This window comes from Streptopelia decaocto (genome assembly GCF_964273445.1).
Source record: "Streptopelia decaocto genome assembly, chromosome: 1".
Classification (NCBI taxonomy): Eukaryota; Metazoa; Chordata; class Aves; order Columbiformes; family Columbidae; genus Streptopelia; species Streptopelia decaocto.
In genome coordinates, this window is record NC_138663.1 from 42,978,317 (window position 1) to 43,081,971 (window position 103,655).

The window sequence follows — 103,655 nt, forward strand, 5'->3', positions numbered from 1 at the left end:
ATACACTACCTGCTGCACTTAATCAGGTAATTGTTCCCAACTCCCAGCCATTTTCATACAAGCAGTTTCAAAGATCAGCTACCTCAGGAAGAACAAGCTGTCATTTCCCAGAGTTGCTTAAATGATCAGAAAGATTTTACACCACTTCCTCTCTTAACTATCAGCAGATTTTATCTTTCTTTTCCAGTCACAGAGTGCCTACTTAGTCTTCAGTCACATAAATCTTTCACACAGACAATTCTCAGTGCAGAATTTAAGAACAAATTAGATCATTGGTTTGTAACCAACAAATCTGGATCTGCAATGACTGATAGACTGCTCTTAATGGATTTGCAGAAGCAAAAGAAGCAAACCAAATCTGTTGTCGATGGGCTTAAATTCACTGCCCTGGATCCACATGTCCATTAGAAAACATTTAGCGTACACAAATTTTTAAAGGTCGCAAACTACTGGGTAAGAGGGGTCTCCTTCAGGGATGGAAACATCTCAAAAGAGAGGGACTTATTTTCCCAGCTTACCATTGCTTTAATTTAGGCTATGGGTAGCACTTTGATTCTGACCTCATGCATTTCAAGGGACAAAGAGAGAATATGTCTGCCTGGCAATGGATTTCCATTTAGCAGGGGTTGTAGCTTCAGAAACATTTTAAGCCTCCATGAATTAGCTTCACCACTAAGATAAATTGTTTTATTCTCTGCTGCTCTTTTTCACTCCTACGCTAACCCTCCCCGTGGGGCTGCACAAGAGAACTGAGCTGAATACAGCACTGAGTTCAGCTTAAAACATACCTGGCAAAAATATGGAAGCAAATGCGTAAGTATATACTGGTGAGTTCTAAAGCCAGATATGTTTCCCAGCCCTTGTTCACAATGGCCAAATGTAGCTAAACTCTTGTGACAGCACAAGGGAAGGGGCTGTGTAGGTATGGGGATGAGGAAAGGACAGAGCAAATTCTTTCAATGACAGTGCCAAGTTATGGTGGCTCAAATGGCTCAGGTGAACAGATCTGGCCTGGAAAAGGTGTGAAGAGCTGGCTGTGATAGATACAGGGAGCTCTGAGTAAATTATCTTGCTATACAGCCCCTAAGTCAGGTATATCATCATCTTGTCTTAGTTCCTGTGATGCCTGGACTAATTCTCTAATTTCAGCAAACTTCCTAATTTGTACTGGGAGACCAGAACACCCTTTTGGCTGGAAGGGTGTGTGGGTTGAGTCTACCATTTGTTCATGGCTTGGCTTGGCTTTTCCTTGGGTTGAGTGGCTGTGTACAAAGAGACCAGTGCAATCATAATTCTAGCATTATTATTATAATTTTTGCTGGGGGATGATTTGGTTTAGATTTGTCTCATTTCTTTTTATAGTTGGAGATAAATACCAGATTGCCTGTGTCTAGCTATTTGCACACTGTTTCTAAATGTGTGTGAGCATACATCAACACCAGTATATCCACAAATGTACATAGAGACATAGAGATGTATAGCTATGTGCCACCATAGGTATGTACACCCAGCTTATATTGACATAGCTGCCTAATATGCAGGACAAACAGATTTTACTCCTAGATCAGAAGTTACCCAGTATGTAATTATGAGCAAATCGTGTCATTCCTCTGTGTTTCATCTTCCTGTTTTAAAAGGGATGAGAAGGAGCTGCAGACATTCGATATGCACCATGAAAAGCAGATGGGAGCTCAGAAGCCAGGCATCATCCTTTGGGTCAACCCTTCCTGCTGGGGAATCACGTCACTGATCTGCTGGAAGAACAGCAGGTTTCAAAATGGTTCAGAGCAGAACATCACTGAAAGCAAACCCCTACCACCAAGTATTTTATCTCTAACAAACTGATGCCATGCAATGAAGATCATCTCTTGGCAGACATTCTCCAACCCCAGCCAATTCTTATGTCTGTGACAGAAGGAGACAAGGACAAGAGCCAGAGTGTACCTGACTTATTGCAAAGGAAACAGTAATATTTCAAATGTGTTCTTAGTTGAAAAATAATATTTTCTACTTAAAATATTATAATTATTAGGGCTTATTTACTTTGGCCCCACTGGCCACAGTTGATTGTACAATTAGTTGACCACATTAATATGTGCAATCAACCACTAGTGTGTAAACTTATTTCAAGTAAATAGCCAAAAGCTAATGCAAAAATGTAAATGCATATCTTTCAGCTACACAGTCTTTACTCTCAACAGTCATGTATGTTCTGTAGTACCTTACTGAACTCAACAAATCTTGAGATTTCTTAAAAATTGTAAGATTAAAAAAATTAAACAGGGGTTTTTTTTCTCATTTGAGTTTGGATTGCTACTGTAAATTGTCCAGCATTTCTGGATTTTATTTTTTTTAGATTGGTGGTACACTGCTGCTGTGTGCTGCTACTTGTCATCTCCATCTTCTGCAGAAGAGGTGTCTGCGTTTGAGGAAAGGAGCTATTTTATGGCCTTTAGAAGTTACTAACTTAGGAAACCCCCACTTGTTAGAATCCTTTACTTTCACCTCCTCTTAATTTCCAGAACTGTCTAATTTGGAGCTGAAATTACCCAGGCTGGAAGCACTAGGGGGAAAAATCAAAAGAAATTTTAGTCCAGGCAGAGAATCCATTTTTGTAATTGTAAGAGGCCCAACAGTGCAATATTTTTTTCTACTGCTCTTGTAAAGTGGTTTGTTTTGGAGCTACTCAATTGCTTTTACACTGAGCTCAGTACATAGTGCTACTAATTCACATTACTCTCTGATGAACAAGGTTGCCAAGTAGAGTCACTGTCATGAGCTTTGCCTCCCGCTCAAGCTTTTTACAGTCTCTGGGAAGACTGTGGGTGATACACTGGGAAGACACACTCGTGGTGCAGCAAATTCATCTCAAAAGCTGCTGCAAGGTAAGCATCAGTTTCGGCCATGGGTGTCCCCCAGGTGGATGTCCCCAGGTGATGTCCCTCACTACGTGCAGGGATCCTTTCTCCTCCGGAGATGAGAGGAGATAATCTGGCACTGGAGCAGTCACGAGGTGATGAGCATGGGGGAAGGTGAAAGGTCAAGGAGCTCAGACACGAGGCCTTTCCCTGCCACAGCAGGGGACGTTCACTGCATCACGAGGTGCCACCCAACTCCTTGGTAAACCCAGCACTGCCGCCTCCGCCTCACAGTTAAGCGGGATAAACAGGAGGATGCAGCCTGTGAAGCATGAATTGATTGCGCCTGAATAAATGCAGGTATGAGGTGTTCCAGCATTTGCTTTAAAAGGCAGTGTCCTAAGGTTGGTCCTGCGGTGCCTAGCACACATGGTGCCCATTTTCTTCCTGCGCAGTGCCACTCACTCCTCCTGAAGTGCTGCCAGAGAATGTGCAGCTCATGGGGTGGGAAGGTAGGAAAGGGATGGCGTCTGGACACGGTGCCAGGCAAGGGAGCCAGTATTCAACATGGAGAGCAAGGAGGAAGAAGGCACCTGGAGGTGCAGCCACAGAGCCCCCAGTGAGGGTTTATTGGGGTTTCCCATCCATTGCAATCCCTTCAAAACACCAGGCCACAGGACTTGAGGGCTCTCAGATGAGGTGAGGAGCTGGCACCAGAAAACGTGACTGAGTGCTCCATCTCTCCAGCTCTTCCAGATGAGATTTCCTTTAAAGATGTAGAGAAGATTGGAGATCTAATGCTTGCCTAAGCAGCTTTTGTGCTAGTTAACATGCTAATCCCATAACCCCCATCTCCAACCTGAAGGTGCACAAGCACCACATGACACTTCTGGATGACTTGACTCCTCTGGAGGGGAACAGCAAGACAGAGAAAGAAAAAGGATTTTGTTTGGGATGAAAGAGTACGGGCAAAATGAAACCACCTTCCTCCAGAGGCTCGCCTGAGAAAGGCTGGGGAGGGACAGAGCAGCCCATTAGAGGTGAGGAATCACAAAGCAGGTGGAATGGCGAGAGTGAAATAACAGGGCTTGGAGGGGGAAGAAGGTCCCTGTCACCATGGAGCAGGGGGTCTCTTCGCTGTACCTTCTGCACTCCAGAGCCCAGCATGGAAGGAAGCAGCTCTTGCCCTCCATCCCTCACAGTGGATGTCATGGCATCTTGCAGGGGGCGGTGTCCTAGAGAAGTGGAGCTGGATTTGAAAGAGGGCTGGATTATTTTAGGACCTCTCAGAAAACAGGTGGTTATATAAGGTCAAATCTCAGCAAGTGTAATCAAATCTCAGCCCTAAGCTGATCACCAGTCAGGGTGTTAGGAGGTATTTATCGAAGCACTCCGTCTTGTATTGTGACTTTCCTCCAAAACAGCCAGAGCTGAAGCTGGGACTAAATTCAGAGAAGACCTGTGCCATCCTCTCCTCCTCTGCTGGACTTAGAAAATCTCCTTTGCCAGCTGCATCCTGCCTTGCCTGTGCTAAACACTCCTCTTGGCAGAGATCTTGACTTTATACTGCAATTCATGGCTCGGTGTCAGCTCCCTCTAGCTCTTAGGTGCCTCATGCGCCTTGGTGCTTTAGACTCAGCAGTGCTCAGGGCATGCTGTGTGCAGCTGCATAACCTCTTACTGAAGCCATGAGGCAGTAATTATCAGCGTCTCTGTGGCAACATTCTTCCTTTATTGCACTTGTGCTGCTCCAGTATTATTGCTCTCATGGCCCTGCCTCTGCAGACTCCCATAGCAGTGGATTCTTGTGGAAAGCACCAGTATGAGAGTTGCCCCTCCTCCCTCTCCTTCTTTATCTCTTGTTTTGTAGACTTTAGCATATAAAAGAGAAAAACTAATGTGGTGCTCAACAATGCAGGTAACAGCTATTTAAATTCTCAGTAAATATTATCCAATAATATATATATGCAAAAGCTTAACAAGTAATGAATGTGCAACATTTGCACGTGACAAGCATTCTCCTCACAGACCTAATAGAATCACAACCAGGAATAACCAATAAGGAGTTTAAGTGAGTCCTGATGAAAAGTACATGATGCTAATGGAGAAAAGAGCAAGAAATCATCATCCTCGTCATTTTTGTTGTCATAACTGGCTTCACTGGAAAGAGCCTTCAGAGGAGGATGCTCCTATGAGACACCATCATTGCCCTTCCCAGCTGGGCACTGGGGAGAGTTTCCAGTTTTTTTCTCTCTCTCTCCACTTCTTTTATTTTCATTTTTCTCTAGAAACAACTTTCACCATTACAGTCGAAGTATACCATCAGTTATGGACCCAACAAATAAATTGTTGTGTATATGAAACCGTTGGAATATCCTTTGTGCAACAGGCATTTGCCTAGTGTGCAATGATGGTTCCTAAAGAGTTCACTTAGTCTATGATGTGTTTATGATGTTTGGACCCCAGAAATGGTCTGCATTTCCAGGTTCTTGGCACAGAAATATCCTTAGGGGCCTCCTAGATAAGAGGCTCTAATTCACTTTATAGAGGTGTGTACCTCTACTGGAAAGCAAGAGTGTGGAGGCTCTAAATTAAAAGTTGGACTCTGTCAGTGAAAGGCCATTAAATAAATAAAACAAACAAACAACAATAAACCCTACACATTTGCTAGACCCTGAGGGCAGAATAGGAGGCCCAGTGCTTGACAATACACCTGAGCAAGAAAAGGAGAAAATTTTTTAAAAAGTGATTCACATTTTCATCCCCCAGCTTTTCCCCTTCCACAATTATTTCCACCAGGGATCTGCTATCACTTGGCAGCCTGAGCATTTAGCATCCCTGTGTTGGGAGGTGAGCAGCCACCCAAGAGACAGGATAATGGAGGAGGAAGACCTGCCTCCTCTCCCCATTAGTTGAATGTTCCCAAGGAGAGTGCGAAATGCTCCCCAGAAGCAATCATTCCTGTTTGAAAGCCTCAGCTGTTACATGGAAATGTCATAATAATGGTGGCAAGGAGCTGAACTGAGTGAGATTGCTCAGCGGTGCTTTTATCTGGTAGGAGGAGGAAAGAAGAGTATGTCTGTATCATGGTGTGAAAGCCATAGGAAAAGATGTGTCCCCGTCAGAAGAATAAAGAAACATTTTACCAAAATGTTTTAGAAGAGCTTTTCTTTAATGGGCTTCTGGTTGCCAAGGAGAAAGAATTGATCTCTCAGAAAAAAAAGATGAGAAAGGAGCTATCAGGAAAGAAGACATCTAGAGCTGACTCGTGTACAGTTTCTTCTTCTTCCTTAGCCCAGTGACACTGAATCATTTGCTTCACTGTTTTGTACCGAATAAAGCTCTGGAATTATCTTATTTCCATTTAAATAAACCACCCTCTTGCATTCTCTTATTTTCTTTTCTCTTTTTTTTTTTTTTTTAACAAGGCACTATTACTTCTCTGTTTAGTGAAATGTGTTATCACTTTTAGTGAGTACTAGTGGATTGTTTAATCACTGTTCACATGTATATGGCATGTAATTTGTACAGAGGGAATTAATTATGGAAAAATAAAAATCTAAGGAACACACTCAAGACAATAATGTACAAACTGTGTTATTCAGGTACATTTTTAAGAGCAACCACATGCTCTGCCTTCTGGCAGTCACAAACATAACAAGATTAACTACCTGGATTTGATCAAAAAAGGGAAAAAAAAATAGGTCATGGTTCACTGCATTAGTGTTGAGCATATTCTATAAATTGCATTCAGGAAAAAAATAATCTTAGAAAAAACAGATATTTTAACTGTGGGAAAAGTGAAAATGGGAAAGAGAAGAAGCTTCTTAAAATGATCTAATAAACTCAATCCCATTGCAGCACTACCAACAACCTGGATGCAGACATTAAGCAATGTTAGTGCATGAAAAGGATGCTCACTAATGTTACTGCTTTCTCATGGGAAGACGCAGCAATGAGCGGGAGGGAATGCTCTTAAACAATGAATCACAAAACAGTTATAAAGTACTGAGCTTTTTGTGCTGCATGGCCAAGCGCATCAGTTTCCCACAAGAGATGTCTGGATGGCCAGGTCTCATCTGCAGGTATATGAACTCTGTCCATCAGCTTCCATATTTACAAATAGGGATGATGAAAATTTAGCTCTATGCTTTGAGATCTGTGGGTGAAAAGTGCTATCTAAAAGCAGAAGGATTTATTCTGATTTTTCTTTTATTTATGCCAATCAGGGAGAAGTTCATGTAAGTTAATAAAATCATACCATTGTAGCAGTCTTGTGAGTATTAGACGGTTATCTGTTCCAAGAAAGGCCAGACTCACTACTCAGAAGTACATGTAACTCTCTGATAACTAATGAAGTGTATGACAGCCTACATGGGTTTTATATTGTCTGCTATAAAAAGCCTTAGCATGTCCTAAAGCGTTGGTGCCTGAAAGCCTGGGGCCTGTAATGATGTTCTGACATGCACAAATTGAGAACCCTTGACTGAATGAGAAAAACAGGGACTTATTTTTTCCTGAAGCAGTCTTGGAAATGGCCACTTGGCTTGTGGTCTTAGTCATGTCCCCAGTGCCACCTGGTTTCTAACACAGGCAGGGCCACTGCTAATGGTTCAGCTAAACCTTACGGCTTGGTTTATGTTTCTTCAAAGGACCCTTTTCTCCAGAGTGATCACAGAAATATCTCTCTCTAGAGCCCTGGCAGGTGAAAAACAGACCTCAGCCTATTTAACCTCTGCCCAATTGCCAGTTCTGGGGCACAAGTGGAGTGAGAATCGAGACCAGGCTCTTTTGCGAGCTGAGCTCAGAGACACTCAACATTGCTGCTGTGTCAGGCAGCAGGCATAGATGCCCAAAGTCAGCACGCCTGGTTTATTGCAGGCTGTTACAGATGCTTAATCCTGACAACAGGGTACTGGTGCATGATTTCCTGAAGAAGAAGAAGAAAACTCTCCATGAGAATGCCTCCTTCTCTGCATCTTTGATAAACTGATTTGCTTGTATTCAAACAGCTAAAGATCTGTGCCTGGGAAAGCTCAGTTCTTCATATCCATTTCCCTTTTTCACTGGTACAAATGGGGGACAGTTTAGGAACATGCTGGGCATTGGGGAAGGGGGGCTACAGCATGTGAATCTTCTTTTGCAGGCACCTTAGTACAACAAGTTTCTCACTGAAATTCTGTTGATTTGACAACCTCACTGGCCTTCTATAAGACAAATAGACAACCTCATTCCAAATCCACATCCTGCCAATCTCCTCCTCTCACCAGGAATTCAGAGGCTGCCTGTCTGCAGGAGGGAAACCGAGCTTAAACTGCAGATGCCTGGGAAATTCCCTGCTCATTTCCAGCCAGCTATGTCCGTGTGATGAGTTATAAAGCTCTATCAGGAGGGCATAAAGTCTCTTAAGCACCTAGCACAAGCTTGTAAAAATATGTTTCAAAAGAGTTATTGTGGCCTGTGCAGCCACAGCCTGTATCTGCTTCATCCCCAGCCCTGCGCCTCATCTGGGATTTCCTCCCACAGTCCCATGGGCTCAGTCAGCCCTTCGAGAAGTCACTGTCTTGTAAACTTGTGTTTTCTTTGTCATTCAAGTGAGTTGCTATTTCTGGTTCTAACTACAGTTACCATGGCTACACCAGCTCATAAATAGGGTCAGAAACCTTGGAGATGTTTTTAAGTGTTTCCTCAGAACTGGGAATAATCTGGCCAGAGGTAACAAAGCTCATGAGTTTTCCTTCGCGAACATCAGGTCTGCTGCTTGGACCCCATGGTTCCTGGTGCAGCTCTGGTCAGGATCAGGTGGCAACTGATGTGGCTCAAAAGGCCAGTGTTGCATTCCTGGGGCCAAGGGAGGAAGACCCTGGGCAGGGGCAGAGAGAGACAGGGATCAGGTACTTGGTCCCTGGGCAGAACTCGTCTTCCATCTGAGGTGGCAGTTGGGCACTGACACAAAGCTGGCACCTGTTGCTCTGCAAAGGAGCCACACACCTGCATCCCCACAAAGCAAACACCACCTGATCTGTGAGGGGAAGGGAGAAAGAGAAGGAGAGAGTGAAACAACCTGATAATCATGGGGGATAATAAAGAACATGATAAGTGGGGCCCTTTAGGGATTTTCTGCCATGTTTTGTTAGCGGCCAAAAAATAGCTTCAGGTCACACCAGGGAAATTTTTTCCCACATGTCCACTTCTGTTAAAAAGAAATGAGCCAGATTTCACTGGAAAAGCAGGAAAACCAAGGGGGTGTTTTGAAAACAAACAGCCTGAAAAATATGTAAATTTTTAAGTTTCAGAAAAGAGTAGAGCCACAGAGCCGATTTCCCCAGCAACTCTACCTACATAAGAGAAGGCAGAAGGGGAGGGGGAGCCCCCGGAAACCTGTCTGCAGCAGATGGAGGCATGGGAATGAGCAGCGGGGATGGGAATGGAGTCTTCTGGTGCAGGCTGCACCTCTTTATATCTACACAAGCAGGTCCCTGCCCACAGTAGTCACTTCTGCTGTCAGGAGCTGCTGAGTGCAATCAATCTCCAAGCATTTGTGTACAAGCTCTAGTCATCACAGGGAAGAGATGATGCCAACACGATTCTGCCCCCTCCCTCTTTCCTCTGCCCAGAAATTATCACACAAGCCTCCGAAAGCTGTGATCATCCTCAAACACGTGGGAAGGCTAAGTGTGTTTGCTGCTTCTCTGCTAGATTGAAAGCTGCTCAGCTGCATTCAGGATTTACTTCCCAGCTTCTCTGTGCCCACTCAAGGGCTAGGACCTTATTGATTTTTGAAATGTAAGCTAAGAGTCTCATTGAGGGATTTATCTCATCTGACTTCAGCCATCTGAAAAGCCAGAGGCCCTGGCTGTGGGGTTCTTGCTCAGCACCAGAGCAGCGCTGGACTGGTCTGCGTTGCCAGGGTCTGTCATGTCAGAGAGGTCCTGCCCTTTCTCAGTCACACATAGTGACACCTCAGACTAGCATGGCTGCTCCAAAATCCCTTCCTCCAGCCTCACCCCAAGAGGAAGCCCCTCCATTGCTACACAAACCCCCACCTCAGTTTCCTTCTGCCCCTCTGCTGCCCTGATGCTCCTTGTGCAGCTCCATCTTCTGGGACCATTTTCAGCCCTGCCAGCCCTGATCTCACACTGTGAGCTGGATGCTCAATGAGGGTGAGTGAGTGTCACCTCACCAGAGCCAATGGACCCCAGAGAATCACTATGTTGCACTGTGGTTATGCCTTGAGACAGAGAGCTTTAGTCCATGACTGAGGTTCTGTCCTGCTACAGTTCAGGATGAGGTTGATCTTCCAGCACCTTCTAGCAGGGCCTTGACCCTTCTTTTTTCATCCTGAGATTCCTCCCACTTTTTTCACATCTCTGACACCAGTCTCCCAGGCAGTCGCAAGGGATTATTAAAACACATCAGAGGTACAAAGTCCCTGATAAAACAGTGTGCAATACCATCCATGGAGTTTTGTTGGACTGGTGTTTGGGCTGAGGCACCAGCTCTTCCCTTTCTCAGACAGCACCCTCACAGTAGTGATGCTACCAGAACCCACATATGACCTAGCTGTTACTCTCAGCCTTGGGTCTCAGAATAACAGGCTACCCCACTGGCTGGCCACCCACATGCAACACAAAGATTTCCCCTTCTTCCCCCACCATCCCATCTGCTGGATGCAGGTAAATATTTGCCAGGGCACTGTGCAGCATCTCAGCAGCATTTCCTGTGACTCCCTTGAGCGGACTCAGCTGTCTTGGCGCTGGGATGACTGCATGCACTGCTCTCCCAGGTGCATCTTGACCCCTGCAGCACTGCTGAGAAGTTTGCTGAAAGCGTCTCCATGTGTTCACCAGCACAGGGGAGGGACCTGTTGTGATTAGGACCAGCTCTTCCCTTCTCTGCGTGTTCAGGCATGTGTGTGTTCACAAGCAGTGACATTGCTCAAATGGCAGGTGATTTTGTTATTCCTCTTTGCATCTCCAGAGATCTCCTTCCAGGAGCTCCAGAGAAGCCACAACTTCTTGCAGAAAGGGGCACATTGCCCCTCAGGAGAGTGTTGAGGCTCTGCTGCTCCCCCAGACATGGCAGGACTTGTGCCTGCAGAGCGCCGGGGTCACAGCGGCCCACATACACCTCCCCCACCATGCAAGAGCCCGCCCACAATTTGCGCCCTGATGTCACCTGGTGGCAGGGTATATCTGGAGGAGAAAAGACACCACGAGACCCTTTCTACGCAGGCTAGAGGACGGGAGTTGAATGATTTGCAAGAGGAGCCCTTGGCACTGTAAGTATTTCCCATGAGCTCAAAGGAATAAGGAGGGTGGCAGGGGGATGAAAAAGGAACTGGCTGCAAAACTCAGAGGAGAGAAAAGTCCTGAAAAAGCCCCATGGGGGAAAAATTCAGATGTTTGTGCCTGGAGGGTATGAACATACCCAGTAGCTAAGAAAGGGAGTTGTGGTTCTTGGGTGGTCATTTTCTGTCTCCTCTAACATTAAGGCAAGTGCTGCAGCGGTGGTTTGTCTCAAAGCTCCTTGGCTGTGCGAGATGCTCTGCCCTTTGCAGGGCTGCTCAGTTTCTCATGCTGGGCACACCTCGGTCAGAGTCCCTGGCACCCCCTTGGGAAGCAATTGTGGGGCTACAGTTCCACTTGAAATGAGTTTCTGTCTATTAGAGTGCCTCCTCTTTCATTTGTTCTTGGTCTTAAAACTGTTGCTAGAATGAAAGGTCTGAGATCCTGTGTAAAACACAGGAATATAAAAGGCTGAACCTGTGTGGACTTTTTCCATCGCTATGATTAACCAGCTCAAGCAACTAAGACTGGAACTGTGAGACTCCACACTCCTCACAGGCATCTTAACTGTGGATACAAAATTCCCTGATGAAAGCCTGGCTGCAAGGATGATGCTAGTGGCTCTCATGAGGTCAAGAGCTGAGCACACAAGAACTCCATCAAACGGAATGTAAAAAGGAGAGCAGTTCCTCCTGGATGCCGTCTTCTCCCAATATGCCACTGCATGGAGAGCCATGGCCCATGGGGGTTCTGTGCCTGACACCCCTGAGGCATCATGAAGACAAGCGCACGTGGAGAAGTCTGTATTTTTGAAGGTTTCGCACATGGAAAGATAAGATCCTACACTGAATCTGTCTGAAGAAGGTCAAGTGAGGCGTCTACATTATGTCAGGGAAATTTTCCATAGAGAATCAGAGATTAAGAAAGGGACAGATTAAAGAGTCAGCGTTTGTCAGTAGTATCCAAGCCTCTTTAAGTTCAAAGAAAACTAAAAGAAGGACGATTAATCTGGCCAGCAACCCAGAAGTGGGATATCTGACGCAACTGAGATAAGTCCATTAACATGTATTAGGTATAATTAGCATTCAGATGCAAGCAAAGCTCTTACCCAGAGGATTAAACCCTGGAATGAGCAGAACTGCTGTCAGGGGCAATTAGGCAGCACCTTGTCAGAGGAGGGGACAGAGGAAGTTTGTGGAAGAACATCTTGTTCCTCAACAGTCTTCACATCCACAGCTCTCGCCCAGGAGCAGCATCCCAGTGCCGGTGGCAGGAGGAGAGCTCTGGGAGCCCAGGAACCCCTGAGAGGAGGCAGCACAGCACTTGCAGAGATCTAGAGAAGGGGACTCAGTCTCATCAAACGTTTGTCAAGTCATCTGTTTGGTGTGGCACCAACGACTATCCAAGTACTCAGGTAGGGGGAGGTGAAAGGCTGGGGAATTCCCCTGGGAACCTGCTGTTGATGTTTCTTTTGCATCTGTGGTCCTGGGGTGCCTGCCCACCCATGTCTGGCTGCATGTTAAGGGCAGCTTGTTCTCGAGGTATGGAAACTGGGGCAGAGCCCCCTCCAGCATGAATGGAGACATCTTTGCCTGTGTGTGGTGGCTAACGTCCCACCAGCACAATGGTGAGAGGGTAGCTTGATTCTCTGCAAGATAGAGGCTGTTATGTGGCATTAAGGTGTTTTCCATCCTCTGATATTTCTTTTGGTGATGCATGGGAGAGAATTGTTAGAGGGAGGTTAGTAAGGAAGAAGTTATAATTGTCCCTCTTAGCTTTATTGAGTGCTTTTTATTGAATTTATGCAAGTGAGAGAGAGGATGAAGTGTGATTTGGGCAGATGCTTTTTCCTGACAAATACTGAGTTATTGAGTAGCTGTTAGGTGGATACAACTACTTCAGATTGGGGGAAAAGGAAACTTCAAGTACTGAGTTTTCCCATTAGCAATTTCTCTATTGGGTGAAGGCCAGGGGCAAGACATGGACTCAAGGAACTAAGAAAGAGTTGACCCTCAAAGATGTTTTTGTGGTTAAGGTACTATTCTGGCAGACAGCAGGCTGGTGAAGCAGGGCAGAAACTTGGTTGGAGATGGACATCAAATATATCTTACAAGTTTTAGATGTCAGTCCAAAGGGCTGCTAGCCGATTTGTTTCTTCTGTTGTACTTTTGGTTGTATCACTTGAGAGGGGTGCCAGGTATCTTGGTTTGTCAGGTGAACATGATGCTTAGAAATGGATGTATGTCTCTTGTAGTTCAGGATGGGTATCTAGCACTGACACGGACAACCTGCTGATGAGAACTGCACCAGAGGCAGCGGTTTAATACTATACTTTGGGACATTAACAGATATGCCATGGAGCTGTTTTCCGATGCAAAGCATTTTGTTGTAGGGCCATACCACCTGAATTCTTCACTGGTCCTGAGTTAACAGTGAGACACCAAATTATCTCTTTAGTTTGAAGCTAAAGTGCCTTCACCTCTCAGTTCAACCCTAAAAAAACGTGCGTCAAAAGATTTTCTCACTCCTCCCAGATGTGCAGTACAGGTCATATCGATCACCGCACCTCCATTCCCATTCTGTGAAAGGTGATAGTGTTTGCCTGTCCTGCCACCCTGCTGTGAGGATAAAAAATACTGGGCAATTGTCCAGGTGCTGCAGAGATGGCAGACAAATAAGTAACTTCTATGATCTGGGCTGAACTCTGTGTTTGTGGGCACAGCGTGTGCCTGGGAAGCGTTGTGTTACAGGCAGGGGAATAGCATCTGTGCGTACTTCAGCTGCAGACACAACCATCTGCTGCTCCATTTGGGGCTGCTGGAACCCATCCAGCCTCCTGCTTGGGATATTACAGCTGAGACAGGAGCTCGACCACAAGCAGCAGAAGAACGAGCATGCCTCTAGGTGCTATCATTAGGATCCATCCTGTTGCCAGCACAGATGGAAAGATGTCAGGGGTGAAGTATTCCCACACTGCCACAGACACAGAAACATGATGATTCTTCTGCTTGCTCTGATGTGGAAGTGACACAGGAGGATTGCTTGGATGGTCTTTCTTCTTGCATTTCAGGCTTTGCTTTCCAGCACTCCAGCTATTTCAGGACTGTCAAAGACATGTCTTCAGATTAAGAAAAAAAAAAAAAAAACACCTCATCTTTGATGGCATTTATAGTTCTGAGATTAAAAGTCCAGAGTGTCACTGCAGGTGATGTTGGGGATTAGGCCAGAGTACTATGGTGACATAATAGGATTAGCTTTTAGTACCAAATCCTGAAGTTAATTCCATCAGCGATTCCATCAGCCTGACTGCACAGGAACAAACACCTGGAGATAGGAGTTATGTAATGGTCATGGGGAAGAATGTTACTTCAAGGAGGGGAGAAAAAGTTGGCAATTATTTATGTTCCATAAATGCACTTGGTCAGAGCATCCTAGCATACTAATTAGGACAAAATTTGATGAAGGACTGGAAACTCCTCCTTGGGCTCTGGTGAGAGTTATTGCTGTCCTCTCTGGGAAGGAAGCAAAGGGCTCTGAGTGCAGCAGTTCTGCCCTCCAAGGCAAGAGAGATATCTCCCACACAAGAATTGCTCTCTGGTAACTTTTTAGCCCCTATGAAGTGGAGCTTGGCTCATACGCAGTGTGATGCAGAATTGGTCAGTGCATGTAATATAATGCTCAAAAATATAAAAATGAACATGTCCTGGGGAAAGTTATGGGCTTTGCTCTTCTAAATCCTGAAAAATTAACTTCTATCTAAAAGACAGTCTCAAATGTTTTGCCTTAGCCTTCTTTGCAAGCTTTTAAAGATCCTGTACTATTTCCCTTAAGGTTGGTATTGACAAATACAAGGCCCTAATTGCAGCTTCACCCAGACTGAGGGCCCATCTAACTCACATCCCATGTCCATCAGTGGTCCAAAAGGTACTTTTTAGACACAGGTATAAGAACAGGTGAAGTATATCATGATGATTCAGAAGTATAGGATATTTCTCTAAGCCCTAAGTGTGTCTTTGTAGCTCCTACTAGTTATATCCTGAACCAGTCCTTAGCTCAAGTGTCCTTTGGTTTGCATCTTAATTCAAGCATGCCAGATGAAAGGCAGTGCTATCCTGCTTACTTTGTATGCATTACAATCTTTCTTTATGTTTAATACCTTTATCTTTATTCTTGTCACAGTTATACTTTCCGTAATTCTGTCACCTGACTACCAATACCTAGAAATTACAAGCACAGTCCTTGCCATTATCTTGCAGAGAGAGGGATCTGAGAGAGTCGTGTGCCTGCCACACACCACAGCCCAGCGATGAGTGAGAACACAGCCACCAACCTCAACACTGGAGATGCTCCAACTGGTCCCACTACACCACGCAAGGGGCCTCCCAAGTTCAAGCAGAGACAGACAAGGCAGTTCAAGAGCAAGCCTCCCAAAAAAGGAGTAAAAGGGTAAGGGCATTTTGGAAAGAAAAGAAGCCATGCTAGTTGGGTGGCTCCCCACTGCTAATCTGGGCTCCTGAGGTACCCTCTCCCCTTGGGCAAGGAGCCAGGAGGCTTCCCCTTGCCCCCTTGGGCTGTCAGCTCTCCTGCTGGAGCTGTTCCTTCTCATCTGCTGCCTGTCCACACTTCTCCTTCCCTGGCTGTGGGTGCAGGGCAGATCCCCTTTCCTGGGTGCTGTTGACCCAAACTCACCCCTCACATGTTCTCTTCTCCCCTAGGTTTGGAGATGACATCCCAGGCATGGAGGGACTGGGCACAGGTAAGCATTGCAGGGTGATGATGTCGTGCCCTGCTTTAACACAAGTGCAGCCATGCTTCAGCAGAGGAGAGGACTATCTGGGGTGGCTTCTCAGTCTCCTTGGTCTCTCTGCAGCTCTCAGGGTCACCAGAGAAGGCCAGGACTCCCTCTGCAAGCTGCCACAGCCATGCTTATGCTTACATACACTACAAGACAGAAAGGCTATTTAGGCATGCTACAATTTCTGAATATTTTCATTTGGCTACAAATGTGCTTTTTTGTCTTTGTTTTCTGCTAATACTGTGGCTAAGAATTTCAGCAGAACAAGGTTCTCAAATAAATGCCAGATGCTAAGCTATTAATACCAAAAATCACAGGAACTAGATCCCAGCTGGTTGAGTATTTGCATTATCACCAGAATCCTAATTTTAAGAATTTCATGCATCCATCTGGAATTGAGAAACACACATTGGATGAGCTGTAGCCAGTCAGAACTTCCTAGTTAACATTAACAACTGCATCTATCAATGGGTTTCAGATCCTAAATTACTATCCCAAATTATTCATCATCTGATTTAAGACTGCACATCTTCAAGGAGGTCACAGTTTGTCTACAGGCAGTTTCTAACAACAGGAAAAAACACATAACCAGAATGAATTCTCACATCAGTCTACACTGTCACTGAAGAGACTATAGGAAATGCTAGTTTGCTTTTGCTTATGGAGTCAGATGGCACAGGAGAAAATACACTCACCTGTTTTGGTCTGGTAGGTAGTACCACATTTGAAGAGCTCATCTGCTCATTTAACCTTCAAGTGGAGTTTCGTTCTTCTTGCTCTTCCCATCTCTAATGTTTCCTGAGTAAATCAAACTTTCTATTAATACAAAAGAAATCCAAGTAGTGCAGTGACTAGAACCCATTTCTCACTCTCTCTGTTTTGCAGATATCACCGTGATTTGCCCATGGGAAGCTTTCAGCCATCTGGAACTACACGAGCTGGCCCAGTTTGGGATCATCTAAGGTGCCAGCATCTCTACTCATGTCACCTGGTGACTCCACAGATCTCAGCATGGTCTTCATCACCTTTGACACTTATTTTTGGCCCTTACATCTGCCTGCTCATGGGCAGGGTGGTTTTGTAAGAGCTAGTTATGAGAAAGTCCTTTGCAGATTAATTTGGCAAAGAAGATATTCAGGACCCTGAGCAGACCTCACGCTCCATGTGATGAAACTACAGAAAAATGTCTTAATGCGTCCCTGCATCATATCCTGTCTTCTCCCACTGTTGTAGATCTTCATGTGTATGGAGATAAGGAGAAGCTGGTTTTGATTTTTCCCCTGGTTAACTTTTCCTCTGGTTAGGTGAGATACTGTTTGCATGGATGTGCATGTATGTCCAGATTTAATTATATCAAGCCTATTCTGTTTTCTTCCTTCTGTCCCTGACAGTTTTTTATATAAGATTTTTGTGGGTATGTCCCCAGGTTATCAGGGCCACCAATTAGTTGCTGAGAGTATATCTGTAGAAAACAGGATGAGTCACCAGTCCAGACATTAGACTACTTTTATGTAGGATACCCTTCCCCAGAGGAACATTCACCTCATCAGTGAGAGGAGGGAAAAGCTTGCAAATGTTGTCTCTGCTGTACTGCCCACCAGCTATGAGCCATGAGACTCTGGCTATTCTAATAATCTTAATTGAGAATGTGTGTGTCTGAGATCAATAGCTAAGTGAATTAATCCTACTGTTCATTGCTTTTGTGCTCCTGAGTGGTTGCAACTCCAAAGCAGCAGCACTACAGATGACATTGTGCTGCTGCTTCTTCGATGGGAGACCCCTGTGTGATACTTGCACTGTCGCCAGGCTCATACCTTTTTACATGAGGCATTCGCTCCCCAGGAAATGTGTGCTGCCAGATAAGAAGACAGAAAATCATTATGATCTGTCAGCAGACTGTGCCAGTAGTCCCGCCTCATCTAGCAGAAGATGGTATTGCATTAGTTGCTCCCTCTTCCCTGTATTTAGCACGAGGCAAGTCTCTCTTCCCACCTTCCCCCATCAGCAGGAAGGCTTTTCTTTTCACCTCCCCGGCAACCTCAAGCTCTGGAGCTTGTCTGTAGCAGCAGGCAAATGGTGGTTCCCCAGAGAGAGATAATAACAGAGGAGGTGGGGAGGCAGGGGGAGGTTGGGATGTGTAGATGCAGGCAGGCACGCAGCGGATCCATTTAACCCGATCGATATGTGTCTCCTGGTCTCTGGCAGCCTGAGTGCTGGTGAGAGGGGAGTCACTCATAGTCACTTAAATGCTCGGGGAAGGCACCAAGATTCCCTGCTGCTCTGGCATTAAGGAAGGGCTTTTATTTTATTTGGAGGCAAGGAATGAGCTTTGTTGTAGCTACATAATATTCATAAGAGGAGACGGCATTTTTAGTCATTGCCTTCAGCTTGATGAACCTCATTGCATAAGAACTACCTCCCCCTAGCTTATCTTTCCCGTGCTGAACATGTGCATAGGAGCAAAGAGTGGTTGTGGAGAGGAGAGAAAATCCTGCCTAAAAGATCATTCCCAACATTTAAAGCATTGCTATAAATCCATAGTTGTGCTATAGTTATCTGCTACTGTTATTCCAGAAATAAAAGCTAGCAAATTTCATTTAAAATACAGCTTCAGCACCAAAAGCTAAAGGAAACTTCTGTTGGCAGTCCAGCATACAGCTTTTATTATTCAGCACTCCTGCCATTAGAAACAGCAGTAAAGCAATGAGTAGTTCAGAACCACAACACAATCACAGCACAGGAGACATGTACCATTTAGGTAATTGCAGCACACTTACCTTTTAAGGCTTTTCTTCTTTCCCTAAGTGTTCTTTATGTAAATGACATTTTATTTAGCTTTGACTGTAGGGAACTGATTTCAATTTTTTTGAAGCTCATGTGCTAGCCCTCTCCTTCTGTGGTTAAATGTGAACGTTCCCATGTCAATGCTCTTGTGCTTTCCCTCATGTTACACCATCCTGTAGTATGTGATCCTTATTTCACCTTCTCAGTCTGTCCTCTTCTATCTGGGAAAAGCCCCATTGGATCCAGTTTTGGATCCTGCAAGCTGGCTGCCTCTATTATCATTGAATTTTCTTTTTTTTTTTGAGCAGGAGAACAACAGGAGGAGAACCTTTGAATTAGTACTTTCATTCACTATTCATCCCAGGCCTCGGGAAAACAGTCCAAAGACAGTGAGGTCCTCTTGGTGTAAAAGGAAGTTCTCCTTAGTCCAGGGACTGAAGCATTTCAGCAAACAGATGGGTCCTGGTGTAGTTCTGCCATAATCCCAGCTCCAGTAATTCTCTGATGAGACAACTACTCCATTCTCCTTCCTAGAGGAATCCAACACATGTACCCTAGCTCTCACGTCTGGCTGATATGCTGTGTCAGAAGGTGTTTTGAGTCAACACAGTTTGTTACTTATTTTTAAAATAATTTCTATTCGTTAATAGGGATTACATTCATTCCTTTACTTGTAAGGAACTTTGAGACTTAGAAAAGGAGTATTAAAACATCCTCACAATTGTTTTGTCTGAGGTTCTGAGTTTTTCCTAATGAGCTATAACCCCTGAAACTTCCACTATTCAAACAGTGAGAGATGGCTATGGTGCAAGAAAGCAAATGTGTTAAAGTAGCTTGTTGAAGGACTTCAGCCTACAGACATTGTAATATGTTATTCTTTGTTCTTTTACTATAAAAACAAGTCAAAACCAATAAAAATTAATTTTAAAAAGTTCTTAAGAATGTAGTCTGGCTTGCTTACAAAATTATCCAGATGAAGGCAGATGGCTTAGCTTTTCATTCTTTTGGAAACCTCTGAAAGCAACTCGCCGCTCCTCATGAGAGAAAACCAGCTACTTATCTCCAAACAACAGGCAATAAAGACTGTGATGCTGTGATATAATCTGAGAAGCACTTTTTCCCTGAGTGATGACTGGTGTATTCTCCCAGGCATGGTGCACACGGTTTCCTCAGGGCTGAAATCTTTGGGCCTGTTATGTCTTTTGGGACTTTTTATGCAACTGAGTGTCAGCATGTTTCTATCTTATAGCAATAAATGACTTAGGCATAGATGCCACTTAGTCACTTCTTATTGCTATGGCTGCAAGATAGAGCTGCAAATGCTCATCTCCTTTTGTTTCTTGTTGTTGCTGGGCTTTCTAAATGTTCACAGAAGTTTCAAGCTAGTCAGATTCAATTGCCTCCTGGAGTATTCTGCCAGGTCTCAGCCTTAGGGAGCATTCTCTTTTGTGCTGTCTTTGGGGCTTTTTTCTTGCACCTCATCACTGAGTGTCTAATCGGAAGTGTTTTGGCTTTAAATGCTATCTTGTGAGACAAAATATGAGTTAGCCAGGAGCCATTTTTGCTGACTTTTTTATAAGTCCTTTACAGCACTTTAAAAGCCACAGAAACATCTTTTTACATGGTTACTACTATTCAATAGAACTGACTTAGCTGATGTCTAGAAAATTCTATGGCAGACCAAAAGTGCCCTCAAAGATGAGTCTCATCCTCACTGACCCCAGTTTCTGGCTCTAGTGAGACAGTTACATAAATTTAAATCTCTGCAGGAACAGAAACATAAACCTTGGGTTAAGTGAGAAGAACATGTCTTGCTTTTCCTTCTCCATAACATTTAGATCACCCCAGGTATGCCAATTAAAAAAAAATAAATAAATAAAATCCTTCAGTGTAAGTTCAGCTCTTCAGGAGATCTGAAGATGATCAGTCTAAGATTCCCACCCTCTGACAGTTTGCAAATCAGCACCTTACTCAGTATCAAGCCACTATCATATTCTCCTATAGTATTGATAAATATGGTATGGATTAAAAATGTACTGTGACAATATGTATGTTTGATGGGGCATTTTTCTATTTTATATGATGGATCTTGAGAGAGAGAAAAATTAATGTCAAGAGTATCCATCACCTTTAGGTCTCCAGTACCTGATTTTTCAGAGTACTTAACATTATATTATGTTTCAGTGTTTAAAACACAGCTGTCATTGGTTGCAGTTGCAGTTGTAAGTACCCATTAGTAAGTCTCACTCTCTCTGAGTCTGATCTCACTCAGACAGTAAGATCCAGGGCCTCAGCTTAGAGACCCGAAGAACAGAGAGAATGTATTTTCAAAGCATTTATATAATGGCTCCTATGAATGACTTGTTGAGCATCACTCAGGGTGGGCAGGATATTCCAGCCAACAGTCTGTTTCAGAATCACCACTCTGCTGTGATGCAAATCTGGACATATTCGGAAAAAAAAAAAAAAAAAAAAAAAAACAGAAGATCAGGCAACTAAAATTAAAGATAGTATCACATGCTTATGAATGTGCTCAACTCTGGAATTTCCTCATACTGGACTGCTTAACTTTGAAACCTTGCTCCCAGTCCCTGTAGGGCTGCCAGGGTTGTTAACGCTGGCCTCAGCTTAGTATCCTGATGTTGGGTACCTGCACCTCCAGAGGTTGCCCTGACTGCCCGAGGCAGGGAGCACTTATGGCTCCCAGGCTTCCCCATACCAGCTGTAATTCACCGGTAGGGAGAGGGGTGGCTGAAGCCTCTGTGTGGGGAACACATAAGGATTTAATTGTATCAGCTGCAACTTATCTTTAACAAGTGCTCTCATTTTTAACATGGTTCCCCTTCTTGAAGTTTAGCATAACTGTAGTGAGATTTTTGGCCCATGCTGCTCCTGCTGGGTAAAACAGATACTTTCTCTATGAAGGCTCATTGTCTTCAGGAATTTTCAAACACTTTCTTGTCTCTGGCATTTTTCTGAGGGCCTCTTACATTCCTGAGGCCATACATGAAGTGGCTGAGCGTAGCAATCACCAGCACACACCAGGCTGTCCCCATGGCTGTGCACACAAGGGATACAACACAGATGAACTACATTACCTTGTGAAGAGTATGACTTTGGTCAGGGGGGCACTGGGAATAGAGAAGGTTGTTGGTACCCTGAGAGTTTCATCAGCACAGGAAAAGTGCGTAGGAAGGAAAAATCCCTTCAAGAACATTGAGAGCATGGAGCAGCAATGTGGTGAAGCCTCTGCTCTGCAAGCTGCCTGTCAAAGCAGTACACTGGGTTCTGCCCCATGGACTGTGCCATGGAGTGCTTGCAGGACCTCCAAGCCTGCCATAGTATTGAAGAAAAGCATCTACACAAGGCAGAAACAATCTACAAGGGTCATCCACTGAGCACACTGAACCTGTTCTCTTACAAGAGGCCTTGTTCTATCTGGGAGACAGTGACTGAAGCAGCACAACCATCCAGGAAGAAAGGGAGCTTGGGGAGAAACACATCAAAATGTGAGAGCAAGGGTTGCTCCAGACTACTGCCACAATGGCCATGTAATCACAGGTAACAGAGTAAGTCACCAGGAATAACATCAATGGGAGAATCTGTATCTTGTGTTATTAGGAGAACTCAATAACCTGTGTTTTATTTCCCCTCACCTCTGGTTAGGACACCAGAAGGAGCAAAAGACGTAAATCCCAAGACTGTTGACACCTCCTGTAAGTAGGCTGCTAGGAAGTGTGTAGGCTGCCTTGGAAGTGTGATCTATGCAGGTTTACAGAGGGGGAAGAAGGGCACAGCCAGTTATAGACAGATGGGAGATAGGGCCAGTTCCTCAGCCTCTGCCCCACAAGTTACCTGAGGCACAAACTCACATTGCTTCATCAAAACCCCACACTGGTTTCTCTAGGCACAAGGAGAAGGCAAGCTCATCTGCTCATCTCAGAAACTAGTTGGACACAAATTAGTTCAAACTTATCCACCAGCCAGACACCTTAACATCCAGGCAGCTGCTGGCTTGGGCATAGCGAGCTTGCATCTACCTGCATGGGGGGAGCTGGCTGCAGGTCTGAAGGTAAAGGAAGAAAAATAACATCAGGCCAGCCACATGGGAAACAAGTACTGTTAGATTTGGCTTTAGCAACTGCAGCATTACCAGAAACCCTCACTAGGATCAAGGTCTTTCCATGCCAGGCATTTTGTAAGAACATCACTGGGAACTAATGAATTAGTAATAATCCTGATCTCCAAGCCAATGTGTTACTCCAGCCTGCAGATAGTGAACTTCACTAACAAGGAGGGGAACAGTGGAGATGCAGCACAAACAGTCCTGAAAATGTCAGTACATGACCAGGTCACATATAGACAGTTGGGATGAGGAACACACAGATGGAGGCACCAGGGAACAGTCCTTTGCAACACAAATCTTAAGCTAGGAGAAGATCTGGTAAGCACCAGTCACAGACAAGAGCAAGGGAAAAACAAGTCAGTAACGAAATTTCAATGAAATATGGTTAGTAAACGAACCAATTTTGGACCAAAGCTGCCTATACAGAAAGAGCACCACAAGGAGCTGTATTATGAGAAACCTGAGAGGAAATAAACGCTGTTGCATCCCCATTCAGAAATCTGCATTCAGTTTTAGGTTTTTTAAGGACAGATGCTGATAAACTGATAAGCATTTCAAGCTAACGCAGAAGCAGGAGGGAGAGGAAAGAAACATACAGGTAGAAAAATGAAGAAAGGAGGAGTAAGGACTCCATAGACAGCAGGGAATTCGCTCCAGCATGAACAGCCACCTGAAGGAACCAGGTGGAGCTCTCATTCCCATCTGGAGGTAGCTGCAGAGTACAGATAACAAAGGAGCACAAATATTAGCTAGGATGAAAGAAAGAAAATCTGTCTGAACATAACAAGCCATCAAAATTTGAAGTAGCTGTGATTAAGAAGTCCTAACAAATGCATTCCTTGGGAAAGCAGTCCTGTTGTCCCACGGGAGGTGGGAAGGCTCTGTTACTTAGGACGCTTGCGGCTGGACTGTAGAAAGCATCCAAGAATCCCCTGCAGAGAACATCTGGTATGGATCAGGCGTAGTTCCTGCAGGAGGAAAGGCAGTCACACTGGGCCATGGCCATCAGTCCTTTCTCTCAAGCTGTGCAGTAGTGACATACAGAAAGTAAGTTTGGTTTCCATATGAAATTTATGCTCTGTCATTACAATATCAAAGTTCAATACACAGGTATAATAGCTCTGCTTAGCAGCCATCTGTAAGATTCTGATAGCAAGACAAGTGAAAAAAAAGAAACATATTAATATGACAGGAGAAAAAAAAAAACAACATTGGAGGTGAGCTTTCACTGCTGCTCCCTGTTACCAGTCAGGACTTACAGTTTCTGTGGAAACCAAACAAAAAAAAGAAGAGTAGGGACCATTGGCTTAGACCTGCACCCCCATTAGCACCCAGCGATCCCTCTGGGAAAGGTGGCTATACCTGCCCTTGGCCCCAGCAAGCACCAGACAGACCAGGCCACCTCCTGCTTCTCCACCAGAGAGCAGGTCCAGCAGCAGTGGCCTCCCACTCACTGTGCCCTGCAAAAGCACAGGGCAGACATGCATGCAGTAAATGCCAGTCCTCAGCAACCCCCTGTCAAGCTGAGGCATGGGCAAGCTGATTCCCACACTTCATATCTGTGTGACGCCACCAGTTGTCCCTGGCACTACGCTGGCTACTCCCCCTCTCGGGCATCCTCCCTGCTCCTCTTTCCTCCCATTTCTGCCTCTTCCCATGTGCTTCATCTTTTATTTCTGTGAGACAATGCACTTCTGGAAAGCCTTTCCCTCCTTGCTCCTGCTGCCAGCAGCTGGCCCAGGTCTCCTCACATCCCCACAGCCGTAGATCTCCATCGCAGACTTCTGCCTTGCAGTGCTGGAGGTCCTCTGCTGATTCTCTAGGGGCTAAGGAAGCAACTTCAGCCAAAAGCTCATTTGGAAAAATAAATACAAAATAAAAGCAAAAATCTAAGACTTGAAAGAAACAGCATTGAAGTACATGAAACATTTTCCTTTCACTGATCAGCAAAAAATGTTTATTAGGAAAAAAAAAAAAAAAACAGTGACATTTTAGTTCCACATCCTACCTTTAATGTAAGATTTCTACACTTTGGAATATACTAGACGGACCTCATTGTGTATCATGCTATGACATGTAAATTTTTTTTTTGCTTCAGTCTGGGACCATTTCCCTGCAGGGCAGAATAAAGCTTTGCAGCTTTATCCCAGCCGTATAACCTCCTTGCATTCATTCATGGCAAAGCCTAATCCCATTTTTAATCTTAATAAGGTCTTTAGTACAATAATATCCTATGGCACTAAGGCGCACAACTTAATTCCTTGACTTAAAGCCAGAAATCTCTTTGGAGTTTTTCCACTGACTTCCATAGGCTTTGGATAAGCTCAGGCTCAAAAAAAACCAACCTGGCTGCAAAACAGTGAACTACCTAACTGAAAAAATGCAATCATTTTATATCCTTCTAATAGGTAAGTTTTCTATGTATATAAAATCTGTACTCACAGGAACTTCAAGCAGTGTTTAACCTGTTTAACTACTCTGATCCCAAGATGCTTTTGATAAACTCTGCAGGAAGGAATATTTCCTCACCCTCACTACCCCAGTCCTAGGTTGATACTGTGATTCAATATGAGAAGTTTGGAGCCTTCGGGTGTCTACTGCCAGAAGAACTTTATCTCTTCATCTATCTAAATTAGTCAATTAAAACAAAGATTCCTAAGTTCATGCAGACAAAAATGATAGAGATAAATTTAATATTAACCTAATTGCAAGCAGGAAGAAATTGCTGCTAGTTCTAATAACTTAATTACAGAGCAATTTTTAAATCACCTCTTTTGAAGGACTGAAAAAGTCCAGGGGACTGCCTGGAATTTTTCTCTGAGCCCCCAAAAAAGGTCCCAAGTGGTCCCAACAGTACAAAACTTCTGACTTGATTTCCAATTGGAATTGTGTCCAGGAGCTACACAACAGTGTGCAAAACATCCAGTGCCCCTCACATGTCTTTGCATTGTCACTACTTAAAAATGAGAAGTGGAATCTGTTTCCACAGCCCCTTCAGTCCCTCAACCTTTGTGATACAGCACTGAATGCGCACAGAGGGGGTAAATTATCTTAGGGCTCAGACACACATCCAGAGCAAGTGGGATGCCACAGCTTTAAAAGTTACTTTAAAAGTTACCCATTGACTGGGTCAGAGAAGGTGACCTCTTTGGCTGCTCCCATTGTCAAATAAAACACAATTCACGGTGGCTTATGCTTGCATGTATCCTTTCTGCTTGCTGCAAGCTCAGCGTGCAAGCACAGCTCATTACTGCAGCTCAGATGCTAAGCAGTAATCAGTAACCTGAAATGGCTTAATTACTTTCCATAGGGATCCAAAACCCCTGTTTGGTTTACTAAAGGAATAGTCAAAAAGCTATTTGGCCAGTCCCAACAATGATTTCATGAGAATGGATTTCTGATAGGAGATCAGGCTTTCTTCCAAGCAGCAAAAGTAAAATCATATTCAGTAGCTGAAAACTATTAGCTGAACACTATTAATAGTGTCTGACAAATTCAGATAAGAACCACATTGCTCATTTCTGACAGAGGGAATAATGAACCTCAGGAACAACCTTCCATGTGATCTGTGCCCTGTAGGTCCTCAAACCACGACTGTGTGACAGGATGGAGGATAGAAATGCTGAGACTAACATCTGTGGCTCAGGCAGCTATGAGCCCTTGTGCAGCCCTGCTGGAGAAGTTTTCAAGTCAGAGATACAAAGGATGTCACCAACATGACAGTCTATCACTCACCCTTACCCACTGGTGTACACATGGGAGCCCATAAGGAAGGGCTGTGTTTGAATATGATAGCCTTTACACTCATACATAAGTCTTTGAAAAAATGGAGATTGGCACATACATTATACCAATGCCACTGAGTTTGACACAGGCACTGCAAAATTTCTAGCCTGTTGCTATGGGACAGAAAAAAATAGAGCTTCAGTGTTGTCTTCTGCATGTCTAATTTAAATCAGAAACATTCAAAAAGCATAAGAAGGTAGAAGTGTCTGTACCAAATCAGACAAAAGGTCTCTCAAATCCAGTGGTCTCTCTCCAGCTGTGGCCAGTAATGAATGCAAAGGAGAAGATACGAGAAGGTGGCAATATGTTACAGTACATCATTAACGTAATCTAGCATCTTCCAGTGATTTGTACCCAAGGACATCCTGAGGCGGAATCGATGTCTTTGTGCTTCACAGGTCTCTGAAATTTTTCCTTTGTGACTCAGTACAAACACTTTCTGAACCTTTACTATCCATGTTACCGTTAGGCAAGGAGTTCATACAATAAAATCATTCATACCTAATAGAGAAATAGTGTCACCTTTTGCTCATCTCAGAATACAGAAAAAACATGTCACTTTGTTTGCTGTCACCTGCAAGTTTCCCCAACACTTGCCTTGAAAGAAACAGTAGTACTATACTGTCAAAAGCAAAGCTTTCCTACTTCTCTTGCTGCTCCAAAGCAGAGGATGCTGTGGTCACTCATTGTTTGGCCAGTTGTAATCAACAGCAAATAGTAGGTTCCATGTTAGAACAAAATTTTTTATAATTATTAAAAGCTCTAAATTCTCCCTCACCTAGAGAGGAGAGTTGCCTTTAATTATAGTTACAATACACTATAATAAGTGATAGTGGGAGATTGTTTTTTCTTTTAAGTCAGCGTTAATTAACAGCAACATTTCAAGAATTCAGACAGGACATGGTGGAGATTAGAAGCTACTGGAAGTTGGGTTAGTAAAGTTCCTGTGGGCAGATAAGATAATCTTGTCCCAGTAGTCTCAAGATAAAAAAATACACTTCACAGCCTTCCCCTACATGCAGAGTCAGAACCTCTGATGCTGAAAGTTGACCTTGCTCCCATAAGTCACCATACATTTACTGCAACTGGTCACTAGTTCAATTTTCTGGGTCCTTAGGAGAAGCTCTAAGTGTTCTCATGTGCCCTCTTTCAAGGAACTGTGTTTTCTCCTAGCAATCAGTCTTTTTCCACATTTGTTTTTTGAGGTACCACCATTCCCAGTATCAACCTGCAGCTCCTCCAAGGGTTGGCAACTGATTCAGGCAGTAAAATCCAGCTAAACTCATTGAAGTAATGGGCCTGAGGGCTTTAATATGAAGAGATACAAAGATCTTAGCCTTCATGAGGTAGCTAGGAAGGAAGAACATTTTGGAGAAGACTAGGTATTTTGCTGATTTAACATTTTAGACATCTCTGGCAAACCAGAAGACACTGCCTCATGCTCTCTGGTATGTTAACCTAGGATATTATGTTTTATGAGCTACTCAAAGCAAGGCCATGGTAGAAAATTATTGCCTTAGAACCACTGGCAAGACCCACATAGTACAGAAACTTGGTGCTTAACGTCCAGATGTGGTAATTGTGTCCAACCGGCAGGGTCCACAACTGACATAGCTGAATCAGAGGCGAAACTGCAGATTCCTTTGAGAATTAAAAAAGAGACATGCTAGTAATTTATTTGTAGAAAAATTAATTCCCTGAGAGCAAAGTCCAGCTGCTGAAGCAAGGCCACCCCTTGCATTTGCTGCCAGCACAGACTGGGACTGACCTGGCATTGCTTTTGTTCTAGTACTGGAGGTGGCGAAGCTGCAGGTGTGTGAGTGGGCAACCTCTCCAGTTCTCACTCCCCACTCCCTGTACTGCCTCCTTTAATCTCCTTTTGGAGGATGATGACAGTGGCTGACAAATATGTCCTCCTCTCTTGAGGCTCCCCACATGCTTATACTGGTTCTGCCTGCTGTTCATCCAAGGGTGACTGTGCCCTGCTCCCCTACTGCACACAGTGCTGGGTGCCCAGCTCCTGGCCATGACAAATTCAAGGGGAATTTCCTTAATACAGAGATGTCCTTATTGAGGACATAGCTTTGTCTGGTCAGACAGCAATGTCAGTGGTATATTGAGAGAACTGGAGCTATAAACAGAAAATAAAGGTGACTTTGGTATGTTTTCCCACTTCAATTTTTATTGGACTTTTAGATTAAGACATACCAGAAAGCTCCTTTTATGACAATTACATTCTTTACAAGACTGTAAAAACAAAGCCCTAAAACCCTGCCCTAACAGACCATGCTTCTCAGGCCTTGATGCAAAATCATCCTGAGTAAGGCTGTGCCAAAGGAAGACTCCCCTGATACAGCATCACTGTCCCATCCTGCTGCCCTTTGCCACCTTCCAGCATTTATCTGCTTTTTTGTTGCTCTGTACATCCAACTGAAAGCAGGAAAAGGAGAGATGAAATAGCTTTTGGCTTCCATAATGCACTGCAGAACTGCCTAACAGCACAAGGGTTGGTTTGCAAAACCATGGCTGGCAGATGGTGGCATGCTACATCCTCAAAAGGTCTTCCCATTGCTGGCACTGAAATACAGGGAAGTTGCTCATCCATATAAACATTCAGAGAGTTCTCAGAAGAAGAAGAACCATGGGATTAGTGTAGTAATAGCTGACATCTGAATGCAGAGCACAGAGAGCCCTGCTGCTGCCTACCACCCACCCCACCATGCAGGAGGGGAGCAACACCATAGTGTCTGGGGCCAGGAGCAGCACAGAGGGGGATGTGATATTCATACACAGTGATGTATGTGTGTTTCAGGATCTCAGCATAAACTGCCTCTCCATGGAAGCAGTGATTTCTACTCTAGGAAATATCAGCTGCTGGTACAGACTTACTTGGAGAAAAGCAGTTTTATAACATTTCATCTTTTGGCAGCTGTCCCATAAATAAGAACTTCCTCTTACTGGAAGCAAAGAAGGGGGCTTTTGGGAAAACATATTGTACCTTTAGCACTATCAAGTATTATCCAAGCTCTCCACAGCTGTAGAAAAGCAGTTGTTGGGTTCTGTTTTGACCATTGAAAGTCATGGCTATGACTGAATGACACAAGCATTGAGATACAAATAGCTTGTTTTTATTTATCTTGTTTTCTGAAATCTATAAAAATAAGCATCGTCAAAACTGTGTGACTCTGCCAAAAGTTAAAAATACAATTGAAGAAGAAACAAAGACTGTTCCTAAACCCCAATTAAAAAAAAAAAAAAAAACTAGCAACAGCAGAGTGAGTCTAACCTGTGTTTTCTATCCTATAAACTCACTTACTTCTCACCTCACCTTCCAAATAAAAGTTTAAAATGCAGAACTAAATGAAGAAAATAATTCATATCACAGACTAAATGTCACTTGGCCCTTTTTGTTCTCTCTCAGGATCTTTTTACCCTGCTTACCCCACTGTCCTGACCTAAAAAATATGCCTTCTGTCTCAAATAAGCAATGACTGCATTTGTGAATTCATCACTGTGGTCCTTCTGCTCAAAGAGATGCTGTGTCCCAGGAATCTGTAAGACAACAGGAAAGATAATTATTAAGTGATTTTCAGCCTGTGGTCTACAGTCCCCAGGGACTCTATGAACTATTTCTAAAGGGTCCGTGAAAAACCACCAAGGCAAGTGGCATGCTTGTCACTGCACTTTAATTTGGAGGGCAGGAACACTCACTCCATTAGAAAATGTTTGGAAACATATTGGAAAAAGAAAAAGGACATCATCCAAGGTTGGAGGAGGTCTAGGAAAGTCCATGAACCCACCTAAAGAGCAGGAACTTGTCACATATATTCCACTTTCTGGATTATAAGTGTTTCAGCTGGCTAAAGCATGAAACTGTGGCAGTTATATATATATAGCTTCTCAGCAGTATTTTACAGCCCATGCAGAATTCTTGCTGCTGCACCAATTTCCTCAGCAGCATACATGCCAGATATCTTAAAGCCATTGCAGTGGTTTCATCACCTTTCTAGTGCTACTTGATCTGAGCTGTTGTTATTTCACTGACGCAAGAGGCTTTACTTTCATCTTAAAAGCAGAAAGGAACATTGTTGACCTGTTTGTTTTCTGCATTTCAGGTCTGCTTTGCTGATTTACCCCGTCATTCCAGATGTTCTTGATTGATTAAGCAGCACCAGATCTGCTCCATATTGTCCTAATCTGGAGACAGCTATCTTGCAATAGACAGACAAAAGTAACCTCTATTGGGTTAGTATTTGCCATGTTGTCTGTTATTTCAGGTATCTGTTTCATGCAGAAACAGGCAACAGAGCCTACCTGCATTGTACAGCAGAACTTGGTGCAAAGATCGCAGAGTTAATGCTCACCAAAATAGCTCTGGATTGGGAAACAATCTAACACCTCAGCACAGCAGCCTGGCCAGTTAATTTTCCCTGCAGAGAAATGGAGTCACTAGTGAAACTGCTGTGCTGTTCTCTAGATCCAAACTGCTATCTCAGCACAGCAGTGCTCAGATATTCCAGCTGTAACTGGAGCCAGCTCCAGGACGTCTGAGCTATGATGTACAGACGTGCCACCTACTTGCTAGTCCAGAAATCACTGGATGGATGCTGAATATTTTACACAAATCACATCAACTCTAGACAACAAGTTTGTATAAAAAAATAAGTGGGCAAATAACAGAATAGTTCCCATATTCTTGTGCAGCAAAATAAGCCAGCCCATGTTAAGGGTGGTACATTAAAAATGTAGCAAGTACAAGAAGCCATAGCAAAATAATCTATTTGCCATTCCACCAGGGGACTGCTTGGTGTCATTCCCAGCCTGAGTTAGGCAGGAAAGCAGACTGCAAACTATTGGGTTAGCTCCAGAGGGGTCTGGCTTTAGGTTATCACCGCATGCTGTGGAAATGTAAATTCAAGCTCATGCTCCTTGAAAGTGTATGCATCTTGGGTAGCTGTTCTTTAAATGCTCTGGTTTATTGATGCAGCACTGTAAGATCAGAGTTTGCCATCAGTAAGCATATACTGTCTACTCATCTTCCCTTGCGTAAAAAGAGGTCTCTAAACTTTTCCCTCCCCAGAGCATCTTCCTCCATTAGCCTTTCCCATTGCCTTCCCTATTTCTGTGTCATTTTGGAAAGCTGGTCACTGTTCCTCTCAGCACTGATGTTACAATGTTTCTTACGATCAGTCTTTATTTTGACAATTTGGGGGTGTACCCTTTAAGCTAAAGAAGGCTTCTGGATGAACTGCTCCTCATAGAGGTCTTCCTAAGTCACAAGACTCTTTAGAGACTAGTTATCCCAGTGAGTCTATGTCATGGATGACTAAGTATTAAATCGGAGGCAATCCTCAGTGCAAGTCATAAAATCACTCTATACTGCCACTGAGAAGCATCAGCCCTGCTACCACTCACCTGCCACAAGGCCCTTTCCACCACAGGTGGCAGCGCTTTCATTGACTGCTTCTCCACTGTCTGGCTATAGCGAATTCCTACGGAGCTTATAGCTAAGGAAAAATTAATTATTATTTCACTTAAAAAAATGAGGAAAAGTGATTGAGTTGGTTCCTGCAAGTAAACCTCATGTTTACAAAACATCCACACATGGCTGAGGCAGCCAGCAACGCTAGTCAAGGGAGAGGAGAGGTTAGACATGTCAGCCTCAGACCCACTGCCACATTGCTACCTTGTTTATGGAAGTTCATGTATTTAGATTCAAAGATGTTGTCTCTGATACAGGTAACCTTTGAGCCAGAACTCCGCAGGCTGGAAGTACCACCGTGGACTTGCCCTGCATTTTGCCCTGCATTTTTCACTATCGGCAGATGTCAGAAACTTGATGGTGGGTGTGTGAACCCTGGGGCTGGCCCAGTGCAGCTTGTCTTATGTCTTAAGATATTTCAAAAGCTGCGGAAGGAATTTATCTTACTTCTGTTGTCCCTGTAGTTAGAAAGACACCAGTGAAAAATGTTGATTGAAAAATCAATGAAATCAGTGAAAAACTGGCAGACTGGGTAGAGGGCAGTGCGAGACCTGGGAACAGCAACAGAGATTGCCAAAGGGAAGAGCAGGACAGGGCAGGCAGGAGGGAAAAGGGATAAAAATTATCATCTGGAGTTCATGCTCTGCCCCAGACGCAGCTGACTCTGTGGACCTGGTTACAACAGATTCACAGAACAGGGAAAACCTTCCGACAGTCCCTTCCCTGGGCCACAGACACAATCCATGCAGCACCCAGCTCTCTGACTGGGATCACATTAGGCACCATCTACACATCAGCTTTCTGTGCTTAGCTATACCAGTAGCATGGTAGAGGTCTCTAAGGATGGAATTCATGTCTCCTAACTTTCTGTATCTATAGCACAGCTGCCAAGGGAGATCTAGTCAATAAAACCACTGGAGTTGAAGGAGGTGTTCGTCTAACCAAACGGAGGCATCTGCTTCAGTGTGAGTTGTACCCTAGTCTCAGCTACATTGACTAAACCTCTAGGGACAGGGGAGAAAACCCAAGGTACCTAGCTTAGATGCAGGCATTCACATGCCATTAGAGGTGAGTGTCATACTCAGAATCCAAAAATAAAATAGCCCAGAATGGAGTGAGGACCAATCATGGCACAACAGTGACAGCAACAGTCGCATCAATATGTAGTTTGGTAATGTGGATACAAGTAAAACCTGTGGGAACGAACCAAATTCTCAAAGCACTACCATGAACATTGGTTACATAGCACAATTTTGAGTGGCATTCCTAAAACATCTAAAATACCTTAGCAGGGTTTGAAGCTTTGCTATGCTATGCACTGTACAGCCACATAATAAAAAGCCACTCCCTATCCCTGGAGAACATGTGTAGGAGCAGTAAAATCTGTGCATGGTTCCCACCCATTTTCTCTGATTTTCTTTTTCCCCAGCCATTTCCAGGAGGCCTTCACCACCACTCATTTCTCTCAAGGGGTTATGCTGGAAGGCAGTAACATGATTTTGGCAAGCAGTTGTGTTAAAGCAGGGGTGCCTCAGAGTAGGGCATATACTGCTGCTTGCAAACTTCCTGACATTGCAAGGCTAAGTTCGTACCATGACATTTCAGGTTTCCTTTCGGGTGATCTCAGGTTGTTTCAACATGTCTCAAGAGCTTCAGTCAAGGCTTTAAAACAGAATGGAGTAATAAAGGAAAATATTATAAATATTCCCCAAATACATGGAAAAAGTTTTTCTTATATAGAAGAACCCAAGCATTCGGCAGAAATGGGAAACATACCCCCTCTAATGAAAAAAAAAATTACAGAACTCCTTTTTCACACAGTAAACACAGGAAGGATCTTAAACATTACAACAGGCTCAGATCAATTTGATAATGAAGGTAGAAAAAAAATTTTAAACATGTTTACTTTTTTTCTGTACTCCAGGTTTGCGTCCAGGTGTGTGTTGAGTACCCATCTCCACATGTCTTCAAGAGTTCTTTGTTCAGTCTTTAAAACAAGGTCACTCAACTTTTTAAATCCAAATAGAAGCATCAGAGACACATGAGAGTTTATTTGCAGTTGCAGAAGAAATCTTCAAAGCAAGCCCAGGAGGCTTATTAAAGTTGGAGCTGGGGAAAAAAAAATCCAAACATGGACACAAAAATCAGTATTGGCAGCTAGGGATGTGACTCTCATGAGGTGGCCTGATAGAAGAAAATATCTGGAAAAACAGAAGAGAGAAAAACAGAAATAACTGGATTTAAAGTAGCTTGCTTGACTAAGAACTTCTCAAATATCTGTAAAGATCCATAGATATTTACTAAAACCCATAACTGACCCAGTTGTATAAGTATCCAGAGTGTATTATTTTTGCTCAGCTAAAAGTAGCTGGAATATTTATTCTTGAACAGTTTGCTTTCTGTAAAATGGAGGATACACCTTTGAGAATTGTGGAATCAAAGGAAAACATGGAAAATAAGTCAGAAATAGAAAAATGTATCAACGATTGTATCAGAGAGAAACAAACTAGACTGTTACTTTCAGTGCTGCATGTTATCACTCTATAAGCGATATTACAGCCAAAGGAAAACAACAATAAAGGGAATGAGGTCAATTCAGGACATGATTTATTTTGAAACTCCTCTGCAGCATGTTTAACATAAGCACATTTCACCATACCACTAAGAATAAAAATCAAGATAAATTTAAAGCACATGTGCATATTTGCAGCACTGGGTGAAAGGGACCTAATGCAAACAATTTTTTTCATTTTGTGCAACATTAAGTGACATTTTTTCAGTCCTTCTTTGCCTCCAGGGACAGGATCTTACCAAGCAATGGATAGGTGTTTGAATCATTAGCAATGAGGAGAAAAACTTGCACAAGAGTAAAGATGGACTCCATCAAGGAAATAACAGTTTAGATTGTCGGCTGTGGCTCTCAATAAGCAAACAACGATTGTTGACTCCACACTAGTGTTGACAAACTCTTTTTTCTTTAAAAGATTTAAACTGTGTGCTTCAAAGTGTCTGAGCATTCACATCTGAGCACCAAGACTAAATGAAACTGTTGCTATTCACAGCACAGCCAGTATTTATACATAGAAATGCAGTAAGAAATGCAGAGCTTATCTTCACTGCAGAGCTAAATTAACCTTATAATGTTGTCAATTGAATGTTGCCTTCATACTAAATCCTGCTGGCACACAAAAGCTTCACTCAAGTATGATGTATAGCAGATAGAGATCAGAAATAGGTTAGTGCTGCCAGTCCTCACACACTTTCCCATAACTTCCATGTATCAAGAAAGGATGAAATTCCCCCAGAATTCACAGTGAAACGGTTTACAGAACAATCTCCTGTATCTTTTCTGGTAATTGTAACCCAAACCAAAATGATCCCTGCCATTGCCTGCCCCAGTAATCTATCAGAAATTCTTTCTCTTCTTTTCTCTCATAGCAGGAGCAGCAGGAGTAAAAGCATATTTTTTTTTTGCCCAAAACTGTAGTTTCAAGTGCATTAATAGGGATTTGCACACTGCGAGATCACTCAGCAGCATAAATTTAATCTTGATCACATGCGGGCATATGACTGCATTTCTGTCAAATCAGACAGAGCACATGATGGAGTTTTCACTGTCTTTTTCTATTAACATGAACTTTATGTCAGCCCAGGGAGGGTGGATGATGTCTGATCTCTCATAAAAGGCAGGCAGCATGAAGTCAACCCGTTAACACTGCTCCGAACTGATCCAGGTTGACAGAAGGAGTAAGTAGGAGGTCAGTGCTTTGAAACCTGGGGCCACGTCGTTCTGGATGCTGTTAAAAGAGCCTGAAAAATAGATGGACCGTACCAGCCAGCCAGCCTCGGGCATGGCAGCGCACAAACCCAGACGCTGAGTTATACCAGCAATTTTAAAATGGATTTGCACTTGGCATCCTTGGCCAAGTCAGTTGAGGGGCCTTACAGCTGACAAGAGAGGCACTATGGTGCTATCCTCCATTGCTCTACTTCACACAAGATTACTTCCAAGTGAAATAATACAAATAAATAGAAAATAGATCTAAATAACACTGTCTGAACGCTGCAAATGCTTCACTGTATGGCATAACCTACACAGGCAGTATTTGGGTCTCTGGATCAATGAGCAAAGCTGAGAGCCATCTCCTGGCCCTCCCTTGCAGACTGCTACCACCTCGTGGCCATTCCGTCCCCCATGTTGGCAACAGCAGCCGAAACCATTAAAAGTTAATTCTTATTTCCCCTGTTCTCTTAGCTATGGAGAAAAATGATTTTTAGGGAAAGAAGTAGCAAACCCAAAGCACTATGGGAGAAATTTGTCACTGTAGAAAAAGTAACGTTAAAGAAAAACCTGAGAAAAGCCTTTTTCCTAAAGTGTGCACAAGTATGCAAAATAGCACCTACCGCTCCATTGTGCAAATACACGTAGAATTATTTTAAGAAAAGATAGCACAGATGCTTTAAAAGCTGATTAATAATTTGTGAATAATGATTTCTCCAACATCAAACAAAGCTTTAGTGCACTCATCTTGATTCATTCAGGAGCAAACTAAGACTGAGACAGAGAAATAGTTTGTAATATAAATATTTAAGAAAACATTTTCAATCAAGCTGATACTAACACAAACTTTTTTTTTTTTTCCCCAAGAAAGAATATAGAAATACATAACTTCTCACTAGAGGTACCCAGAGGTTCCTGGAGACTCCAGACTAAAGTTTAGGTTGTGAACTTCCTCCTGCCAGCTCAGCAGCAAACTTTTGAGCTCCTGTAAGGGATGATGCTGCCCAGAAGGCAGGACAGATTTATAACACAGTTTCCATTCACAGTTCTGCCACTCCATCCTCTGGGCAAAGTCACTCCTGCCTCCCATTCCTGCCCTCTCTGCCTCTCCTGTTGACTTGTCTAAATGAAGGGTGGAATCTCTGCAAAATACAGCACCTAATGCAACATGATTCTGATTGAGATGATGATTTTTAAGTATTATGATGACACATACAAAAGTGAATAATTGAAACAAAAGCATATGGTTATTTTATTTGCTTTGTGATTAGATTACAGCGATTCTTGCTTATATGAAGGAGGCAAACCTGATCATTCAACTGGCAGTTTGGGGAAGCAAAAAAGCAATTCTGGAAATATCAGGGTATTGGTTAGTTAATATTACTTTTCAGCCTACAAAACAGAATAATTTTTAAGGCCTGTTTCAGGATTTTTCCCCAGTATTTGCTCGTATTACAAAAGTTTTCTTATGGCGCACAGTAGTACTCTAACTATGATTGCATTAAACATTTTCTCATCATAAGCAGGAAAACATTATGGTTCAAATCTCTCTTCTCAGAGACTCAATTTCTTTCAGACGTTTTAATAGCATGAGACAGATGTTCCACACCTGCATGCATCTCAGGACCATTTTCACTACAGAGAAACATATACATTGCTTTCCACTGTTAAAGTTGCAGGGTCTGACTGTAGATGTGGTTGTATAATCATATGTGGGGTGTGATTATTGCAGGGAGGAAATAACTTTCCTACATGTGTTAAGGAGCAGTGACACCACCTCCCCTACACCCCATTTCATGTACAAATTGGTACAACCGTAACACATATTGGTGATATAGAGGTCACAGCATTTGTCTTGTAGCAGTAAGCAGCAAAACTCCCACAAGTGTTTAGTCCTGGAGATTATTTGTGGAACTAATAGATGTTCCGTAGTTACACTGACCAAAAGTATATGGTAACATGTCACTACTATAAGAGGCAGGTTCAGTTCTCTGTCTTCTGCTCAGTAAAGGAGTACACTTACACCCCACAGTCCCTTCTGTGACTGCATGTCACCTTCGTGACTTGCTTTGAGCAAGGCTCAGGATGCTAGGCAGTCATGACTTCCAGTAATTCACAGAAATCCTGGGGGGATGGATATTCACACTCAACCAACTTGAACCCCTGTTTTAGCCACTGTTCCCTCTATAACTGATGGAGGAAAAGCAGGTCTTCCAGAAGGCAAATCCAAGCAGATCCTAAATGTATTATAGTGCTCTGGATTGTTCTTTGGGAAAACCTGCCTTTGTAGACAACAGAGAAAGCCGAAGGAGTCCTGCTAGTTTGCTTAGGGACTGTGACTTCCAACATCACAGTTATTCCCAAAATCCTGTCTAAATTCTGCCCCTTCCGTTCCGCCTTCATTCTTCTCTTCAATCACTGACATTATCCGATGAAATCAGCACATCAGTCTGCTCTTCTTCACACTCTACCTTCTTTCACCCTCTGATCTCCTCAGACAGGGATGATCACCCAGTGGCACCAAACCAGACTGGGCATCAGGATCTCAGGCCAGCACCAGCAAGTGGCCTGCAGGGCTGTGAAACAAATTTGGCCATGGTCAGCAAAGAGGTTAACCCTTCCTCTTCTGGGCCCTGGGTGGTCTCATCCCAGGTTCAGGACTGCAGGCACTTCACTGAGCCTTGGACAGAGACATTGCTCTGGAAGCTACTCATTGGGGAGACAGCCAGGAATCAGAAAGGCTGAAGAACTATGGCAAGTAAACTAGAAATTAAGAGGGCAGCCTTCACTTAGAGGAGATGCCAAGGAAGAAGGATTCACACAAGTGAATCATGGTGTTTGCAGCCCTGCTGTGGCACTGGCAACGGCATCTAAAGCTCGGTGCAACACCCTACAGCCCCTTCTACCTTTCAGATGAAAGCAATGCTTTGAAATTATTGTAGCCATAAAACTGAAGTGATAGGGTAACGGCCAGAATGTAACAAGCAACTAGCAAACAGATTACTGAGCAAAGTCAGCAGAGGGGCGGAACATCTATCCATGAGCAGAACATCTATCCATGAAAGGGCTAATAAAACTGATAAAACTGTGCACAAGGCACCTACATAACTGTACAATAAGTATGGACAGACTGCGAAATGTCTCCTTCTGTATCTCAGTCCAAGAGAACCCAGAGCAGATGTATCACCTCCTCCGTATGTCAGGTCACGGCTCACGTGTAACTCATCAGAGCTCCCTGCTCATGCTTCCTCAAACTGTAGTTTGAAATTTTCAAGGAGGTGTGGACAGGGCCGAATTAAATGAAATCACAGGTTGTTGTTTGAGTTCTGCAAGTAGGCCATAGCAATTTGGCAGACATCAGTTTCCCAATTCCTGCCCAGACAGAGAAACACGTGCCTATGGGTTTTCCAGAGAGGCTTGACTTACTGCATGGGATGACTGGGAAGCATGAGACACACTGTGCAAGCACAAACATATGTGTGACACAGACAGACAGGAAGCCCAATGCTTGCAGCATCTGCTTAGCACACACCCTCACAGAGCCTGACCAACCTGCCGTGCATTTGTCATTTCTAAAACCAAAAGCATGGGCGCATTTCATCCCATATGACACTTAAGGACACTCGGGAAGTCTAAGACAGACTAGCAGCTGTCTGGCTGCCATCCCACTGAAGTATAGACCATGGATAGCCAGCATTGCGGTGGGGTGCAGGCATGTGCTTGTGCCCTGTCTCAGCCTTGTGGGAGGCTGAGTGTTTATTCTGGAGCGGCTACTCTTTCACGGGCTAGGTTGCAGGTATTGTAGACTATAGATTGGGACAGGAGAAGGTGTTGTATTGTTGATGTGGATGAAACTGTATTTACTTTATTGCAACGTTTAATGCTGCTTGTGTTCCCTGCGTTAAGGGACAGAGGATTACATGTCACAGGAGAAAAAAAATACCAGTTCTCCCCGCACAGCCCAAGCCAGCAGAGCCTCCAGAAGGGGCAGGGAAGCCGCCGCACAGCTGCCACCACCCGGCGCATCACCCTTCTCCGGGACGGCTGCTTGCGGGAACACCGCGGCACGAACCTCTGACTCGACCCCTGCAACGACAGCCGGTGACACCGCACAGCGACCGCCGACCCCGGCGCCAACCCTAGGGCCGCGGCCCCCGTTGCGGGGCCGGCAACGAACTCTCGCGAGAGCGGGGCGGGGGCGCGGGAGCGGTTGCGGCGGCCGCGCTGTCCGGTGCTGCCGGAGGCACCGCGCCCCTCTGCCTGAGCGCCGCGGGGTGACCCCCGAGCGGCTGGCGTCGGGCTTACGGCGGTTCCGCCGCTTCGGGATGGCCTGTCCTGCCGCCCGGGCAGCGGGACGGGACGGGGCGAGCCCCGGCATCAGGGAGGAAGGCAGCTCAGTAAGTCCCCTCGGTGCCTGCTCCCCTCTGGGCGGGTCCCAGATCGTGGGGATATCGGCTGCAGTTCATTAGAAGCAATTGCTTCTTATTCTCATAAAAAACTGAGTAGGCAACCCCAGTGACATTTCCTACAGGCACCTGACATGCATGGCAGAGCGCACCTGGCTGTGAACTAAATTTGGGGACCTTGATGTATATCACACTACCCAAATCCTTGTCCTGAGAGCTCATCCTGAGCGCTATCTGTGTTATTGAGACCAGTATGGCTCTTTGTTACTGAGCAAAGTAAAATCCTATGCATCCTCTGCCTCCTCTACATTATGATTTTATCTGTGCTTTGGTTTGTGAACTGTTTTCGGTTCTTGACCTGCAAAAAACAAGCTCCTGATCAGCTACTGGACTGGCAGGTTTTTAGAAACCCTGTTTTATATTTGCAAATATGGTGAACGTAAATAAGACCAGAATTTTTATATAGGAGCTGAAAGTATTTTTACCAGCTGTGAAATGCATTTGATGTTATCAGCATTTATTCATATTTCAGAAAGGAAATTCACGTTTTAATTGAACATGATGTTAATGAAAGGGGACTAGACTGAAAACCCAGGAAATAAATGTCCTGTGTTAAGCACATTGAAGGGGACAAGCACTGTTCTCTCAGTGCTGCCTGGCCCATGCGCTTCAAACTTAACCCAGGGTAATTGGTCACTTTTCACAGCCCACATGCACTTTGGTTGCAGAGTGGTGCTTTTTTAATTTTTGCCAAGTGTTATGCCTCAGTTCCCCAGGAACACATTCCTCACCTCCCTGTCCTAGTCCTTATTGCTTTGGGATAATTGTGGCATATATCTGGGCTGCCACCAGGGCTGTCCTAGCTGTTTGTTTCCATTGCCTCTCCTGCTCTGACATTAGGCTTGTTTGATGAATTGGATCAGAGGGCTAATTAATGCAGCTGAAAACCAAACATCTTTTTTATATCAGTTTTCTGCTCTAGCTTTTCACACAAGAGTGGGAATACCACAGCTGCACGAGAGAGGCACTGGGGAAACAGGACAAGTGAAAGCACATCTCCTTCGAACGGTGGCCAGGAATAATGGCAGATAACATGACGAGTTCATGCAAATTACTCAGGCTACATAGTAAACCCAAACTGGAGGTTGGACTAGATGACCTTTGAAGGTCCCTGCCAACCCGAGCTATCCTATAAATCTATGAAAACAGAGGCAGCTCTTCTCTCTGAAAATAAACAAGAGCAAGTTGTCCTACTGTGAATTTTTGATTTTATTTTAGTATTTTAATTTCTTATTTTCTTTAGGATGAAGACCTTCTTGACTCATTTGTGGCAGAAGACAGTCAGCAGTGTGCTGATCTTACAGGTTAGGACCCTTTCAATTATTCTCCTACGTTTTGCCTGGGAGATCACAGGGTGGAAGAAAGTGGAAGGGGAAAGATATTAGTGCTCGCAAAACTGTCAAGCTCTAAACAAAATTGGAGGTACGTCTAGTCACGCTTTATGGTTCTTGACCTAGGTGAGTAATTATCTCAGTCCTATCTCACACCATGCCCTTGATCACCAGTTACTGATTTGGCATTTTAGTATCCAGGTATCCATTATAGTTAAGTATGAACTAGCGTGTAAAAATGGGTTCAGCAGTTTTGTTTCTAATTCATTTGTTTTTCACATATGTTGTCATCTATACTTGAAAGTAGATTCTTCAGGTGAAGTGCTTTTCCTTATTATGTTATTTTGTTTGTTGTGAGAAGTAGATCTAGAAACCAAGTCTAAAGCTGATTAGAATTTTTTGCTGGTAAAATAAGTCCTGCAGGCGCTGGTATCTGATTCAGACCCAAAGAAAATACAAAAAAAAAATTTCCCATGAAAGCAAACTCTTATCTTTTGGCCGACTTTAAGCAGATAGTAGGGAGGACGTGAAATGCTTTGAAAGGGGATCTTTTCATATCTATGGCAAAGACAAGTAATTAACTCTGGGCAGTGTTGTGGTCAGTGCACAGTACCTGCAGTCCCAGACATCTAATTACTAGATTTTTTTCAAAGCCTTTTCTCTGCCTGTCATGTTTTCATTCAAGTCGCTTCTCATAACTTTTAAGAAAATTCCTTGCTGACAAGCAAAAACTGCCCCCATCTCCTCCAAATGTTTCTGTTGCTTTACAGAATTCTTGATAGCATCGGATTCTTACCTCTCCTGTCATGCTAGCCAGTACAGTCTTGTTGCATACATTCTGTGTGACAAGTTTAGTAGGAATAAGCTTTGTTTGTTATTTGTATATTCTTACACAGTACAGATTTTGAGTTGGGCATTGAGATTGCAGGCCTTACCATAACACACTAGTAATAAAAGCAGTAATAATAAAAGGTGCCAAGATTTCATGTAGAAACCTAAATAAGCTATTCCCTGATGCAGTTGGATACTTGGTGTATTTTGTAGTTTAATTAATTATCTGTTAATTCAATGCTACTTTTAAATTCAGTGTGATTTATAGGGTGGAGCATTAAATTTACATTTCAGTGGAATGTAATTTTATTGTGCCGTTAATTTCACATAGATAATCACTGCCGCCTGTTTCCACTTGGAAGAGCAAGAAAGACTGATGTGAGGGTTCTTTTGCTTTCTTATAGATTCTGTTTGTGCTCATCTTCTTCCAAGGGCAAAACAGATTATGTTATTATCTGACTCTGAGGCAGAGGCACCCCATCCTCAAGAGTCTCAGAATCTGTGTGACTCAGCACCTGCCGGTGACCAGTTTTTCCTGGTGCACTGGCCACACCAATTTGAAGTCATCAAGGACAGAATTAAGCACATAGGTAAGTTATTGTGTTATGCTCAAAATCTTGTGTATGGGCCAAGAGGAAGCACACCTTAAATATAAATAAAGCAAAGAATATATTGTTAGTACAAGTGAAGTAGAATCATAGAATCGTTTAGGTGGGAAAAGACACTTAAGGTCATCAAGTCCCATTGTAAACCTAGCACTGCCAAGTCCACCCCTAAACCATGTCCATAAGTGCCACATCTACACACCTTCTAATCATCTCCAGGGATGGTGACTCAGCCACTTCCCTGGGCAGCCTGTTCCAATGCCTGACAACCCTTTCCATGAAGAAATTTTCCCTAATATCCAATCTAAACATCCCCTGGTGAAACTTGAGGCCATTTTGTCTTGTCTTATGACTGCCTATTGACAAAAGAGACCAACACCCACCTCACCACAACCTCCTTTCAGGTAGCTGTAGACAGCGATAAGGTCTCCCCTCAGCCTCCTTTTCTCCAGGCTAAACAGCCCCAGTTCTCTCAGCCTTTCCTCATAAGTCTTGTGGTCCAGATCCTTCACCAACTTTGTTGCCCTTCTCTGAACTCTCTCCAGCACCTCAATGTCTTCCTTGTATTGAGGACCCAAAACTGAACACAATATTTGAGGTGCAACCTCACCAGTGCGGAGTACAGGGGGACAATCACTGCCCTAGTTGTGCTGGCCACACTATTTCTGATGCAAGCCAGGATGCCATTGGCCTTTTTGGCTAATCTTTAGAGAGAAATCATTATTAGTCCAGATCTTCTTGCTAGAGAAAAATAAAAAACGTTAATGCAGTTAAAATTTTTATACATGTGCTTCACTCACACCCTTCTCCTGGGTTCCCCTTCCACTGCTCCTGTAGGTCATTGGTTTTGCTGTAGAGATTTCATTCTGGTAGAGGGAGGGGTGGTTTGTTGCAAATTGTCAGCTTCTGGAGTCCTTTGCTGGGAGAAATACAATATTTGTACTGATGACTTCTTTTCCTCACTCTAGTATCCAAATAACTCTGGGATCATTGTCATATGTTTGCTAGCTCACTCTTACACCTCTCTCTTTCTTTATCAGTCTTCAGCTCCATGTTACATCTGAATGTAACATATACAGTGTTCTTTACATATGTTAGGTATTATTTCCTTGTACTCTTTACTACCCCTAAAATGAGTTTTATCTAGCTCTAGGTCTGCATTTCTACTCAGAACAGCTGCTTGTTATTGCTGTCTGTGTAAGCCTATGGTTATACTACACAAAGATAAAAGTAAACCAAATTATCCATATATACCTGATCAATTAAAGAAATTGCTGTCACAGTGAAATTAAGTGAAACAAAGCTGCACACAGATAAATAGAAGTTCAAACAGAAGAAACCTGACAAACCTCTGTCCTTAGGCCTTGCAAACTCAGTACAAACCTCATGCCCTGTTACTAGCAATGACAGTACTATATTTCAGGGCTATATGGTTAAATATGAATGTCAGCTAATAACTGCTTTAATGCAGTCTGTACGAAAGTCATACTGCAAATCTGTTACATGATAGTGAAAACTTGAACAGTCCATGCACTTTACAGATACAACCAATTGCAATTTAGAAGTAATCAGTGAAAATCAAAAATGCACAGAGGTGGGACTGAGCCATTTTTGCCTTTATTCTGTTACCTTTGGAACGAGATCCCATTGTCTTGAATGGAATGGGATAGGACTACTGTATTACAGTAAAGAAAGGTCTACTGTCAGAATCTTAGACATGCCAGGCAGATGTCATGCAAGTCACATGGATACACTGCATTATAGCCATGCAGCATCTGCATGGTCAGCAATCAATTACTTCTCTCTGTAGCTGGAGCTTCTGTTTTCCTAGTGGTACCAGTGCCATCTAATGTTCACCGTTATCATCCTCACTGATGGTAAGAAAGCTGTACAGGAAACAGAGGTGCATTTGCACAACAGAAAGTTATTCCATGCACAGGTTGTTATGTATTTTTTATTTAGTGAAGATTTGTTTACAGATCCAAAAATCAGGTTCAAAAGTCAGCTTCCCTGTTCATTTATGAGCAACTGATATAAATAGGATGAATCACTTTTCAATATGTATTATAAATACTCTAATACAATCTTCCTGCTTGTAGTCCTCCGTGTGTCTCTTCTTTTTCAGACTGGATACCCACTAGCCCTGAGCCATTGTACACTCCAACAGGTTTGGAGGTGACACCACCCTACCAAAATCCTGACAAAGGCACCGTGGTTTATCTGGAAGAAGGTGGGTACACTGAAGAATCTTGCTGTCAGCTGTAGGCAGATGAAGTACCTGCTTTTATATCCTTTAAGAACCTAATTCAAAGCCTGGTGAAACCAATATGATTTTCCATTGTTATTTTAAAGCACTTCAGAATAAATTATTTTCCTATACATAGGGAAGGAAATTAGCTACACAGCTGTCTCATCAGCCATAAATTCTGCTCATACTGTTAATAATCTCAGAAGTTCAACTCAGGTCAAGCCATTGTTCTCAGTGAATTACAGTATGAACAAGCTTAAAATGAGTTTGTTGTGAAAATATGAGTGGAGAACAATAACTTAACAGCCAAAAGAGAAAGCAAAAAATATGAGAGCTGCATAACTGCAAGACCAGCTCCTGAAGTCTGTGTTGGGAAAATATTTTATTATTCTGTTTGCTATAGTAGTTTTGCCAAGACTTCTAAACAAAATCTGGCCATATTGGATCAGTGCTTGATTACAGGCTTTCAAGTCGGGCAAGGATTAATTAGACAGAATTAAAGGGAGTTAGTTGCCTTATTCAGCCATCACCAGTTGATTATCAGAGTTATTATTTCTGTGTTTGGCAAGTTGATCCAGTTGCCTTGGATGAACTTGGAACTTCTGGCAGTTGTTGATTTTGGTCCTGGGATACTTCTATGTAGATAAGAAAGGATGATAATAGTTTTGTAATGCTAGGATAACTAGATGTGAGCACAAAATTTTCAGAAGCACAAAGCTGAAAGGGATCTGGCAGCCTTCTTGAGGTCAGCATAGTCAGTAAAAGCGTGCAATATACTGAAAAGCACTGGTTCTCTGACATCATGTTTATTTAGAAATTAGCTACTTCTGCAGTACAAGCATATTACCTGTCACTAGTAGGTTTCTACATTTGACGACCAAGAAAACTGGTAACTCCTGTGTGACTAGGAAGGAACCTCTGTCCTCTGCAACTGGATCTTCTAATTTATTGCAATGGATAAGATACAAAGGAACATGCTGAATCCCAGCTCCCTGGCTTTTTATAAACAAGGACAGTGATTTCTCTTATGTTCCTTTAGTTGCTGTTCTTCAAAAATTCACCTTTCCTGGTCCTTTATTACTGACTCGAACTTCGTGCACAGGTGACTGGATGCTCTTATTTCAGCCTGTACATCTCTCCAGCAAAGTGTATATTTTGGTATCATGGTTCTCAGACTTCATAAATGAAACTTGCCAATGGAGGAGGTAAAACCTGCTGCCTTTACATATGTCCAGTTCTCACTCCTGCTCCAGAGTAAAGACGTTGTGCAGGCAGTTACAGGCAGTTTGCAATTCCTGCGCTAGGAAACATCAGGCTGAAGCAGAATATGAGAGTTTGCTATCGCTGTGAAGACTCTGTGTATAAATATACGGATAGCAATAGTATTTGTTGACTTTGGTGAGTTTTTATGTGGCTGAAAGTGCATGTTCACTGCCTTGACTGTGCTGCTTTGCCTCCCAGCCTTGGGTTTGACTGGTAGCAGGACCTGCAGAGAACTTCAGAGCCCTGCAGCCTTTACTTGCTCATCCCTGCTTGCAGCAGGGAGAGTGGACTGCTTGTGCAAACTGGGCTGATGGACACTGCAGCCAGCTGGGGGACAGAAGCTGGTGGGAGGAGGAGAACTTTGGAGCCCTATGGAGTTCATCATCTCCTTTCTGTTCCTGGGACAGACACTTCTAGTTTGCTAGCTTTGCCATCTCAGTTACATATAAATAAATCAATTTTTGAAACCTTAAAATCCTCCCTGCAGAGAAGCTCTGTAGGGTAGGACAGGCATCTGCACTTATGCAGATTTCTGACCTGACTGCTACAGGTTTTGACTGGCGTGTAATGGGCCATTGCATCCTGTGAGAGACGGCAGTGGCACATTCCTGATTCCTACTGAATTTGAATTTGAGTTCAGCAGGAGCTGGGAGTTACTGCCTGTCTTGGAACTACCTACTGCTGAGGTCCTACAGGCCCTCCTAAAATCTGGTTTAGGAGAGAAAAATACAATCCAATGGTGACTCCCATGCAGAAACATCAAAATACCATTATTTTCTTTGTGCGTTCTCAGATTTTCTTTGTGCATTCATTCCATATCATTTGACTGATAGAGATGTTTCCATAAACAATTTTACTGGATTAACTTCTGAAATATTTTTCTCCCTTGATGTTAAGGAAGAGGAAGGGAAGGATAGAGAAACTGTGAATGGAATTGAATCTAAACAGAAAGTAATTATTCAAGTGGGTATCCCACCTAGCAAAGCTAATAGCCCTTCTCTAATAAAGACCGCTATGGGTCTGTAGTAACTTCAATCATAAAGAACAATACACTGAATACAGCGTCTTCACATATGGCAACAGTGATTCAAGGAATGAAAAAATGACTTCTAGGAATCTTGGCTTTACATGACTTCCCTGAGTAGTGCTGTCAGAGCTTTAGAAACACTACAGGAGAGAATAAGACAGACAGACTGCTGCAGGATAAATCTTTAACACAGCCCCACTCAAGCAAGGGCAGACACAACTCTGATATGAACAGGGTCTGCTGTACAGCTTTAGCCCTGTCGTGTGGCACAGGGTCAGGAGAATCCACGAGCAAGAACACAGAGAAAAGCAAGAAGACAGGAGCTGAGAAAACAACAGCTTGGTGATCAGTGTCCAGCCACCAGTACAACCCCTTCATTTTGCTAGTTAGAAAGTTATGTAGCAGTGAATTTCACTTCTGGCAGATTAGACAGCCAGTTCAACATTGGCAGTGTGAAACCCACAGTCTCACAGTACACAGTTCCAGCCTGGAATACCTACAGTTTTCATCTGTCGTCTTTTTCCCTGAGCTGGCCCAAACCCAAGCATCAGAGCGCAGCTTGTGCTGCTGGTGTCGGCCAGAGTCGCCAGCATGGCTACATGGACTCTGCAGCAGGATGTCTGGGCTCCCAGCTTTCAGCAGAAGAGATGCATCCTCTCTGTTTTGTGGGTACAGTTTAGGGATGACAGGAAGTTTTGATTACCCCAGTTTTCCACACATTGGTGGCAAAAGCTTTCTGGAACCTAAACAATTTCCCAACCAGAAAAATAAATTCTTGCTGATGACAGATGCAGAGCTTCTGTTTATCTGATGAACTGTGGTCATTAAGATTGCAATTAAAAGTTGAGTTATACCCTGTGAATGCTTCATCTGAGGAACAGTGAATGAGATAGCAGAACAGATCAAAAGGAGCTACAGGCTCAAACTGCATGCCAAAAGTGATGTGAAAACAACACTTGCAATATAGAAGTGATTGCTGCTGGGTCAGGGTGTCATCTTTCTTACTTCTAGATGAGAATAGTTGAACTCAGGGATTTAAAAACAAATTGATGTCAGGAATTGTCAGCTACATGTGATTTCTGAATAGAGAAGTTGCTCATTTGACTGGGGAAAAGACCTGGGGGAGCTGAGTCATAGTTGTTCCACCTAACTCAGTTGCTTTGCCTAAGTACAGAATATGAATTGCCCCTTGCTTGTACAGAGAGACACAGGTACCTCCAAGACAGAATCAGATCTTAGGCTGACTGAACTCCATAAGATTAAGTGGGAATGAGCAGCAAAATCTTCATATAATTTATTTTATGCTTACTTAAGATATGCTTTGAAATTCAGCTCCATACAGTTGTCTGTTTCTAGAAGAAATTTTCAGAGGGATGCAGGTATTGCCTAAAATGGCTCTGACTGAAATGAAAGACACCTGTTCTGCTCCTTCCCTTAGCTAACAAAAACCCCTGCTTTATGTATTCCCAAGTGAGAGGTATCTGTCCCTTGAAGCAGATCGTCCACCAGAAAGAGGACAACACACTGATTTTTGAAGCACGGTTTGAGAGTGGGAATTTGCAGAAGGTGGTCAAAGTGTAAGTTTCTAATATTTTTTTCTTTTATTAAGATGGAGTTACTATCAGAGTTGTTATTATCAGCAGCCTATCAGTTTCTGAGCACAGTGTCTTACTCTAGGTTTAAAACTTGTTTTGCACTAATTGAATAATCTTCAAAAGTAGTTTCGGGCAACCTTCATATGAAATGGTCTGATGGCCGCTGCATAATACTGAAGGTTTTCTATAGGTGATAATCACCCACACAAAATCAACACATTTTCTTAAACACAGAAGTCCTAGTTATTACTAAAAGTCCTAATGAAGACAGCAGTGGTGTTATTGACACACTGGGTGCGATTAGGCATTTTTCCTGGCAACAGTGTAGACTTTGATTTATGACAACATAAATCAGATTTGCACCTGATTCACTGTGGGGTGCTTTTTAATGGCAGTCCGCATTATTTGACACTGCATCATACTGCAGCACTAACCAGCATCACAACCGTTTGTCTTCTTTCTGCCTACCAGCAATGAATTTGAGTACCAGCTGACCCTGCGCGCTGACCTCTACACAAGCAGATACATGCAGTGGTACTACTTCCAAGTAAGCAATACGCAGGCAGGGATGCCATATCGCTTCACTATTGTCAACTTTACCAAGCGTAACAGCTTATATAAACGTGGTTTGCGGCCACTGTTGTACTCAGAAGCCGACGCTAAGAAACATAGCGTTGGCTGGCGAAGGACTGGAAATGAAATCAAGTATTACAAAAACAATGCGGTTCAAGGTGAACGTCGGTATTTCTCACTCACTTGGACATTCCAGTTCCCTTATGACCAAGACACTTGCTACTTTGCCCACTGCTATCCTTACACCTACTCCAACCTGCAGGAGTACCTGGTGGCCATCTCTAAAGATCCAGTGAAGTCCAAATTCTGCCAGATTCACATCTTGTGCCATTCATTGGCAGGAAACATAGTGTATGTTTTAACTATCACCAACCCCCCCAAAAGCAGCGAGGGCACCGAGAGGAAGGCTGTGATACTAACTGCGAGGGTGCACCCAGGAGAAACTAATAGTTCCTGGATAATGAAGGGCTTTCTGGATTACATTCTTGGTGATTCAAGCAAAGCTCAACTGCTGCGGGACAATTTTGTCTTCAAAGTGGTACCCATGTTGAACCCAGATGGTGTGATTGTGGGAAATCACCGCTGTTCTTTAGCAGGTCAGGACTTGAACCGCAAATACAGATCTAAAATGAAGAAATATTATCCTTCCATCTGGTATACCCGAAACATGATCAAAAGGTAAACTAATTTTCTTTCCTTTTAGAATAGATTATTTTCCTTTCCACTGTTTCTTTGTTAGTGTGACTTCTCTGCCCCTTGTTGGTTTGGTATTGTTTACATCTTTGCACTGTACCTGAGACTTTTTGACTGTTTTGGTTACATGCAGTTGCATTTCAGAGTGGATTATTTTTTTTCTGCAGTATTTTGATTGTTTTCCTTTAATATCTTTTCTCCATTCCTCGTAATAAGTTATATCTCTAAAGTAAAAGAGTTTTTGTTAAAACATTTTCAGCATATTTCTCCCCACTATCCTCTGCCAAAATCTACTTATCAAATTCCTTATTTCTCTCATTTTTTCCTTTTCTGACATACAACCACATCCCAGAATGAAATTACGTTCAGAAGAGAACCCAGATGTCCATTTGACAGCAAAGATTGCCAAGTTTGCTGTATGTTTTGTGCAAATATATTTGATTTCTTATGCAGACTTCCAGTCACAGAGACATTGATACTCTGGATAAAAAAACTAAATCTTTAGGTATTAAACTAAATCTTCAGCTAGTAAACTAAATCCTTCTGTAACAAATTAACACAAACAAGATTCTTCTGCAGAACACCAGTGTCAGAATTATTTCATTTAATGTTTTTCATCTAGTTACAGGCTATTTTAAGTAAGATCTGTATTCTTTCAAATGAATGTTTTGGCATGTAGATCCCCAGCTGACAGGGGATGAGCACTGTCCCTTGCATTTTCCATTAGAATTCCTTTCTTACTGCATGAAGACAGCCTGCAGTTGTGAGTGCCCTGTAATCAATATTAATTATGTCTGCTGAATTGCTACTGACCTTCAGCCTCGTGTTCAGCTACTGTCAGCTGAGACATTTATTACTGCCTCCTTCTTAGTTCCACCATGGATTTCCAACTCCTGCCTGGACTAAAGCCAGTGACAAGCTGTGCTACCATCACATCGTTCCTGTAGATCTGTGCTTTGACACAAATTAAGCATTGGGGTTGCTAAACCCCAATGTGTCTACCTCTGAATTTTCTTTTAAAACTTAGTTAAGCAATAATACATTGTAGAATCTTGACACATCATAAAAAATTATGTCTCCAGTTCGATAAAGGAAGGAGTATTCACTGCCATTTATGCTTCAGTCTTGTGAGTGCATACAGCATGTGTTATTCAACACATGTACAATAGTGAAAGAGCAGCAGATAAGAGTAGCTGGATTCAGCTGTACAATGTGCTCATTTACGCATCTACCGAGCCGGATGTACATAACTGAGCCTCAGAGTGAGAACAAACACATGGACAAAGGCTGATGATCCATACACTAATATGTTATTTCTGTGCAGTGATAAGTGTTTTATTCTGAAAGGAAATGAGCAGTTTGGCTATAATCTAGCACACTAAGGGTTTAACTTAGAGCTCAAAATATGAAGCGTATTGATTTCTTTCTCCTTAGGTTACACTCACTTCTGAGGTGGAAAAAAACAACCAAACAAGCACTTTTAATAAAGTATTCTATGTCATCCCATATTACAGAGTGATGGAAGAACGTGAGGTTTTTCTGTATTGTGACATCCATGGCCACAACATGAAAAAAAATGTCTTCATGTATGGCTGTGAGAGAAAGCATCAAGTAAAAACACCATACCGGAATCCACGTGTCTTCCCACTCTTCCTGAGCAAGAGCTGCCCAGATAAGGTAAGCAATTGTCTGGCTAGAAACTTAACTAAAAGTTAAAGCACCACCTGGGACTGCTGATTTTTTTTAAGGTACCACGTTTACTAAAAGACTGCATTCCACCCAGTAAAATTACCTTCAGTTGACTAAAACTAGAAATTGTAGGAATATGAAATTTTAACTCCTTTGAAATTACAGCTCTCTAAAATTTATCATGCTGAATTGGGACATAAAGTTAGCATTTTTTAAAGATTTTTTAAAAGGATGGAAAAAAGTGAATATCAAAGTAATTTTAAAAAACGTGAATATCAAACATTGTTTTAACAATGCCAGAAACTAACATTAAATATTGTGTACTCATATATCAAATGCAGCTTTAAAATACATTGCAGAATTAAAAACAAACAAGTAAAAAAATAAGAAACTAAAGAATAAAAATATTTCTCCAAATTGAACCTTTTTGAAAGCTTCTGTTGAAAATTATGTCAAAATCACCAGATTTGTTAAAGATATTTCAGTTAGGGAAAAAAAAAAAAGTTTAGTAGGAAATGGCAGGTTTTAAAATATGTCATTTTCCACCAAATTCTAACTGCAGGAAGCTTCTTTTGAAGCAGAAAGGTTGCAAAGGCTCAGGAATGAAACAACATACAAACTACCCTACTAGATGTCATTGCGTACTTGCAGCTAATACTGTTTTCCTCAGATATCAATAATGAGGTGGTTGTGAGCTCCAAATCAGTTGCATCAAAGTGTTGGTCTATTAACTCATGAAAGAAAAGCTATTCCAACTTTTTAGTAAATATGCATGTTGGTATATAGCAGGATTCATGGTAGCTCAGCTGGTCAGCTGTCTATATAGGATTGTTTAGAAACATAAGTGCAGCCATATAAAAAAATTACTTGCACATGTCTCAGAAATCCTTGAAGTAAAATAAATATTTAATCAAAGGGCTATTATTTTACCTACATCTCCATTGTACGAGTAATAACAGTATGCTCTGACATAGGTTGTGCAATTATTCAAGTAGACTGAAAACTCACGATTATTTACCCAGTAGATAAGATTTTAAAAAGCTTGCACGGTTAAAGTGAAATTATTGCATCTTCCTATTTACTTCAAAGGCTGATGCTGTACTTGTCTTTTAAGTTCTCATTCCCAGACTGCCGTTTCAGAGTACGAAAGAACAAACAAGGCACAGGTCGAGTGGTAATGTGGAAGATGGGCATCAACAACAGCTACACTTTGGAAGCCTCTCTTTGTGGCTCTAAGTTGGGTGAGACATTTCTCTGTAGCTATTTGTTAGGAATCGTCAAACAAGACCTTTATTTTTGTTTATTCATGGAAAATGGTAGCTTGAGCTACCATCCCCTGCTTGATGTTCTATCTTACTGGGTAGAAGTTAATGATGATTTAAGATAAGAGTTGGAAAAAAACACTAAAACTAGGGCATTCGTCTCACAGCCCTTCAGGCCACCACTAGCATTATTGCGTACGTATCATGAAACAATATTAGTAGAGTGCAAACTAAAAGCAGTAACTGAAGACAGCTCTATTTTTACGAGATTTTGTAATAGGGATCAGTTAACTATGCATTATAGTTAACCCTCTCTGAGTGGATAGATTTGTTCATATAGGCAGAATACTGATATATAATACCATCTGTATAAAACTCCAGCAGTCATAGACCTGTCCATCATCTGTCAGTGAAAGATGATGTGAGTTTGCAGTCAGCCACCATCCTGACATATCACAGATACCTAGCAGTCTGCAGGATGACTGACATTTTCATTTCTGTCTTGCTTCTATTGATGCTGCAGGCTACAGACAAAGAAGCCATTTTGATGTGAAAGACTTGGAGTCAATAGGACAGCATTTCTGTGATGCTCTCTTGGACTACTGTGTTCATAGCAGGGAGGTAAGGAACGTCTCCCCTAGGCCTCTTCTCCTGCCTCAGTTGATCCTACTGTAGGAAAACATAATACTCCATAGGGTTATAGCAATAATACATTTGATAATGGCTTTCTTTAGGCAGTAAATTAAATGTGTCGTGCTTCTTGTTATTATCTGTGCCTGAAGGAATACGAGAAATTACTGAAAGAGCAAGCCAGGATGAACTCCAAGGTCCCGAATTCTGATGTGTTAGACTGCGATTCCAGGTAACTTCAGATATGCCACAATTTATTTTTTGTTCTCTGCACCTCATAAAGAGTGCCTGAGTAAATGTTAGAAAAGATACTAAAATCAGATTTTTAATAGTCACACTCCTTAATTTAATGGTCCTTAAAAAATTGCATACAAATCTTATACCCAAACCTTAATAGCCATTTCATTGGAAGCAGAGCTCTGTATTTCCCCCAGATGGCCTTTCAGGGGAGAAATGAAACTTAATGGGCACAGAGCTTGGCCTATTGCATCACTTAAATCAATCTCCTTTTTTCAGCCTTACATTTTGCAGAGTAAGCCAGCCACAATATAAAGTATATTGTTTTGGTTTTGTGTAAACCTAATTTTGTTAACCATGGAAGATGTTAGTCTGATTCCATTCAGCCAAAGGAGTTAAGTTTAGGGTAATTTATAGCAGTGCAAGAATCTATACACTGACCACAGGATACACCTATTAAACATGATCAGTTCCTCCTGTGCTAGTGCAGACTGTGAGTGACTGCAAGATCCATTGTCCAAGTGGTTTATGAGAGGTGGGCATTTATGTTTGAACAGCTCTGGCCCTATGGTCATTTATTGAGGAATAAAACTTTTGTACATTTCTTTTTTGGGGAAACATTAAAAGCTTGGCTCTATCTCATCAAACTTTAAGTGCCCAGAGTATAGAAATCAAAAGCTTCACAACTGGTGCTAAGCTGCAAAGACATAAAGACACAAAAGATCTTAATGCATCATCAGCAGTAGGAGAAGGATCGCTGGGAACAAAGACAATGATGTTCTGTGAGAGTATTTGGGAGGGGAAAGGTGTATGAAGCAGAACTAAAACAAACCTATGTAGAAGTAGGAGATGCGATCTGGATAGGTCGCATCTCTTGCAGTAACCAAGTTTTCCCTAAGATGATGATGCCCACTTTTTTCAGGTTAGCTATAGATCTATAAAATTAAAATGTGGATCTGGAAGACAGGCACGTGAAAAACACATTTACATCTCTACTGCTAGGGTTACTACAGAAAACACTTGCTAATGGTTGGGATGAATGCAGCAAAATACTGTTTGCAATAACCAAATCTGGAAATTAAACAAAACAATGCTCATGTTTCACAGCAGTCAAAGTTCTGACAGCCCAGACTCCGGTGATCTTGCTGCACACCAGCTAAAACTGGGTACTAAGGTATGCTATGACTTTTTCTTGTCTGTTTACATCTCTGTCCTGAATGCCACTGGGAAAGAATCGCTAGAGTTTAACAGTCTCTGTTTTGAAGAACCTTCGGATTAAGTCAGTCAGAGTAGTAATTAACGAATCAATAGCCCGTAGAGATACAGTCCAAACGAACAGCTCAGCGCAATACTATTAACTTACCCTATAGCTTAACCCAGATTGTCCAGAAGGTGGTGGGTTTGTTCCAAAAGAGGGTGGCTTTCTACTTGTCAGGTTCTGTGGTACAGCTGAGTCAGCAGACATAGGGTCAGGGCGAGGAGGAGGAGGGCACCAGCTTTAAGCACAAGAAGTATGGTACCCATGTATAGGGGTGTCAGCCATACATTCAGGTACCCAGCACAGAGTGTTCAGGAGTTGTGTTCTCCTCTCACAGATGCAGGCAAGTCATCACACTGGTGCTAACTGCTGTCAACATCAGACTGCCCCACTGCCTACTTCTAATCTCACAAATGTAGCCCCAGATTTCACAAAGTGCTTTCACTGGGGGGCAATGAGACATTTTATTTTCCTGAAACCTGTATTTCCTTGTTTTGCTGAAAAGAGTGGGTTGAAACATGGGGTTTTGTCCGTCCTTGGTGTTTATTTCTTTGATGCCTGTGATTACCATAATATTACTCAAGATGTTTCCTGTAGATAAGCAAAACAAACTTTTGTGAGGGCATTACTTTTTGAAAGCTTGTGGATGGATTTTAGCCAACAATAATAGTTCTGTAAATTGTTGCTTCCTGTTTATGACATAAATGCAGTAAATAACCAACAGTAAGAGCAGAAACTAGTACAAAAACTGTGTACTAAGAGTGTGTAAAACTGAGTAACAATTTGCAAAACATGCAGATAATCATTTCAGGTGACTGGGCTAGTTGACGAATTTCATGATTTGGAGTTTTAGATCTAGTTTCAGACATGATAGTTTGAAATATGATGTAGACAGATAAGCTCTGGTGAGTGCACTTGTGGTGAGGGAAACTGCCACAGATCACTTTATGTGCTCTGCCCCTCCCTGGAGGCATTTGTCCCTGGAGAAGTTATATGGAGAACACATATTTGTGCAAAGTCCAATAGTTCCACTTAGTCCCACTGTCATCCAGAGTTTAAGCAAAGCTATGGGGTTTTGTACTTAAGTAAGGTGAAGTCCAGACAGGTTTTCCACTCATTCAGGTGGATTTGCTGGCTTTAAAATAAGATAGATAGATAGATAGATAGATAGATAGATAGATAGATAGATAGATGATTGATAGATAGATAGATAGATAGATAGATAGATAGATAGATAGATAGATAGATAGATAATCATGAAAACTTTAGAATGAAAATGGTAAATGGACTCTAAAGTTATCAGCAATTTCTGGATAACACCAAGTATCCTGGGTCTTTTAGTACTTCTCAGCCCGTCATGCTTTCTTGCCCCATGTTGTCTCGCCTGACTGGCAGTGTGGTGTGCATGGGGGTGTGACATGGGGCTGGAAGCACTATGGACTAGCAACTTGAGAAAAAAATGCCTAAAACTTCAGGCCTTTCCACTTCGTTTGCTTAAAATAGCCTTATTTGTGTCGAAACATTCAACATGCCAGTCGGTGGGTTTTTCTGACCTCCATAAGAACCATTTCCATATGGTCTGTAAATGGTACATAAAGGCAAGACAGGGTTCCCCTGTTGCCTGTGATTAAGCTGTAGATTGAGCAGGCTGCCACATAACTCTCATTCATAACTGCTTATTGCAAAACATCTGTGAATGGTATTCATCCCAGGGATTGGGATTAAAGGCCATATAATGAGTTGTGTCCTTCATGACATGGGAGATGTGGAATCCTTTTGGATAATTGTGATTTCAGGGGACTTTCAGATTCAGAAAAAGAATGGGAGGGGTGTAACACTGCTTTAAATAACCAAAGTCCAAACAAACACAGAAGACCACTGCAGAAAGTTAGGGTATTGTTTCTTGTCCATTTAGTTTAGCCTTTAAAACTGGTGACTTGCTTGGGGATATACATAAAAGAAACAACCAAGAAAAAGGAAGGGCAGGGATGCCTTCCTAGAAACACTTGAGTCATACAGAACCTACACAAGAGCATTTGTTAAAACTTAATTACTTCAGGAACTGTACTAAGTAATGAATTAGCACATTTCTCATCCCGATAGACTTTTCACATTTTGTGAGGAGCCATTTAACAACCATTTTCTGTCCTCCCTTGTCTCCTCCTGCCACATTCCTTTCTGTGTATTCCTTCCAGTTATATACCTCAAATGTTCAGTCCTTGCCATAACCTGTTTTAACACACTAAACTGATAGGAAGCAAACCCACCAATAAGAATGAGATTGTTCTCTGATGGGTTCGTGAGTTAAATCACCTCACACAAGGTTTTGCTTGAGCATCAGAGCCAGTTTAAGGGATGGAGGAAAACACTAGTTAGGAGCGGGGACCAAAGTGGCAGAGTTTGGACTAGGGGAGGCAGGACCAAGTACAAAGGAAACTTTCTCCTTCAGTAGCAGGAAATCCTTAGAGGGTCTCATTGGTCTACGAAACCACAGCTTTAGGTGATTATTCAAACATCTCTGTTTTAAAAGTGACTGTTCTGTAGAAACTAGTTACTAATTTAATAAACAATAAAGAGGAGTCTTCTTCAGCAGAGATTCCTCTGGCTACAGAGCCCATGCCATCATGTGCCTGTCTTAGGAGAGGATGAGCATGTTCAGGACTGAACACAGCTTTGGCCACCTAAGAGCTGGATTCTGTAAGGCTATGCCTGCCAATACCTGTAAACACCAGTATACATTGCAAAATTTTTAGTGAAGTAGAGCCTCACCAGGTCCTGTTCTGTAATTTCTGTGCCGAAACGTAGGCAAAAACATATTTCATGCAATGAAATTGTATGAATTTTATTCATACAATTTTCATGCAATGGATTAAAACTCTTTTGCTGGATGTATACCGGCAGCAAAAGCCGTCAGAGTGATACTGTAACTGTGTAAAGAAAATAGCAACAGTTTATTAAATGAGTTTGAAAGAGCTGTACAACAATTCCTGAAAGAAGATTCTTTCTTCTGTTCTTTTCATGATTATGCGCGTCTTTCCCATATGAAGCTACTTCAGTGAGTAAGGTTATTAGATCAAAAGACTTAGCAAAATTCCCGTTGTTCTTGATGGAAGTTCTTAAAGGTATTTGAAAAGGGTGAATAGCAAGGAATCTCACAGGCACAGTACAGTTTTTGACAGAAATTCATAGAACTGTATGTACCTCTCAATGGCACTTTACTGATCAGCCTAGGAAACACTATGGCCCTCAGATGTAGAATAGGAACACTCTGACTGTTGCCTAGAGAAAGCAAACTGTCATTTGGAAAGAAGAAGTCACATTCATAGTTTGATGGATAATATTCTTTTTATGTGCATAAACATTGTAATTCTGGCTGCTTTATTAATGCTTTCATTGGTTCAATAGGTAGACCAGTGCTTCCCAAGCTATTTGTATTTTATGCTAATCTTTCTTTTCAGAAGCTCCAACATCAGAAAAACAGAGCAGTGGCAATTAATACTACTGAGAAAGCATGGTTATCCAGGTTCCCAGACTAAAAATAAACAAGCCATATTGAGTAGGAAGCAAGGTCTCTCGTCAGTATATGTTTGTATCCAGGTTCATAAATATTTGCTGAACAGAACAGCAAAAAGAATTCAGTCTTGAGCAGCTTGCTTACATGTGTTCCTTCTGGCATTGTGATCATCATGTTTATTTGCACTGTTGTTGTTTTTTTTCTTTGTAACTGTAATATTCCCTCATGAATCAAAATGGTTACATACTATTTTCTGTGCAGAAAAAGACGAAAACATCAAGACACTTTCACAGCAGTGCTAAGGACAGAAGTCATGAAAGCAAACATGTGAGTATTTTTCATCCTGGTAGAAACATATTGTGGTCTTTTTCTGACCAGAGACTGATATATGACAACTTAGTTCAACCACTGTAACTTTAGACAGTTTTATCACCAAAAGCTGCTGACCTGGAATGCCCATTGGTCTTTATTGTCTATTTCATCTTTCAGTGAATTATCAAGACCAATAAGTCTGGGGCAGGAAAAAATGGTAAAATTATGCCTCATTAATTTATTATTTGATACATTTAGATCTTTCTGTGAAAGAATATGCCTTGGAGCTGGAGATTATACTGGCTCTTCTTCAGTCTCCAAAACTACTAACACCGCATTCCCTCAGCTGGACCTATTTCATCCAGTTTCATCGAACAGGATTTTTGCCAAGTCCATTAAAACATTTTCAGTTGTGTTTTCCAGTCTAGTCGAGTGCTGTGAAAAGAAGAGAAAGGGAAAAGTCACAGGACATTCTAGGGAAACAGGCAATATATTTTTTAATCAACTTTGGGATCATTACCAAGCACCACCTCTGAAATACTTGTACTGGCAATATTTTAAAGCTGCATCATGCCCCTTCCTGGCATTTAGAGTGTGCGATTTGGTACTCAGCATTAGCTGGCCTTGCAGCAACCATGGGATCAAGTTTACTAAAGGGTCACTGTCAGAATAGTTGCTATAAGATCTAATCTTTTTTAAAAACATCGCATCTCCATTATTGCTGTTCAGCATCCTACATAATTCTTTAAACAACGTGAGCCTTGTCGTAACTGAAAAACACTTAAAATCATAGGTGAAAATAATGTAATCTTATGTTCTGTTCCTATTTTCATGAAATTGAATTTAATTTAAATATTTTTATAATGCTGAGCACCCAGTAGCTTGCAAAGTGAACGTAAGTTGCTGAGCTTTCTGAGCTTTTGGAAGTCAGGCCGAATACTGAATGCCTGGCTTGCCTTCTGCTTGGGAGAAAAAAGAAAAGCAAACAAACAAATGATAACAAAAGCCCAGCCTTTACATGTTCACTCCTTTTCCACTAGTTATTTAACCCGTATCACACTTGTCCTAATCTAGTGTACACTCCTTGAACAAGCCATGAAGTGGCTGACTGTTAACACCTTTTTGTCAAGCAGTCCTTGGAAACTTAGTAAGATTAATAGTTCATTTGTGTTTCTGTTCTGTTTCACAGACCACAGGCATTGAAACTCAACATAAGATATTCCAGGTACCTGACTCAAAGAAAAAAGGTAAATATTATATGTTTGTTTAATTCTTTAAAACCCAATAAGCCATTTCTTTTCTATAATCTCAAACTTCAGTAAAGATTCTGTTCCAAAAAGATAAGTACAGCATTCTTTGGCTGGGTTTTCACTCAGTCTCAGCGTTTGGAAGAGCTAATTTTTCTTTAGTTTTAACTGTCTTCATCATATAATTACATTCTGCTTTACTGATTGGAACAGGCTCACTGGAGGAAAACGGAACCCAAGGCAAATTCCAGAGAGATTAAAAAATATTTGCTCCTGTTGGCAGTAGGGTACATGCATTTATAATAATGTGCTCAGTCCAGAGAAACAGGAGGAGAAAACATTGATTGAAGTCAAACAAGGCAGACCAAATCCTATGGAATTAACCAGAACATTTTGGTTGCATTAGAGACAAAATGAAAGAAGCGAATGTGGATGCTAAGGAAACAGAACTGGAGAACTTGTGTCATTGCAAGCACTAAAAATCTGGGAAAGATTTAGGTGTCAAAGTGAACAAGTAGCTCAACATGAGTTGTTATGCTGTGCCATAAGAACAAATACAGTTCTTGCCTTCATGAAAAGGGGAGGGAAAAGCTATCTTGACTTCTTTGTAGAACTTCTCTGAGACTAATACTGAATTATTTGACTACTTCTGGTGTCATCATTTTAAAGACTTTTTTTAAAAGAATAGTGCAAAAGAGAACCTCTGAAATTATTTCAGAACCAGAGACAATCTCTTGTCATGACACTTAGGAGAGTTCAGCCACTTCATGATGGATAGAGACTTTATGGGATTAAAATTGTCTCCTAAAATATAAATATAAATATAAGCACATTCTTCAGTACAGCAGCTGAAAGTAGCAGAGACAGCCTCAGTCAATAACAAAGAAAGCATGAGAAGCTATGACTGCAGTTGATAAGAGATAAATTTGCATTAGAAATAATAGATGCACATTTTATCAGGGATTCAGAACACCTACTATTGCGAACTCCACCTGTCTCGCTTCGGTCAAACATACAGTCTACAACAGCATTCACAGAAAGTGGAATGAAATTGTTAGCCTATTTTTCATGGTAGGTGAAACAAATTATGAGATACCCTGTGGTTCTTTCAGGCCTTAAAGATCTGTTTTTTTATAAACTTTAAATTTTTGACATTAAAACAGAATAGGCTTCTTACGGGAACACAGAGTTTATTGAATTCGGGAATTTAAAGATAGGGTTTGGTAGAGTTTTTGGTAGGCTTTTAGTTGAAAACATTGACGTGGACAGAGTACTGAAAAACAATGGAATTTGTTATGCTTAGTGTCAAACTTTGTGGCTTTGCAGATACCCACAAAGCCGTGAAACAGCCTGCCATCAAGCATGCAAAGTCGACAACTTAATGTATGAGGAAAATAGCAAAGTAAAAATGTCCTGAATACAAAGCTGCCTGCCCTTACCTCGCAGTGCCATAAGTGAGCATTCATTGATTTTAGCCATTGATATTATTCTTATTTATTCCAATAAACACTTGTGAGCAGTGTTAATTACAGCATTGTGTCAGTTTTTAAAAATTCTTACAGCTCATATTTTGCAAAGCTGATAATACATTTCTCTTCAGTTCTGACCTCTCCTGCACAGTTAAACAAGCCCCATTAAATATTCCGGGAATTACAAAAAAGAAAGAAAAAAAAACGTTCTTCTTATTGAAAAAAGAGCTTTAAAATCTTTTCCAGATGTCATGTCAGCAAATTATACGGAACAGTACTTCAGCTGTTATTTTCATGAGCAGAGATCTAGCATTCCTCAGTTAGGAACAGATGAGAAATATTAAAATAGTCATACCTATTATCTGTGTTTTTATATAAATCTGTGGTGTTTATGGATTCATAGGGAGCTATCACAGATCAGTTAAACAGAGGAACATGAGAACAATTTACTTATTCTCTGCCTACATTGAGGATACTGGAATTAATTCTCAGGAAGATCCTTATTAATGTGATTTTCACACTTTGGATGCTGAAAATCTAACAATGTCATGCTATAGTGGTATGTTTTAGTAATGACTTTGTGCTTGGTTCTGAATTCCTATCTTATTTTTCTCAGACATACTCAGGGATATTCTGCTTTACAGCTATTTTGGTTTTGCCTTGGAGAACTTAACTGAAGGAGAAAAAAGGGGGGGGGTATGGTAGCTGGAAAACTAGCGGATGAATATTTGGTTTGCGAAAGGGTTTGTGGAAAGGATGTGCCTGTGATAGGTGAGGACTGGATTCATTGACTGAGGGGATGCTGTGTTATTAATGTATTTTTAAACCTGCATAAATATAGCTGGAAGATTTCCCTGTTTTGTTTTATTTTCCCGTCCTTACTTTATTTTGGCCAGGTGGGTTAAATATTATTGATGAAATTCAGTATCAACCATATAAAGCATCTCTTCGCTTAGAATAAAAGGAGCTTCAAAACACTGTAACTGTTCTTTGTGTCCAAGGGATGTGCCTCCCTGTACACTGTCAAACCCAGTTCATCTCACCCCTTGATCGTGGACCTTACCCGGTAGTTTCCTGCCTCCCCAGACCCTGCAGGTGAGGTATTTGCAGTGTAGGACTAAAGCCAGCTGGAGCTAACCTGGTCCAGGGCCGGCTGGTAGGATGCATCTGCCAGGTCAGGTCATGCTGAGGGACCAAGGCTGCGGCTGTGTCAGTGATCTGGCCACTTAAAGAGACGCGGTCTTCACCTGCCATCAGTGCCAGGGCCGTGCCTGCCACACCAGCAACGCGCTGGAGATCCACGTCTTGAGAGAGAGAAGATACATGAGACACCTGCAGTGTGGAGGCAGAGATGAAGTTAAAAGTGCCTCCCCCTCTGCCAGCCTCTGAGCTTGGGCACAGATAATTACAGATGTAATTGGTTTCTGTGGGACAGATGTTCTAGTTAAGTACAGTTTAATACACTTTAAGTACAGTAAAGTTAAGTACGTTTAAATGTTATGACTGATGAGGGCTTGCCTGTGAAAGAGGAGATAAATAAAGAATGCATTTTTAAATGTTTTTGCAGTCTTGAGTGACTCTAAAGCACGTTCTTCCCCAGTTGCAGCTGTTTGTTCCTAGCTATGGTGTACCATACCCAAGGGTAAAAATGTAATAGATCACATTCTTCTAGGCTTTCCTGATGTTTCTTAGAGGAAGGAAATAAAAAATCCTGCCTCTTTATATTTTGTTCCTGTGTTTTTAGATGTGGACTGGAGTACTATCCCACAGCCTGTTAAAAACAACAACAACAAAAAACAGAAACAACAAAAAATCCAAAAACAAACACAAACAAACAAACAAAAAACCAACACCTTACATCCCCCCCTTTTCTCCCTCCAACTGCTCTTCCAGAGATGTCTCATCAGCGGGGTGTGTAATGAAGGCAGGTGCTGTACATGTACCTGAGAGGAAACAATTTCTAGCCCAAAGGTTGCTGTCACTCGGGTATTTTTGCCTCACCTGCACTGGGCCCCTGTTGAGCTGCTGCCTGAATGCTGTGGCACCACCACTCCAGAGGCTGCCACACTACTTAACATACAGCGGTATAGCTTCCCTGGGTGCTGGTGCTGCTCTTGCCCCAGGCACCTTGTTCTTAGTAATGCAGCCAGGCAGCTGTGAGCACTGCCAGCTCAGCAGCTCATGAGCGTATATCACCTGTCAAGGTCAGTTGGGTGGCACCAGCTCTTCTTCTCTCCCACTCCCACCCATGTTGCTTGACTAGTGAGGCTTGACATAGTATTCATGCTCTGGAGATGTCTGGAGGTGATGGTCCCGCTCTGCTCTGCACTGGTGCGGCCTCACCTGGAGCACTGTGTGCAGTTCTGGACGCCACAGGATAAAAAGGATATAAAGCTACTGGAGAGTGTCCAGAAAAGGGTTACGAAGTTGGTGAACGGTTTGGAGAGGAGGCCATATGAGGAGCAGCTAAAGTCACTTGTTTTTTCCAGCCTGGAGGAGACTGAGAGAAGACCTCATCATGGTCTACAGTTTCCTCACAAGGGGAACCCGCAGGAGTGGCAGGAAGATGTGCCAGGGGAGGTTTAAGTTGGACATGAGGAAAAGGTTCTTCACCCAGAGGGTGGTGGAGCACTGGAACAGGCTCCCCAGGGAGGTGTCACGGGCCCAAGCCTGACAGTGTTCAAGAAGAGACTGGACAACACCCTCAGACACACGGTGTGAACTGTGGGGTTGTCATGTGCAGGGACAGGAGCTGGACTCAATGATCCTTGTAGGTCCCTTCCAAATCAGGACATTCTGTGATTCTATGACTCTAGTCCAGTGTCATTTGAATGTCAAACACTTGTTTTCCTTGGAGCAGACACTAGGATTAAGAACATGTTCTTCAACAAAGCTGTATGCTTCACAAAGCAAAATAATCATATTGCCTTTGGCACCTTTGCTTCCTGATTTTATGCACAGTGGAGCATTTTCAGTGGGAGCTACCCAGAGTAACTTTATCTTAAAATATCCCTTATTAGACAATAGGTGAAGAAGGGGAGGTGAGCATGTGGGTTGGAATCTGCTCAATATGAACAAAGTCTTAATCCCCACAACTAGTCATCTGAGTAAATGGATTGATGTCCAGCGATGTCTGCTTACTGTAACTCTACTTACTGTAATTCTACTATTGTTACAGTAAGTAGGGTTACAGTAAGTAACTGTATCAGCCTCCCCCAGTTATTGAGCCTGAACTGGCCAAGACAGAATTTGGATGTTTCATTGTGTTGATTTTTTTAAGAGATCTGATACGCATTTTCAATACTTTTCTTTTTGTACTTTTTACAGTAAAATTGCCAATTACAGCCTCTGCCAAACAAGTAGGAGAATATTTCAGGTAGGAGATTATTATATTTTACAGGTTTCTAGCTTTTTTCACAAAGCAGGAGTTAAACAATGATCCCAGCCTGATTTCTTTCCAAATCCACTCTCCTCCTTTTTATGCTCCTCTGATATTGTGCTTCATTATTCTTCATTCATGAACAAGACAGCTGTCCTTGGCCACTACATCCCATGGTTGAGACTGCAGTGGAAGCTGACAGAAAAGCAGAGAATCCTCTTTCCTCCATCTCATCTGGAGCACAGACCCCCTCCTTCAGCCCATAGCTGCAGCTGCTTTCCCAGCTTTGCTGGCCTCACCAGCACACAGGCACCGATCTGGTGCTTTTCTGGAGGAAGGGATGATTGCTGCTACCTTGGGAGGGAGGGAGGGAGAAAATTGGGCCATGCAGCTACTAAGAAACAGAGCAGAGGTGTGACAATAAAGGCCAAGATAGGCTTGGTGGCACAGACACTCCAAAACACACATTGACTAGTTTAGAGTGGCTATATATCTTAAAATTACAGTATTGGCATTGTGCTGGTGCATAGCTCATCGCAAGCACATTCCCTTCACCTCTAGGCTGGGGTGATTTGGTGATGAACCATGAAGGTTGGACACTCTCATGAGTGTGCAAGGCCCCATGGCAGTAATAGTGCTGATCAATGTTGATTACTTCCATAAGTTCCTCTCTACTGATACCACAATATGTTCTGTCTGACTGAGTGTACATGTGCCTGTTGTTGGGTAACAACAAAGTGGGGTTAACTAGCTAGTTAGATTACAGCAGATCCTGCCACAAACACCTTACAAAATAGTACATATTATTTTGTTCACACTAAATGATTTCAAAGACTCCTGCTTTGCACCTTACAGCTCAGACTTTGTTACACAACCTTGAAAATTTTAGGCTTTCTCCTCATAAAAGGGAAAAGAAATGCCTTTGGTGTCTGTCTTTACTTCTGTGACGATAAGGTAACCCTCTGCTGCTTCTATGATGGGTAATTCTGGCTGACTCAGAAGGGATAGTGGTAGGGTGGCTACATGATATTGGAAATAGTGTCCTTAAGATAGTATGATGGCATTGTGGTTCTTTGTAGTTTGAAATACAGTAAATTACATTTTTCTTTTCCTTCCCTTTCCTTTTCCCTTCCCTTCCCTCTTTCCTTTCCTCTCTTTTTTCTTTCTTTTTTTTTTTTCTCTTCTTTTTTCTTTTTCTCATATGATTCTTAAGAAATGGTTCAGAATAAAGTAGCAGGAATTTTACCTGTAAGGATTTTCTATTCTGCATGGTCATCTTTATGTATATCTTGTAATGAATTTGTGTGGAGATAAAATATTTTCTGGCCTGACTTCTCTATGTTTTAGCTCTAAGAGTCTTACCCATGATGCTAAAGGCAATCATGAAAAGCCATCTGTGCCATGGGAGGCAGGAATATGTGTGTGCTGTGGTAAGATCCTATCCACAAGAGAAAATTTCCATTCTTCCAGCTTTAATCTGATCTCCCAGAAGATAAATAAAAACAATGGCCGAAGTGTCTCCAAGTCTGCAGAGAAGACATTTCAATATTTAAAAGGTTTCTCAGTTATTGTTCTTTTTGAAATACACCAAATAATAAGTTTTCATTCTGTGTGGTGGGTTTCTTGGTCTAGCTATCTCAAGGTACTGAAAGACATAAGACAGATGTTTCTCGTGCATTAGCAGTGCTGGAAAACTCCTTGGTGTTCAGTAGCAGCTGGTACACTGTGGCAAATATCATAACTGGTTTTGTGGAGCTTCCCAGCTGAGACCCTAGGGGTCCAGAAGCTCATTAACCTCTTTGTGAACAGCTTGGGGAAAAGAACTTGGAAAATCTTAACCTAATGACAAAGCATAATGCCTCTGACCCTGCGCTGCCCTTCTGCAGTTACTGGTGGGAGAGGCTTTAACCATTGGTTCATTGCTTGTCATAAGTATCAGCACACCATAAAGGAATGTATGCTCTGATTTCATGAAATGTTGGAATTAACCTTTCCAGAGGGCGTCAATAGAATATCTTATCACTGGAGCAATAAAACCAGGTCCTGTGCCTATGACTGAAGTTTCCACATTTTAGTACTAGATTTTGAATTATGCTGTGGCTCTCATTCGGTAAAGGAAATGTTTCTGCTGTAATACCACAGTTTCTTGTGAAGGAAACCAAAGCCATGTATGTTTTAGTGAGTAATAACTTTGTAGTAGTTGATACGGATTTGGTTTTTTCTCTTTTTTGGATCAGGTCTTGATCATTGTGCAAAGAGCAATTCAAAAAACCAAGAAAGGAAAGTGAAGGAAAGGCTAACCACAAAAGGCACATGGCCCAAGAAAACCAGGACAGCTAGCAAAGATGTAAATTTTGGGAAGAGTAAATCCTGCCAGGCACAAGACCAACTGCAGTTCTCTCTGCCCCTACTGCCTAAAGCAAAGAACAAACAACATGCTGCAAAATATCGGGATTTATTTTGGAGCCTCAATTCTTCAGCTGATGAAGGCACATGAAAGTGGCATGTATCTGATTTGCTTAAGTCCCAAGACTTTGGTTATAAATTATGACTCTACCAGCAAGGAAGTAGATACCTGCAGAAATCAAAATTCCTCTTGCTCTTTCTTTTCTGAAAAATAGTTTGCATATATTGGCTAATGTACACATGAAGTTTTCTCACCACATGAAGAAGTTTCCCAAATTCTAAACCAGTTTAGTTGGGAGTCTCTCCTGAATATAAAGTATCATTTGTCTTAAACAATAAAAACTGGTTTTGTGAAGCAGACTCCACTTCCAGGAAGAGCTCTGTGAAAAGCTAAGTCCCCATCCTTCTTTTTTCCTTTGTTTTTTTTTTCCCTTCTTCACTTTATTTGGAAGTTTCCCTAAGATTCTTGAGGAGGGGAATTATTCACCAAGCAGCTGAAGCCACCATTCCTTGATCATAATAGAGAAACTGGAGAGTCATAAGCCATGAAAATCATTCCCCTCTCTCACCAGCAAACCAAATACATGTTACAGTCAAAAACATTGTGACGTAAAATCTGTACACAAGCAGGCAGTCTGTGGAACTCTTTTCCAATGGATGTCATGGATGCAAAAAAAGCATACATAGATTCAGGTGGACATGTACCTTATAGATAGAGCACTAGGAGTTTTTGAATAGGCACATATGGCTTGGGAAATCTCAGCTGAAAAGAGTGAGGATCTAGGAGAGTGCTTGGGGAAAGTATTGGATATGCATCCTGGTTTCAGCTGGGATGGAGTTAATTTTTCTTCCTAGTAGCTGCTATAGTGCTGTGTTTTGAACTTAGTATGAGAAGAATGTTGATAACACACTGATGTTTCGGTTGTTGTTAAGCACCCAAGGACTTTTCAACTTCTCACACTGTGCCAGGTGCACAAGAAGCTGGGAGCGGGCACAGCCAGGACAGCTGACTCAAACTGGCCAAAAGGATTTTCCAATCCATATGATGTCATGGTCAGTATATATTCTGGGGGAAGCTGGCCAGGGGAACTGCTACTCAGGAATGGGCTGGATATCAGCTGACAGGTGGTGAGCAATTGCCTTGTGCATTACTTGTTTTATATATTTTTCTATTATTGCTATTATTATTAATATTGCTGTTATTATTATTATTATTATTATTATTATTATTATTATTATTATTATTATTATTATTATTATTATTATTTTCCCTTTCCTATTAAGCTGTCTTTATCTTAACCCTCAAGGTTTACCTTTTTTCCAGCTCTCTCCCCCATCCCACTGCAGGGGTGGTTTGGCTGTGTGTGGTGTTTAGCTGCCTGCCAGGTTAGACCACAAAAATATGTTTGTTCTGTTCATACTCTCCCCTGGGCATCCAGGCACGGTCACCTTGGAGGCAGGGTACTGCAATACACCACCCCTTGGCCTAAACCGGTATGGCCATTCCTGTGTTCTTACATACCTGGGTAACATTGTATTCATTGTAGTAATATACCTGCATAGTTTGTGTCTTCTTCATGTACATACATGAACTTGTATGTACATACAGCTTTGTACATACATTCAGGAGAAGAGAAGAAAAATATCCTACTTAAGACAGGTACTGAATTTTGTCTCCTTTAAATTTCTTAGCACTTAGGATTGCCTGGTAAGCAAGTCAGTGGGTTTTTCTCTCTACCTTGTCTCTGTGGCATACTCCATTTTAATCTGTACACTGTAACCAACTGCTGCAAAATCAGGGCCATCAAGTTCTGAGCATTTGAGAGGGGCTGAGCTAGAACTGCCAGTAATAAATAAAACATAAATTATTGTTTCTGCAAGAAGAATTGGTCAAATACAGTTAAAATGTATCACTGGAAGGAAATATCCCATACAGCCCCTCTCTTGCATACTGTATGAAGGACAAAAGGAAGAATCATATTATATTATGGCAAAGCAAATGAAGTCACAAAGACAAAAAAATAGACACATAGGCACAAACCATCAGTACAAGGCCACCCAGAGGCATGTGTGTCAGCTTTCTGTCAGGGCTAGAACTGGATGCAAGGTGAAGAAGGGCACCTTCCAAACTAAAGGCTGCAGTCAGCCAGGCACCAGTTCTGGGGAAGGAGTTCTGGAAGCCTCACAGCTGATACCCTATGGAATTAGGGTTCAGTCTCGTAGAATCCTAAATGCCGCAAAAAGTGCAGACGACACAAAGCCATTTAGCTTTGCGCTGCCTTGGGCTCCAGCTCTTTGGCTGCCAGCTAACTCCTCATGACAGCTATAGGAAGAAAAGCATAGAGCAGGTTTTGTTTCACTGAGATTTATTTATTTTTACTTGTCGGCTGATTACAGATAAGAAAAAAAATAGTAATTTTACAATTTATTTTGAATAAAAGTCATTTCTAAATAACGTAACAGAATATGAAGTGAACTCCAACCTCTCTTCTCACCAGCCTACCACAGGAATCCCTCAAGTCTGATACAATGGGGCAGTACTAGCTATAGCTGAGAGGGGTTTTGAGCAACTAGAGGCAACAAGAGTTCTGCTGTGGAGATTCCCTCAGGAATGAGGACCAGAGTCATGACCAACTTCTAGGAAGCAAGTGTAGTAGCTTACTTTTAAAACAGCAGGCTAAAATAAGCAAAACACTTTTCAAAGTCCCAGCTCATCTCCTGCTTTACTTGTGATTGCTAATTTTACTAGAACTGCTGAAAATGTTGCTGTGTGTGCTTTAACTGCACCATGAGAAACCAAAAGCTGCAGAGCATTCCACTGTAAAGCTGTGTAAATATCTCCTTAACAGACACAAGAAATTACATTTCTATTTCAGGAAACAATTCCAGGAAGAAATGGTTGCAGAGGAATTTCATGGAAACTGGCTTCTTGGAAGTGCTTTCCTTTCCCACCCACAGACACCAGGCCCCGCAGCCCAAACATGCCATCCCATCTCTCCTACCTGCAGGCACACACGTAGAAGCCCTTCTCTCTTTCTCCTCTCCCTTCCTGTCCTTTCTCCATGAGACATGTTGATGATCAGCCCCCTACCTACCCCACACCCACCACACCTATCCTCCCCCAGCTGTTCTATCATCAGCTAGACTTCAGGCATCTAAAGGAGCAGGCAGGGGACACCTGTAAAATGTCCCTAGGAAGGAGAACAGCAGGACACATGGCACCCTGTCCAGCCTTCAGGTACAATCTTCCCTGCCCAAATGCCTGGAAAGAGAGAGCAGAGGGACTACCGGCCAGAGGTGCAGCCAGAGGTGTGGAAGGAGGCCCCTAGAATAAGAAGATCAGCTGGGACCAAGGGCAAAGTGGTCAGTGATCTCCAACAGTGCTGCATTACTGTGGTCAGAAATGGCATGGTTGGTCACCTCTAGAGAAGCGTCCAAACAAAACAAACTCGCCTCGGCCCTCACGTACACCCAAGTCACTCTAGTAGCACAACTTTCCTGGGTGAGCTTAGCCTGGTCAGTTATTCACATCAATTAGCACAGCCAGGAGAATAAAGTGCAAACCTGCCCTGGCTTGGGCAGTGGTGGCTGGGCTTGTTTTGTTTTCTTGCTCATATTTCTATGACGCAGTATGGGGGAGGAGCTCCCCATATCAGGCTCCCACGGGAATCAAAACCGAAACAGAAAGCCAGAGGCAGCTGCCTGTGACACAACAGGAGCTGTGGTGTCAGAGCTCAGCAGCACAGGGACACAGCAGCAGCCACAGACCAGCTCAGGTCGCCAGGGCAGCACCTCAGCCCTCTCCAGCGTATTTCAGCTCCACACCCAGACAGATGGGCAGCTTGTAAGTATCTTCCACTGGGTCCCCCACTTTTTTAGTGGCACTGACATTGGGGGGAGCTGGCAGGAGAAGTGGTACTGCAGGGTGCAAACATCTGGGAGGGAGCAGGTACTTCCCCAGCTCTGGGACACTTCTGGGTCAGCTGCTCCACAGTCTGGTCCATGTGTCACTGGCTAGTTTCTGTTTGCCAGGAATCTTTAGCTTGTCAGTGCTCTTTCTTCACCTGCAGTTTCCCCACAGCTGATCCAGCCTGAGAGGGAAAGAGGGATCCTGGGGGGGAGCAAGTGGCTTAAAGGAAAGGTGCCAGGTCCAAAACTGTCCTCCTTTCCCACCACTCTCACATGGCATTACTTCCCCAAGCAGCTGGGGAGGGCAGATGCATGAAAGCCAAGTCTTCTGGCTTTTCAGTGTATTCAGCCTGCTCATTGTGGTGACATCCGGCACCTTCACAGAGATGTTTGTCCTTGCACAGAGGCCAGGTCCCGCACTGGATGTCTGTGCTTTGGCCTCCGTGTCCCACCACCTTTGCCCAGGCACTCAGCCAGCAGCTCACAGTGGGGAAGGCACAGCCCCAGCCTGGGAAGGTGCTGACCTGCCTGCAAGCCAGCAGAGGAAAGGGTCATGCAGTCCTGGCAGCACAGTGGGTCCGTATGAGCCCCATCTCACACAAAGACAGCCCAGGGAGCTTGTGAGCCATGCCCATGAGTCTCTTTGCCCAAGAGACAGAGACACAGAGCTCTCCCATGGTGAAATCTAGTCCTTCAGCAATGCCTGCCCAGAAACAAAGGGGTTGAAGCTAGGTTAGGGCTCCCTGCACCATGCTTGGGTTCCTCTTTCTTGCACCTTTGAGGTGCCACAGACCATCCCATCCAAAGGCATAGGCATGTCCTGAGAGGCGGAAGGGCTGCAGATGTCCGGGAGAAGTCCCAGCTGGACACTGGGTGACAGCTCTTTTCCTGTTTATGCCCTGCTTCTCAGTCAGGCTGCCTCCAAATCAGCCTCAGGGCTGAGCTGCAGAGCTCATGAATGGCATGTCTGCGGCTGTGCTGGTGGCAGCATGCCATGTCTCAACTTTCATTGCCAAACCATACATTTCCTCCAGGCCAGACGTGTGCTCCCTGCACCAGCTGACACAGGGCACCTGCACCAGAAATGTTTCTGTCACAGTCACACCTGGGGACAGGGATTTACCTCCTGGGCTGGGGAGGCAGCAGGACACTGAGACTCAAATCTGCCTGCAATGAATAGAGGGGCAGTGCTGGGAAAAGAAAATAGGTCCTTAAAGACCTGAGCCTCAAAGCAGAAGAGAGGGCAGAGATACCATGGGATTTCCCTGGGCTCTCACACCTGCAGAGATCACATAGCAGCACCAGGTCTCTGAGGTGGCTCTCCTCCACCCCTGCCATGCACCTGCTAGGAATTTAATTCTCTGTTCCCTCTCTAGTAAACATGTGCAACTAGGACAATTTTTAATTGCTTTTATGTTTTATGGAGGTGGGGTAGTTAAATAAAAGGTAACGTGATTGAACTAAAAGCCTGTGATTCTACAAGCCTGCCTGCCCTAGGAAATCAGTCTAAAGAAATACGACTGCAAGGGTTGGCGGGTGGGCAAAGCCAGGACTGGGCTGGCTCTGAGTTCTGACAGAAATCACTGGGGAGCTGGTGGGCTAAAAGAGAGCCCCCTCCAGGTGCAGCTTGTTCTGCCTCGCTGAGGGATGCGAGGCAGGATGGCAGTGAGAACAGGGGCAGGCATGAGCCCTTGTGGGATAGGGAGAAGAGCAGCAGTGCCTGGCTGCAGGAAAGCGTGTGTAAAGAAAGACAAACCAAGAGGTGATACCAGCAGCAACTCAAACCCTGGTGAAATTATACGTGCATGAAACCAAGAGGTGATACTAGCAGCAAGTCAAACCCTGGTGAAATTACATGTGTGTGGGGTCTCATTTTGCAATATGGTCTGGGCCCAAACATGGATAGTTTCCTGGTCATTTGTGTATTCATCGTAGATTCAGAACAATGGGCATCCTCCATGTGACCCTCAAGTCTCTCCAGAAGCCTGTTGTGAAGAAGATCTCCAAGGGAAGCTACAAGAAGTGGTGAAATATTGACCAGGGGAAGGGAACAGGTCAGTGTCTGGATACTGTCATGCCCTCATGCTGTGTGTGTTCTCCTCCTGGCTATGACTGTGTGGAGAAGTTTGGGACACAGAAGCTTGTGCACATTAAATATACGTGCCCTACTTCCAAGTGTCCAGGAAGACAGGGATTGGGAGGGAGTTGCAAAAGGGTCTAGTCACCAGTGTTTCAGTCATACACTGGGTACAGATGTGCATGGGGTCTCTCCCACCACTCTAAAAACTCAGAGGCTGTATCAAATCCACAAGTGACTGTGGGGACTGACATTGTGAATTTCTTAAGGAACAGTGGTAAAAACAGGACATAATTCTTGGCAAAGGGAGGAAAGTGGTTATTTGCATGGCCTCAGGCTGGAGGCTGAGCTTGAAGACAAGGTCTCTGAGCTCCTTGCCCTGTGTCGTGCCTCTGTGCAGACCCAGGTGGCCAGTGCTCCAATGCTGCATTGCCTGCAGCCAGTGATACCCCTTCCTGATGTCACTTGCCTGTTTTTCAGGGTGAAGCAGAAGCCTGAAAGAGAGCACTGAGGACAGTTCACATTCCTGGGAGAAGGAGTCTAGTTTACCAGGGAATCTGAGAGAGGAGCGTGGAGGACAGCAATCACAGGTCTGTCTCTGTAGCACCCATCTCCCTGGGCCCCAGAGGAGAGCAGGTGGCTGCAAGTAGGTCCAAGGTGCCTCTTTGTGGTGGACAACCAGCTGCCTGCCTGGGGCATCAGCCCTCGGGCAACTGAAACAGACAAGCACCACATCTGCCAGCCTCAGTGGGGACCAGGGCTGCAGGAGATCAGCCCTGCTGTGCCCAGAAATGTATGGGCATGCAAGGGCCTCAGGGGCATGTGGATGCTGGAAATGAGTGATATCAATGGCATTGGGTTTTCCAGAGCTATGGAGGGTGGGGAGGCAGGGGGAGCCCTGCACTTCAGACCCTGTCATGCCTGCATTTTACTCAGTCATCCAAAGATCACAAGGGATGTCCTGTCTGACCAGAACTGAAAGAGCATTTTTCCAGAATAGCTCTTAACCCGCTCCTTACGAGACAGGAGTGCTTTGCTCCCCTCCCATCACTACGGTTTGCTGACAAATGTGTCTCTTCTCCAACTGAGACCTTGGTACAAAGGGCATATGTGGGCCTAAGGGACACATGTGGTCCACGTATGGGATGTCATTAAGCCACCTTTGCTGTGACCAAAAATGCATCCCCCTCCACCCAGTAACACATCTGTAGCACAGTCAGAAGCAGGACTGAAATGCTCCTGCTGCACTCGTAAGGGGAGTCCCAAGACTTCAATGACACAGGCTCAGAGCACATTTTGGGAAGGGTGCCATAACACACAACCACAAAGAGGTCCCCCGCTTCGTGTTTTGCAGCAGGCGTCCCCACAGCAGGTTCTACCATGGTATCAAGAGATCATGCGGGCATCAGGATGGGTCTGCTGCAACAGAGGTGCACCGGGCACCTCTTCTGTGTACTGACCCTACTCGAGGCTGCCGGGACCTTGGCCTTGATGTTTTATGCACTGCTGTGGGAAGCTGGGAATCTGGTTGACCTCCCTGACAAACGCATCGGCTTTTATAACTTCTGCCTGTGGAATGAGGCAGACGGGAAGCTGCAGTGCCTGGAGTTCAAGCATCTGCAGGTGATGGGCATCAGCCTATTAGGAATAGTTCTAGCCAGGATTTGTGTGTACATGTGTCTGGTCTTCAGCATTTTCTACCCTATTTTTGTTGCACATGTGAAGTGCACAAAGGAGAGAGAGGGCTGGAAGGTGATCCTCATCATACTCATCATCAAGACAACAATCCTGTTTGGAGGCCTGATTATGTTTCTTTTCCAAACCTCGGAGTGGATTCACCCCTCTGATTTCACTGGGGGCTTCCTGGCATTGCTTGGGACTCTGGCTCTGCTACTGCTCCAGATTCTCACTGTCACTATGTACCTCATCAGGGACAAGCACACACATCCATGTCAAAGCAGAGGAGGCCCTGCCCCCTGAGATTCAACAACAAAGAAGATGCAACAGCTATTGATAACCTGAATTAAAACAGCAAACCCACAACAGCTTTAGTCACTGGCAGGAATTTGTTCCTTAGTCCAAAGACCCATGTCGAGCCATGCTCTGGCACACGGCTGTGTGCAGCTCTCCTGCAGCGACCAGGCAGCAGACACCAACACTCACAGCACAGTGTTAAAACTTCACAGTAACAGCAGCGTGTAACACGCCCCGCGGCTTGGGGCACAGCATCAAGGCAACAGCATTCCTGGCCCTGACCCGGAGGACAGTGCACAGATCATAACAAGCACACAGTGGACACAGCCCTCTGGACATATCTAGCCTAAGAACAGGCAGCCAGAGAAGCAAACAGCCTTCCTTTCTTTGAGATGCCTAAAGAGACTCTGCTCCTTCTCCACATTCTGGACTAACCAGGGGTGCCTTCGAGGCAACTGTGACTTGAGGAGCTGTGGCTTCACATTGGTGTCACAGCAGTGGCAGCCCCAGATGTGCACTGCAGATACTCTCTTGAGCAGGACCACCTGTATTTCACCTGCAGGAATACTACTTGGGGTGACCCTGCTTTAGTTCATTAGGGTGAAGCGGCCCACATCCAGTCCCAGCAGCAGCAGAGCACCTGGAGTGGCAGCCAAGCAACTTGCTGAACACTGAACGAGCCCTAAAGAGGAGGGCTTCCAAAAGGAAGCAGAGGATTTGGGTGCAGAGCTCCAGGTTTGTCTCTATTGATATTACGAAGCTAAGCCCAGCACTCCAGCAGCCTTTGAGACTCTAGGAGAGACTGGATCTATCTGAGGGCAGCTCATTGCAGAGCCAGCTCAGCGCAGCCCAAAACATACCCCATGCAAGGGTGTGCTAAGGGAGCAGGGCCAGGGCCACTGCAGGCTGGGGTGCAGTGCCCCATCTGGGCCATCACAGCCATAACACTTGATGGAGTCTCTGCCATGGGAATGCACAGCACTACTCCATGGCATGTCTGTAACCTCACACAAACCTCACCTGCTTTCCCACCACATCCCCTTCAGGCACATGAGGGTTCATTTTTGCTCCTACTGCAGTCTTTGGGGGGATGTGACTGGTGATGCTGGTTTGACCGATTCTTCATTTCAGTAAAGGCTCTTGCACGTGCCTCAGCCTCATCTTTGTTTGTTCACCCCCTCTTCAGACTGGGAAAAGGATGCTAAGCCATCCTCATCCCTTCCTAGACCCCCATGCACAATGCCATGGGGTAAGCCCCCTCAAGATGGTCTCTGCCACTCTGCTCCCACCCATGTCTTCCTCAGCTATGGGAGGCCTGCCCAAGCCTGGAGGCAAATTCAGCATCAGGTCCAATGCAGACAGCCTGCCAGGCCTCACTGCAGCTGTCACAGGAGGACCACAAGGACAGTAGAGCCCCAAGGCTGGCCAGCAAAGGCATTCCAGGGCCAGCAACTCCCTGCTCCCCTCCAGTCCCAATACTGACTCACCAAAGGGATATTCACAGAAACTCAAATGCCCTCTTTAATCTGTCCATGCTCCAAGATACTGAACAGAAATGAACATAATCTAATCTGGAGCCCAGCACTGAGCCCAGCACTCTCTGATAGAAGTGAGTGCCCCCTTCCTTCCTCCCCATGGCCTTCATAGGCCTCCTACCAGCTTCACAGGCCATCAACACAGCAGATATCCAGCCCACTCTAGGCTATCCTCCTGCAATGCTGTCAGAGGGGCCACCTCTCCTTTGCTCCTGGGAAACCACAGAGGAGGCAGCATTAACTGAAAAATATCTCCCTGACATATTTCAGAACATCATCTTCAGAGTCCTCGCAGTCTGTTCTCTCTGCATCGGCATCAGCACCAGCGTCAGGAGAGCATGGGAGAGCCGGACTGTGGTCACTGCCTGCCTCAGTGCTGGCTGTGCTTCCAGGCGCCTTGTTTGGTGTTTGCTGAAACTCCTGCTCGCCATGGCTCCAGGACTGGGTTTTCTCCTCACCTTCCTCGCACTGCAGATGCTGACCAAAGAGAAAACAACCAGACACAGCTGTGCGACTTCACCCCGGGAGCACTCTAAGGAGGGGGCGGGGAGGGCCGAGGGGCAGCCCACCCATCCCCGCGGGGCACCCCGCCGCCAGTCCCCAGGGGAGGCTGGTTTTGTTCCGTAGTGCCCGGCCGGGGGATGAAGGCAGCTGTACTGGCCCTGGCAGCCCCCGTGAAGGGCCAGGGCCGCGTCCCCACCCTCAGGGATCCGGGCTCACCTCGGCCAGGACCGCCAAGGCCACGTCCACCAGCTCCGCCTCGTTCATACAATACACCACCTCCTCCGCCGCCCTGCGCACCGCACAGGAGAGACGCTCAGGGCGGGGAGCGCCGAGCTTCGCCCGCCGCCGCCGCTCCCCATGCCCCAGCGGCTCTACCTGGGCCGTGCCACCGCCAGCCGCCGCCTCCGCACCGCCTTGGGGGGGGGCGCCGCCGCCCCCGGCTCGTCCCCCGCCGCCCCCATCCAGCCTGGGAGCAGCCGCCGCCGCCCGCCCGTCGCCATCTCTGCCGGGGCGGTGGGGCGGAGCGATCCCGGCAGCCGCACCCCCTCCGAGCGGGAAGCCCAGTGCTCCCCCTGCTGTCCCTAAAACCCGGTGTGCACGCAAATGAACCGAATTCTGCACAGAGGGACATTGATTTTAGTGCAGACTTGTACATGTCTGGACGGTACGGCAAACAAGCGTACCAGCAAGAAAAACGTCTCAATCATTTATACAACGTCCTATCAGTATATACACGCCCTCAGGGCAGTCCTGTAAGCCTGATTAATTACAATATTTGCATACAACTTACATAGCATGACTCTTACTACGCACGCTCAGTGAGTAGGGGGTCATCTGGAGGTGGGAAGCCTCCGAGAGAAAGGTATGGTTTTGTATTAAAAAAATATTACCATGTGTAAAATTTGCTTTTCGTTATGCACGTCCACAAAATTTGGCAATAATCACTAGATAATCAAACAACTGCCCTGCAGGCAACCACTTTTAACACTGGTGAATGTTAAGGGATCTCTGGGCTCTAAAACCAAAAAAAACTATAGAAGATACCAAATGTCTCTTCAAACAGTAAATCAGACCCAGTCTTCACATAACTGAGAATGGGACCTCTGCCCAGGAAGAGTCCTGTAAACTCCTGATAAAGGCCAAGGACACAAGCAGCAGTAAGTTCTGTGGTGATGTATAAGCAGATGAAATCTGGCTGCTTAGCAGTCCGCTCAACCCCTCTGCAACAGCTGAGCACAGCGCTTGCCCTGATGTTGGGGGTGTGCAGGGAGAGAGCAGAAGGGTCTTTTCTCCAGGCGGGAGACCCTCTGGGCCCATCCCTGCCCCGGCCACCCTCCATGATTGGCAACAACAGCTGACAAGAGCACAGCAATCAAGTGCAAGGGCATATTTTCTTTGCTTGCTATCCTGTCCACCCCACAGCTGCTGCCAGCTCTCTCTCTCCCACAGACGTGGGACTGCTGCCTCCACCTCAGCGCTCCAGACGAAAGCGGATCGCTCCTTCACAGAGGAGAGAGGCCCGAGCTGCCCTTAGCACGAGGCGAGGCAGCTACACAACCCAGATAAACCCTGAGGTGCTTGGAAAGTAGCACCTGTACCGTGAACATGCCTGCAGCGAGCGCTTCAGTCTCCAGCAGGAGTGCAGTAAGTTCTGCGTGTGCATGTGTGTGCCTTGCTCTTCATCATTGGCTGTGAAGATGTGTAGGATGGCTCATGAATGGCTGTTGCTCTTCCAGTACAAGGTGCATGCAAGTGTGGGGGTACCGATACCAAAAAGTCAGCAAAAAAACACTCTTTCACACTGTTTTGAAAGTGTTAAAAAGCAGGCACTTTTATTACAGTACACCAGACGCGTGCGTGTGACTTGCACTTTTTGGTATTTATTCCACTTACCTGTTGCATATTCATTTGTCTCTACCGCTTACTTAATACATTACACATAAATTATTTACAAACCCCACCCTTTCCCCAAAGACCGTCTTTGGTATTCGAGAGTCTTCATCCTGTGGGAGGCACGCAAGACCCAGCAGTACCTGACAGCTCTTGCTCTGGGACAACCGCTGTCCTTCCCTTGGGCGCCCCTGCACCGACTGGAGCAGGTCGGATCCTTCACCAAATGAGCTCCACCCTTATGGTGGAGCGGGCGGATGCTCCGCTCTGCCCTGTCCTGCCCGGCTCCACCAGCCTGCTCCCTGCAGTGACACTTCAGCGGACCTCAGCAGGCCTTTGTCCATGGTTGACTTCTCAATTCCGCGATAGGTTTGGCTCTACAATTGGAACTTAATTCACAGTATCACAGTATGTTTGGGATTGGGAGGGACCTCAAAAGATCATCTAGTCCAATCCCCTGCTGGAGCAGGAACGCCTAGGTGAGGTCGTACAGGAACACGTCCAGGAGGGTTTTGAATGTCTCCAGAGAAGGACACTCCACAACCTCCCTGGGCAGCCTGTTCCAGTGCTCTGTCACCCTCACTGAGAAGAAGTTTTTTCTCAAATTTAACTGGAACCTCTTGTGTTCCAGCTTGATCCCATTACCCCTTGTCCTATCATTGTTTGCTGGACTCCTCATTTCTTGTTAGTGGAATATGAACTTTCGCGTAAGCCTCACGGTCAGGTCTTTTGGGCTGTCTAGCAACAGCGGGACAGGGTGAAGCTTTGCTGCATGCTCAGCGCTTCCTCAGCAGCCCCGTCTGCGGCCACCCCCGCCGTATTCTCCCCAGAACCGCGCCCGACGCAGGCGGACGCATCCTTCAACAGCCCGCACACGGCAGCGAATTGCGCTCCTGAACCGCAGCTGTGCAAACGGCACATTCGCAGACGCATTTCCCGGCCGCCCGGAGCCGCAGCCCGCTCGCCCCGGGCCGGCGTCACCCCGCCCGCTGTGACGCCCCCGGCCCTCCCGCTGTGACGCCCCGAGCTGCCGCTCTTACGCCGCCCCCTGCAGGCGCCGGCTCTCAGTGCTGTCGCCGCCGCAGTGTGACCGGCAGTGCGTGTGTGGCTCGGAGCGTCGGGAGCTGCGACCCAGCTCGGGACTCGCCTCATCTCGGCCCTTCTCGCCTTCTCAACGCCCTCTACCCTTGCTCGCCCGGGGCTCGGTTCTGGGCTCTTCTCGCCCTCTCCGTGCCCTATACCCTTGCTCACCCGGGGCTCGGTTCTGGGCTGCTCTCGCCCTGTCCGTGCCCTATACCCTTCTCCGCCAGTGGCTCGGTTCTGGGCTGCTCTCGCCCTGTCCGTGCCCTCCACCCTTGTCCACCAGGGACTTGGTTCTGGACTCTTTTTGCCCTCTCCGCACCCACTCCCCTTGCTCTCCAGGGCTCGGCAGAGTCCGCCAGGCGCCTCCTGCAGCTGCTCACCCCGGAGCGGGCTGTGCCCAGTCGCCGCGAAGCATGCAGAGCTTCATGGCGCTGCTCAGGAGGGTGCGGGAGCGGCCGCCGTCCGACAGCGCTTCCGCGCCCAGCACCGCCGGGACCTCGGAGCTCCGGGAGAAGGGCCGGGGTGGGCTGCACAGCGCGGCCGCCCGCGGAGACCTGGCACGGCTAAAAGGAATCTGGTGGTGGAAGAGATTCCGCATCAACTCACGGGATGCCAACAAGCAGTAAGAGGCGGGCAGTGCCCATAGTGAAGATCCGTGTGCCCTGGCTGGAAGAGCCGGCGAAGCCCAGCACCATCGCAAGCACCCCAGGGACAGGCCGGCTCCACAGCGCTGCCCTTACCGGAGGCCCACCCCAGCTGGGACAGGAGCCAGCGGATGCGCCACTCTGCCCTGCTCTGCCAGCCTGCTCCCTGTAGTGACCCTTCTGTGGAGCTCCGCGGGCCTTCCTGCAAGCAGAGACGGCTTGCACCGCCAGAGGCTCCAGGCTGCCAAGACGCCGTATCCTTTGCTGTGCTGGGTGGCCGGGCAGGCCTGGCTGGCGGCAGGGACCAGTGCCTGGGCACAGGAGTCCGTTTGTGCAGGTTCATTGTCACAGCTGAGGAGATGCCTCCTGGCTCAAACAGATGTGCTGAGGATGGTGCCTAGCCAGCCCCAGGCTTTGGGTGGGCAACTGCTGCCACCGGCTCTGGCACCAGAAAGCTTGCTTTTGGCTGCTTTTTTGGCAGTTGAGCATTGTGCCCCTAGGTGGTAGGCACCACAGCCTGAATTGATGTCTTCAGCCGTCTTGTCTGTGTTAACTGCATGTATTTAATTTCTAGGACGCCTCTGCATCTTGCTTGTGCGAACGGCCATGCAGATGTCGTTCGCTTTCTGGCAGGAAAGAGGTGCAAACTGAACCCTCGTGGCATGTTTAAGAAAACACCACTGATGCTGGTACGTGGAATATGTTACGCTGTTGTACATGGGGCTTGTCAATTATGCACAGAGCGATACCTGCCTTGCGTGATTCTTTACGCAGGCCTGCGTAGAAACAGGTATGTTGCAGTCAGCGGGGAAGGGGCATACATTGCCTAGTCTTTGAAGACGCTCGTACTTTCCCGTGTTGCAAAGTTGCAGAAGTTCTGACAGAGAGAAACGTACACGTTGGAAGTTGCTCCTCCCTTGTGGCTTGTTTCCAGGCAGTACAGCACCAGCACAAGGACTGCGTGACTGCTCTGCTGGAGCACGGTGCCAACATCAACCACAAAGGTGCCGGCGGCAACACTGCCCTTCACCTGGCTGCCCTCATGCCCAGCAAAGCGATGGTGGAGCTCTTGCTCGAGCACAATGCCCAGATTGATGCTCGGAATGACGTAAGCTTGGGCTTTGGGTAAGCTTCTCTTCCCCAAACTCGCTGGACTTTCCCGTGTTCTTCTAAGGGAGACGATTTCTCCTTTCAGTTAGGATACACTCCACTTGCCGTCGCGATCGTCGAGCGCCGTGAAGAGATGGTCGAGTTCCTCCTTCAAAACGGAGCCGACGTGAACGCTCGAGATATTCATCAAAGGTGAAGTTTTGTCAAAAGCGTGCGTGGGACTGCTGAGCGTTGTTCAGATGGGCTGGATGGGAGCCATAGGAATGAGCTTTGAAAAAGAACCAGGAGCTGCCCAGAAGGAGCTCCTTCTGTGCCACTTGTGAGAGCAGACCCGCGCTCGGCTGCTCTCTTACCTCGGGGGATGATCTCTGCGCTGAGGACTGCAAGCAAGCGTTGGCTGTGGTGCCAACACACACAGACGCGTGTGAGCGTGCACACACACACGTGCACACAGAAACACAGACACACACAGACCTCCTGAGTCTGCTTTGGGGAGAGAGACTCTTGGCCTGGAGACCTCCTGAGGTCCCACCACCCTCAATTTTCCAACGCATCCCCGTGCTTTGCTGTAATTTCGCTCTGCCAGTAGGAGGGGAAATGAATTGTTTGAGGAGCAAAGAAGGACTCGAGTAATGGCAAGGCAATGTCTGCAGAAGCTGATGCATTTCCTATCACTTCTTGGACGCTTTAGGACCCCTCTTAAGATTGCTGGTTATGCCGGGAATACAAATGTAGCACGGCTTCTGCTTCAGCACGGTGCTGTTCTTTCTCTTCGAGACGAGAATGGCTTCACAGATATGGGTTATCTTGATACCTTTACTCCTGGGTAAGTGTTTTACATCCTTGTTAAGAGCAGCTGCATTGTCAGCTACGTGTCCTTAACAGCTAGGCTGAAGGAAATAGCCCTTTCTCCTCGCAATGGTAAACTGTGGAGCAAAAAACCCTTTAGGAACAAAGCATTTTTGGGGATTGCCCTAGCAAAACAAGAGCTTGGTTCCTTCCCTGCAGGCTTCTGGCACAGTATCAGTCTTGTGCTAATGCACCATTTTGCATAGCAGCCTTGGCCTGGAGCACGTTTTTACTATTTTCTTGTTTCTTTGGGGGTTTTTTGTTTTGTTTGTACTTGTGCTTATGAAGCAACCCTGAAAGTGGTCTCTCTCCAGAGCCCAAACTGACCCTCTGCCAGGGCTGTTAGAAGATGGCACCTGTGCAATGTAGTTAACCCCTGCAGTGCTTGGAATGCAACCACAATCTTTGTTGGCCTCTTGACATCCCACTTAGGAGCGCTCTACACTCTCAGGGCCTCAGAATAGGGACGGGAATTTCTGAAACCCTTCAAAGTCCAGAAGGAGTTTCAGGAGACATTACCCCAGCTTGGCGTGAAGAGTGGCTGCAGCATTAGTATAGCATCCCGCTGAGGTAGAAGCCTTGTAGTTAGATGTCAGTCTCACTGGCCCCCAAAATGGACAGGGGGGTTTATAACATGAGACTGTAGCCAGCAGGGGTGAGTTACCCCATCAACAAGAACAGGCACCTGTACTGTGAACATGCCTGTAGTGAGTACTTCAGTCTGCAATAGGACTGCAGTCAGTTCTCTGTGCGTGTGTGTGTGTGTGTGTTGACATTTGCACCTGGCTCTGAATATGTGAACGATGGCTCCTGAATGGCTGTTGCGCTTCCAGTAGAGAGCGTAGGCAAGTGTGGGGGTACGATCAGCAATTTCATTTCCTTCCTTTTTGTATGCAGTTTTTCTAAGACACTGCAGGAATACGGCAGAAGTAAAAGCACAGGAGAATGCTCTGTAGGAGGTGCAGCAGTAGGTGAGATCTCTTCCTCCGGGACGACTGCTGCCCCTCCCGTGGGAGCACCTGCGCAGAGTGGAGCAGGTAGGATCCCCCACCGTGGAGGAGGTGATGAGGACAAATCGCTGTGGCCTGAAGGAGAATGAGAGCCCTTTGTTAAATGCAGGGCCCGCGGGATGGGAGAGGGCACAGTAAAAGAAGCACTCACAGCTGCATTGTGCCTCTTATTTCCTTTGAAGGTGTCTTGCCAGAAGCTGGAGCAGAGCAAGAGGAAGACTTTGATTCCCTCTCTGATTTTGAGGTACCTTCTCTGAAGGTGGGGTCCGACTGGGCGTGTTTACTTTTTGGCTCTTTTCCTTCTGCTGCTGCTTCCGACTCAGCCTTGGAATCCCAGCATCACTTAGGTCGAAATAGACCCTTAAGATCATCGAGTCCCACTGCACACCTGGCACTGCCAAGTCCACAATTAAACCCCGTCCTTAAGGACCACATGTACACGTCCCCTAAATACCACCAGGAATGGTGACACAGCCACATCCCTGGCCAGACTGTTCCACTGCTTGATAACCGTTTCAGTGAAAAAAATTTTCTAATACTCTTTCTTCTTACTGCATATTTGGCAAAAGAGACCGACACAGATGCCTAACACGCTGGCTGTGTTTGGCATTTTTGATCTTTCCATCACCTGATACCGCATTACGCATGTTGGCTGAAGCGGGAGCTTTGTGCGTGGAGACGGGTCCAGAAGGAGCCTGTGCCACTTCTCACTCATGTCTTTTCATTTACACAGACAGATTCCGAAGGTGCAATGGAACTGCTGGATGCCGTCCTGCTTCCAGGTGCAAAACAACAAGGAGCGTGGGCGCATCCTGTTGCAGAGGAGCGCTGCAATGGTAATTTCCTGACGGACTTAAATGGTTCCCTTTGTAAGCTTCTCTGGAGTGAAGCGGATGGGGAGAAGCAGAGTGAAATAAGCACTGACGGCAGCGTGGCGCTTCTTACCTCTTTGTAGGTGTGTTGCCAGCAGCAGGAGCAGCACAAGAAGACGACGATGAGTCCTCTTTTGATTCTGAGGTACAATCCTAGCATTACTTAGATTGGAATAGATCCTTAAATCATCGAGTCCAAGCATATGGTTGAAAGGTGACTCAACCACTTCCCTGGGCAGCCTGCTGCAGTGCTTGATAACTCTTTCAGTGAAGAAATTTTTACTGATATCCCATCTAAACCTTTCCTGGAACAACGTAAGACTCTTTCTTCTTGTCCTATTACTGCATGTTTGGCAAAAGATACTGACACCCACCTTGCCACAACCTCCATTCTGGTAGCTGTAGGGAATGAGAAGGTCTCTCGTCGGCCTTCCTATCTTCTGATTAACAGCCCCGCTTTCCTCAGCTGCTCCTCAGAGGACTTCTTCTCTGGACCCTCCACCAGCTTTGCTGCCCTTCTTTGGAAGTGCCAGTTCTAACACATATCTTTCTGTTTACACAGACGGATTCTGAAGGTCTAACAGAACTTCTGGATGCCATGGTGCTTCCAGAAGCAAAACAACAAGGAGCGTGTGCGCATCCTGTTGCAGAGGAGCGCCACAATGGTAATTTCCTGATGGACTTAAAAGGTTCCCTTTGTAAGCTTCTCTGGAGTGAAGCGGATGGGGAAAAGCAGAGTGAAATAAGCACTCACAGCAGCGTGGCGCTTCTTACCTCTTTGTAGGTGTGTTGCCAGCAGCAGGAGCAGCACAAGAAGATGACGATGAGTCCCCTTTTGATTCTGAGGTACAATCCTAGCATCACTTAGGTCGGAATAGATCCTTAAATCATCGAGTCCAAGCGTATGGTTGAAAGGTGACTCAACCGCTTCCCTGGGCAGCCTGCTGCAGTGCTTGATAACTCTTTCAGTGAAGAAATTTTTACTGATATCCCATCTAAACCTTTCCTGGAACGATGTAAGACTCTTTCTTCTTGTCCTATTACTGCATATTGGGCAAAAGAGACCGACACAGATGCCTAACACGCCTGCTGTGTTTGGCATTTTTGATCTTTCCATCACCTGATACCACATTACGCATGTTGGCTGAAGCTGGAGCTTTGTGCGTGGAGACGGGTCCAGAAGGAGTCTGTGCCACTTCTCACTCATGTCTTTTCATTTACACAGACGGATTCCGAAGGTCTAACAGAACTTCTGGATGCCGTGCTGCTTCCAGATGCAAAACAACAAGGAGCGTGGGCGCATCCTGTTTCAGAGGAGCGCCACAATGGTAATTTCCTGACGGACTTAAATGGTTCCCTTTGTAAGCTTCTCTGGAGTGAAGCGGATGGGGAGAAGCAGAGTGAAATAAGCACTCACAGCAGCGTGGCGCTTCTTACCTCTTTGTAGGTGTGTTGCCAGCAGCAGGAGCAGCACAACAAGAAGAAGATTTTGACTTCTCTTCTTTGGATGAGGTACTTTGTCTTCCTGGGCTAACGGAATTGTTACGCTTCTTAAGCCCAGCTGCTGAAAGGCAGTGTCATGCTGCAGTGTTGCTGCGGATTCCTCTCCTCACTGTCTCTCGGTCTGTGTTCTTGCTCGCTCAGGATTTTGCACTGGAGACAGAAGAGCTTCCGCTCAAGAAGGAGGCTTCAACACAAACCGATGGTCAAGGCGACGCTCAGGTGACTCTTAGGGCCTGATGCACACATCTGTAAATCAAGCCCGTCAGTTTAAGGAGACCTGTTTGTGCTACTGAGGTTCCTTTTGGAGTGCTGCTGAGAGGCAGTTTTTGAATTGGGACCTGAAGTCTATTTCAGACCTCATTCCTGTTGTGAAGCAGAAGTGCTGCATGAAGAGGGAAAACAGTCGGTTAGAAAAAAGCTAGTGGCACAGATGCTCAGCCTCTGTTGCGAGGAGGAAAATACGGAAGCCTTTTCAGTGTATCAGGAAAGAGAAAGTATCATGCTGAGCTGCCGGTCGTTTGGATGGGCTCAGCTGAGAAAGGTGCCAGCAGGTGCCTGCTGGTGGTGGCCAAAATCTCTCGTCTTGGAATTCACTGAGTCGTAGAAGCATAGAATGGTTTGGGCTGGACAGGTCCTCTAAAGATCATTTAGTCCAACTCCCTGCTGTGGGCAGGGTCATCTTCCACTAGATCAGCTTGCTCAACACGCTGTCCAGCCTGACTTTGAACAAGTCCAGGGATGGGGCACCCACAACTTCTCTGGGCAGCCTGCTCCAGTGTCCCACCACCACCCTTGTTCCAACCCACTGGTCATTTCTGTGGCCCTCCTCTGGACCCACTCAAACAGGCCCGTGTCTTCCTTCTGCTGGGGACCCAAGAGCTGGAGGCAGTAGTCCAGGTGGGGCTCACAAGAGCAGAGCAGAGAAGAAGAGGAGAATCACCTCCCTCCACCTGCTGGCCATGCTGAAGATCAATCTAATGATATGATCCCATGTGTCCTGTTGTCATCTTCTTACTGCTTCTCCATGCTCACGGAACACCATTTCTTTAGGAATGGGTCAGGTGGCTGCAGCAGGAGCTTGCCAGCGCTCTCAGAAAGTGCTCCCGGGCAGAAGCTTCGCTTGAAGCTGAGAAGCGCCACAGCAGGGACCTGCAGGAACAGAAACTGCAGCTGCAGAAGGAACTGGACAGTTCTAAAGCTCAGGTAGGGAGAAAGCTTGTCTCTTGTCTCTTGGCGGGGGCCCAGGCCTTTTCTGTTGCAAACCAGAGTGAGGAATGGAGCCTTAGTTGGGGGTCCACTCCTTTTTATCAAGCCTAAGCTGACTACTGGGGATTCTTGCTTTGGTTTGACAGCTGCAGGAATTGAAAGAGCGGCTTATCCGGACCGAGTGTTATGCTGAGTCCCTGGAGAGTGCCATAAAGAATCAGGAGAGGGAGCTAACAGCTTCCAAGAACCTGCAGAGAGAGACTCTGGTCAAATCTTCTGGAACCGCGGCCGTCCCACAGCTGGAAGAACGCATGCAGCAGTAAGGAAGTCACGCAGTGGGGCAAGGCTTTGCTTTCTGCGATTGTGGCAAAACAACTGGACTGTACTTCTTTTTCAGGCTCCAAGTTCGAAGGGCCAGGCTGGAAGCCACAGCCCAGCAACAAGCCAAGATTATGGAAGCCCTTCAGCAAGACCTGCAAGCCTCTGCCTCAGTAAGCTAATCAGAACCTTCCCTTTTCATGAGCTACCAGAGCCCAGTTCCATCTTCAGGTGGGGAAATTGGAAGGTTTTCCCGGAGAGCCTGGGAGAGACCATTTCCTCTGTTCTACTGACTACTTTGAGGCTGCCCTCAAAGTCCTGCTGCCCTGTTTCCCAGCCTTCTGGCTTTGAGAGTTGCCCCATGAGACTATAGCCAGTCCTACTTCAGTCCCTCCTAATGCCGCCTTTGTGAAGGACTTGGCAGTCAGGGACTGGCTTCGGTATTTTCTGCTTTAGAACACTTGTGAGGTTGAGGCCTCAGGCAGCACTTCAGACAGTTGTGCCGTAGAGGCATTTGGTACCTTCAGCTGCAGACGTTCCTTGGGCTCTGGTGGTGCCGAGCGCTTCATCCTGAAGGCCTGACTGGCATCGTCAGACTGTGACAGGAGTTCTTCAGTTGCCTCTGCTCTGGTGCCCTTCCATTAGTGCTGTACTTCCAGCATCCAGTTTCCAGTGCCACCTTTGGCCCAGCCTGCTGTATAAACTAACACCCCACACTAACCCTTCCCCAGTCACTGCTGAGCCTCCAGCGCCATTGGCACTGAGAAGATGCCAGAGCAGAGGAAGTGCCGGTGCCAGAAAGCAGAGTGGTCACGAGAGAGAGGAATGAAGCCTGCAAACCTGCACATTCCATCTTGTGCAGCCATTGCCCTGCATCTAGTTCCAGTTGTACTGTTGCAGCGTGCTGTTTAATAAACTGTGTTGTCTAGTCCGTGTCTTCGTTTTGCTGCCCCATTGCAGTGCCTGGGACCAAGCGGGAACGGGGGAATGGCACCTCAGCCAAAGGAAAACACTTTTCTCTTGTGAGGGTGGCGAGAGAGCAGTGTCAGGGAAATGAAATGGATTCAAGTGACTCAGAAACATAAGGAAAGGAAAGGGCCAGACCTGGTTTTGGCTCTTCAGCAAAGGGGAAGTCTCCAGGGGCTCTGAGATCCTCTGTGGGCTGAGCATGGTCACAGTCGTGGTCCTGCTGGCAGCTGGGGACACCACGTGCAGCAAAGCGCTCCCCTTCCTGGACTCCACGCTGAAATGCGGTTGGAAGCAAGAACCATCATTGACTCTGGTGTGTGGGCCCTGGTCTGTTTGGGAGCGGAGGGTGGGGTTCAAAGCTCAGCAGGGCTCTGGGAGGAAATCCCTGCTGGACATTTCCCAGCTGACATGCACAACTCTGATCTCTCCCACTGACGTGGGCCTTCCCTGGCATAACCCAGCATTGACTGTGGGATTTGCATGAGCAACCTCAAGTGCCATTTAAATGCTGCCATTGTCCCCCCACCTCAATGTACCTGCTTTTGTACATCCTTTGCAAACTCCACCTGAAGGGAGAACCTTTAGACTTGCAGCTGTTTTAACCTCCTAGCCAAGCAAGGATCTGTTCCCTCACTCCCTCTCAGTTGCCAGAAGAATAATAAGCCCCACAGAAATAATAATAGAATAATGAACCCCACAGGTTTCACACTGAATACATCACAGCTGTGGAAAAGATATACCCCAACTTGCTGGGCTGATGACTTCCAACTGTACCCAAAACAATCATCCTGGCAATTCCCAGGCCGCTTCTCAGCACCAGCCTTAGCAGGAAACATCTCAAAATTTGAAGCCTGAACTTGTAAGACCTAGAAATGCGAGGTGATGGGTACACAAATGTTGTCTGTGTGCTCTCAAGGGTGGGCACAGCGTGCAGGAGTCGGCAGTGCAGCACAGGTTGGGTAGGAAAGGACAAGGCTTCCTCCCTTCTCCTTCCGGCACGTACAAGAGAACCGTGCGGTCTGGCCCAGTCAACGTGTGTTTATGAAAGGCAGGTCCTGTTTGATCAACCTGAACTCCTCCTACGACGAGATGACCCACCTAGTAGATGAAGGAAAGGCTGTGGATGTTGTGTACTTCGACTTCAGTAAGGCCTTTGACAGCGTATCCCACAGCAATCTCCTGCAGAAGCTGGCAGCTCATGGCCTGGATGGGTGTACTCCGCAATGGATAATGAACTGGCTGGAGGGCCGGGCCTGAAGAGTTGTGGTGAATGGAGTCAAATCCAGTTGGCAGCTGGTCACGAGTGGTGTTCCCCAGGGCTCAGTATTGGGGCCAGTTCTGTTTAATGTCTTTTATCAAGCATCTGAACAAGCAGTGTGCCCAGGTGGCCAAAAGGCCAACAGCATCCTGACTGGTATCAGGAATAGTGTGGCCAGCAGGACTAGAAAAGTGATTGTGCCGCTATACTCAGCACTGGTGAGGCCCCACCTTGAACACTGTGTTCAGTTTTGGGCCCCTCATCCTATAAAGAACATTGAAGTACTAGAGAGAGCGCACAGGAGGGTGACGGAGCTGGTGAGGGGCCTGGAGCACAAGTCTGATGAGGAGCAATTCAGGGAGCTGATGGAACAAACATTCTTTAATTCACAGCCATGACATAGGAGGCACTTGGTTGTACTGAACATTGGTAAACACTGTTGTTTTTTTTTTCTTGTGATAGATACTCTGTGCCAAGGCTGAGAGTGGTTATCTAAACTCCTACATTGTGGCTCTCATTAAAACATGACTTGGTGTCTGAGGATGCTGTTGCCATTTTTGTTCCTGGAGATGCTGGCTACCAGTGAAGAACAACCATAGAGTTAGCCAAGGGAATCTTGATTTGTAACCCCCGCTTTGAGTCCTGCAAGTGCAGATGAACCATCATGCTCCAGGTCTGGCTGGGCAGCAGTGGAAGCAGCCAGCTCTGGAGGTCCACCTGGCCCAGGCCTCATCACTTCAAGCGCAAGCAGACAGACAGCTAGGCATTACAAGTTGGAGAAGCCACCCTTCACAAAGACGCCGAAGCACACTTGGCAAAATCAGACTGAAATCATGTTCCATTTCCCCTCCAGGCAAGAACCTTTCACATTGGTGAATGTTAAGGGATCTCCGGGCTCTAAAACAAAAACAGCCTTTAGAAGATACCAAATGTATCTTCAAAATGGAAACAGCACCCCCTCTTCACATAACTGGCAATGGGACCTCCACCCAGGAACAGTCCTGGGAACTCCTCATAAAGGCCGAGGACACAAGCAGCAGTAAGCTCTGTGGTGATGTGTAGGCAGATGAAATCTGGCTGCTTAGCAGTCCACTCAACCCCTCTGCAACAGCTGAGCACAGCACTTGCCCTGATGTTGGGGGTGTGCAGGGAGAGAGACAGCTCCAGTGACAGAGAGCACTAGACAGCACCAGAACCGTTCTGGCCCTCCCTCCTCCTGTCCACCACCAGGTTGCTGCTAGGCGGTGTGTAGCTTCTGAACTCCAGCACCGGCATTACAAAAAGCCTGACTCAGCATCTCTTCTCTAGTTGGCAGCAGGTAGCGTCAGGGAACGCAGCCCATTCGACTGAATGCAATTCTGTTCATTCCTGCATGTCTTGCACTGGTTCCCTGTAGTGTGCGAGCGTCAGTGCTGGAAGCACCACTGAAAGGGTGCACATGGGTCTTTCCTCCACACAGGAGACCCTCTGGGCACATCCCTGCCCCAGCCACCCTCCATGTTTGGCAGCAACAACTGACGAGAGCACAGCAATCAAGAGCAAGGGAATCTTTTGTTTGCTTGCTATCCTGTCCACCCCACAGCTGCTGCCAGCTCTCTCTCTCCCACAGACGTGGGACTGCTGCCTCCACCTCAGCGCTCCAGACGAAAGCGGATCGCTCCTTCACAGAGGAGAGAGGCCCGAGCTGCCCTTAGCACGAGGCGAGGCAGCTACACAACCCAGATAAACCCTGAGGTGCTTGGAAAGTAGCACCTGTACCGTGAACATGCCTGCAGCGAGCGCTTCAGTCTCCAGCAGGAGTGCAGTAAGTTCTGCGTGTGCATGTGTGCCTTGCTCTTCATCATTGGCTGTGAAGATGTGTAGGATGGCTCATGAATGGCTGTTGCTCTTCCAGTACAAGGTGCATGCAAGTGTGGGGGTATTGATACCGAAAAGTCAGCAAAAAAAGTCTCTTTCACACTGTTTTGAAAGTGCTAAAAAGCAGGCACTTTTATTACCTTACGCCAGACGCTCGCAGGATTGCTGCTCTAATAGAGTGTGCGTCTGACTTGCACTTTTTGGTATTTATTCCACTTACCTGTTGCATATTCATTTGTCTCTACCGCTTAGTTAATACATTACACACAAATTATTTACATAAGCCCACCCATTCCCGGAAGTCCATCTTTGGTATTCGAGAGTCTTCATCGGGGGTCTCTAGTGCTTCCCGGTGGCCTTCGCAGCTGGTGTGGCTCCCTGCCCCGGTGTCAGCCTCTTTACCTAATTTCTTCAGCAAGCATATTGTCATTTTGTGCTGCTACCCAGCAAAAGTCAGGTACCCCGCTCTTCATTTAGTGGAATTTTCCACTTTCCCAGCTCACAAGCCAAGGACATCCTGCTTTGCCTCATGTCCAGTCTCTATAGAGCTATTGTTTCTCTGTTAGGGGTATGCTACGTTATGCCTAGTGTTGGTACACCAGGCCTAGTCTTGTTACATTATGCCTAGGGGTTTCTAAAAGATTTTTGTTCCTGTTATCAGTATCTTTACCAAATGCATTTCCTTCCTTTCTGTATGTAGCCTTCCTAAGCAGATGCAGCAATACGCGGGCTGCAAAAGGACAGGAGAATATCCTGTGCGAGGCACACAAGGCCCAGCAGTGCCTGACAGCTCTTGCTCTGGGACAACCGCTGTCCTTCCCGGATCCTTCACCAAATGAGTGTCTGGAGTCCTGGAGAGTGAGGACGAGTGCTGTGGCAGCGTTGAAGAAAGGCTGTAGAAATCACTGCAGACGTAGGAGAGGGGCCAGTAGAAAAGATGAAGAAGTAACATGGCTTGTGAGAGTTGACATGAGAGTCAAAGCAGGCCACTCCTTTTTATCAAACCTAAGCTGGCTACTGGGGATTCTTGCTGTGGTTTGACAGCTGCAGGAATTGAAAGAATGGCGTCTCCAGACCAAGTGGGTTTCTATCTGTACAGCGGCCGTCAACAAGCCCCTCTGTGTCCACTCCTACTGAATTTTACTGCACAGGGGGACACATCCTTCAACTTTTTGTTCCTAAGGGGTAGGCAAATAGGGCTCCTAAACAGCACATATGCTGTAAATGGCACATTTCCCAAGACACATCTTGGCCTCCCTCTCAATAGCCCACCCCTTCTTGCATGCAAAATGGAGCAGACTGCAAATCTACCTGCCCTTCAGTTTCTAAGGTCAGGCTTGCTTGGGGTTTTGGCTTCAGGTGGCACTGAGCACAGTCAGAGTCAACTGTTGCAGCACGACACAATCTGGTGATGCAAGGCAGGCAAGGAGGCGGAAGCCAGGTGGCAACGGACCTCGACATTCCCACAGAAGTCACTTGGCTGCTTGCAGCCTGCCGGGGCACAGCTACCCTAACGCGCCAGCAAAAAGGAGCCAACCAGCAGGACCAGCTGTGGGCCCCAGGCTGGTGTGCCAGCACTTCAGCCCGTGGAGCAGGCCTGCAGCTCCCCAGCTCTTGCCTTGCTGTCCTTCTGAGCCTCTGCTGCCCCCTCGGTTTCTGGGCAGGGGTCATGCTCCTCACGTGCCCAGCACCACGCACAGAGCAGCTGAGGCACGTTCTCTTCTGGGTCACAGGAGCTGAGCAGCCTTGCAGAAGAGCTCACTGGAGGAAATCTGGCCACGCAAACACGCGACTCAAACCAGCATGATGCGCATTCACAGTAGTCCCGAAAGGGTGTCACTGCGAGTGACAGTGAGAGCTGGGCGAGAGACCTCCCGAGGTCCCTGCCCACCCGAGAGAAGCGCTGGCTGCCTGCAGCTCCACTTTTGGGGACCCACATCACCGGGCTCCGCGACCACGCGCTGAGGGATGACAGGGAGCTGCTGAGGCCAGGGTGCTACAGCCCCTGCCGCAGCCTCCAGCCACCCACCCCCCCCGCTGGCCACCCTTATGGTGGAGCGGGCGGATGCGCCGCTCTGCCCTGTCCTGCCCAGCTCCACCAGCCTGCTCCCTGCAGTGACGCTTCCGTGCAGCTCAGCAGGCCTTTGTCCACGGTTGACTTCTCAATTCCGCAATAGGCTTGGCTCTACAGTTGGAACTTAATTACTGCTGGACTGCTCGTTTCTTGTTAGTGGAATATGAACTTTCGCGTAAGCCTCACGGTCAGGTCTTTTGGGCTGTCTAGCAACAGTGGGGCAGGGTGAAGCTTTGCTGCGCGCTCAGCGCTTCCTCAGCAGCCCCGTCTGCGGCCACCCCCGCCGTATTCTCCCCAGAACCGCGCCCGACGCAGACGGACGCATCCTTCAACAGCCCGCACACGGCAGCGAATTGCGCTCCTGAACGGCAGCTGTGCAAACGGCACATTCGCAGACGCATTTCCCGGCCGCCCGGCCCCGCGGGAGCCCCAGCGCCGGAGCCGCAGCCCGCTCGCCCCGGGCCGGCGTCACCCCGCCCGCTGTGACGCCCCCGGCCCTCCCGCTGTGACGCCCCGAGCTGCCGCTCTTACGCCGCCCCCTGCAGGCGCCGGCTCTCAGTGCTGTCGCCGCCGCAGTGTGACCGGCAGTGCGTGTGTGGCTCGGAGCGTCGGGAGCTGCGACCCAGCTCGGGACTCGCCTGTTCTCGGCCCTTCTCGCCTTCTCAACGCCCTCTACCCTTGCTCGCCCGGGGCTCGGTTCTGGGCTCTTCTCGCCCTCTCCGTGCCCTATACCCTTGTCCGCCAGGGGCTCGGTTCTGGGCTGCTCTTGCCCTGTCCGTGCCCTCTACCCTTGCTCACCTGGGGCTCGGTTCTGGGCTGCTTTCACCCTCTCCGTGCCCTCTACCCTTGTCCGCCAGGGACTTGGTTCTGGACTCTTTTTGCCCTCTCCGCGCCCACTCCCCTTGCTCTCCGGGGCTTGGTGGAGTCCACCAGGCGCCTCCTGCAGCTGCTCACCCCGGAGCGGGCTGTGCCCAGTCGCCGCGAAGCATGCAGAGCTTCATGGCGCTGCTCAGGAGGGTGCGGGAGCGGCCGCCATCCGACAGCGCTTCCGCGCCCAGCACCGCCGGGGCCTCGGAGCTCCGGGAGAAGGGCCGGGGCGGGCTGCACAGCGCGGCCGCCCGCGGAGACCTGGCGCGGCTGCAAGGAATCTGGTGGTGGAAGAGATTCCGCATCAACTCACGGGATGCCAACAAGCAGTAAGAGGCGGGCAGTGCCCATAGCGAAGATCCGCGTGCTCTGGCTGGAAGAGCCGGCGAAGCCCAGCACCATCGCAAGCACCCCAGGGACAGGCCGGCTCCACAGCACTGCCCTTACCGGAGGCCCGCCCCAGCTGGGACAGGAGCCAGCGGATGCGCCACTCTGCCCTGCTCTGCCAGCCTGCTCCCTGTAGTGACCCTTCTGTGGAGCTCCGCGGGCCTTCCTGCAAGCAGAGACGGCTTGCACCGCCAGAGGCTCCAGGCTGCCAAGACGCCGTATCCTTTGCTGTGCTGGGTGGCCGGGCAGGCCTGGCTGGCGGCAGGGACCAGTGCCTGGGCACAGGAGTCCGTTTGTGCAGGTTCATTGTCACAGCTGAGGAGATGCCTCCTGGCTCAAACAGATGTGCTGAGGATGGTGCCTAGCCAGCCCCAGGCTTTGGGTGGACAGCTGCTGCCACCGGCTCTGGCACCAGAAAGCTTGCTTTTGGCTGCTTTTTTGGCAGTTGAGCCTTATGCCCCTAGGTGGTAGGCACCACAGCCTGAAACAATGTCTTCAGCCGTCTTGTCTGTGTTAACTGCATGTATTTCACTTCTAGGACGCCTCTGCATCTTGCTTGTGCGAACGGCCATGCAGATGTCGTTCGCTTTCTGGCAGGAAAGAAGTGCAAACTGAACCCTCGTGGCATGTTTAAGAAAACACCACTGATGCTGGTACGTGGAATATGTTACGCTGTTGTACATGGGGCTTGTCAATTATGCACAGAGCGATACCTGCCTTGCGTGATTCTTTACACAGGCCTGTGTAGAAACAGGTATGTTGCAGTCAGCGGGGAAGGGGCATATGTTGCCTAGTCTTTGAAGACGCTCGTACTTTCCCATGTTGCAAAGTTGCAGAAGTTCGGACAGAGAGAAACGTACACGTTGGAAGTTGCTCCTCCCTTGTGGCTTGTTTCCAGGCAGTACAGCACCAGCACAAGGACTGCGTGACTGCTCTGCTGGAGCACGGTGCTGACCCTGACCACAAAGGTGCCGGCGGCAACACTGCCCTTCACATGGCTGCCCTCATGCCCAGCAAAGCGATGGTCGAGCTCTTGCTCGAGCACAAGGCCCAGATTGATGCTCGGAATGACGTAAGCTTGGGCTTTGGGTAAGCTTCTCTTCCCCAAACTCGCTTGACTTTCCCGTGTTCTTCTAAGGGAGACGACTTCTCCTTTCAGTTAGGATACACTCCGCTTGCCGTCGCGATCGTCGAGCGCCGTGAAGAGATGGTCGAGTTCCTCCTTCAAAACGGAGCCGACGTGAACGCTCGAGATATTCATCAAAGGTGAAGTTTTGTCAAAAGCGTGCGTGGGACTGCTGAGCGTTGTTCAGATGGGCTGGATGGGAGCCATAGGAATGAGCTTTGAAAAAGAACCAGGAGCTGCCCAGAAGGAGCTCCTTCTGTGCCACTTGTGAGAGCAGACCCGCGCTCGGCTGCTCTCTTACCTCGGGGGATGATCTCTGCGCTGAGGACTGCAAGCAAGCGTTGGCTGTGGTGCCAACACACACACACGTGTGCGAGTGTGCACACACACACGTGCACACAGAAACACAGACACACACAGACCTCCTGAGTCTGCTTTGGGGAGAGAGACTCTTGGCCTGGAGACCTCCTGAGGTCCCACCACCCTCAATTTTCTGACGCATCCCCGTGCTTTGCTGTAATTTCGCTCTGCCAGTAGGAGGGGAAATGAATTGTTTGAGGAGCAAAGAAGGACTCGAGTAATGGCAAGGCAATGTCTGCAGAAGCTGATGCATTTCCTATCACTTCTTGGACGCTTTAGGACCCCTCTTAAGATTGCTGGTTATGCCGGGAATACAAATGTAGCACGGCTTCTGCTTCAGCACGGTGCTGTTCTTTCTCTTCGAGACGAGAATGGCTTCACAGATATGGGTTATCTTGATACCTTTACTCCTGGGTAAGTGTTTTACATCCTTGTTAAGAGCAGCTGCATTGTCAGCTACGTGTCCTTAACAGCTAGGCTGAAGGAAATAGCCCTTTCTCCTAGCGATGGTAAACTGTGGAGCAAAAAACCCTTTAGGAACAAAGCATTTTTGGGGATTGCCCTAGCAAAACAAGAGCTTGGTTCCTTCCCTGCAGGCTTCTGGCACAGTATCAGTCTTGTGCTAATGCACCATTTTGCATAGCAGCCTTGGCCTGGAGCACGTTTTTACTATTTTCTTCTTTCTTTGGGGGTTTTTTGTTTTGTTTGTACTTGTGCTTATGAAGCAACCCTGAAAGTGGTCTCTCTCCAGAGCCCAAACTGACCCTCTGCCAGGGCTGTTAGAAGATGGCACCTGTGCAACGTAGTTAACCCCTGCAGTGCCTGGAATGCAACCACAATCTTTGTTGGCCTCTTGACATCCCACTTAGGAGGGCTCTACACTCTCAGGGCCTCAGAATAGGGACGGGAATTTCTGAAACCCTTCAAAGTCCAGAAGGAGTTTCAGGAGACGTTACCCCAGCTTGGCGTGAAGAGTGGCTGCAGCATTAGCATAGCATCCCACTGAGGTAGAAGCCTTGTAGTTGGATGTCAGTCTCACTGGCCCCCAAAATGGACAGGGGGGTTTATAACATGAGACTGTAGCCAGCAGGGGTGAGTTACCCCATCAACAAGAACAGGCACCTGTACTGTGAACATGCCTGTAGTGAGTACTTCAGTCTGCAATAGGACTGCAGTCAGTTCTGTGTGTGCCTGTGTGTGTGTGTGTGTGTGTGTGTGTGTGTGTGTGTGTGTGTGTGTGTGTGTGTTTGTGTGTGTGTGTGTGTTGCCATTTGCACCTGGCTCTGAATATGTGAACGATGGCTCCTGAATGGCTGTTGCGCTTCCAGTAGAGAGCGTATGCAAGTGTGGGGGTACGATCAGCAATTTCATTTCCTTCCTTTTTGTATGCAGTTTTTCTAAGACACTGCAGGAATACGGCAGAAGTAAAAGCACAGGAGAATGCTCTGTAGGAGGTGCAGCAGTAGGTGAGATCTCTTCTTCCGGGACGACTGCTGCCCCTCCCGTGGGAGCACCTGCGCAGAGTGGAGCAGGTAGGATCCCCCACCGTGGAGGAGGTGATGAGGACAAATCGCTGTGGCCTGAAGGAGAATGAGAGCCCTTTGTTAAATGCAGGGCCCGCGGGATGGGAGAGGGCACAGTAAAAGAAGCACTCACAGCTGCATTGTGCCTCTTATTTCCTTTGAAGGTGTCTTGCCAGAAGCTGGAGCAGAGCAAGAGGAAGACTTTGATTCCCTCTCTGATTTTGAGGTACCTTCTCTGAAGGTGGGTTCCGACTGGGCGTGTTTACTTTTGGGCTCTTTTCCTTCTGCTGCTGCTTCCGACTCAGCCTTGGAATCCCAGCATCACTTAGGTCGAAATAGACCCTTAAGATCATCGAGTCCCACTGCACACCTGGCACTGCCAAGTCCACAATTAAACCACGTCCTTAAGGACCACATGTACACGTCCCCTAAATACCACCAGGAATGGTGACACAGCCACATCCCTGGCCAGACTGTTCCACTGCTTGATAACCGTTTCAGTGAAAAAAATTTTCTAATACTCCATCTAAACCTTTCCTGGAACAACGTAAGGCTCTTTCTTCTTACTGCATATTTGGCAAAAGAGACCGACACAGATGCCTAACATGCTGGCTGTGTTTGGCATTTTTGATCTTTCCATCACCTGATACCGCATTACGCATGTTGGCTGAAGCGGGAGCTTTGTGCGTGGAGACGGGTCCAGAAGGAGCCTGTGCCACTTCTCACTCATGTCTTTTCATTTACACAGACGGATTCCGAAGGTGCAATGGAACTGCTGGATGCCGTCCTGCTTCCAGGTGCAAAACAACAAGGAGCGTGGGCGCATCCTGTTGCAGAGGAGCGTCGCAATGGTAATTTCCTGACGGACTTAAATGGTTCCCTTTGTAAGCTTCTCTGGAGTGAAGCGGATGGGGAGAAGCAGAGTGAAATAAGCACTGACGGCAGCATGGCACTTCTTACCTCTTTGTAGGTGTGTTGCCAGCAGCAGGAGCAGCACAAGAAGACGACGATGAGTCCTCTTTTGATTCTGAGGTACAATCCTAGCATTACTTAGATTGGAATAGATCCTTAAATCATCGAGTCCAAGCGTATGGTTGAAAGGTGACTCAAACACTTCCCTGGGCAGCCTGCTGCAGTGCTTGATAACTCTTTCAGTGAAGAAATTTTTACTGATATCCCATCTAAACCTTTCCTGGAACAACGTAAGACTCTTTCTTCTTCTCCTATTACTGCATGTTTGGCAAAAGATACTGACACCCACCTTGCCACAACCTCCATTCTGGTAGCTGTAGGGAATGAGAAGGTCTCTCGTCGGCCTCCTTATCTTCTGATTAACAGCCCCGCTTTCCTCAGCCGTGCCTCAGAGGACTTCTTCTCAGGACCCTCCACCAGCTTTGCTGCCCTTCTTTGGAAGTGTCAGTTCTAACACATATCTTTCTGTTTACACAGACGGATTCTGAAGGTCTAACAGAACTTCTGGATGCCATGGTGCTTCCAGAAGCAAAACAACAAGGAGCGTGTGCGCATCCTGTTGCAGAGGAGCACCACAATGGTAATTTCCTGATGGACTTAAAAGGTTCCCTTTGTAAGCTTCTCTGGAGTGAAGCAGATGGGGAAAAGCAGAGTGAAATAAGCACTCACAGCAGCGTGGCGCTTCTTACCTCTTTGTAGGTGTGTTGCCAGCAGCAGGAGCAGCACAAGAAGATGACGATGAGTCCCCTTTCGATTCTGAGGTACAATCCTAGCATCACTGAGGTCGGAATAGACCCTTAAATCATCGAGTCCAAGCGTATGGTTGAAAGGTGACTCAACCGCTTCCCTGGGCAGCCTGCTGCAGTGCTTGATAACTCTTTCAGTGAAGAAATTTTTACTGATATCCCATCTAAACCTTTCCTGGAACGATGTAAGACTCTTTCTTCTTGTCCTATTACTGCATATTGGGCAAAAGAGACCGACACAGATGCCTAACACGCCTGCTGTGTTTGGCATTTTTGATCTTTCCATCACCTGATACCACATTACGCATGTTGGCTGAAGCGGGAGCTTTGTGCGTGGAGACGGGTCCAGAAGGAGTCTGTGCCACTTCTCACTCATGTCTTTTCATTTCCACAGACGGATTCCGAAGGTCTAACAGAACTTCTGGATGCCGTGCTGCTTCCAGATGCAAAACAACAAAGAGCGTGTGCGCATCCTGTTTCAGAGGAGCGCCACAATGGTAATTTCCTGACGGACTTAAATGGTTCCCTTTGTAAGCTTCTCTGGAGTGAAGCGGATGGGGAGAAGCAGAGTGAAATAAGCACTCACAGCAGCGTGGCGCTTCTTACCTCTTTGTAGGTGTGTTGCCAGCAGCAGGAGCAGCACAACAAGAAGAAGATTTTGACTTCTCTTCTTTGGATGAGGTACTTTGTCTTCCCGGGCTAACGGAATTGTTACGCTTCTTCAGCCCAGCTGCTGAAAGGCAGTGTCATGCTGCAGTGTTGCTGCGGATTCCTCTCCTCACTGTCTCTCGGTCTGTGTTCTTGCTCGCTCAGGATTTTGCACTGGAGACAGAAGAGCTTCCGCTCAAGAAGGAGGCTTCAACACAAACCGATGGTCAAGGCGACGCTCAGGTGACTGTTAGGGCCTGATGCACATATCTGTAAATCAAGCCTGTCAGTTTAAGGAGACCTGTTTGTGCTACTGAGGTTCCTTTTGGAGTGCTGCTGAGAGGCAGTTTTTGAATTGGGACCTGAAGTCTATTTCAGACCTCATTTTGTTCCCGTTGTGAAGCAGAAGTGCTGCATGAAGAGGGAAAACAGTCGGTTAGAAAAAAGCTAGTGGCACAGACGCTCAGCCTCTGTTGCGAGGAGGAAAATACGGAAGCCTTTTCTGTGTATCAGGAAAGAGAAAGTATCATGCTGAGCTGCCGGTCGTTTGGATGTGCTCAGCTGAGAAAGGTGCCAGCAGGTGCCTGCTGGTGGTGGCCAAAATCTCTCGTCTTGGAATTCACTGAGTCATAGAAGCATAGAATGGTTTGGGCTGGACAGGTCCTCTAAAGATCATTTAGTCCAACTCCCTGCTGTGGGCAGGGTCATCTTCCACTAGATCAGCTTGCTCAACACGCTGTCCAGCCTGACTTTGAACAAGTCCAGGGATGGGGCACCCACAACTTCTCTGGGCAGCCTGCTCCAGTGTCCCACCACCCTTGTTCCAACCCTCTGGTCATTTCTGTGGCCCTCCTCTGGACCCACTCAAACAGGCCCGTGTCTTCCTTCTGCTGGGGACCCAAGAGCTGGAGGCAGTAGTCCAGGTGGGGCTCACAAGAGCAGAGCAGAGAAGAAGAGGAGAATCACCTCCCTCCACCTGCTGGCCATGCTGAAGATCAATCTAATGATATGATCCCATGTGTCCTGTTATCATCTTCTTACTGGCTTCTCCATGCTCACGGAACACCATTTCTTTAGGAATGGGTCAGGTGGCTGCAGCAGGAGCTTGCCAGCGCTCTCAGAAAGTGCTCCCTGGCAGAAGCTTCGCTTGAAGCTGAGAAGCGCCACAGCAGGGACCTGCAGGAACAGAAACTGCAGCTGCAGAAGGAACTGGACAGTTCTAAAGCTCAGGTAGGGAGAAAGCTTGTCTCTTGTCTCTTGGTGGGGGCCCAGGCCTTTTCTGTTGCAAACCAGAGTGAGGAACGGAGCCTTAGTTGGGGGTCCACTCCTTTTTATCAAGCCTAAGCTGACTACTGGGGATTCTTGCTTTGGTTTGACAGCTGCAGGAATTGAAAGAGCGGCTTATCCGGACCGAGTGTTATGTTGAGTCCCTGGAGAGTGCCATGAAGAATCAGGAGAGGGAGCTAACAGCTTCCAAGAACCTGCAGAGAGAGACTCTGGTCAAATCTTCTGGAACCGCGGCCGTCCCACAGCTGGAAGAACGCATGCAGCAGTAAGGAAGTCACGCAGTGGGGCAAGGCTTTGCTTTCTGCGATTGTGGCAAAACAACTGGACTGTACTTCTTTTTCAGGCTCCAAGTTCGAAGGGCCAGGCTGGAAGCCACAGCCCAGCAACAAGCCAAGATTATGGAAGCCCTTCAGCAAGACCTGCAAGCCTCTGCCTCAGTAAGCTAATCAGAACCTTCCCTTTTCATGAGCTACCAGAGCCCAGTTCCATCTTCAGGTGGGGAAATTGGAAGGTTTTCCCGGAGAGCCTGGGAGAGACCATTTCCTCTCTTCTACTGACTACTTTGAGGCTGCCCTCAAAGTCCTGCTGCCCCGTTTCCCAGCCTTCTGGCTTTGAGAGTTGCCCCATGAGACTATAGCCAGTCCTACTTCAGTCCCACCTAATGCCGCCTTTGTGAAGGACTTGGCAGTCAGGGACTGGCTTCGGTATTTTCTGCTTTAGAACACTTGTGAGGTTGAGGCCTCAGGCAGCACTTCAGACAGTTGTGCCGTAGAGGCATTTGGTACCTTCAGCTGCAGACGTTCCTTGGGCTCTGGTGGTGCCGAGCGCTTCATCCTGAAGGCCTGACTGGCATCGTCAGACTGTGACAGGAGTTCTTCAGTTGCCTCTGCTCTGGTGCCCTTCCATTAGCACTGTACTTCCAGCATCCAGTTTCCAGTGCCACCTCTGGCCCAGCCTGCTGTATAAACTAACACCCCACACTAACCCTTCCCCAGTCACTGCTGAGCCTCCAGCGCCATTGGCACTGAGAAGATGCCAGAGCAGAGGAAGTGCCGGTGCCAGAAAGCAGAGTGGTCACGAGAGAGAGGAATGAAGCCTGCAAACCTGCACATTCCATCTTGTGCAGCCGTTGCCCTGCATCTAGTTCCAGTTGTACTGTTGC

At 45.8% G+C, this 103,655-nt stretch overlaps 6 protein-coding genes and 1 long non-coding RNA gene across 8 annotated transcripts; 5 read left to right on the top strand and 2 right to left on the bottom strand.

Annotated features, from left to right (window-relative positions):
* Positions 1 to 15,452: 15,452 nt before the first annotated feature.
* On the top strand, positions 15,453 to 16,903 carry PDE6H (phosphodiesterase 6H; the record flags this gene model as incomplete). Its single annotated transcript, XM_082071705.1, has 3 exons — positions 15,453 to 15,592; positions 15,862 to 15,902; positions 16,827 to 16,903. 3 exons carry the CDS (start codon positions 15,453 to 15,455, stop codon positions 16,901 to 16,903), a joined length of 258 nt encoding a protein of 85 aa, XP_081927831.1.
* A 13,161-nt stretch (positions 16,904 to 30,064) lies between these two features.
* Positions 30,065 to 34,073, bottom strand: LOC309439715. The gene is made up of 3 exons (XR_014184061.1): positions 34,026 to 34,073; positions 33,712 to 33,781; positions 30,065 to 30,189 (listed from the first exon to the last, which is right to left on the bottom strand). It is a non-coding gene; the product is annotated as an uncharacterized lncRNA (long non-coding RNA).
* Positions 34,074 to 40,225: 6,152 nt separating this feature from the next.
* On the top strand, positions 40,226 to 65,710 carry AGBL3 (AGBL carboxypeptidase 3; the record flags this gene model as incomplete). The annotated part of the gene is made up of 15 exons (XM_082071954.1): positions 40,226 to 40,297; positions 41,610 to 41,670; positions 42,933 to 43,118; positions 45,259 to 45,363; positions 49,110 to 49,248; positions 49,738 to 50,517; positions 52,047 to 52,209; positions 53,336 to 53,462; positions 54,007 to 54,104; positions 54,266 to 54,345; positions 55,458 to 55,524; positions 59,384 to 59,449; positions 60,624 to 60,681; positions 65,478 to 65,526; positions 65,677 to 65,710. 15 exons carry the CDS (start codon positions 40,226 to 40,228, stop codon positions 65,708 to 65,710), a joined length of 2,085 nt encoding a protein of 694 aa, XP_081928080.1.
* Positions 65,711 to 71,073: 5,363 nt separating this feature from the next.
* On the top strand, positions 71,074 to 77,045 carry TMEM140 (transmembrane protein 140). 2 transcript variants are annotated; one of them, XM_082075985.1, is made up of 4 exons: positions 71,074 to 71,779; positions 73,780 to 73,898; positions 74,402 to 74,511; positions 75,279 to 77,045. In XM_082075985.1, exon 4 carries the CDS (start codon positions 75,302 to 75,304, stop codon positions 75,899 to 75,901), a length of 600 nt encoding a protein of 199 aa, XP_081932111.1. In that variant the 5' UTR covers positions 71,074 to 71,779; positions 73,780 to 73,898; positions 74,402 to 74,511; positions 75,279 to 75,301; the 3' UTR covers positions 75,902 to 77,045. The 2 variants fall into 2 exon arrangements, with proteins under 2 accessions (XP_081932111.1, XP_081932110.1); XM_082075984.1 differs by having other exon boundaries at positions 71,075 to 71,779; positions 75,276 to 77,045.
* A 345-nt stretch (positions 77,046 to 77,390) lies between these two features.
* CYREN (cell cycle regulator of NHEJ) lies at positions 77,391 to 78,751 on the bottom strand. Its single transcript, XM_082075986.1, has 3 exons — positions 78,310 to 78,751; positions 78,151 to 78,223; positions 77,391 to 77,907 (listed from the first exon to the last, which is right to left on the bottom strand). The coding sequence occupies exons 1-3, from the start codon at positions 78,432 to 78,434 to the stop codon at positions 77,668 to 77,670; spliced, it is 438 nt and encodes a 145-aa protein (XP_081932112.1). The 5' UTR covers positions 78,435 to 78,751; the 3' UTR covers positions 77,391 to 77,667.
* Positions 78,752 to 78,963: 212 nt separating this feature from the next.
* LOC309452415 (uncharacterized protein) lies at positions 78,964 to 86,499 on the top strand. Its single transcript, XM_082075983.1, has 12 exons — positions 78,964 to 79,091; positions 79,384 to 79,578; positions 82,126 to 82,240; positions 82,486 to 82,659; positions 82,747 to 82,853; positions 83,353 to 83,487; positions 84,408 to 84,547; positions 84,703 to 84,764; positions 85,254 to 85,356; positions 85,476 to 85,537; positions 85,955 to 86,057; positions 86,177 to 86,499. Exons 3-12 carry the CDS (start codon positions 82,214 to 82,216, stop codon positions 86,248 to 86,250), a joined length of 987 nt encoding a protein of 328 aa, XP_081932109.1. The 5' UTR covers positions 78,964 to 79,091; positions 79,384 to 79,578; positions 82,126 to 82,213; the 3' UTR covers positions 86,251 to 86,499.
* A 30-nt stretch (positions 86,500 to 86,529) lies between these two features.
* LOC309449736 (uncharacterized protein) lies at positions 86,530 to 89,685 on the top strand (the record flags this gene model as incomplete). Its single annotated transcript, XM_082072076.1, has 7 exons — positions 86,530 to 86,556; positions 86,618 to 86,753; positions 86,840 to 87,114; positions 87,946 to 88,098; positions 88,248 to 88,420; positions 88,499 to 88,592; positions 89,151 to 89,685. 7 exons carry the CDS (start codon positions 86,530 to 86,532, stop codon positions 89,181 to 89,183), a joined length of 891 nt encoding a protein of 296 aa, XP_081928202.1. The 3' UTR covers positions 89,184 to 89,685.
* Between the last annotated feature and the right edge of the window lie 13,970 nt (positions 89,686 to 103,655).

Coding starts and splice junctions, on each gene's coding strand:
- CYREN (XM_082075986.1), bottom strand. CDS start 78,434: ATGGCGACGGGCGGGCGGCGGCGGCTGCTCCCAGGCTGGATGGGGGCG. Junction 78,224..78,309: donor CTGGCGGTGGCACGGCCCAG/GTAGAGCCGCTG, acceptor TGCGGTGCGCAG/GGCGGCGGAGGAGGTGGTGT. Junction 77,908..78,150: donor CCTTGGCGGTCCTGGCCGAG/GTGAGCCCGGAT, acceptor CTCTTTGGTCAG/CATCTGCAGTGCGAGGAAGG.
- LOC309452415 (XM_082075983.1), top strand. CDS start 82,214: ATGTTTAAGAAAACACCACTGATGCTG. Junction 83,488..84,407: donor CTTGATACCTTTACTCCTGG/GTAAGTGTTTTA, acceptor TTTTGTATGCAG/TTTTTCTAAGACACTGCAGG. Junction 85,538..85,954: donor AGTCCTCTTTTGATTCTGAG/GTACAATCCTAG, acceptor CTGTTTACACAG/ACGGATTCTGAAGGTCTAAC.
- TMEM140 (XM_082075985.1), top strand. CDS start 75,302: ATGGTATCAAGAGATCATGCGGGCATCAGGATGGGTCTGCTGCAACAG.